This window comes from Coregonus clupeaformis, chromosome 13 (assembly GCF_020615455.1).
Source record: "Coregonus clupeaformis isolate EN_2021a chromosome 13, ASM2061545v1, whole genome shotgun sequence".
In the NCBI taxonomy this organism is placed as follows: Eukaryota; Metazoa; Chordata; class Actinopteri; order Salmoniformes; family Salmonidae; genus Coregonus; species Coregonus clupeaformis.
Genome location: NC_059204.1, coordinates 57,434,988 through 57,536,694, shown reverse-complemented (window position 1 = coordinate 57,536,694; position 101,707 = coordinate 57,434,988). Strand labels below are relative to the sequence as shown.

Sequence of the window (101,707 nt, the reverse complement as noted above, 5' to 3'; positions counted from 1 at the left end):
ATGTATATCCCTCATCTACACAAAATTGAAAGCTCTCTCTCACAACCCCTGCTCACAGACACACGTTGGTTCTGGGATATTCCACCATTTCCTTTCTCACTCACTTAACGCCACACTTTTCCAAACACAAAAAAACGCACACCACACCTTCCATCACAATACATCCACACCTACCCACAAACTGTGCCTTCTATGTCTTCTGTTTGCTATGTTTTTATCTCCACTATGTTGATTGAGTACTTGTGTTCTAATTTGTTATATTTGAATATGTATTATTTCTATTGTTATCCTTTCTTGTAATACTGTCTTATCCCTTTATAAAATACTATAAATACTATAAATGTGTTTTATTATTACAATCCCTACCATGGCTAGTATTGGGTGTTCCATTATTCGACTCCTCTATTAGAACTTTCAGAATAGCCTTCTTGGTAAAATAGTCCTTACACAGCCTGGATGTGTGTTGGGTCATTGTCCTGTTGAAAAACAAATGATAGTCCCAGTAAGCCCAAACCAGATGGGATGGCGTATCACTGCAGAATGCTGTGGTAGCCATGCTGGTTAAGTGTGCCTTGAATTCTAAATAAATCACAGACAGTGTCACCAGCAATGCACCCCCACACCATAACACCTCCTCCTCCATGCTTTACGGTGGGAAATACACATGCAGAGATCATCCGTTCACCCACACCGCGTCTCACAAAGACATGGCGGTTGGAACCAAAAATCTCAAATTTGGACTCAAATTTCGACCGGTCTAATGTCCATTGCTCGTGTTTCTTGGCCCAAGCAGGTCTCTTCTTCTTATTGGTGTCCTTTAATAGTGGTTTCTTTGTAGCAATTCGACCACGAAGGCCTGATTCACACAGTCTCCTATGAACAGTTGATGTTGAGATGTGTCTGTGACTTGAACTCTGTGAAGCATTTATTTGGGCTGCAATTTCTGAGGCTGGTAACTCTAATGAACTTATCCTCTGCAGCAGAGGTAACTCTGGGTCTTCCTTTCCTGTGGCGGTCCTCATGAGAGCCAGTTTCATCATAGCGCTTGATGGTTTTTGCGACTGCAAGGTCCGTATTGACTGACCTTCAAGTCTTAAAGTAATGATGAACTGTCGATTCTCTTTGCTTATTTGAGCTTTTCTTGCCATAATATGGACTCGGTCTTTTACCAAATAGGGCTATCTTCTGTATACCCCCCCTACCTTGTCATAACACAACTGATTGGCTCAAACGCATTAAGAAGGAAAGAAATTCCACAAATTAACTTTTAAGGAGGCACACCTGTTAATTGAAATGCATTCCAGGCTACTACCTCATGAAGCTGGTTGAGAGAATGCCAAGAGGGGCGGCAGGTAGCTTAGTGGTTAAGAGCATTGTGCCAGTAACCGAAAGGTCGCTGGTTCTAATCCCCGAGCCGACTAGGTGAAAAATCTGTCTATGTGCCCTCGAGCAAGGCACTTAACCCTAATTGCTCCTGTAAGTCGCTCTGGATAAGAGCGTCTGTAAAATGTAAGAGTGTGCAAAGCTGTCATCAAGGCAAAGGGTGGCTATTTGACGAATCTCAAATATAAAATATATTTTGATTGGGTTACTACATGATTCCACATGTGTTATTTCATTGTGTTGATGTCTTCACTATTATTCTACAATGTAAAAAATAGTAAAAATAAAGAAAAACCCTGGAATGAGTAGGTGTGTCCAAACTTTTGACTGGTAGTGTATGTACATCTGAATATAATAAAAGCATATAACAAGGACAATGGTAGTGATCTCTTTCCTGTTCAACTCCAAGTGGCCACATTTTACTACACCTACAGTAACCATTCAATGCACCATCTGATGTTTCAATTGAGAATTATACACATGACAGAACAAAATAACCATAACTACAGGACTGATCGATGAAGAAAATCCAGTAAAAATACTACTCCTAAAATATTCCAATAAAGTACAAATTAATGTAGAATTAAATTAGACATGTCTACATTCTGTCATTCAGAACTTTACTATAAGAATGTGGATCTCTGTCAGTCCTGTGGAATGAAGGGAAGCCTGCATTGGACTAACAACTAGAAACACATCATCATCACCTCTCTCTCTCTGTCTCTCTCTCTCTCTCTATACTCGGCTATGAAAAGCCAACTGACATTTACTCCTGGGGTGCTGACCTGTTGCACCCTCTATAACCACTGTGACTATTATTTGACCCTGCTGGTCATCTATGAACTTTTGAACATCTTAATGGCCATGTACTCTTATAATCTCTACCCGGCACAACCAGAAGAGGACTGGCCACCCCTCATAGCCTGGTTCCTCTCTAGGTTTCTTCCTTGGTTCATGCATTTCTAGGGAGGTTTTAGTAACCACCGTGCTTTTACATCTGCATTGCTTGCTCGTTGGGGTTTTAGACTGGGTTTCTGTATAAGCACTTTGTGACATCTGCTGATGTAAAAAGGGCTTTATAAATTCATGTGAATGATTGATTGATTGATTGATTGCTCTCAGAGAAAAGAACAGCACATTGGAAAGGGGGGAGGAAAATGGCAGTTAAATACAGTAGGTGGGTCTACAGTTGTCATTCAACCCTTGGGGAGCAAGAGTAGGACCAGATACAGGCTCTCCTGTCTCTACAGGAGTGATCTAACGTAGCAGGAGTAGAAAGATGCTTGAGCGAAGTCACTGCTTCTGTTTTCAGGGTAAATGGAAGTTAGGTTGAAAATACTGTATCCCTGAAAACCAGAAACATCTGCTTTTTACCAACACCGCTAAGGGTGCTACAGAAACTGATACCTGCACAGACATTCAGAGGGATTGGGGCTACAGTGGAGCGGAGGAAGGATGTTGGTGAGTAGGCTACTTTACATGTGGGCTTGACTCTGCTCCTCTAGGGCCAGGAGGACTGCACTGGGTTATATGGGATGGTGGGACTGGGAAGGGCAGTGTTAACCACACAGTCTGCATTGTACAGTATGTTTATGAACAAATGCAAGGTTCTCTTTTTTTGTCTTGGGCTGTTGTGTGATAAATCTATGTTGAGAGGTGAATCACAGCCCTAGATGTCAAATAAGTGTGCATTTGACAACCCTGTCAGAGCATAAGTCAAGTAGTAAATGGAAAGAGATACTGTAAAATAAACAAATAATTAAGACAATGATGGTATATACCTGAGTCATCCCAGTAATATATAGTAAGCACATTTACAGTAAGCACATAAACCAGAGAAGGCTGGTGGGAGGAGCTATAGGAGGATGGGCTCATTGTAATGGCTGGAATGGAATACATGAAATGGTATCAAATACGTCAAACATATGGAGACCACATGTTCGACTCCGTTCCATTAATTCCATTCCAGCCATTACAATGATCCTGTCCTCCTATAGCTCCTCCCACCAGGAGGAGATGCACTCACATAGATCAGTCAATAAAATGTACAGCAGTTTACTCATATGGGATATCTTTTGGGTCTTTTGACAACCATGTGATAAATAGACAGACAGTGCTGGGCCTGTAGTATCATCAAAGAGGGTGGATAATCCTTGGGACGTCCCACCTCTGACGTCATCCTATTGAAGTTTACATTTAAAACTATTAACGTAAGGGTTAAAGTTAGGGTAGGGACTTCCCAAGGTTCCCAGATAGCACTAACCATAAATGAAGGCTGTTTACCGTAGACAAAAATGGTCACAGTTCCGGTCTGCTTAATTAAGGGGTGGCTCTCCCATACGCACCAATGCATTAGCAGCTGGGTCTGGTCTGCCTAGTAGTTCATTCACTGTATATGAACCAGAAAAAAGGAGCGAGTGAGATGTCTCGCTTCCTCTTCCGTCTCTGGTATTATCCCAGCCAGGGCCCAAAACCCGCCTGATTCCACTAATCACATCACCTCCTCACACCAAACCATTTAGCTTGATTAGCAAAGATCCCGCCCCACCTGCTGATTGGTCATTAGGGCACAGGAAGGGCTTGTGAGAGCAATGGCATTGTGGCATCTGTCTGTTTTCTAGAACTTGGCAGAAGCCTTACCTGACTTTTCTGGAGAGCAGCTGATAGACAGGATAGCAGGGCCGAGTGAGGACAGCTTGGTGGGCACACTGGTAAGATGTGAGACAGGGACATACTAACTCTACCTTTCAATCTACAAGTGTATATAATGACAAATGTAGAATTGCACAAATGTTTGAGGTTCAGATGCTGTTCCTACTGTTGATCTCTTTCCCCCCCTCCCTTTAGATTCACACACCCACACTGCTGTTAAGAGCACCAAGGACAAGCCCACACATCTAGACCTGTCTCGAGGTGAGTTAAAAACAGATTGCTGTATATTACCTGGAGTACCACATCATAATGTAGCCCTCTTCTTCTTCTTCTTCTTAGTGGCAAAATAGGAGAGAAACAATATTTTTTTGCACAACTCACATCTGACTACCTTAACTGTCCTCACACCGACAGCTCTGATCATGCCTCAACGCCAGAAGAGGCAGATTACGGTGGCCCAGAGGGACCAGGGAAACCAGGGGGCTAAGAAGAAGATGACCCTGATCACTGTGTGTTGTGTACTGGTCACACTGGGGATATTGGCAGTGGGTGCTTACTTCAGTATGTCCCTCCTCCGTCTCATGTCACAACTTTAACCACAATTAAAGTCTGGAGTTTCTCTAAATCCTATTCCTGTTGTAACCTGTATCTCTTTTCCCCTTTATCCTCTCTACCCCTCTCCTCTCTCTCCATCCTCTCTACCTCTCTCCTCTCTCTCCATCCTCTCTACCCCTCTCCTCTCTCTCCATCCTCTCTACCCCTCTCCTCTCTACCCATCCTCTCTACCCCTCTCTCTCTACCCCTCTCCTCTCTCTCCATCCTCTCTACCTCTCTCTCTCTCTCTCTCTCTCTCTCTCTCTCTCTCTCTCTCTCTCTCTCTCTCTCTCTCTCTCTCTCTCTCTCTCTCTCTCTCTCTCTCTCTCTCTCTCTCTCTCTCTCTCCCTCATCCTCTCTACCCATCTCCTCTCTCTCTCCAGTCTGGTGTCTTGTCGACCGCAAGTTTTTCTTCTGCTCCCAGTCATTGAAGTTCATCCCCGTGGCGATGGTGTGTGACAGGAAAGCAGACTGTGCCGGTGGAGAGGACGAGCTCACTTGTGTGTCCAGCCAGCCAGCCAACACCACCTTCCCAGGCAAGACCACCAGTACCACCCTCCATCTTCTCCATCAGTTTTCCCTTCCCTCTATCATCCACCTCTCATCTTACCATTCCACTTAAAGGGGCAATGTGCAGTTGCTACATACATTTTCGGACTTAGAAATTATTGATTGTACCCATTGATTCTTGAAGAACATAAACTAAGCACGAGGCATTGATAAGTTAACTGTTGTAGGGGAGAGTGGGGTATCTGCATCACTACGTCTAGGGAAAGTATTCTTTCTAACAAAGATATATTTCAGGATGTTGTGTATCCTTAGAAAGAATCAGAATTCATGGTAACATCCGTTTTGAAAACATAGCTTGTCCAGGTAATGGGTAAGTTGAGCATAGGGACAGGGTAAGTTGAGCCGCCTTGAGGTAAGTAGGTGATGGTGCTGGTGGGTCAGTTTAATTCATGGAATGGGGGTGTGATATATTGTATAGCTTAAATGTATGCCTACATTCAGATACAGATCTCTCGCTGTTCAATATCACTTACCCTTACATTTCTTGGCCAGTTGTCTGGGACAATGTTAAGAGAATTTATTAACTAACTATTTCAGTGTCTCTGTGCGTCTCCCAAAAGGTTGTAAGGCTTTTGGATCAAGAAACGGACAGAGCCTCAGTGTAATAGCCAGGTCTTTATTCAGAGAATTCTGCAACAAATGGTCGTACAATATTTTTATACACACACGTCAGAGGAAAAATCCCACCCCTCTGTAGGCGGGCTGTATATTTCCACTATACATGGGTTTAGCTCATGTTTTCCTCTGCTATCCTGACCACCAGGTCACACACACACACACACACACACACACATAGATATACATACACATGTTCTTATCATAGGCTGCATTCCTTAATTTTCGCCTCCTCACAATATCCTGCAAGCCTTTCACTCCCCTTTCCCTGTGTGTTTTGGGAACCAGTATATACTCTGTTGCTGGGATATAAACACATTTGGTTAATTCTCTAAGCTCTAGTCTACTAATTATTCATACATTATTAGTTTAACTGAGGGTGTGACATTTTAGTCATATCTCACTCACACATTTCTTTATCAGACAAGGATGTTGTTTCGATGTGCCAATTCGTAGGCAAGTTCTCTGCATTTGAGGCTACTAAGCCCATGAAACTGCCCACATGAAAATGTACTACAGTTTACTATAGAATACTACAGTACTTACTATAGAATTATGTTGCATACTGTAGAATACTATACTACACACTGTAGTGTCCCTCTCATGTAGTACTTACTATATAATGTTGTAGTATACTATAGTAAATACTACAGTATTAATCACAAAACTGTAGTAAATACTACAGAAATGTCTGCAAAAACACGTCACTTTTTTAAACTATAGTAAATACTACAGTATTTAATTTGCATATACCCTGTCCATTCCCTTCCCCCATATCCCAATTTGTGCCACCCATAAGTGAGAACCCTACATGCCAAGTATAGACCATATTGTGTTCCATACAGATTATAGGAAAGAGCAGAAGCTCTGCACTATCCGTTCAGACCCCAGTTCTTCCTTCCTTCCTTCCTTCCTACCTACAGGTTATGGAAAATGTGCTCTTATAGTATTCTCCAATAGGTTTCCTCAAGGAGAAACCCTCCACTTATATAAAACAAAAACACTATAGTAAATACTACAGTAATGTCAGCAAAAACACTACAGTAAATACTACAATCCGCAAAAACACTACATGAATTATTATAGTACATACTAAAGAGTATTTTACTACAGTATTTATACTATAGGTAACTGTAAATACTACAGTATACAAGTCTGCAAAAACTCTAGAGGGGCGGGAACGGGTTTTATTTTTTCTGCCGATTGCCCATTTAACTCATCCATCCATCCTCCTGTCTGTCTGTGTGTGTCTCTGTGTGTGTGTGTGTAGTGCGGTTGGTGGGTGAGAGCATGGTGCTACAGGTGTTCAGGGTGGAGGCTGGGTGGAGCACCGTGTGTGCAGACGACTGGGGATTGAGCGACACCCGCAGTGCCTGTCAGCAGCTGGGATACACACTGTAAGATAAGACCTCAGCAGTCTTCTTCTATTCAGTCAGATACGTAGTCTTATGTATCTCCTGTATATATCTGACTACTGTTTGTCATCTACACCAGGAACCCTAAAAGCAATAGACTGGATGTCAACAGCCTACACCCCTCACTGGGAGAGTCCTTCAGTGCAGTAAGAGCAAGAACTAAGGGTCCCCTTCACACTGCACTCATCAGCAGGTAGGTGTATATGTTCTTCTGGATGTCCTCCAACCATCTGACTGTTTAGGTGTGAGTAACTGACTATCCTCTCTGTTTCTCAGAGAAACCTGCATCTCAGGCTCAGTGATAGCTCTATCGTGCTCAGGTAAAGATTTCAAATGATCACCACCCATCTACACACTTTTGCCACTACCCCTATAGATACTTCATGGTACCCCCTGAAATAAATGGTTGGATTTTTGTAATAAGTTTGAAGCGCTTACCATTACCAAGGCTTGTCATCCCTTGCGTGTCCCTCCAGACTGTGGGGATGCGGTGGGGCAGGACCGGGTGGTGGGGGGTTCTGACACCACCATAGAGGAGTGGCCGTGGCAGGCCAGCCTGCAGAAAGACCACCAGCACGTCTGTGGAGGCTCCCTGGTCTCCCTCACCTGGCTAATCACCGCTGCACACTGCTTCAGCAGGTCAACACACACTCAACATTGTGTTTTGCTTTATCATTATTCTCTTTGCTGTCATACTATTTGTTTAATGTTGTATATGCAAAACAAACACTGACCTTTTTCTTTCACACACACACCCAGTGATTGGAAGGATCTGAACCTCTGGCAAGTGGTGCTGGGTAGGACCCACCTGATGTCTACTGGGGGTATTTCTGTAGCAGCCATCATAATCAATAAAGATTACAGTTCTGACACTCACGACTATGACATCGCCATGCTGAAGCTCATCAGGCCTGTCACTACCGGAGGTACTGGACACCTCTCCAGCAGTTACTCAACCGTCCCAAAGTCCTTTACAGTAGCCTATAACCTTCATCATTGCTCAGCTTGATGGATGGGAACATGTACACACACAGGGGGTTAACTCCCCATGCTGTCCTCTAGTGTTATGAAGTTGAACTGCCAGGACTGTATTTCTTTCCCAACCAGTTTTCTTGTCCGAAACAACTGTCATTGAAAAATATAGCCTTTGGTACTAATTTCTAGTCACTGTACTATAAACCCATAATTGAGGTCCTCTGCCGTGGTTGGTTGGTTTGTTTTATGTTGTACAGTGACGTACATTTAAGCAATAAGTCCTGAGGGGGTGTGGTATATGGCCAGTATCCCACGGCTAAGGGCTGTTCTTGGATACAGCCCTTAGCCGTGGTATATTGGTTACATACCACAAACTCCCAAGGTGCCTTATTGCTATTATAAACTGGTTACCAACGTAATTAGAACAGTGAAAATAAATGTTTTGTCGTACCCTTGGTATACGGTCTGAAATACCACAGCTTTCAGTCAATCAGCATTCAGGGCTCGAACCTCCCAGTTTATAATAAAGAAAACTGATGTCTTGACTCTCTCCAGACACCCTCCGCCCAGTGTGCCTGCCACCCCACAGCCTGCCTCTGAAGGCAGGGGACCCCTTGGTGGTGACTGGCTGGGGCTTCCAGCACGAGAAAGGTGAGACTGGACAGGGCTATCTGTACAGAGCAGAAGGCAGGTCTATAAAAAAAATAGCTAAATCATACAGCCAATCAATGTAAAGCCAACTTTCTTTTCCTTTTTTTTTTTTTACACTTTAGTCATTTAGCAGACTCTCTTATCCAGAGTGACTTACAGGAGGAACTCATGGTGCTCAAGGGCACATCGACAGCTTTTTCAATTAGTCGGCTCTGGGATTTGAACCAGCAACCTTTTGGTTACTGGCCCAATGCTCATAACAGCTAGGCTACCTACCGCCCTAATGTAGACCAAAGCCCCAACAATGGCAGGGCGTGTAGAAGTGCACACTTCCGTACTGTCTGGCCATTTTTATTGTGTTCTTAGTGTAAGAGGCTACCTGTTATCTCCTGGGCGGTGGTTAGCCTAGCGGTTGGGACAGTAACCGAAAGGTTGCTTGTTTGAATTCCTGAGCTGGCAAGGTTGAAAAAATCTGCCGTTTTGCCCTTGAGCAAGGCAGTTAACTGCTCCCCGGGCGCCGCTGACGTGGATGTCAATTAAGGCAGCCCCCCGCACCTCTCTGATTCAGAGGGGTTGGGTTAAATGCGGAAGACACATTTCAGTTGAATGCATTGTTGACTGACTAGGTATCCCCTTTCCTCTTTCCCAGGTAAAATCTCCTCAGTCCTGCAGAGTGCCACTGTGTATCTGATTGACAGGAAGGTGTGTTCCCGCCCCTCCATCTACGGCCCCTCAGTCACTCCCAGAATGCTATGCGCAGGGAACATGGAGGGAAAAGTGGACGCGTGCCAGGTAGAGCTCCTCCACCAATACACTAACGCCTACAAAATGGCTGCCTTTAGTTAGTTTGCTAGACTATCACACTGCCAATGCAGTCATACTTTGCATTTGTCTTCTAATGCCATTTATTTTGCTCTCTCTTTCTCTCCCAGGGTGACAGTGGGGGTCCACTGGTGTTCCTATCCAAGTGTTGGCAGCTGGTGGGAGTGGTGAGCTGGGGGGTGGGCTGTGCCCGCCCGGGGAACCCTGGGGTCTACTGCAGCGTAGCGCAGCAACTCAACTGGATCTACTCCATCATGGAGGTGGGTGTCTGGCCACTACGACAGACCTCTCTAGGACTCAAACGGAGGGAGGGCAGAGCCAGATAATATGATGGAAAACAGATTTTGATGTATTCCCACTTGTTAGAGGTGTCTTTAAAATTCCTTACCTGATATGATTTGGTTGTCCTATTTTTCAGAAGTACTCCTAAAAATCCAGTTTCTCTCCGAGGTAACTCAACTGACTGGTGTTCTCTCTCTCAATGAGCGCTGAATGGGTCTGGCAAACATTCAAAGTCATCAAAGGACAAACACATCGCACTGACTGACTGAATACTGGCCTGTGAATGTTCACATTTTTATTATTTTTCATACTCCTTTGAGAGATGTAAGTACTGTATGAGATTATTTTTTATGTATTTAAATGTTTTGTTTTAATAAATTCAATTTTTGTAAATGGTTGTCATTTGATAATGTATTGTTCAATTTTGACAGCCAACAAAAAATGACAACACACACTGTTTAATTTAAAAGTTTATTGGATTCTGGTGGCTTTTATAATAAAGTAAAATGGAGCTGATATGCATGGTGGAGAGATTACATGAGGAGGCATCATTTGAGAGGGAGTAAAGAGAAATATGACTGTACATTCACGTTAGTTGGGAGAGCAATGTGGGACCAAGGTGTCAGTAATGTCTGGGTACATTATAGATTCACAAACATTCTGTTGTCAAAAGTGCAATAATGGATGATAGAGAGGTCACTATTTCAGCAACTCTGCTACTACAACTTGGTACAACAGTGTTCTCAGAATTTCCAAACGACAAAGATTTCACTTTCATATTGCTTCATCTACCCAGTTCTTTCAGTACAGTTGTCAAAAGAATAGGGTACAGGGAAGACAGTTGGTACCTCTACAGTACTGTGTAAGGGCATTTCAACAGGACACGTGTCACTTTCACAGTTAGGCTATAAGTATGTTTGTTAAGAGGTTATACATGTAACATTTCCACCTGCAACTAGCGCCAAATATCAATTACATGCCAGCAGTAGCAAAGGAATAGAAATTCACAAGAATGAAACCTACTTTTTAGAATGCCGTGTGAAGCTGCAAATTAGTTGTGTACAACTTCCTGTATCACGATTGGTTCTCGTTTGTCAGGTTGACAACAATAGCAAAAACATTTAGCAATACAAAACGTATTCAAACAATCTTTTTTTGGATTGTGATAAGGTAAGAAGCTATACTAAGCCATTTGTAAGCAGTCTCCAACAAACCATGAAGAAATTTAATTTATGGCTAAAATCTTGTTGCTCCTTTAAATTACATACTGTATATTGCATATCTCCACAGGTTCTTACATTCAGGAACCTTTTAGAGGATTTCTCACACAGGACTCCATCCCACAGCCCCTTATGCAGAATAGAAGATGAGCCATAGCCGGACACCAGAAACACAACAATAGACAGAGGTCTCTACACACTAGACATGCGAAAAGACACCACTCTGTGCCTTCCAAACATTCACAAAGTGCCGCATAGAAACAGAAATAGGAGGCTAGCTTCCCAGAGTGAGAAGGGGAAGCCTATACATCTGTGCATTAACAGGCAAAATGAGTATTCAAATCTGAGCAGCGAGGTCTGCACTACTCTGTATGTCTCCCTTGTGGTTAAATGATTGATTAATATCATTGATTGGCCAGAAAATCTGTTCACTGGTGGTGTCACACAGGTCTGAACCAGACAGTCCCTGGTTAAAAACAATGAAAACTAGCAGTGCTCTAGACCTCAAGGACTGAATACCCCTGCACTATAAGCCTATGTTCCCTATCTACCCTGGATCAGCTCATCAGAACTCCATTTCCCATAACCTACTTTGATTACTGTTGCTCTTGTCATTTTTATTGCTCACATTATCATCACAGTAAAGAACTCAAAATGGTATATTGGAATCCTGCAATAGCTATCGTCATGTTGCTGTAATGTCTGGGCAGCGTTGTGAAAGCAGATCCCATTGGGAGAGCCTGTCCTATAGTACATGAATGTCTTCCGCTCAGTAGTCATGTTTGTGTTTGCATAGTATCACTGTTATCTTAGGAGAGTATGAATCAGCCAGGGATTCAGTTCCATAAGCTCAAAGCCGTGTCCAACCAGAGATAGTACATTTACTACTGTCTATGATCTAACCATGCCATATGTTTGTTCCCATCTAAGACAGCTGAGGTCATTAATTCAACTTTACCCTCATGTTAAATATACAACTATTTAGGTTCACTAACTCACTGCTCCACTGGTACAACACATCTCTGTGGTTTACATACACTTCTAGCACAGCCCAAAAATATACATTTCTAAGTAAAGTTCCCAAAAGACCCTCCTGTTATTGTTACAAGCCAGTGCACTTATTTGGGGGTTATGCTATGGGAACAGCAATACTGGGGCTTGTCCACATTAGAAACAACTTGAGTGATTGAGGGAGGTATATTTGTTATGTTTATACAATGACAGATGCAGCAAGGTCCTAGACAATGGACATAGACATTAAGTTCTCCCCTGAACATGCATGTTTTCCCACACACTGAAGGTATTTTGAAAACGAGACATTCAGCGTCTTAAACGTACCACTATTGGATATATGCCATTGCAGTTCAATAGCGATGGATTTCCATAGTAACTTAGGAACCCAATGAAAGGAGTACATTCCATTCCTGATCAGATGTGGGTTTCTCAGGGTTATCCCAGTTTTGTCATAATAAATGGGCTGAAAATGGGATATTAGTTGTGTGTCTATTATACACTGTCCAGTAAAGATCTGTTCCAGTCTATCACTCTACCTGCATCATAACTGCTGCCCCATGCATCTCTTTATGGTGTAGTTAATGGAGGTATCCGTAATGACTGTAGATGAGGGATATCTGTTTTCTGCACATGGTGAATTTGTGTTGAATCATGAGCCATGAATGAACCATCATAAATTCCGCTGCGCTGCAGCATATGAGTACTTATTGCAGTGTGTAAAAACATGGGTCTGAGTAAATGTGTTCAGTACAACAAAGAGAGAGCTATTTGTAAGTGGACATAGTATAGAAATGTTCAAGCCAGTAAACCCACTACCTAATAGTGTACTGTGCATAGCCTAGCCAACCATTGGATGCACACTGGATGTAGTGGGGGTTGGCATGATGTGAGCAGATTTGGAACCAGCTTCAAAGCAGAACTAAACACATTACATGTGGTTAAATCTGGGATTCCAGAAAAGAACACAAGAGAGAGTACATTTCTATTGTCAAGCATTGTGTCTCTAAATCTGCCTTGGGGTTTCACATGCTTATAAATGCATTAAGGTTATTTGTCTTAAAAGCAGCATTAGTAGAGGTTTATTCATTTTTCTAGGGGGTTGGTTTCAAGGGATTGTCTATCATTTCATTCATCAGCTTGTAGTATTATTCCTTTGCGTTTTGCTGCGTTTGGTAAATGGTTTTGCAGTATTTAGTCTTCCCTACCAGCAGAGGAAGATAGAAGCGCTAACAGGCACCAGTGTTTTATATCAAGCAAAGAAAAGGTATTATGTTCTGAACTGGATCATTTCTCACTCTTCACCACAGCAACACCCCTTTAGAGACCTTCGTTTCTAAATATGATACAATAGGCTTAATGAATTACTTTTGGAATAGCAGAGTTAATATTGTATTCTAAACAACACTAAACTAAACTTGATACGAATCAGAGGTATTATTCAATAGGACTGAAGCTGAATCTGAAGTGGCATAATGCCACTGGAGATTGAATTAAACTGTGAATAATGTCCCATATATTTTCTACAAAACATAACATTTGAATTTGTAGACAGTTTCAGTTGAACTGGGTTGGTTGGTGAAGAGAGGAGCAGGATCCAGCACAGTTTAAACAGCATTATTACATAGCATTATTCCCCATCTTAAGCATATTTTAAATTAATCATAATTGTTTTCTCTTTTTATTATCATATGAAAAACAGTCCTAGGTTTAGGTGTTTAATTTAAAAAAATAATATATCTACTTGAACGTATGGTGGCGGTTTCCTGGACACAGCCTAAGCTTATTGGACTAACAAACACTTTCAATAAAGAATCTCCATCGGACGTGCTTCTCAGTCCAAAAAACCTGCCCAAGAAACCTGCCCATGGAGTCATGTGTACATACACATGTTTATGCATATAAATATATGCATAGATATAACTGTATATTTATATATGGATGTACATACATGCAAGTACTCTCATTTCTTCTTTGGTGTTGGTGGTTTCGAAGTTCTGGATCCTGAGACATTGTTTGTTTCATCTGCTGAGGAAGATTGTACAAGGCACTCGATCTTTCTGTGGACGGGAGGAGCAGAGGAGAGAGGAGGGTTAGAAGAGACACCTGCTTTTCCACGTATTTTTATAATTGTAGCCCGACTGTATTGATGCTTTACTACAGTTTGGAGGCACCAAGATGAGCTAAAGGTGTTTCTCTGTGTGGATGGCCAGTTGGCTACTCTCCGTGGTCTCGTTGCTACTCTGTCTTACTCACTTCTTCTCCTCGATTTTGAAGAGAACGAAGAGGATGAAGTTCTTCACCAGCATGAAAGTCATCAGCAGGGCGATGGCTCCGCCCACTGCAGAAGCAATTATGATGGTGAGAGTGTTGTCGACCACTCGTACTGCAGAGAAGGAGCCAGGGAGAGGAGAAGGTAGAGGCTGATCAGACAGACATTAGCTACCTACAGTGCATCGTCTACACAGCACAACACATCTAGACGTTGTTGCTTGTAGTACCCGACTACCCGCCTAGCATTTCCAAATGTATCTGCCTGGAGTAAAGCAAAGAGAATGCTAGTTAGTACTCACACTCGTCCACCACGACAAGGGTAAAGATAGCGCTGTGGTTCTTGCCCTTCTCTTTGGGGTTGCGTCCGAAACAGGTGTACTGGCCCTCGTCCTCAAAGGTGATGTTCCATAGCAGGATGGAGATGTTGTTGTGATCACTGGTGCCGATAAAATCCACCCGCTCCCGGTAGATACTTACTGGATGAGGATCCATCCCGTCTGCCGGAATCACCGACTCACAAACCTGAGAGGACCAGGCAGCCGTCAATCATCTGACACTCACAATATCTGACCACAACTCAAATCAAAACATTCACATTAGAGATATCACTTACTGATGCAGAAAACTATTGGTCTACACCACCTAAATTAGAACACTTGAAAATATGACATCCTAACAGTGACTTTGAATATCCCAGCCGTGGCCCTATCTGTGTGAGATCTGAGCTGACATGAATGACTGTAGTTGTGTGGCTGCTGTGTTTTAGTGGGCCAGGCCAGCTTTGACCCACCTTCTGCATAGTGCCATTGTCGTTGTACTGCCAGTTGAAGTAGAGGTTTTTGATGCCGATACAGCTGGCATAGGTGCAGGGTAGCAGCACAGTACTGCCGTTTAGCGCCTCCAGGAACGGGACCTTCCCTGTGGACATCTCCAGGCCCTGAGCAGACCACACACCTGGAAGGGAGGGAGGGGGGCATAATCTATAAGGTAGTACACAATACTCCTGAGAAATCCAGAAAGGGAAAAGACAACACACACCATAGTGAGAAAGGAAAGTACACAGTCTACTCATGTGGTTTCCATATTTCAATGGATACTGTTTCCAGAATTAAATCGTTCCCGAAATATCGTCTCTTTTACTTAACAAGTGCATAACAAGCCAGCTCCTCTCTTTTACAATGGTGTCAAATGGTGCTGCACTCTGTGAAAGAGGGGAGGGAGGATAGTGAGAGAGAGAGAGAGAGAGAGAGAGAGAGAGATATGTATCTCTGGTCCATTCTCAGGTTACTATAGCTCATCCATTGACATAGAGCTTGTAAAAAAAAAAAAGAAGTGATAATCCCCTACCCCCTCTACCCATATCCCTTCTTAACTGATCCTGAAAACTATCAGGCATTTGAAGACTATGTCTGACCTCAACTGAGGGTCAATACCATATCTGCTTCTGACATTTCCCCTTTGACCTTACCATAGATAGTTACTGACAGAAAGATAGGAACAGCGAAACATCTGAACAATAACCCATTTTACTACTGAAACATACACTTAAGCTTAACTATTGTATAGAGAGAATGTGCATATTACAGTAAGATAGGACAAGTATATACACTTCCATACATGCATTTGCATACACCCCCCCCACAAACATACATGCACGCACACACACGTACAAACACTGTCTACCCAATTCACAGACTACACACACTTAGGTCTGCAGTAATGTTATGGCACAGACCCACAGACCTGACACAGTGAGAGGTAGGGGGAAGAAGAAAAAGAGAAAAAGAGGGGGAATAAAATAGGAAGCGAGAGAGAGAGAGAGAGAGAGAGAGAGAGAGAGAGAGAGAGAGAGAGAGAGAGAGAGAGAGAGAGAGAGAGAGAGAGAGAGAGAGAGAGAGAGAGAGAGAGAGAGAGAGAGAGAGAGAGAGAGAGAGAGAGAGAGAGAGAGAGAGAGAGAGAGATAGATAGATAGAGAGATAGATAGATAGATAGATAGATAGATAGATAGATAGATAGATAGATAGATAGATAGATAGATAGATAGATAGATAGATAGATAGATAGATAGATAGATAGATAGATAGATAGATAGATAGATAGATAGATAGATAGATAGATAGATAGATAGATAGATAGATAGATAGATAGATAGATAGAGGGGCTGTCAGTAAGTTGTTAAAAATGATAAACTAAAAACGATCCATTACTGTTTGTATGTGTATGCTCACACTGTTTGTGATTGATTGTACGAATTTGTATGAGTTTGTATTTATACCAGGCAGATTATGTACAGTTACAAGTGTGTGTGTGTGGTATTTTATTACAGTGTTTGGGATGTTGTGAGGCCATTTAACTCAATGCAGGCTCATTAAACTCGGTAATTAGCAAATGAGTTCAGGCTCATCTCGCTCTTTAAGGGAATCTAAATAACGCAGGTCCTGCCACCTCTTTAACATAATCCAGATAATGCCGACACCAACACTTCTCAAGTGGACCTAAAGATAACGGATGGTTTGTCTGGGTACATAAACTCACTGGGACTATACAGCAATGCTGCTCACACACTTCTCCCTCTGCCCAGTCTGTCCTCTCCTCCAATTCTCTAACCAATAGTATTACCTGTCCTGTCTGCCCTTTCTGTCCCATTTTCTCTTGCTCTGTTTGTCCCTCTGCAGCCCCCATTGCTCAAAATTCCTCCCCCCTCTGTTTTTACATCACCCCTCAGCTGTGTGACATCATCAATAACCGACTCAAGGTCAGGTTAGGACAAGCCCCTCCCCCTGCAGTTTGGGACAATATATGGATGTAGTGTGGGCTGCACAGTGAGGGAGAACATATGTATGAATGCATAATTCCTTCGAAATGACTCACACACACTCTCTCTCTCTGCCCCAATGCAGCACAGTGATTCTGCAGAAACTCACACAGGGCAGATGCACCTCTCTCTCTCTCTCTCTCTCTCTCTCTTTTGTCCTTCACTCTCCATTTCCTTCACTGTTATTTGGTCCTCTCTTTTTGTCGCTCATTTTCCTTCTCTGTTACTCTGCATTGTGATTCTACTCTTGCCTCTGCATCTCTCTGTCTGTATATTTTCTCTGATGTTTGGTGACCATTTATATACTGTATAGTGGTAACTGAAGTTCAACAGGATATGGCTCAAAGGGGCTGGTTAACTTTGAGAGGAAAAATAATGTAAGACACAAATACAGGTAGGAGGACATCATCCAGCGAAGACTCAGCCCCATGCCAATCCCCATTCACAGCCAAATCAGGACATCTTGGTGGTGAAAGGCACTCTGACCCTCCTAGACCCCCCTATGGATTGTGTCAGCAGCAGTCTCCATTGAGTTGCTTATCTAATGGCTTTGTTTCCAAACTGTCATTTATTTGAGGTTCTCCCGTATGATCGGCTTCTAACTGGAACAGTGATGCTCTACTTTCTAACCTACATGTGTCTCTTTCTAGAACACATCAAGCATGAAACCTCATAGACCTACCTGTACAACTATACAATCTATAGAACCAGAACATCACTATCTAACATTTTAGACCAACATTTGATTTATTCAGTAAATCCTCAAAACGATCAGCCTTCATGTCCTACATTACCCAGCAATCGTGTGCGTATGAAATAGTTTAATTGCAACCAACGAGGCGCATAATCTGGCTAAGATGGTGAATTGGGCTTCAGGGGGGCGGAGGGAGGGGCGGGGTGTAATGCTGGACTGATCCTGCAGTCCTGTTGGCTCAGAGCGTGAGAACATCAGAGCCTGACTGAGCCTGGCTGACAGCTCCTGGTCTGTCCAGCTGTCTGTTAAAAGGAACAGGGTAATATTACCCTGATATTATTACCCTGATAATTCACATAGCAGATGCTGCTACCATGATGCCATCCCTTAAACTCAGACCAGTTCCCATTTCCCCACTGCATTATTACTCTATTAACCTGGATCTGCAGGGGACCTTCTCATCACACTGATATTGTTACCTGGAAACAACTTGACTCCGAGTTAAAAGCTAAAGAAAAATCAATATAGTAACTCCATGTTGTACAAAATATCTTCGTTTTGTGTTTACTGTAAAGGCAAAGTAAAATTATGTGTTAAATGTCTGATATCAATAAAGTCCTTTATTCCTTTAAGCCCTTTAAATTCTTATGAATACTATTGCTATGATAGACTGCTTTTGTAATAGGTAAATGTATGTATAGGTCCTGCATAATAATACTGTGGATAACATATCTAGTGACAGACCTCTGAACAGACACTAGGCCACTGCTGCAGCTTTGATCAACTCAGATTCAGGTTGTGAAACAGAGGGGTGTTACGTACACTGAGATTATAAAATCACTATTCTATATGTAATTCTGTGGTTACGTATGCCCAGTTATCCATCAAACATACTTCAGCACGCAAACTGACTGCATTTTCTAGCCACCACGCAAATAAAACTCTGATACAAAGTTTCACCAATCAATCCATACAGTGAAAAGCCAGCTGCCACAATATTGCCAACCACTCTGCAGTGAGAGAAAGGTTTTAACCGTATTGAGTCCACTCTATGGAACGACAAAATGACATCAGATGGCAAATACAGTAAATGTTTCATAGTACATGACAGGGCAGTTGGGCTTGCGGAATTGGGAACATTTCTTCAAACTTTACTTAAGAGAAAGAGAGGAGAAGAGAGGTGCAGAGAGAGAGAGGAGAGAGGAGGAGAGGTGTAGAGAGAGAGAGAGGGATAGGATGAAAAAGAAGCACTAGGGATATATATGACTGAGACAGAGAGGTCTTACTGAGCAGCAGAGTGATGATCAGGCTGGTCCGGGGCCAGGCGGTGTGTGAGGACAACAGACACCTGGACCTGGGCTGCTCAGCCCCACTCCCCTGGACCTCCATGGCACTCTGAACCCGTCCAAAACACCCCCTGCTGTGGGATCCAGCCCGGGGTCCGTTGGGCTGGAGTTATCCTGTCAAAACTCCTCTGGTGGTCAGGTCGATGTAACCCAGAGTCCCCCTGGTCTGGTTGTGTGTTGTGCCTGGGCGTCTGATCTGGTCCCAACCGAGGCACCACGTTCTACTGTGTTGTTAGCCAGTCCTGGTTGCAGTGCGTCTGCCTGCCAGCCCCAAAACACTCCCGTCAGAAGGACTGTCGGTTAGACAGAGGGCATGCAGGAAGAGAGGAAGAGTGAGAATGGGGAGGTATGGGGTGGGTGGGGTGTCAGGGAAGAGGGTTCAGACTTAAAAACAAACTCAAGACAAACTAAGTCAATCAGCTATAATCCTTCAGTAAGAGAGCACTCCTAAACTGAGAGAGAAAGAGGATCAGAAATAGTGAGGATTTAAGAGCGAGAGAGAGTGACAGAAAGAGCGAGAGAGAGAGGAGAGAGAGACAGAAAGAGAGAGAGAGAAGAGAGCGAGAGAAACAGAAAGAGAGAGAGAGGAGAGGAGAGAGAGACAGAAAGAGAGAGAGGAGAGAGAGAGAGAGAGAGAGAGAGAGAGAGAGAGAGAGAGAGAGAGAGAGAGAGAGAGAGAGAGAGAGGAGAAAGAGACAGAAAGAGAGAGAGAGAGAGAGAGAGAGAGAGAGGAGAGACAGAAAGAGAGAGAGAGAGAGAGAGAGAGAGAGAGAGAGAGAGAGAGAAGAGAGAGAGACAGAAAGAGAGAGAGAGAGAGAGAGAAGAGAGATATATATAGAGAGAAAGAGAGAGAGTAAAGGGGATGTAAAACACTGTGTGCGCAGCATGAGACAGTACTGCACCATACCTCTTCCTGTGGCTGTGTTCCCGAGAGGCTGGACCAGCAGGCTGACTACACAGCACAGCTGAGTCAGTGAGGACGAACGCACGGCAGAGCTGAGCTGAGCTGAGCCAGGGGAGAATCACTGCGCACCGGCAGTCAGTTAGGCTGCAGTCAAGTCGATTCCACCAGCCAGCGCTTCCTCTGCAGAGAAAGGCAGGCTGCAGCCCCAGTCAGAGAGAGAAAGAGAGAGAGAACGAGAGCGAGAGAGAGAGAGAGAGGATGGACAGGAGGAGTGCTGCTGCAGTAGCCCCGGTGACTTATGGCTGCTGGCTCGGACGGTCCTGTCTCTTCTTCCTGGATAGCCCCAGTTTCTTCTTCCCTTTGCCTGCTAGCCTGCCCCTCTGGCTCTCTCTCAACTTTTCCCTGCTCTCTCTCTCTTGGCTCAGTGCCTTCCTGCCCCTCTCTCTTTCTCTCCCTCCTCCTCCTCCTCCTCTTCCTCCTCTTAACCTCCCTGTCTGTCTCCCTCTTTCTCCCCCTCCCCTCCCCTCTCTTGACTCAGGGTGTGAATGCAGACGCAGGCACTTTTGTCAGAGTGGAGATCAGAGAGAGCACTGCAGGTTGGAGGGGGTACTGTAATACAGACCAGGGACACGCTCACCACTACCTTGTATTTATAAACACCCTGGATGTAGAAATAGATATAACAGGATCCAACATTGATATACAGGTAACTGCCAAAATAAAGGAAACACTTGAGTAAATGAGGGATACAAAGTATATTGAAAGCAGGTGCTTCCACAGAGGTGTGGTTCCTGAGTTAATTAAGCAATTAACATCCCATCATGCTTAGGGTCATGACCAGTGCCCAGCATAGGGAGTTTCAAGGATGTGTGTGTGTGTGTGTGTGTGTGTGTGTGTGTGTGTGTGTGTGTCTCAGTCACCAAATCTCAACCCAATTGAACACTTATGGGAGATTCTGGAGTGGCACCTGAGACAGCATTTTCCACCACCATCAACAAAACACCAAATGATGGAATTTTTCATGGAAGAAGGGTGTCACATCCCTCCAATAGAGTTCCAGATACTTGTAGAATCTATGCCAAGGCGCATTGAAGCTGTTCTGGTGGCTCGTGGTGGCCCAACGCCCTTTTAAGACACTTTACAGTGTATGCTGGTGTTTCCTTTATTTTGTCAGTTACCTGTGTGACAATTCCCCAATTGCTAATAAAAAAAACGATACATTCATCAATCACTCCCTTGAGTTACACTGTAAAATGTGAACATATTTTACTCCTGTTATATCTGAAGTCTGTACCTGAATGAATGAGGGTGTGTTTACCTTCAATGTGACTTTGGGAGCGCTCCCTCTCTCTCTTCTCCAGTGGAGGCTGCTGAGGGGAGGACGGCTCATAATAATGTCTGGAACGACGCGAATGGAATGGTATCAAACACATGGAAACCATGTGTTTGATGTATTTGATAACGTTCAACTCCAGCCATTACTACGAGCCCGTCCTCCCCAATTAAGGTGCCACCAACCTCCTGTGCTCTCCTCCCTCCCTCTCTCTGTACTCATCCTTCTCCTATGATAGATTGACAGAGTTTAGTTTCCTGTGACTCTGCATTTCCCTCGCCCCCTCCCCTCTCCTTCCCAGGTTTTCACATTATGATATTGATATGGTGGCGGTGGGGGTCTGGATTAGTTAATGTCCCCAGCCCTGCATGGCCAGACCAGGACTAACGACAGTGTTATATTCCCCTACATCAGGTTAATTAGCATCTATAGCCATCAGTATACCCTCTGGTAATCAAGGAGCCAGGGAATGTGTGTGAGGGACAGGATGTGTGTGTGTGTGTGTGTGTGTGTGAGTGCATGCCTGTGCAACGGTCCCTGTCCCTGTAAACACTCAGAAGGTCAAACCAGCGAACATAACATGATGTTCTCATAACTCTGCAGTGACACTAAGGTAATGTGGTTGGCAGTACATTAAGATATGAGATGGTGTGAACCCCCCTCAAAAAATCCTCTCATGTTGACACACCTTACATCCTATGATAGATGTACCCAACCCATGTCAATGAGAGATGACCACCGGTGCCTGACTGACTGTAGTAGGGAGTCATATACTGTAGAAAAACTGCATTCTCGGATTCTATCCTTTTATCACTGATTAGTCAGCAACTTGTAAAGGTAGAGGGATCACTGCATTATTTTTATAAACATATTACAGAATACCATTACAGCTTTCAGACACTCCCTATTATGTGCTATTCAACTGTCAGAAAATTAAACAATAAGATTATCTATTCTAAATGATGAAAACCTGAGAATAGCCCTATATGGAATGAACCAGAGATCAATATTGAGACGTAAATAGATTATTCAAACAGTGAGAGGAGAAATTAGATGATTAAAAAAAATAAGAAAACTGGCTACCTGAGCAGGTCTACAGTTACAGTATCAGAGAAGACACACAGCTAAGGATGAGGGAGCGCTATCACCCCCTCTCTCTTTTACACACACCCTTACTCACTCTTTTCTATCTCACTCATTTGCCTCGCCCCCTCTCTCGCTCATTATGTTCCCATACTTTTTGGATTGCAATGTGGAGAGAATCAGTACAAGTCTGGACCTCCCAGCACTTGTCAGGAGTCAGGAGTGGACCTACAGGATTCTACTCTTCTAGTTTAGCTGCTCAGCACAATTTGACACCTATTAGTGTCATTATTAACTAACCGGATGGGTACCTGACTGACCTGCAGAAAACTTTGAAAACTGCGACTGGACTTTCAAAAGTAGTCAGCTGCAGGTAACTGCCAGTAAAGCATGTTTCTGCTTCCATCGCAATTTAATTGCATTGTGGTCTATTATTCATAAGGAAGCTTATTTCCTGTGTTCTGAACTATTTATTTATAGTCTTTATAAGGGGGCGTGGAGAACAATTCATTAGCCGTCTGCACTTTTCTCTTTCAGATAGAATATCTTGGCCAAACTGTTTTAAATCAGATACATGAAATATGTTTTTTGCCTTTCATCTGTCAGTTAAGTACTTCTCTCTGCTTTTGGTCTAATGTTTCTGTTAAGTGTATGTTCTGAAGATCTGTTGAAAGTTTCTAATAAGTACTAGAAGTATAGTTGTTTCTGTATATGGTGTGTAGATGCAGTGTGTTGGGACAAGGACAGGGAGAGGGAGGGCAGGTAGAGGTTGTTTATGCCAGGGTTTCTCAAACTCGGTCATGGGGACCCCAAGGGTGCATTTTGGTTTTTACCCTAGCACTACACAGCTGATTCAAATAAACAAAGACAGATGATGAGTTGGTTATTTGAATCAGCTGTGTAGTGCTAGGGCAAAAACCAAAATGTGCACCCCACGGTGGGCACCAGGACCAGGAAACCCTGGTCTAAGCTAACATGCAGTGGATAGAGCAGAGAGACGGGTACCGAGGTGGTGCCGGACACATTCACTTCATCCCAGTTAAAATCATGATCAATCAATGCAATAGGAAGTAGAGTGTATTAAAGTGTCTGCTTCCATCCATCCATAGCATCAATATGGACATATGAGATTGTGTCTAGTCATCACACGGCTGCATGACATTACAGCAACAGAGCTGGCACCAGGCCAGGACACATGACTGGTACATTATTGCATAGGATAGAACTACAAAATAAGTGCAAGATTATCTAGAATTCTGAAAAAATTGTTTGCGGTTGTGTGTGTGTGTGTGTGTGTGGGAGGTCCATATGAGAGGTGCTGTGCTCAGACACACTGCTCTTCCATCCGGGCTCTTCCACCAGAGAATAATTGCAGCAGAGTTGGGAACGCTTCCAGAACTGAGAGAAAAAAACAGAAAGAGAAGGGTGCTGCAGACCTGTGCAGGGGTCCCATAATTACACTCATCAGATATACACACACTCACAAGCACCACCTTCATCACTCATACAATATACATTCAATGCACTAATATTCACAACCATACATCCTCAAAAGACACCCTCATTCTAAAACACATACACACCCACACACCCTTGAATGAGTAGGTGTCCTCTGCCGTTGCTGCAGTACAGCTCCAGGGGGAGGAGATGGGTACACACTGATTTACTGCAGCGCAAGAGCACGCACACACACGTATACACACACACACACCCTCACGTATACACACACACACACCTTCATGTATACAAACACACTATCACACACACTATTATAAGCACATTCTAGATACCTACTTACACATACACGTGCTTAGGACAGCAAACCGGGCATTCCATCTTGAGGACACACAGGCAAACGTACACCGCTGCACACATGTGAACATGCATGGACTCAAGCATAAGTACCACTAAAGTGACTAGTTAAGTACCTGCAACATTAACATTAAAGTAAGGAAAAACCATTAACAGACTGTGACAAGGCTAAACAAAACTCTCACAAGATGAATGCATGACCTAAATTGTTGCAACATATTGCTGATTTTCTCCCACTTTCCCTGTCTCTTTCTTTCTCCATTTTCCCTTTACTCAAGGTCAAGGTCACTGACTAAAATAAATATTAAAATAATTTAGTCTCATGTACTTTTACTCTATAAATGATCTAGTTCTCAAACACAAACACAATGACCTAACCACAAACTGTAACTCACAATATCAGGGAAAACATATTTCACAGTAAATCAAACAAATGATACTGTATCTTTAAAATGTATATCCAGTCTAGACTAATTAGAATATCTGCATGTCTTTCTGTATGATGTGTATAATATGTATATAATTGTGTATAATGTGTATATAATTGTGTATAATGTGTATATAATTGTGTATATAATGTGTATAATTGTGTATAATGTGTATAAGGGTCTTTCTGGGTGTGTACTGCATGTAAAGGTGAATCAAGGTTTTTGGAGTTGTGTGAATAAAGAGTCTTCTGTTCCACCTCCAGTTTATCTGTCTGAAGAATCTATCATCCTTAGCCAGAGTTATTTAGAGTATCAAGGAGGCAGCTTTTATTTCAGCCCAACAAAGCCCTGCAAACACAGAGCCAGTGGCAGGTCCTCACATGTCACTGGGATAGTCCAAGACACTCTAAACCAGGGTTTCCCAAACTCGGCCCTGGGCCCCCCTTAGAGGGTGCACGTTTTGGTTTTTACCCTAGCACTACACAGCTGATTCAAATAACCAACTCATCATCAAACTGATTATTTGAATCAGCTGTGTAGTGTTAGGGCAAAAACCAAAACGTGCACCCGGGTGGGGGCTCTAGGACCGAGTTTGGGAAACTCTGCAGTTTAAACCACACAAAACCAGCTTTTCTACACAACACCTGCCTGCTCACACAGGCACTACCCAGCCTGGCCTGACCCCGGGTGTGTTGGTGTGGCTGTCTCTACAGCAGGAAGGCTACACACGTGAAAGCAGATATTAATGTGTACAGTAAACAGTATAGATTATACTCCTGGTGAATGTTTCAAATGGGACGCAACATGAAACAAGGTGGCACCCTCTTTCACAAAACTAGTCAGGTCATCATCACATGGCCAGAGATAAGACATGATTCACTGTATAAACACAGCTACTGCTGGTGAATGTTTAGATGGCTGAAAACCTCTCCCTACCCTCGTCAAACAGTGTTCATCCATAACCAGTGCAACACTAATAGCAATAAGCTAAGCAAATGAAACCATTGCATCATACTGCATGGAAGTGACATTGCTCAATCCGTCTCCAAGGTAAACAGTTGTGTAGCCTGTAATTGTTGCCATTAATTCTTGTGTTTTCTGGATTAGGAAGTTCGATCTGAGAGTGAATGATAGGCAGCCATTGTGATAGGCAGCCAACGATAGGCAGCCATTGTGATAGGCAGCCAACGATAGGCAGCCATTGTGATAGGGAGCCAATGATAGGCAGCCATTGTGATAGGGAGCCAATGATAGGCAGCCATTGTGATAGGGAGCTAATGATAGACAGCCATTGTGATAGGGAGCCAATGATAGGCAGCCATTGTGATAGGCAGCCAATGATAGGCAGCCATCTCTCTGCTATGCTTTGTCTCTTTTATGCCTCCATTTCTGTACTGTATCTATCTTGTTAGAACAACTTTCTAGTCTTTACAACCTATATCTTATGTCACGAAAACCATCATATTTGGTGCAAATATTTTAAAAACAAGCATTCCTTTATTGAAAAACACACAATAAAATAAACCTCTCTACCTTATAAAACGTGTGATAAAATATACAGTTTTGATCTTTACAAACGCATGCATGAAATAAATCAATAGAATCATTCATAGAATTCTTTATCAGGAGAATGCCGTTTCCATTCCCATGGGAGGGTTATGGGGCTGGCTAGAGGCAGGAATTGATCAGACGGGACACAACACATCAGGCTGGATAACTGCAGAGGCAGGAGAACAGAACCAGCAGCTTGTAGAGTCTCCTGCTAGAATGGACTGGTGATGTCCTCATGACTGGGTCAGTGACATCTTCATGTTTCTTGTAAACTGAAAGCCATACTTGTGTACACTGTAGGAGTGAGCGGCAGGCTGGGGTGTTGACAGTGTCTTGTATAGATTCCTCTGTTCATTAGGCTCAAGGGCAGCTTTGTAATACAACAGGAGAGGCAGAGTAAGAGAGAGGGAGAAACCTTTGAGACCACAACGCCCATGATCCTCAGCATGGACACAGAGCGAGAGAGATGGAGCTGCTTCCTATAATGGACACATGGTGGCAACATCAGTTCACAAAAACTACAAAACCCATTGAAAACAGGCTTCTTGGAATGGTGGGGTTCTTCTTCTGCATTCAAAGATGCATAACAGTTCCTTTTTATGTCCAGAAGTAATAGGTAGTCATTTATGTTGTCATTGTTCCAGGAAGCAGGAGAGTGTTGGCCACCTCCAGATACAGGGCTTCCACCTGCCCTTAGCCTTAACCTTAGCCACCTCCAGATACCACAGGTTTAACAAAAGTGTTTCATTGACTTAACTCCCGATGGGACCTTGACCATAACCACAAAACACACTCACAAATCTGCTGTCAAATACATTCATTTTGGAATTATGTTCATATGAGCCATTAGCTCAGCTTTAGAGCAATGTTGATTATTCAAGTGTTCAAATAATTCTGTAAATTAATTTGGAACAAATGGCTACCAGACCAAATGTGATGAAAAAGAAGATGAATACTGGAGCAAAGAGTTGCTGAACCACAGTCTGCTAGTTGGACGCCACCACACCAAGAGACTGCTGCTGGTGCCAATTCAACCATATCTAATAAGAGTTAAAGCAGAGAAGCCCAGACAGATAGACATACCAGCCTAGGTCAGGCAGCTGGGCCAGCAGTCCCGGTGTGAGTTGATGTCAGTGAAAAAGTTCCAAAGAACAGCAATTTTGGTAAAGAAAACTCCTCCAACATATTGGTATCTCTTGGACTATTACGCAATAAAATAATGGACTCAAATAGACTACTAGTAGTCATAATACTACATAGTCAAAATACAATCACATAGTTGTTTGTAAAAAAAAACATTAAATGCATGAAATGGTGCCTGAAATTTAAACTAGCGGAACGTAAAGGGATCCCTAATACTGGGGTTAGTTCAACTACAGTAGCAAGTTCAGTCTGTGTGGCTCATATTGAGGGAGAGGTGAGCAGAGGGTAGAAGAAAGCAGAACACCCCCCGCAAATTAATTAGTCCCTCCCAAACAGTGTTGTCCTGGACTGGCCAGCCCCTCTAGTCAGAGACCAGTCCATCCAGACAGGACACCTTCCCCATACCAGCAGAGGTAGGGAAGAGACGTGCCCCTGACCCCTGAACCCCCCTAGATCCCTCAACACACTGTAGGGTCCTTCCACTCCTTCTTATCCCTGGCATTTAGCTCCCTCTCCTCTAGGACCCTGGCATTTAACTCTCTCTCCTGCAGTTCCCTCCCCAGCAGCTCCAGGTCTGTGTTGGCGTGGCGATTGAGTTTGCGGTACTTGAACACCACAAAGATGCCCAGCACCACCAGGACTATGGCGATAGCTCCCCCGATGGCTACAGCCAGGATGCCTATCTCAGAGACGGACACTGGAGGGAGCAGCACAGCACAACATGAACACACACAGCAATGCATTAGCACTGACTGACATTCCTCAATAACCCTTTACACGTGGCTGGTAGACTTATACAGTACATTTTGACATAGAGTAGATATTTGTGAACTTACATTAATTGTCAGATTGACTGACTGGCTGACTGACCTTTGTGGACGACCCTGAGGGTGACCTCTCCGTTGATGCCGTGGACGTCAGGAAGGTTGCGAACCTGGCAGGTGTAGGTGCCGTTGAAGGTGAAGGGAATGTCCTGGAGGCTGATGGAGGCGTCCTGTCTCAGGATGTCCCCTGACCACACTGCATGGCCCTTAAACCGCCCCTCTGTAGGGGGGTATGCCATCTCCTGGTAGTAAAACACCTGACACAAACAAACACGTTTCAAAGAATACATACATTAATAAACATCACACACATTCACAGTGGTTCAAGAAACCTAAAGTGATGACTCAATAGACTCACTAGATTTTGATTTCACTCATGTAAGAACCTGTACTACAAAGGTGTGTTCCAATGTCTAACCCAGTCTTCCTCCTAATTCAGACACATTCGCTGCATGACTACTGTTAGTCCTGCTTCCAGTGTGGAAAGGTCACCCACCGACTCCTCGGCTCCCTGGCCCAAGGGACGGAAGTTCCAGGAGACAGTCACAGAGGAGTGGGACACGGGGTGTTTGGACTTAAAGGTGCACTTCAGTCTCACTTCTGTCCCGTTCACCGCCTCCACCTCATTGGACATAAAAACCTCCATCCCACCAACTCGCAGCACACCTGACACAAAGAATGGACCCAATGAGACACGTGGGCACAGATATACCGTCCAGTATACACTATATACAATAAATGCATTTAAATAACACAGAGCAGCATGAGCAAGCACCTTATCAAAGTCCTCACAGAACATTCAGAGCACACTATTAAACACAAAAATCTTTATTTCACAGCTTCAAGGATGCATATGACCATGAGAAGGTTGTTAGTGGTTTTAAAAACAACCGTGTCTGTTTACATATCTTCAGTTTAAACTTAGCCCACTTGCTTCAGTATACACAGAACTATACAGTGCATCTTCAGTAAACATGGCCTTGACTTTCAAGAGCCAAGTGGTACACTGACTACACTCCTCAAATCACTGTAGCTCACTAAGTGTACCCTCCCTCCCTTAAATGCTGCAATTTGTACTCAGTCAAACCCTTCAAGTGTGTTTCCTCTCCTACAGTCCTTTGTGTAGTCCAGTGTGGACCAATCACCACAATAAGGTGAGCTAGAGTTCTAATTCACACTTAAGTCAAACACAAAGCAAACTGAAAGAGCAAATCAACTATAAAAAAAAATTAATGAAATTAGAAAGCAGGTGGAATGGCCCTGTAATGATTCATTCAGCATTCCACTGCTGTGCCAGGCACTCATTGTGTTATATTGGGCAGAGTGTGTGTGTGTGTGTGTGGTGTATGTGTGGTTAATGATATCAGCATGTGGCTGGTTAATGATTGTAGGTGTTCAGTCCAGAGGTCCACGTATAGGAGACTGAACCAGCCAGGGAGTATTAAAGGATTTTGATAAAGCTCTTCTGGCAAACATTCTATCTTCCATCTGTACCCATTGGCACGGACAATTAATTAATGGAATTCTGGGATTTTGGTGGGAATTCAGGTAGCCTATTCAATTTATTATCAAATGTAACTTTTTTTTTCTTAGAATACACTGATATAGCCTGTACATGTTCTAATGGTATCAGGTATTGTATTTAAAAATATATATATAATCTTTTTTTTTAATACACCAGGTGAATTTGCATATACGTATACATTAACATAAAGGGATGGAACAGGCCTGCAACCACCAAAACCCTTGCTCTGTCTAGGCCTACCTGTACTCACCTGCGCTGTCTAGACTGCCTCATATATTACTGTTGTTGTCACGTTTTGTTGCATAATTCAACAGTGTGTCAATAGCAGTATTTTTTCTCCTTGTGCTGCTGATGACTATTTTTGTCTGCTCATACAGGAGTAATAAAGGCCCCGTGGCTTTGGTGGTGAGTAGTTGACTCAAAGAGAGCGAAAGACAATCGTTTTTTTTTTTATCACAAATTAATTTCTTCAAAAATTAAGGAGAAGCAGCAGATGGAGAGAGAGAGAGAGAGAGAGAGAGAAAGATATATTTCGTTGTATTTTTTTCCTTCCAGTTTCAGTTTTACTTAAGCTAGCTTATGCAGCTAATTTAGCCTACTCAAGAACCTGACTCAAACAGAGAGGAATGATATTTATGTTAGCTAGCAAGCTAAGGCTATCCAACACACCAACTCTTCCAATTCAAGGTAAGCTTTTGGTTGTATTCATTTATTGCCACCGGGGCCAGCCGGTGTAACTGCTAAACTGCTTGCTGTACATTACTGCGTCATTCTACACATGGATTGGATTGTGGGTTTACTAACGTGTTAGTTCTAGTATCTACACTATGTATACAAAAGTATGTGAACACCCCTTCAAATTAGTGGATTCAGCTATTTCAGCCACACTGAGAGGCAGGGGCACAACTTTGGATTTAGAAGTGGGGGGCACATCATTTTTTATTATAAATAAATAAATAAATAAAATCATCCAGTCGGATATACACTCCTAACAGCCTACCCGACTGCTCTGAGGCGTCCGCATGGCCCTAAAGCACACTTCGCCTCGTTTTGTATCACATTCTAATAATAAAACTGGGGGGGACAAAAATACAATTTCAGAATGTGGGGGGACATGTCCCCCCGTCTCCAGTGAAAGTTGCGCACCTGCTGACAGGTGTATAAAATTGAGCACACCGCCATGCAATCTCCATAGACAATCATTGGCAGTAGAATGGCCTTACTGAAGAGCTCAGTGACTTTCAACATGGCACCGTCATAGGATGCCACCTTTCCAACAAGTCAGTTCGTCAAATTTCTGCCCTGCTAGAGCTGCCCCGGTCAACTGTAAGTGCTGTTATTGTGAGGTGGAAACGACTAGGAGAAACAACAGCTCAGCCGCGAAGTGGTAGGCCACACAAGCTCACAGAACGGGACCGCCAAGTGCTAAAGCCTAAGATCACCATGCTCAATGCCAAGCGTCGGCTGGAGTGGTGTAAAGCTCACCGCCATTGAACTCTGGAGCAGTGAAAACACGCTTTACCATCTGGCAGTCCAACAGACAAATCTGGATTTGGCGGATGCCAGGAGAACGCTACCTGCCCCAATGCATAGTGCCAACTGTAAAGTTTGGTGGAGGAGGAATAATGGTCTGTGGTGTTTTTCATGGTTCGGGCTAGGCCCCTTAGTTCAAGTGAAGGGAAATCTTAACGCTATAGCATACAATGACATTCTAGACGATTCTGTGCTTCCAACTTTGTGGCAACAGTTTGGGAAAGGCCCTTTCCTGTTTCAGCATGACAATGCCCCCGTGCACAAAGCGAGATCCATACAGAAATCGTATGTCGAGATCGGTGTGGAAGAACTTGACTGGCCTGCACAGTGCCCTGACCTCAACCCCATTGAAAACCTTTGGGATGAATTGGAACGCCGACTGCGATCCAGGCCTAATCGCCCAACAACAGTGCCCGACCTCAGTAATGCTCTTGTGGCTGAATGGAAGCAAGTCCCCGCAGCAATGTTCCAACATCTAGTGGAAAGCCTTCCCAGAAGAGTGGATGCTGTTATAGCAGCAAAGGGGGGACCAACTCCATATTAATGCCCATGATTTTGGAATGAGATGTTCGACGAGCAGGTGTCCACATACTTTTGGTCATGTAGTGTATGTTGACTATGACGTTAGCTAATATGCTGACAGCGATGTAGGCTGTGTGTAGCGGTTATGGTATGAAGGTTTGGCTTGGAGTGGTTTTTTCGCCTGGGCACAGACAGCTGTTGTGTTGTGCACTGAATTCCACAAGCGAAGGGAAAATGTGAGAGGAGGAGAGCGTGTAGATGTGGTGATGCTGTTTGTATAGCTGCTATGAAAGTGAACTGTGTGTATTTGTATTTATTATGGATCCCCATACTCTTCCTGAAGTCCAGCAAAATTAAGGCAGTTATACAATTTTATAAAAATTACAATACATTCATTACAGAATTCACAACACACTAAGTGTGTGCCTTCAGGCCCATACTCCACTACCACATATCTACAACTCAGAATCCATGTGTACGTGTGTGTATAGTGCGTATGTTATTGTGTGTGTATGCATGTGCCTGTGCCTATGTTTGTGTTGCTTCACAGTCCCCGCTGTTCCATAAGGTGTGTTTTCATATCTTTAAAAAAAAAATCTGATTCTACTGCTTGCATCAGTTACCTGATGTGGAATAGAGTTCCATGTAGTCATGGCTCTATGTAGTACTGTGCGCCTCCCATAGTCTATTCTGGACTTGGGGACTGTGAAGAGACCTCTGGTGTCTGAGCTGTGTGCTAGTCGTTTAAACAGACAGCTTGGTGCTTTCAACATGCCAATACCGCTCACAAATACCAGTAGTGATTAAGTCAATCTCTCCTCTACTTTAAACCAGGAGAGATTGACATGCATATTATGAGCGTTTGCTCTCTGTGTACATCCAAGGGCCAGCCATGCTGCCCTGTTCTGAGCCAATTGCAATTTTCCTAAGTCCCTCTTTGTGGCACCTGACCACACGACTGAACAGTAGTCCAGGTGCGACAAAACTAGAGCCTGTAGGACCTGCCTTGTTGATAGTGCTGTTAAGAAGGTAGAGTAGCGCTTTATTATGGACAGACTTCTCCTCATCTTAGCTACTTTTGTATCAATATGCTTTGAACATGACAGTTTACACTCCAGGGTTACTCCAAGCAGTTTAGTCACCTCAACTTGCTCAATTTCCACATTATTTATTACAAGATTTAGTTGCGGTTTAGGGTATAGTGAATGATTTGTGTTGCTTTTAGTTTTTGAAATATTTAGGACTAACTTATTCCTTGCCACCCATTCTGAAACTAACTGCAGCTCTTTGTTAAGTGTTGCAGTCATTTCAGTCACTGTGGTAGCTGACGTGTATATTGTTGAGTCATCCGCATACATAGACACACTGGCTTTACTCAAAGCCAGTGGCATGTCGTTAGTAAAGATTGAAAAAAGTAAGGGGCCTAGACAGCTGCCCTGGGGAATTCCTGATTCTACCTGGATTATGTTGGAGAGGCTTCCATTAACGAACACCCTCTGTGTTCTGTTTGACAGGTAACTCTTTATCCACAATATAGCAGGAGGAGTAAAGCCATAACACATACGTTTTTCCAGCAGCAGACTATGATCGATAATGTCAAAAGCCACACAGAAGTCTAACAAAACAGCCCCCACAATATTTTTCTCATCAATTTCTCTCAGCCATTTGTGTAAGTGCTGTGCTTGTTGAATGTCCTTCCCTATAAGCGTACTGAAAGTCTGTTGTCAAATTGTTTACTGTAAAATAGCATTGTATCTGGTCAAACACAATTTTTCCAAAACTTTACTAAGGGTTGGTAACAGGCTGATTGGTCGGCTATTTGAGCTAGTAAAGGGGGCTTTCCTATTCTTAGGTAGCGGAATGACTTTTGCTTCCCCCCAGGCCTGAGGGAACACACTTTCTAGTAGGCTTAAATTGAAGATATGGCAAATAGGAGTGGAAATATCGTCCGCTATTATCCTCAGTAATTTTCCATCCAAGTTGTCAGACTCCGGTGGCTTGTCATTGTTGATAGACAACAATAATTTATTCACCTCCTCCACACTCACTTTACGGAATTCAAAATTACAATTCTTGTCTTTCATAATTTGGTCAGATATACTTGGATGTGTAGTGTCAGCGTTTGTTGCTGGCATGTCATGCGGGTGATCAGGGGTGTATTCATTCCGCCAATTCTGTTGCAAAACGTTTCTTAACCTTTTACTGCAGAGGGCTAAATCAGGGTCATACAGAGTGTTTCTTCGTAGTCTTAAACAAATCCACTTTGAAACAAAAGTAAACACCTCACACACATGGTTATGGGCTTAAAAAAATAAGACACCTGCACCATGTCAGATATAGAGTTGAAATGTATTCAATTTTCAGTTTGCATCCCAATATTACACTTTATGTGCATCACAGAACACTAAAATATAACAGAACTGTTTGACATAGAAACACTGGATTTTCTGCGTTTTTTAAAAAATAATGTTATTAATAAAATATTAATAACATTCCACCCATGAGGCCACTAGGTCATTTGACTGCAGAAAAGGGCTACAAGGAACAAAACGGGTATAGACCTACCTTAATTCTTAGTTCTTATACACTGAACAAAAATATAAACGCAACATGTAAAGTGTTGGTCCCATGTTTCATGAGCTGAAATAAAAGAGCCCAGACATTTTCCATAGTATTTATATTATGCACACAAAGCTTATTTCTCTCAAATTTTGTGCACAAATTTGTTTACATCCCTGTTAGTGCGCATTCTCCTTTGCCAAGATAATCCATCCAACTGACAAGTGTGGCATATCAAGAAGCTGATTAAACAGCATGATTATTACACAGGTACCCCTTGCGCTGGGGACAATAAAAGGCCCCTCTAAAATGTGCAGTTTTGTCAAGCAATACAATGCCAAAGATGTCTCAAGTTTTGAGGGAGCGTGAAGTTGGCTTGCTAACTGCAGGAATGTCCACCAGAGCTGTGGCCAGATAACTGAATGTTAATTTCTCTACCATAAGCCACCTCCAACGTCATTTTAGAGAATTTGGCAGTACGTCCAACCGGCCTCACAACCGCAGACCACGTGTAACCACGCCAGCCCAGGGCCTCCATATCCGGCTTCGTCACCTGCGGGATCGTCTGACACCAGCCACCCGGACAGCTGATGAAACTGTGGGTTTGTAATACCGAAGAATTTCTGCACAAACTGTCAGAAACCGTCTCAGGGAAGCTCATCTGCGTGCTCGTCGTCCTCATCAGGGTCTTGACCTGACTGCAGTTCGGCGTCGTAACCGACTTCAGTGGGCAAATGCTCAACTTCGATGGCCACTGTCACTCTGGAGGAGTGTGCTCTTCACGGATGAGTCCCGGTTTCAACTGTACCGGGCAGATGGCAGACAGCATGTATGGCGTCGTGTGGGTGAGCGGTTTGCTGACGTCAACGTTATGAACAGAGTGCCCCATGGTGGCAGTGGGGTTATGGTATGGGCAGGCATAAGCTATGGACAACGAACACAATTGCATTTTATCAATGGCAATTTGAATGCACAGAGATACCGTGATGATATCCTAAGGCCCATTGTCGTGCCATTCATTCCTTACCATCACCTCATGTTTCAGCATGATAATGCACGGCGCCATGTCGCAAGTTTCTGTACAAAATTCCTAGAAGCTGAAAATGTCCCAGTTCTTCCATGGCCTGAATACTCACCAGACATGTCACCCATTGAGCATGTTTGGGATGCTCTGGATCTACGAGTACGACAGCATGTTCCAGTTCTCGCCAATATTCAGCAACTTCGCACAGCCATTGAAGAGGAGTGCGATAACATTCCACAGGTCACAATCAACAGCCTGATCAATTCTATGCGAAGGAGATGTGTCACGCTGCATGAGGCAAATGGTGATCACACCATACTGACTGGTTTCCTGATACACGCCCGTACCTTTTTAAAAAAAAGGTATCTGTGACCAGCAGATGCATATCTGTATTACCAGTCATGTGAAATCCATAGATTAGGGCCTAATGAATTTATTTCAATTGACTGATTTCCTTATATGAACTGTAACTCAGTAAAATATTTTAAATTGATGCATGTTGCGTTTATATTTTTGTTCAGATGGGTGCGAGAGGGGGTGCTGTGGGATTATTTAAAATAGTCTGATAATTATCCATGAGAGCTGATCACTGATCGTTGGCCTGGTCTACCTGAAAAACATGTCAATGCCCAAGCTATTCTATAATGATAAAGTATATAGAATCAAGAGTAGGTTACTCATTATCATTATGATGGAAATTAGATTGGGGCTCTGTTCACCTGAACTGTAGCCATTTGAGCCCTACAGAAATTAAGGAAGTAATGTCTAACTCACCTGGCACTGCAAATCCACCCAGAAGCGCGAGGAACTGTAGCCATGTCCGACACATCGGATTGGCAGTTTGCTCAGGCTTTAAAGACTGACAAAATGTCAAACAGTTACTAGAAAGTTTTAAGGGTCATGTAAGGCATACCTCAACAGGTTTTTGATAAAGAATCTTAGCGCTAGGGACTCGGGAGTCTGAAACCAAAGGCGATGTGCGCACTAGGACTATAGGCGGGGTCATAAATAGGCAGCATCACACACTGTTTGCCTTTGCCAGCGTGGAGGGCGGGTGATGCACAGTCTTGTCAAACTTGTTTGACCAAAACTCTGTGTAAAGTATTCCTACTGCTTCTGCAGGCCTACTTTTACCCGCAGGCAAAATCTGTTTTTCTCCCCGTCATTTCCATCCAAGTGTGCATGCATGTGCAGGCAGTAGCAATACATACACTAATTAGGCCTTTGATATCCCTGGGACAATATCAAGGTATGATGTCCCTCGCTGGGACAACATTTAGGTATGATGTTCCTAATGAGGTCTCTGGGACAACATATTGTGTATATTCTTGTGACAAAACAACTAAAGCAAAGGTTGTGTCACTGTATTTGGTGCACTGTGCATCCAGCGACTGCTGCCACCCCGTGGACATTACTGTGTGTTACACTGAACCCTAAAATTCATCTTCAGTCTGTAATTTACCTTCCAACCCACTAATTAAAGATACTGATATAATAATGATCGGAAATCATGTCAATATAAGGATTTTCAATGTGCTACTTACATGCCTACCTAGTATTAAATGAAAGCACAAGAGGCGGGACATACTTTAATTGGAGATACACGACTCATCTAGATCGCACGGGGTGAAGAGAGAAGGTTGTCACGGTAGGACCGTGAGATTGCGGAAGCAGAAGTGTAGTTTGAAGCTGAAAGCGCGTCGAGTACAGTTAGCGAGAAAGATGAGTGGACAACAGTGAAGTCCAAGAATGTAACAAAAAGGGCTAAAATTGTTGTGGAAAATTAGTCTGATGAATCGTTCCTTGTTGGAGTACGTTTTTTGGATAAAAATGTACATTTGGGAAACCCTTTTGAAGTCACGAGGATGGTGAAGAAGACGTTGGCAAAAGTGGATGCAGTCAAAGTAACCAGGAGTGGTATGACGTTGATATCGTGTGTATCTAAAGAGTAAAAGGAGCGTGCATTGTGGCTCGCGAAAATATCGACGCATGAAGTGAACAGCTTTGATTTTCGGAGCAGGGCACCGGTAAAAGGTGTTATTTCTGGCGTCCATTTGATATAATTAATATCTTAGGCAAAACATTCCAGGAGTAGTTAATGCACGTCGCTTGACCCGTATGGGGAAAAAGGAGCCAAGTGTATCTGTATTATTGATGTTTGATGAGTATTTACCACCCTATGTGAAGTTGGGATATGTAAGATACGCCGTAAGAACGTTCGTGCAAAACCCGATGCAATGCAAGAAGTGTAAAAAGTTTGGCCATGTGTCAAGTGTTTGCAGACGGAAGTAATATGTTATTGAAGAGTCTGAATGTAAAATGTTGCAACTGTGGTGGGGATCATATTTCCGAATTCCCTGAGTGCCCTGTTAGGGTGAAAGAGGTTGAGGTGTCAAGGATCAGGGCTGTACAGCAAATCTCCTATGTGGAGGCGTTGAAGGGGGCAAGAGGCCCCAGTTCTGAAGAAGATATGGCGGTGGATGCTCCACAACCATCTGCAAATGTTATACTTAAATCAAGTGATCTGGATACACTTATTGTGAAAAAGGTGGATTTTGATGCATTTGTAGCCACAATTCTTAATTGTACTGCACAAGTGTTCAAGAAGTCCAAGAATCTGGACATCATATCTGCAGCCGATAAGTTTTTGGGCATCCAAGACTTACCAGCAGAAGCACTGCAAGGACTACTATCGCCAGGAAATATCCCGCCATCACAGGATCCTTCTGACCTGATTAAAACAGAAAAGCAGCCTGATTTAGTTGAATTAACGTTTCGTTACTGATAGTTTGTATGGAAAAATAATACTTTTACATTTAATTGTTTTCCTTTTAATCCTTATTATCCACCTGTACAGTAGGTGGCGGAATGCACATATAATTGTTGGGAACGCCATTATACCGAAGAAGAAGGAGAAGAAGACTCATCTAGATGGGCAATTCCAAAGCGGAAGTGGGCCATTGAGACTTCACTGGAGAGAGAAAAGGAGGGAGGGGGAGGGAGGGGGAGAGAGAAAATGAGGGAGGGGGGAGAGAGAAAATGAGGGAGGGGGGAGAGAAAAGGAGGGAGGGGAAAGGAAGCGTCGGATGCTGAAGAGCGGGAGGTTGGGTTGACTCGACCCATACATTTCACATTTAGAATAATTTCAGACATTTATTTTGCAGATAGTTGTTTGTTGGAGTTAGAACAACATATAAGCTATATCGTAGTTGTTTATTGACTGAAAACAAGGAGTTAATTTAATCAGGGTAAGTTGCTAGCTAGCTAGCTAACTAGCATCCAAACGCGACAGCAGCATCCGTGCGCGAGGGAATATTCTGATTATATTGGCAAGAATTAACCAGAATCAGAGGCCTCCTGGTACGTGGGTAGGGTACTGGTGGTTTCACGTATTGACTGACCCTTGTCCAGTGGGCGTGCCTTGTGTTGGTCTGGAGAGACAACAGCGACAGTCCGCAGTGATTATTGGTGCTTACTTGGTCGTCTGGCTCGGGACGCGAAAATGAAATCGTATCTGCTGATAATTCGAACTCAATTTAAGCTTGCTGAATTGCTAGCACTTAGTAACTTTATAGTCATGGGTTGTTGCTATCAGTAAGCAATTCATATTATTGTGCTCAATTCCAGCCCTTTGGCTTCATTGCCCTCGGTGTTGTCATTAGATACTCCCATCCCACCCCAGCCTGGCTGTTTGGCTGGCTGTGTGGGGCCTCCCTAGTGAGCAGGCACTTTTATCTCTACCTCCATCACCACCCGCTCTGTGTACAGCAAGGGGACTGAGAGCTAGACGCTAGCCTCAACAACTGTCTGACAATAACCTACCAGATGACGTTATTCTTCAGGGCATATTAATGGACATAGCTATTCTTTTAATTGTGTGTGTGTGTTAACTCTGTGATGTGTCTCTGATAGGATGAGTGGTGATGAGATGAACCCAGCAGCAGTGGCCCAGGCAGTGGAGGATGTACAGGGAGATGACCGCTGGATGTCCCAGGTTAGTCTACGTACTGCCAGCCCATGATCTTGACTCTCAGTTCCATTACACATAAGTATTATTGGACGAAGGCGTCTTCTGTACGGGGGTGTTTTTTTAAGAGCCCCTACGCTCGGTCTGAACATTAACACACATCGCTTGCGGTATGGTTTATTAATATTATTAATATGCCATTTAGCAGACGCTTTTATCCAAAGCGACTTACAGTCATGCGTGCATTACATTTCAGAAAAATAAGGACCTTATCATTCATATCTGCAAGAAATCGTAAAAAAAAAGTTAAATTGATACACACCTTTTATAGGGTTAGGGTTCCCACATGGCCATATTTCCATGTTACTGTGCTAGTTTACGGAAAACAGACAGAAGACCGAGTGGACTACCTGTGCTAATTAGCTATCTGCGTCTCCGAACACCTTTGTGTAAACCAGAAGACGGACGCCACAAACGTAATGCTGGGCGATATGGCCTAAAAATCATATCTCCCCCAAAAAATGAAGTTATGGCCAATTCATGATATACAGAATATCTCGCTTTTTTTTTTCAATTTCCTTTTCTAAATAAGCATTGTTGCACAGTTAAAGGTCAATACACTTCATTTCAAACAGACAGGAATAATCTAATGAATTCAGTGCTTGTAAAATTATACCTAGGCTAAATATAAGCCTTCCACAACCATAAGACTCACTAATGATGTAATCATTTTAGTTTAACCTGGCTTTCAAGTCTATGAAAATGCGTAATTTAATTTTTTTACACATTTAACCAGAACCATGCACATCCACTAATAATAACCAACTTCTTGTAGCAGGCATTATAGAAAATGAACACAGGTTTCATAAACAATCTCTTAAGCACAAGCCCACGTGCTAGTGAGTAGCAAGCTAATCTTTATATGCTGAACAAAAATATAAACGCAACATGCAACAATTTCAAAGATTTTACTGAGTTACAGTTCATATAAGGAAACCAGTCAATTGAAATAAATAAATTTGGCCCTAATCTATGGATTTCACATGACTGGCAATACAGATATGCATCTGTTGGTCACAGATACCTTTAAAAAATAAAGGTAGGGGCGTGGATCAGAAAAGCAGTCAGTATCTGGTGTGACCACCATTTGCCTCATGCAGCGTGACACATCTCCTTCACATAGAGTTGATCAGGCTGTTGATTATGGCCTATGGAATGTTGTCCCACTCGTCTTCAATGGCTGTGCAAAGTTGCTGGATATTGGCAGGACACGCTGTCGTACACGTCGATCCAGAGCATCCCAAATATGTTCAATGGGTGGCATGTCTGGTGAGTATGAAGGCCATGGAAGAACTGGGACATTTTCAGCTGGCAGGAATCTTGTACAGATCCTTGCGACATGGCGCTGTGCATTATCATGCTGAAACATGAGGTGATGGCGGCGGATGAATGGCACGACAATCTGCATCAGGATCTCATCACGATATCTCTGTGCATTCAAATTGCCATCGATAAAATGCAATTGTGTTCGTTGTCCATAGCTTATGCCTACCCATACCATAACCCCACCGCCACCATGGGGCACTCTGTTCACAACGTTGACATCAGTAAACCATTTGCCCACACGGCGCCATACACGTGGTCTGCGGTTTTGAGGCTGGTTGGGCGTACTGCCAAATTCTCTAAAATGACATTGGAGGCGGCTTATGATAGAGAAATGAACATTCAGTACTCTGGCAACAGCTCTGGTGGACACTCCTGCAGTCAGCATGCCAATTGCACGTTCCCTCAACTTCAGACATCTGTGGCATTGTGTTGCGTTACCAAACTGCACATTTTAGTGGCCTTTTATTGGCCCCAGCACAAGGTGCACCTGTGTAATGATCATGCTGTTTAATCCGCTTCTTGATATGCCACACCTGTCAGGTGGATGGATTATCTTGGCAAAGGAGAAATGCTCACTAACAGGGATGTAAACAAATTTGTGCACAACATTTGAGAGAAATAAGCATTTTGTGCATAAGGAACATTTCTGGGCTCTTTTATTTCAGCACATGAAACATGGGACCAACACTTTACATGTTGCGTTTTTGTTCAGTGTATTTAAAGTCTAGCCAATTTAGATCTATTTGCTTGCTAACGAGGCAGAACAGTTGAACTGTTATGAGTACACCCTCTGAACAGCATGCTAGCCTGTCCACTTTGTTCAGATGTTGAAGTCAAGTGGCCTACCTGGATAAGAAGATGCTTTGTTCTCAGAATGAGAACTAGTTGCGAATTCCTTATATAAATGTGTCTTTTTATGCTCATTGCACATTTTATAAAGCACAGACTAGACAGCTAGCACTTAAGTCTAAAATGCTGCTAGCGGTACCGCAATGCCGCGTGCGACAGTAACCGAGCATTAATTTTCCACAATCATGTTCATTGATACTCTCATTTTGGTAGGGTCTGCTCTGTTCTGTATTTTGGGTATTGTTCGAAAGGTTAAGTTCTCGTCTATTACAGTAAAATAGTGTCTCTTAAGCGTTTCGGTGTCCATATGACCAATTCTGTTGGACCAATCCTCAAATGCAAATGGCGAGTTTAAAGTGCTTGTTGTCAGAGAAGAATAAGTTATATTTTGTTGTTGTGAGTGGCAGGGGGAGGGGCTTGGTGTCTGTGTGTGTGGGAAGATGCACAGTGCACACACAGCACAGAAGGAGCGAAGGCGAGACCAAAAATACATAAATGTTTAACAAGTATCTACAGTGAGGGGGAAAAAGTATTTGATCCCCTGCTGATTTTGTACGTTTGCCCACTGACAAAGACATGATCAGTCTATAATTTTAATGGTAGGTTTATTTGAACAGTGAGAGACAGAATAACAACAAAAACATCCAGATAAACGCATGTCAAAAATGTTATAAATTGATTTGCATTTTAATGAGGGAAATAAGTATTTGACCCCTCTGCAAAACATGACTTAGTACTTGGTGCCAAAACCCTTGTTGGCAATCACAGAGGTCAGACCTTTCTTGACGTTGGCCACCAGGTTTGCACACATCTCAGGAGGGATTTTGTCCCACTCCTCTTCGCAGATCTTCTCCAAGTCATTAAGGTTTCGAGGCTGACGTTTGGCAACTCAAACCTTCAGCTCCCTCCACAGATTTCCTATGGGATTAAGTTCTGGAGACTGGCTAGGCCACTCCAGGACCTTATGTGCCTCTTCTTGAGCCACTCCTTTGTTGCCTTGGCCGTGTGTTTTGGGTCATTGTCATGCTGGAATACCCATCCACAACCCATTTTCAATGCCCTGGCTGAGGGAAGGAGGTTCTCACCCAAGATTTGACAGTACATGGCCCCGTCCATCGTCCCTTTGATGCGGTGAAGTTGTCCTGTCCCCTTAGCAGAAAAACACCCCCAAAGCATAATGTTTCCACCTCCATGTTTGACTGTGGGGATGGTGTTCTTGGGGTCGTAGGCAGCATTCCTCCTCCTCCAAACACGGCGAGTTGAGTTGATGCCAAAGAGCTCGATTTTGACCACAACACTTTCACCCAGTTCTCCTCTGAATCATTCAGATGTTCATTGGCAAACTTCAGACGGCCCTGTATATGTGCTTTCTTGAGCAGGGGGACCTTGCGGACGCTGCAGGATTTCAGTCCTTCACGGCGTAGTGTGTTACCAATTGTTTTCTTGGTGACTATGGTCCCAGCTGCCTTGAGATCATTGACAAGATCCTCCCATGTAGTTCTGGGCTGATTCCTCACCGTTCTCATGATCATTGCAACTCCACGAGGTGAGATCTTGCATGGAGCCACAGGCCGAGGGAGATTGACAGTTATTTTGTGTTTCTTCCATTTGCGAATAATCGCACCAACTGTTGTCACCTTCTCACCAAGCTGCTTGGCGATGGTCTTGTAGCCCATTCCAGCCTTGTGTAGGTCTACAATCTTGTCCCTGACATCCTTGGAGAGCTCTTTGGTCTTGGCCATGGTGGAGAGTTTGTAATCTGATTGATTGCTTCTGTGGACAGGTGTCTTTTTATACAGGTAACAAACTGAGATTAGGAGCACTCCCTTTAAGAGTGTGCTCCTAATCTCAGCTCGTTACCTGTATAAAAGACACCTGGGAGCCAGAAATCTTTCTGATTGAGAGGGGGTCAAATACTTATTTCTCTCATTAAAATGCAAATCAATTTATAACATTTTTGACATGCGTTTTTCTGGATTTTTTTGTTATTCTTTCTCTCACTGTTCAAATAAACCTACCATTAAAATTATAGACTGATCATTTCTCTGTCAGTGGGCAAACATACAAAATCAGCAGGGGATCAAATACTTTTTTCCCTCACTGTATGTAGATTGTTACGATACAGGCAGTTGGAACATCGTGCTAAAACATACATTCGAACTAATTTGTTATATCGCCCAGCCCTACACAAACGTGTTGTCACTGAAAAATACTGTCGGCTGCAACTGTTAAAACGGTGTACAGTAAGTGTTTATTTTGCGTTTGAAATGATTTAGATGTGATATGAAAGTAGAGGGATTTATGTTTATAGAACTGTAGCACAATTGAGAATTGATTCAAGTTTAGAAGGAGTATTTGGCTGTTTTGGCTTTCAGAGCCAGTTCGCCTTTAAACAGAACCTGTAAGGTCCTTGGACTATAAGGAACACCAAGTCATACTGTCCTGTCATCAGCTGACCCAGAGGTCACTGATTGTTGGCAATACATCTGTCTAGAGAACATAGAGCAGGGTTCCCCAAGTTTGTTTTTATTTGGCCCCCCAAGTTTTCTGAGCAAAAACATAATATGTATTTGTATTATTATTGTTGGACATGACTGTAGAAAATACCAGCAAATCAGCCCCAAGTGATTTTAATTTTGAAAAATCTGTTCCAAAGTATTCTCACACATAATAGAGATCTACTGTATGTGATCGTATACAAATGTAAGCAAGATTTGAAATTACTATGTTTTAGTCAAATATTATATCTGTTTGGGCTTCTTGCAGTCTACAAATTATTTGTAGTTATGTTCCGGCCCCCTGACCAACCCCTCAAGAAAATAATCGGCCCACGGCTGAATCTAGTTGATGATCCCTGGCATAGAGGAAACCTAACATGGCTGAAACAGTGTCATTACCCTCCTATGTCCATCTCTATCTGCACCAACATTATCCTGTTGTGTAGTAGAGTGTCTGCCTGGTGATGACATCATGTTGTTGTTTCTGCAGCACACACGGTTTGTTCAGGAGTGTAAGGACGCGGAGCCGGAGGTGCTGTTTATAGGAGACTCCATGGTCCAGCTAATGCAGCAGTACGAGGTGAGAGAGGACAGCTGCCTGTGTATACATACTGTGTTATATCACTTATAATTCTGTGTGTGGTGTGTGTGTTGACCTCAGTACATGTGTTAGTTGTTTTCTTTGTGCTTTGACCCTGGTGGTTTTCAATCGTAGTAGTGAGAGCCTGTTGTCTATGCTTTGGTGTGGCAGTTTGAATGATGTTTGTAGAGGCCTCTGGTAGTATTTTACACTAATCCTTGTCATGGATCTATACCTGCCAAACATTGAAGTGTTTTTGAATATTTATTTTTCGGGACAACTAAGTCCAAACTGTGTGTGTGTGTGTATGTATTATATATACAGTGGGGAGAACAAGTATTTGATACACTGCCGATTTTTCCTACTTACAAAGCATGTAGAGGTCTGTAATTTTTATCATAGGTACACTTCAACTGTGAGAGACGGAATCTAAAACAAAAATCCAGCATTTTATTGCATGACATAAGTATTTGATCACCTACCAACCAGTAAGAATTCCGGCTCTCACAGACCTGTTAGTTTTTCTTTAAGAAGCCCTCCTGTTCTCCACTCATGACCTGTATTAACTGCACCTGTTTGAACTCGTTACCTGTATAAAAGACACCTGTCCACACACTCAATCAAACACACTCCAACCTCTCCACAATGGCCAAGACCAGAGAGCTGTGTAAGGACATCAGGGATAAAATTGTAGACCTGCACAAGGCTGGGATGGGCTACAGGAAAATAGGCAAGCAGCTTGGTGAGAAGGCAACAACTGTTGGCGCAATTATTAGAAAATGGAAGAAGTTCAAGATGACGGTCAATCATCCTCGGTCTGGGGCTCCATGCAAGATCTCACCTTGTGGGGCATCAATGATCATGAGGAAGGTGAGGGATCAGCCCAGAACTACATGGCAGGACCTGGTCAATGACCTGAAGAGAGCTGGGACCACAGTCTCAAAGAAAACCATTAGTAACACACTACGCCGTCATGGATTAAAATCCTGCAGCGCACGCAAGGTCCCCCTGCTCAAGCCAGCGCATGTCCAGGCCCGTCTGAAGTTTGCCAATGACCATCTGGATGATCCAGAGGAGGAATGGGAGAAGGTCATGTGGTCTGATGAGACAAAAATAGAGCTTTTTGGTCTAAACTCCACTCGCCGTGTTTGGAGGAAGAAGGATGAGTACAACCCCAAGAACACCATCCCAACCGTGAAGCATGGAGGTGGAAACATCATTCTTTGGGGATGATTTTCTGCAAAGGGGACAGGACGACTGCACCGTATTGAGGGGAGGATGGATGGGGCCATGTATCGCAAGATCTTGGCCAACAACCTCCTTCCCTCAGTAAGAGCATTGAAGATGGGTCGTGGCTGGGTCTTCCAGCATGACAACGACCCGAAACACACAGCCAGGGCAACTAAGGAGTGGCTCCGTAAGAAGCATCTCAATGTCCTGGAGTGGCCTAGCCAGTCTCCAGACCTGAACCCAATAGAAAATCATTGGAGGGAGCTGAAAGTCCGTATTGCCCAGCGACAGCCCCGAAACCTGAAGGATCTGGAGAAGGTCTATATGGAGGAGTGGGCCAAAATCCCTGCTGCAGTGTGTGCAAACCTGGTCAAGACCTACAGGAAATGTATGATCTCTGTAATTGCAAACAAACGTTTCTGTACCAAATATTAAGTTCTGCTTTTCTGATGTATCAAATACTTATGTCATGCAATAAAATACAAATTAATTACTTAAAAATCATACAATGTGATTTTCTGGATTTTTGTTTTAGATTCCGTCAGTGTACCTATGATAAAAATTACAGACCTCTACATGCTTTGTAAGTAGGAAAACCTGCAAAATCGGCAGTGTATCAAATACTTGTTCTCCCCACTGTGTGTGTGTGTGTGTGTTATGTATATATATATATATATATATATACACACACACACACACACACACACACACACAGTACCAGTCAAAAGTTTGGACACACCTACTCATCAAAACTATGAAATAACACATATGGAATCATGTAGTAACCAAAAAAGTATTAAACAAATCGAAATATATTTTATATTTGAGGTTCTTCAAAGTAGCCACCCTTTGCCTTGATGACAGCTTTGGCAAAAACAGCTAAAATAACCAAAGAGAAACGACAGTCCATCATTACTTTAAGACATGAAGGTCAGTCAATTCAGAACATTTCAAGAACTTTGAAAGTTTCTTCAAGTGCAGTCGCAAAAACCATCAAGCGCTATGATGAAACTGGCTCTCATGAGGACCGCCACAGGAAAGGAAGACCCAGAGTTACCTCTGCTGCAGAGCATAAGTTAATTAGTTACCAGCCTCAGAAATTGCATCCCAAATAAATGCTTCACAGAGTTCAAGTAACAGACACATCTCAACTGTTCAGAGGAGACTGCGTGAATCATGCCTTCATGGTCGAATTGCTGCAAAGAAACCACTACTAAAGGACACCAATAAGAAGAGACTTGCTTGGGCCAAGAAACATGAGCAATGGACATTAAACCGGTGGAAATCTGTCCTTTGGTCTGATGAGTCCAAATTTGAGATTTTTGGTTCCAACCGCTGTGTCTTTGTGAGACGCAGAGTAGATGAACGGATAATCTACGCATGTGTGGTTCCCACCATGAAGCATGGAGGAGGAGGTGTGGGGGTGCTTTGCTGGTGACACTGTTGGTGATTTATTTAGAATTCAAGGCACACTTAACCAGCATGGCTACCACAGCATTCTGCAGTAATACGCCATCCCATCTGGTTTGCGCTTATTGGGACTCATTTGTTTTTCAACAGGACAATGACCCAATAATAATAATATTAATATGCCATTTAGCAGACGCTTTTATCCAGCATATTGGCAGCTTCATTAAATAGTACCCACAAATCACCAGTCTCAACGTCAACAGTGAAGAGGTGACTCCGGGATGCTGACCTTCTAGGCAGAGTTGCAAAGAAAAAGCCATATCTCAGACTGCCCATCTTAATCTTTTATTTTTATTGGCCAGTCTGAGATATGGCTTTTTCTTTGCAACTCTGCCTAGAAGGTCAGCATCCCGGAGTCACCTCTTCACTGTTGACGTTGAGACTGGTGTTTTGCGGGAACTATTTAATGAAGCTGCCAATATCTCAATACACAAACATATTTATCATACAAAAGAGCCCAAACTCAGTGACATTTCAAATGTTTACTCAGTGAAGATGTCCAGCTGAATACATACATTCAATACAGTGTCCACTTACACCCTTAACTCTCACCCCCCTTCCACAAAGATGTACTTTTTCATCAACCAGGATTTCTCCATGCTCCTCCGTGCATATCACAGGACTTGAGTTATTGGGAATACACATTCCTACAGTCCACTGCAATTATGTAGAAATGATAATGGACCCTTTTTTTATATTTTTCCATCAGATAATCTTTGAGAACTAACAATCACCAAAATAAAAGCTAGACAGTCAGGGAGAATTTAACATTCCCAAAACAATGAATTTAGCAGAATTGATTTTATGTTTTAGCCAAAAGAACACCATAGCCATAGCAAAATGCATGGAATTACAGGAAATTAGCTTTAAAACTGCAACATTTTGTCTGAGCTCCATGGCAAAATGTGTAGAATTGCAGGAAATTAGCTTTAAAACTGTAAACATTTCTCTACACCGCTAGGAAGGGGGCTTCTAAAGTGTTCTCTAAAATTCAGACAGGCCGACCATGCCTATTGCCACGCCCCCTGCCACGCCCACCACCTAAGCCCCTTTTTGATCCAGAAACAACCCTGTTAGCAGTGTGTTTGTATGTTTACATGACTCACTGTGTGCGTCCACAGATCTGGCTGGAGCTTTTCTCTCCTCTGCACGCGCTCAACTTTGGAATCGGGGGAGACACCACCTGTAACGTGCTGTGGAGGCTGCAGAATGGAGAACTGGACAACATCAGGCCCAAGGTGAGACTCAACCGGGCCAGCACAGGCCCTGAGAGAGGAAAGGGTACATTGGACAGTTGTGGTCCTGGAATGCTTTTCATCCAGATCAGGTGTTCTAATTCTGATCAAACTAATCAATATCTCGTTGGTCCCCTCTAGGTGACGGTGGTGTGGGTAGGAACCAACAATCACGAGCACTCGGCAGAGCAAGTTGCAGGGGGAATCCTTGCCATCGCACAGCTGCTCACCTCCAGTCTTCCTAAGACTAAGGTTGTTGTTCTGGTAAGTGAAGGTTTTCCGTTTTGTTTGTCTACAGTGTGTGTCTGGAGTGTAACATTATGCAATCTCATGCAGGGTTTGCATTCAGATTCAGGAAGTTTAATTGTCCCAAACCTTTGGTTTGCATTATCACCTCAGTGTCTATAATATACTATATGAGCATGTATATTAGAATCAGGGATGGGCTCAATTCAGAATTTAATTGAGAATGCTTAATAAATTCCAATTCAATTCTTGAATTTTAATAACATTTGAATTGAAGTAGAAAACAGGATACAGAATTGCAATTTGAGTTTTAATTAAAGGAAAGAGAATTGAATTCAGTGAAATTCAATGAAATTCAAATGCCATTTATATTCTATATTAGGTGTAGTCTATACAAGTATACATCTTGTACATAAAACATCAAACATGTCGTTATATAAATGCATATAAATTATTGTTGAAACAATAGATTTTCAGGACAAACTCAAATTAATGATCAAGGAAAACAAAATCTATATGTGAATATTCTAAGTTATATTTCATTAATCCCTTACATTTTGTTCAATATGGGGAATGCATTAGTTTAACCCTCAAGTTAACCCTGAGGCCTTCAAAAAGAAGCTAAACAAATTAAATGGTGGTTGGAAATATAATTGGTTATTCTAAGCACTAAGTTTAAGAGTATATGAACATTGCTTCCATAGAAAAGTGATATATTCTTTATCTGGAAGTGTGACCTGTCAGATTAAATTAAACAAATGTTCTATGACTGAATTGAATTTATTTTAATTGCGCTTAATGAAATTGTACTTCCTGTCACTCAAATTCTCATTCTACATCCTGTGGGGTGTGGCCAATTAGAATTTCAACTCATGACTTGAATGGGAGTCAATTCCAAAATTCTGAATTGTGCCCAACCCTGATTAGGATGCATGCATTTACAGATGTGACCTAAGCTCCTTTTAGTAACTAACCCCTACTGTCTGTACATCTCAGGGTCTGTTGGCACGGGGCGAGCGGCCCAACCCGCTGCGGGAGAAGAACGCGGCGGTGAACGGCTTCCTGCACTCCTGGCTGCCGCGGCTGGGCCAGGCCCAGTTCCTGGACGTGGGGGCGGGCTTTGTGCACTCTGACGGGACCATCTCCACCCGGGACATGTTTGACTTCCTGCACCTGACGGCGGCGGGCTACCGGGCCATCGCCAAGCCCCTCAGTGACCTACTGCTGCAGATACTGGAGGAGACGCCTGAGGAGAAGAGGGCCTCACTGGTCTGAGGGCCACACCCCAGGGGCCACACACCCACACAGCCAGGGACATGCTTCACTGACTGACTCACTCACTCCCTCTGCTGGGGAGTAGCTGAAAGTAGCCCCAAACCACTATTCTAGGATCTGGTCCTAGATCTGTGGTTAGGGTCAACTTCTACCTGGAGTCTCTACTGGGGACAGGGAACAGGGGAGGGGGGATAGTCAGGGGTGAGGCATGTTCCTGTCTATGGGGAAGGGGTCAGATCAAGATATGTCACTGACATGAGGGGGCTGGGCCAGGCAGAGAGAATGGGCTCTCATGTGAGTGAAACTGCAGGAGGGAGGGTGCATGGGATCATGTGCATGTGTGCGGGGAGACAGGGTTGATGGTGTGGAGAGGTGAAAGAGAGGGTCGACACAACTTCCAGAGATATACGTACATGCTGTAGCAGCAACAGTAGCACTTGGAGTCAGAGAGAGATCTGATAGTGGGAGGATAGAGAGATGGGACATTTCTGAAGGACACCTACACAAGCATTATAGAGAGGCCAATGGCACACATGCATAGACCCCAAAAGAAACAGACACTGTAGTAGACACAAAAATTTCAGCTTTGCCAAATGAAATGTAAAGTAGCTTCCTACTCGGGCACAGCTTAGCAGCACAGTAATAAGCACTCCTATACGTTCTCTCTCAGAAATTAGTTTGAGTTTGCGCCATATGCCCCAACAGACCTTTTAAAAGCTCTTAACCACCATCTGAGGACCAACTGTGACATCTTCTCTCCTCCCCCCTCTCTCTGCCTTGACACACACAACAGTGAAGTCAAGCTATCCACCCATAATGGCCTTATGCCATACACACACTGTCAGACACTGGCTCTCTCTCCCTCTCTTACACATAGAAAAAGACTCCAATCCCTGCACTCTTTCTCTCTCTCTCCTACAGACTCAAATACCTGCTCATTGTCTCTCGCCCACTCTTCACTTCTGTCCTTATTGTGTCTTGATGTGTGTAGTATACAGAACCTCTGCCCAGCCCTGGCCACACCACCCCCGCCCAGCCCTGGCCACACCACCCCCACCCAGCCCTGGCCACACCCCCACCTGCCTCCTAACACATGACATTGTCGCAGGACGACTTAAACAGTAGCATCATGATAAAGCTACTGACACATAACTACATTGATTAATTACTAGTCTACTGCACTAAAAACCCAACCACAGGTCGCATAGAGAATGTCATGTGTTTGTGACCTTTGAACCCTTTTTTGTTTCCTCCTGTTGAACTGAAGTGGTTACAGAGGTCCTCTTGCTGAGCATCGGCTGCTCTCATGTTACAACCGTCTACACGTATTCTTCTTGTGCTATGTTGATATACATCTCTGTTAGTGTATAAGCGTTTGTTTGTGTGTGTGTGTGTGAACCTACAACAGCTGGAGGTGAGAAGTGTGTATGTCATTTATGTTTGAGTCTGTGCATTGGTTGTATGACTGTTTACAAATGGCCCATTTGTATATAATATATATATATATGTGTGTGTGTGTGTGTGAAGCTTGGATAGATGGCCTTGTGTTGCAAATGTGGTAGTGTTTGTAAGAGAATGAACATTAGTGAGCGTCTGTATTTGGTGCAAACCGTGCACTATATCTAGCTTGTCACATGCTGAAAAGACAGTGCATTCCAATAAAGGACCATGGATGTACATCATTTGTGGTGTTGCTTCATTTCAGTTGACTGTGTAAATGTGGAAAAAATGTATTTTATCATCAAGGTTTGTGATTAGCTAGCATACCTGTGATTTGTCACTGCATAACTAACTCGCAGGAGTCCCATTTAACCTCTAGAGGGAGCACTTTATTGTGTGCTCTCTGCAAGTGGGACAGACCTCTGACTGTCGATGGGACAGACACTGATGGCTTGTCTCAAATTACTTCATTTCCAAGGCTATTGGATAGGAAACATACAGCAAAAGTTTGCACAATTTATGGTAAAACTGTTACGAAGGTAAATCCGGTAATTATCAGTGAGATCGTGGAGAGAAAAAGGTTGACTTATCGTTTTAAGATAAAACTCTTGAATAAACCCCCTCCCTCATCCCTCTGTATCTGGCTGACAATTTCCAGAGTTAGCTGTTGGATATCTCTCTGCTGCTGTGGTGTGGTGGTTGTTTGCACAATTTGATGAAAGTTACTAAGGCTCACAACAGAAATGGTAAAAATGACAGGATAAAGGTTGAGTCAAATTGAAGAAATAAATTATATAGCTTGTTGCCAAAACTATTGTATTATATTGGTGTCCATTAGTTAATGCACATCAACAATAGAATGAGGATTCACTTTGACTAGAAGTGAATAATACCATTCAGATTACTGCTGGCAAAAATAGGAAGACACCATTTCTGTTGTTTTACTGTAACTAATTAAATGTTATGGCTAACCTGGTCCTTGGAAGTCAGTCTTTTCAGACCGCCTGACATTCTCTGTCCCCTCACCACTGAAAGAAAACGGGAGGAAAGGCAATGTGATACGGTTCATGGAGCATTACACAGTACAGTCTGAGAGATAAGACCTATGACCCCAGCACTGACACAGCAGTGATACCAAGATAACATATCCATGTTTCCAGGAAAAGAGGCACAAGGTCAAATACCAATGAGATGAAGACAGAGGGAGCATCCATCCACCAAGGATAAGAGTAGTGTTTCAGATCTAGGCAGTGGTCCCTGAGGAGTACCATATTACCTTAATGATCCCTATTTAGCCAATCAATACTCTGTGTCAGACAGACTATGACCGTAGCAGAGCACAGTGGTGCCTACTCAGGGTTTTAAGCAAAGTTTACATCTATGTTGCATGCTACAGTACACACTGGTGGGATAGGCCAATCACACAGGACAGATTAAATAGAAAAAGGATCCAGCATACCTACAGTGGGGTCCGGTAATTATTGGATCCCTTGATAAAGATGAGCAAAAAGATAAAATAAATAATACAAATACTGAGTGTACGATTGTCTCACCCACTGTTCAAGAAAGGCCTTTTTCCCTTTATTCAGATTACAACCTCTCACTTTCAGTTATTTGAAAAGGAAATAATCTCCCAAATGTCACTATTTCTAAAACAAGCCATAGAAAGTTGGTTGCAATTTCAATTTAATCCTCCAGAAACGACAGAACAAATAATGCAACAAATATTGTGGTTAAATTCAAATATACTAATTGACAAAAAACCTATATTTTTTGACAGAATGTTTAAAAAGGTATAATCTTCGTAAATGATATCATCGGTAGGACTGGTGGAGTTATGTCGCACATGCAGCTAACAAAAACATATGGAAATGTCTGCTCTACCCAAAATTACAACCAAATAATTGCAGCCTTACTGCAAAAGTGGAAGAGGAAAGTTGAAGGGGGAGAAAGTAAGGAACTTGTCTGTCGGCCTTGCATTAAAGAACATAATTGGTTAAGGAAAACTGTGATAAATAAAAAAGTATATCAGTTTCACTTAAGGACTAAAGGATTGACAGCCGTCCCATATAGATTGCAAAATAGTTGGGAAGAGATCTTTGACGTACCGATCCCATGGCATAGTGTTTATGAACTGACACGCAAAACGACACCGGATTCAAAAATTAGAATCTTTCAATTTAAATTATTATATAAAATTCTTGCTACCAATAGAATGTTATTTATATGGGGGATACAATATTCCCAGCTCTGCAGATTTTGCTGTGAAGAGATAGAATCATTAGATCATTTGTTTTGGTTCTGTCCATTTGTAGCTTGTTTTTGGACACAGGTCCAGGAATGGCTAAAGGATTGCAATATTTACCTGGAACTAACCTTGCAGATAGCATTACTGGGTGATCTGAAAAGTCATAGTCAATCAATCAATAATATAATAATACTTTTAGCAAAAATGTTTATTTTTAATTCACAATCTGTAGAAGCAATGAGAATAGAAAGGTTCAGAACTTTTGTAAAACATCACAGTACGGTTGAAATATATATGGCAAATAGAAATCCTATATGGATGGTGTTAAGAGATAGATGGGAGGTATTGAATAGAGTTGAAGGATGGGACTAATAACAAATAACAACAAATAATAACAAAGATAGCTAATAATGTAAGCATACTGTGTCCATAATAAGTATACAGGTTGTATGTTGGGAGCTTTTGGGAAAGAGCACAGTTAGAAAGATATGGCATTTAGAAGCAAACCGGATGGACATCATGAAAATGATCGGAGAGGTTGAGAGTAGAAGAAGTTCAGGAGCAAAAAAAAAAAATATATATATATATATATATATATATATATATATATATATATATATATATATATATATATATATATATATATATATATATAGAATTATTGTCAAATTAACTCTGTCCATAAGGTGTAGATAGTAAGTATAGACCGGAAGTAGAGGCCTGGGCGTTGTTGTTCACTAATTTACTCCAAGTAGGGAAAGGATGGTGGGGTTGAAAAGTAATAAAGGGGAATATATATTAAAAAAATAAAAATAAATAAAAAACATGGGGGATTGGAAGTGATGCAGACAATTACATTGATAGAAGATACAATCTATCTGCAATATTAAGCTGATCCATCCCCCCAAAAAAAAAAAAAAAATTTCACAATTTTTTTTCCATAAAAAACAAAAATTTAAAGATTAAATAAAAAATAAAAAATACTGAGTGTACTCAACATTAAGAACACCTGCTCTTTCCATGACACAGACTGACCAGGTGAAAGCTATGATCCCTTATTCACCTCAATCAGTGTAGATGAATGGGAGGAGACAAGTTAAAGAAGGATTTTTAAGCCTTGAGACAATTGAGACATGGATTGTGTATGTGTCCCATTCAGAGGGTGAATGGGCAAGACAAAGGACTTAAGTGCCTTTGAACGGGGTATGGTAGTAGGTGCACCGGTTTGCCAAGAACTGCAATGCTGCTGGGTTTTTCACACTCAACAGTTTCCTGTGTGTATCAAGAATGGTCCACCACCCAAAGGACATCCAGCCAACTTGAACCAATTGTGGGAAGCATTTGAGCCAGCATCCCTGTGGAACGCTTTCAACACCTTGTAGAGTCCATGCCCCGACGAATTGAGGTTGTTCTGAGGGCAAAAGGTGTTCCTAATGTTTGGTATGAAAAAAATATATAACAATTCTATTCTTAATACTAATACAATTGCTCAGAAAAATATATTTTAAATAAAAATCTAAAAAAGATGATTGGATCCCCTGTTTTCAATACTCCAGCACCCTCCCCTCTCCAGCCTTTTTCTAAAATGCTAAACCAACTATCTTTCTCTATGCCATTGTATTAGTATAAAATAATAAAACATTTCCATTTGTTTTAGCATACAATATAGCTCAGTATTTGTATTATTTTATAGCGTCTTTTTTGTTTACCTCACTGTATGAACTTATCGGCAGTGGCCCCCGGAAATAAATATTGTGTGCACACTGGCCAGCTATTCTATTAGGCTGTCAAGAGATTACCATGAACTGAAATGGCAAAGAATGAATGTGCCAACTGAATGCATGCCGGTACTCATAAACCCACCAGAAAGAAAACCCATTGACCCAAAAAGAAAGAATACTGTATATGGGACAGGAGGGACAAGGTTTTGCAACATCTTGCTACGTGTGATAAGGGATGCACTGTTCTGGCTGAGTTATAGCATGCCTCCAGTTTCCTGCTTATGGGGACGTATAGCCAGCTGTATGTCTGTGCCAGCACAGCATATCTTATCTGCTACAGTAGAACTGTGTCTTATCACACACTCCTAGTCTATGACTGCACACACACATAGTCTGAGGTATCATCAATGACACACTCGCTCGCACGCACATACACAAATGCTCGAACGCACGCACAGACACACACCCACAAACACACACAGCTTTGCTGAGGGGTAGAGACAGTCCACAGGGTGTGATGGCCAATAGGTTCATACAATCAATAGGGTTTGATCACCCTCAGCAGGGTTAGCCACAACCGGATGCATCCGTCTTTGGGGGAGGGGAATGGAAAGAGAGCCTGTGACACGACTTCACCTTTTGGACATTAACATATACCTCAGTGTTAACAAGGCGACACCATCTTAACTCCTCCACATTTACTGAATTGGTTGAACAGAGCAGAAGAGAATCTCCCCCAACAGTATTTTTCTCTCGTCTGGACCAGAAAGCCTGCTACATTAGTTAGGGTTTGAGAGGCAATGATCTAATGGCCCGATGATGGCTGTATGGGTCACACACCCAGAATGCTTTAAAGGCCACAGTGGACAGATATCCAGCTACTTCTGGTCTCATTGCCAATAGGATGATGCAAATATCAAATTATATGACAAGTTTCCTATCCAGTTGGATTACTTGTACTTACTAAACATGCTGTATATGGATCTAACAAATATTGTTTATGATGACTGGTGTGATGTCCAACATTGGGGCATATAGTGATTTTGAATATATTCCATTATATATGTAAAGTATGACATTATTAATGTATACAATTGATGTACTTAGATTGCACGTGCCAGAAACACATTGATGATAAGTGTAATCTGCCTTTCCAGAAAAATACTTAGACAATCAGATGACTGATAGTAACCCCACCGTATGGTGGTAACATTAGGTAAACCCCGTAACCCACACATGTACATGTAGGTATGTTTGTCTGTTTGCTCAAAAAATCTCCCCCTCCTCTTCCCTCTTTGTTTCTGACCCTTGAACGTGCTCCTCCAGTTGGATTGTGAGGGGCTGAGGTCCATGTCCAAGACAGCACACACATCTGATCAGGGACCTATAAAAGCTGCCTGGCCCTATGCTTCGGCCTCCCTCACTCAAAGAGCAGCATCCCCAACCCAGGTAAGAGACAACTAGCCTCGCTGGGACACTCAGAGGGAGGTATGGGGCTTATGGGAAGAGCATGGGAGACAGCCATCATAGGAGAACAGGAGTAGAAGATGAGGAATTGAAGGACCAATATTATACAGATGAAATTTGCAGAAAGACATCAGATATTATTTTTGAACTTAGGTGCTTGGAAAGAACTGTAAGAATGAAGTGTTTGCAATTTTAAATATGGATAATATGCATTAAAAGTAACTTGCTTTTTGTACTCTGAAGTTTGAGTTTGAATGTTTGGTGGAGTTAAAATGTTTTTGGTTGTGTGAAACATTGAATGTTAAGTTGTTACTTCTCACTTTTTTTTACTTTTTTTTATCTACTCCTCCCCTTCTCTCTCGTTGTCAGCCCTTCACCATGAAGTTTGTCGCTCTTGCACTGACTCTCTTGTTGGCAGTAGGTCAGTATGAGCTCTAATGTTATATAACATAGTACAGTATTTTGTGTGGAGGCCTGAGCACTATAGCTAAAGCCTGGGTCTCTCCTGTGGTTGTTCGCCCACCAGGCTCCCAGGCCTTGCAGAATGACGCCCCCTCCCAAATGGAACACATCAAGGCTGCCACCATAGAGTACCTCACTCAGTTGAAGGAGACCGCCCAGAAGACCCTGGACCACCTCGATGGAACTGAATACGCTGAGTACAAGTAAAAGAAAAACATAGCTCCACCTGTTAACTTCCACCAGATTATTCTGCCTTAATTTTCCCTTCCCAACAACCCCTCATCCTTCTTTCCATCATAGCAATGCATTCCACTGGTCTCTCCTTCATTTCAACCTCCACCTCTCTGTACCCCCCTCTCCTCATCTCCCACCAGGATGAAGCTGTCCGAGAGCTTCGACAAGCTGCACGAGTATGCCCAGACCGCTTCCCAGACTCTGACCCCCTACGGTGATGCCTTCAGCGCCCAGTTCCTGGAGGCCACCAAGCAGGTGCGTGAGAAGTTGATGGCTGATGTTGAGGACCTCCGCACCCAGCTGGAGCCCAAGCGTGAGGAGCTGCAGCAGGTCCTCCAAAAGCATGTTGAGGTGTACCGCGAGAAGCTGGAGCCCGTCTTCAAGGAGTACGTCTTCAAGAACCGTGAGGAGATGGACACCCTGAGGACCAAGCTGCAGCAACTGGTCGATGAGATGCGCGCCAAGTTTGAGGTCAACGTTGAGGAGACCAAGTCCAAGCTGCTCCTCATGGTTGAGGTAGTCCGCACCAAGCTGACCAATAATCTGGAGGAGCTGAGGAATCTGGCCACCCCCTATGCTGAGGAGTACAAGGATCAGCTTGTGAAGTCCGTCGGTGAGGTGAGGGAGAAGGTGTCCCCACACACTGCTGACCTCCAGAGCAAGCTGGAGCCCTACTTCGAGGACCTGAAGAGCAGGTTCATGGCCTTCTACGATACTGTCTCCACAGCCATGAAGGCATAAAAACCTCTGATCCTGGTCAGATAGGATTCCCCCTCCCCTCAACTGTGTAACACACACAGCCTCCTCACAACAGCACATTACAACAACAACTGCCGAGACTCGCACACACTATCTGGAGAATGTCTCCACGTAGTGGCCACCTTCACTGTGTGATTCCATCCACATGAACATGGCCTGTCTCAGTGTCATGCTTGCAGTTGCTTGGTGAAAGAAATGTGGTGTACCTGATAAAATCTTGCTCTTGGATCTCTACTCCAGAGATGACATCTTGTCAATTAAATACAAAAGGTCTCCAAAATACTGATGTAATGGTTCTTTCATCTTTTATCACAGATGTTAATTAAACAAGTACAAATAGTTATTGCCATTTCCCTTCCACTGAAGTATTTCCTACTCATTCAAACCAAAATGTTAAGTTCAATGAGTCATCATTCGGATGTGACTTTTAGTAAGGCACTTAATAACATAACACTGTAGTGTCTTTTTAGACATAGAAATAAAAAACATTTTTACACAGAATCATGGAAGTTAGAAACATTATAAACATAGAAAATACATGGAAGTTAGAAATAACATACAAAATGTAACAGCTGTTATAATTATGAAAAAGGGTATCAGAGGTATATTTGACAAGAAATATGCTGCTTGTTCAAAAGGCATACATAACAAACATGATATCCCTATTGGTTAAATCAGGAATGTTACAAAAGTGAGAAAATAAAGTTATGGTTGGTGCCAGATTATCATTGCAGTTGTTTTAACAAGATGTACTAAATGATTTACATAAAGTCAACTATCGATATAGGGATGCATAATATGAATGACTTCTGTTTATTGTCACATAGGTCAATAGTAATACCTCACCATGACTGCTCTGTGTAGGTGGAGTTGGTGTGAATCATATTCCACCATCTCCCACTTCAGTTCTGTGAAGCTGACCAGAATGTTATCAGTGTTCAGCTCCTCGTTCCCTTCATGTCTTCTGTTGTGTTCTCCTTTCTGTCTCATCTGTTCCTCCTTTCACTTGGCTGGACAGAAGGGACAGGCATTGTCCTTGCTCGACTGTAGCCATACACTGATGCACTGAAACAACGACAGAGGCAAATCATCAGCTTTCCATCAGCTAAAAGTGCCTCACTAGTTTAAGCATGTAGAGTAAGTATCATCTTATTGTGCCCAGTAATGTGTACAATATGAGGAAGGGTAGGCCTCACCTCCTCATCAACACTGTGTAGTTGTCAGTAGTATAAGTGTTTTTTAGTGTAGGACTTACATCCTTATGTACAGTGTGGGTGCAGCTCATGGGGTGCTGGCTGTCTGCTTCCACGTGTTTCTGGCACATCAAGCACAGCTTACGATTACTGACAGCCACAGGCTGGCGAGAGAGAGCGAAGTAGTACATCAATAGGCAAATATACATGAGTTATGTACATTCGTTCCCCAAGTCTAAAATGATCAAACTATGGTTGTTAGTGCCCTCTGCAGGTCGGTAGTGGTTTGTACCTGTGGGGGCCTCGTCTGGAAGACCTGGGCCACTGCAGGTCTCTGTGGGGGATGTGTGGGCCTCTGGATTGGGCCTGGGTGGCCAGGAATGCCCCTGTCTGCAGAGGGAGGCCTGATAGGCCCTGGAGCCTTTGGAGGATAAGGGTTAGGTTAAGGTTTAGACCAGGGATCATCAACTAGATTCAGCCAAGGGCCAATTTCTTCTTGAGCAGATGGTCAGGGGGCTGGAACATAACTGCAAATAATTTGTAGACTGCAAATTGACTACAAGAAGCCCAAACAGATATAATATTTGACTGAAACATAATAATTTCAAACCCTGCTTACATTTGTATATGATCACGTGTCTCTCTATTATGCGTGGGAAATACTTAGGAACAGATTTCCCAAATTAAAATCATGTGGAGCTGATTTCCTGGTGTTTTTACAGTTTTTTTATGTCCAACAATGAAAATGCAAAAAAAAGTACAGTATTTTGTGTGGAGGCCTGTTGGGGAGCCCTGGTTTAGACTGTGTTGGTGTGTGCGCCCTAAGTGTGTATGTCTCAGTGTGAGTGTTTGTGACTGTCCTACCGGTTTCTCATTTTGTGCCAGTCTCTGTGCCACCTGCTTTGTGACCTCATCAATAGACATGCCAGCCATGGTGCCCCGAGAATTCTTAATCTGCTGCAGCACTGACATAAGCTGGGTTCTGGAGAGAGGGAGGGAAAGAGGAAAGTAGTAAGGGATGTCAACCGAAAATAATGAGACTAGAATCTATATTTATTTATTAGGCCGTGGCTGCCAATACCGAGTTTTCGCCTGCTCCCGGAAACCTCTTTCTCAAAGCTAAGGATCCAGATCACGTTCTGTGCACATGTTATAGGAATTAAGGGTAAATGTACTACTGGTGATATATGTAATGGGGAATTGATAGACACTAACAATCAAACGCAAACAATTCACACAATGAAGTTATGAAACAATGAATATGCACAAATTGGCGGGAGAGAGGGCATTCTGGAGAGAGAAGTACATTGTGCAGCCACACTCCTCTTCTTCTTGGAAAAAAACGATCTGCGTTTTAACCACACACAGGCCCTACTAATTTGGAGACGTTTTGCTTCACCCGGCGTGCTATTATTCCTGACGTCGTTAGTCAACTACTGCTTTAGACTGCCTACTATTTGTGATGATAACCTTCATAGATATGCTGCCATATCGTAGTGAGAGTTGTTGAAAAAAGAACTAGCCAATGTTTGCAATGATAATGAGAAAATAATCGCTATTTTGACTGCCTGTATGTCTTGCTTCTGTTTGATATGCTTGCCTAAATATACTGTTACAACAGACAACAAAGTTTGTACAAACATGCCGCTCATGTCTTCTGTGTACAACATGATATCTGCATGTAGCGTAACACACCACCTGAGAAAAGAACATGAAATCGAGCAGAAGCAGAGTGGGGTTCCAGAAAATCCGGAACCGCAGCCACTCCGTATTGATTATAGTCTGCAAGATCTTTTACTGACCCGTACATTCAGAGTAAGTGACAGACATTGATCTCACCTGTTGCACTGTGGAAATCTGTCCCCCAGTCTCTTCAGCAGGTTGTCCAGTTTGCCAGCAGCGGGGGGGTTATTGGAGGACAGGGGCTGGGCGGAGGCCATGGTAGTGGTGAACAGGAAGACAGGTGGGGTGGCTGGGTGGGAGGGTAGAGCGGAGGCATGGGGAGTGGAGGAAGTGGCAGGTGGGGGGGTTACTCTGGCTGGGGCTGTGAAAGCAGCAGGGTGGTGCTGCTGGGGTGTGAAGGTCATCCCGTTAGGAGGGCCCATCTGGAAATGTTGAAAAGGGGGGCGGGGTGGAGCGTACATCATCGGACTCATCAACCCGTTAGGAGGGCCCATCTGGAAATGTTGAAAAGGGGGGCGGGGTGGAGCGTACATCATCAGACTCATCAACAAGTCCACCTGGCATTGACTGTCTTCGTCAGAATCAATTGCGCACACACACACACACACACACACACTCACCGTGGGGACCTGGGGTAAGTGTGGTAATGTGACTCCAGGGAGGCTTTCCATTGGTTGGCCCTGTTGCAGCAAGTGAAGTTGCTCCTTGAACTGATTCTGGGAGAGAGAAAGAGAGGACGAGAGAGAGACAAGAGGAGATAATAATAAAGTCCTTGTTGTCTAGGGGCAGTTCAACCCCGTAGTCGAGTTCTTAACGCAGTCTACCCTCTCTCGTCTTTCACCTGCAGTCCCGCCAAACTGCTGCGAACCACAGCCACATTATTCTCCCACTCCAGCCTGTGGTGCATGTGCTGCTGCTGGGAAGGGTCAAATCTGCAGACAGAGGGAACACAACCAATCACTGAAGCACAGCCTTTATGGGAGAAGTTACAATATACATACTATATCCACATTAGGTCCTAAGGTCATGCTCAGTACAGTACCCAAGTGTGTTTATGTATTGGTCAGCCTCTTTCAGCCAGTCGTCCACCTCAGACATGGTCACATCTCTCTGCATTTCCAGAGCTGTAATCTGTTGAACATAAATCAGAATACAAATCAGGGTTAATTCCTAATTGACTTTAAATCCAACTCCATGGAGACACATGTGGATAGGTGAATGAGAGTGAACGTTCAGGGTCATAGGGTTGTGATGGTTTACTTACGGAGTTAATAAATATGTACAGACTGACCTCCTCCCGTAGAGCTCTCTGTGTGGCCTCCTCTGACTCTTTCTGTAGACGCTCCATCTCAGTGTTCAGGTCTGCTAGCTCCCGCTCCCACATCAGCCTGGAGATGATCACAGTAGGTGTGTTGTATAGCATTATAATGTGGACTAGTATGTGATGTGTTGTCTATGGTTAGGTTATAAGTGTAGGGGTAGGAGTGTGGCTCAGTAGTCTTACTTCTCCTGGTTCTGCTCTTCTATCAGCAAAGCCAGCTTCCTGGTGGTCTCCTCCAGCTCCTGAGACAGTCTGGTAGAGGGACAGACAGAGGAACATGGCTGACTGACAGGACATCATGTCAAAGTTCTGTTGAGGGGGCCACCACCTAGCCTACAGTCTGTCCCATACCTCAAACTTTCCAAAGGGTTTTCCTAATTTGTCTTTTTCCACCTTCCTTTCACTTTCTCTCCTTTACCTGTTCCTCTCCTCCTCCATTTTGCTTTTCTCCACGCTGAGCTCCTGCTTCTTGACCGCAAAGTTCTTGCGGGTGGTCTTGCAGCAGTTCAGCTGAAGCTTCACACGCAGGGACTCAATTTTGTCCAGCAGCACCTGAAAATATTCATGTTGTCACTCACAGGTTATAAGGCCAAAGATATAACAACACAAGTTGGCCTATACAGTGCATTCGGAAAGTATTCAGACCCCTTTACTTTTTCCACATTTTGTTACATTACAGCCTTATTCTAAAATGGATTCAATAGTTTTTTTCCCCTCATCAATCTACACACAATACCCCATAATGACAAAGCAAAAACAGGTTTTTAGAAAATGTTGTACATTTATAAAAAATAAAAAAATGAAATATCACGTTTACATAAGTATTCAGACCCTTTACTCAGTACTTTGTTGAAGCACCTTTGGCAGTGATTACAGCCTCTAGACTTTTTGGGTATGATGCTACAAGCTTGGCACACCTGTATTTGGGGAGTTTCTCCAATTCTTCTCTGCAGATCCTCTCAAGATCTGTCAGGTTGGATGGGGAGCGTCGATGCTCAGCTATTTTCAGGTCTCTCCAGAGATGTTCGATCGGGTTCAAGTCTGGGCTCTGGCTGGGCCACTCAAGGACATTCAGAAACTTGTCCCGAAGCCACTCCTGCGTTGTCTTGGCTGTGTGCTTAGGGTCGTTGTCCTGTTGGAAGGTGAACCTTCACCCCAGTCTGAGGTCCTGAGCGCTCTGGAGCAGATCAAGGATCTCTCTGTACTTTGCTCCGTTCATTTTTCCCTCGATCTTGACTAGTCTCCCAGTCCTGGCCGCTGAAAAACATCCCCACAGCATGATGCTGCCACCACCATGCTTCAACTTAGGGATGGTGCCAGGTTTCCTCCAGACGTTACACATGGCATTCAGGCCAAAAGGTTCAATCTTGGCTTCATCAGACCAGAGAATCTTGTTTCTCATGGTCTGAGATTCTTTCGGTGCCTTTTGGCAAACTCCAAGCAGGCTGTCATGTGCCTTTTACTGAGGAGTGGCTTCCGTCTGGCCACTCTACCATAAAGGCCTGATTGGTGGATAGCTGCAGAGATGGTTGTCCTTCTGGAAGGTTCTCCCATCTCCACAGAGGAACTCTGGAGCTCTGTCAGAGTGACCATTGGGTACTTGGTCACCTCCCTAACCAAGTCCCTTCTCCACCGATTGCTCATTTTGGCGGGCGGCCAGCTCTAGGAAGAGTCTTGGTGGTTCCAAACTTCTTCCATTCAAGAATGATGGAGGCCACTGTGTTCTTGGGGACCTTCAATGCTGCAGACATTTTTTGGTACCCTTCCCCAGATATGTGCCATGACACAATCCTGTCTCGGAGCTCTACGGACAATTCCTTGGACCTCATGGCTTGGTGTTTGATCTGACATGCGCTGTCAACTGTGGGACCTTATATAGACAGGTGTGTGCCTTTCCAAATCATGTCCAATCAATTGAATTTACTACAGGTGGACTCCAATCAAGTTGTAGAAACATCTCAAGGATGATCAATGGAAACAGGATGCACCTGAGCTCAATTTCGAGTTTCATAGCAAAGGGTCTGAATACTTATGTAAATAAGGTATCTGTTTTTTTATTTTTAATACATTTGCAAACATTTCTAGAAACCTGTTTTTGCTTTGTCATTATGGGGTATTGTGTGTAGATTTATGAGAATGTTTATTTATTTAATCAATTTTAGAATAAGGCTGGAACGTAACAAAATGTGGAAAAAGTCAAGGGGTCTGAATACTTTCCGAATGCACTGTATGTAGCCTACAGCACAGATATGTGTGTGTGTGTGTGAACAGACCTGCTGCTGGTGGACCCCCTCATCCTTCTTCTGCACCAGGCTGTCTACTTGGCTGCCATGATCAGCCTCCTCCTCCTCCTGCTGCTTTATCAGCTCCTCATACTGCAGGGCCAGGTGGGTGCTGTACTCATCCACTGACTGCTGCAGAGACAGAGAAAGGAGAGGAGAAAGAGTGTGAGGGAGCGAGAGGTGAGAAAAATAGGAAGGAGGGAGAAAAGATAGGAAAAAGAGAGGGAGGGTGGAAAGAGGAGAAAGAGGGAGGGAGAAATGTAAGGAGAGAGTAAGAATGAAAGCGGTTGTCAACGTCTGTCATGCACATGTACAGATATATGTTGTGTGTGTGTGTGTTACCACAATAACTGCCCCATGCCCCAGTTATGCCCCCAGAGTGAACACATTACCATCAGTGACTCCCAATCCTGATCTGTGTTAACATCTTTGTCTGCTGTCCAGGCGTCTGTCTGCAAGAGACCCAACATTTAGGATTACTTGCTGTCACATACACTCACGATTCACTTTCGGAAATAACAGCAGTAGGCTACTGCTGTCCTATACAAACGTATACTACCTGGACGCCTTGCTCCTCCTGCTTCTTCGGGTGAGTGACATGGTGTCCATCCCCTGAGGCCAGCTTGTCCAGCTCCCCCACAGATTCCGAGGTGTAGCCAGGCTCGGACCAGGGGTTGGACTGGTTGGACCAGGGGTTGTATTGCTGCTCAGGGTTTCCCGTGGCGGAGGTTTCGCTGGGGAACACAGAAAATGTAGCTAGGGTAAATATTTATGGAGGTACTCCGCTCCTGATATACCAGCATGTCGTCACCCAGCCCTCATAAAAACAACAGCCCCCAAGATAACAGGCACCGCACTTACCGCGCCATGTCCTCCTCGAGCGCCAATCCCCAGTCGTCCATCGTTAGCTAGCTAGCTAGTTAGTTTATTCGAAAATGAAACAGCGGTGAGCTTGTTAGGAAACTGAAGCTTAAAGGACAAGGTACATTTTATTAGTCATCAAAAACGGCCAATTCATATTTTGAGTTTTGTGTTTCCTCATCCCATGGTAGAAAATTATAAACGTTGCACGTTTGATGACGTGCACTTCCGGGTAAACTAACGCAGCTCATTGTTACGCTTGCGCGAGCGCCGTACTAAATAGTTTATTCATTATGTTTGACATGCTTGTGATTAATGTTGTCAGGAGAGAGGGTGAGTTATTTGTAAAGGTATGCAAAACATGGTGTGTTTTGTTAACAAATAATGTAGCTTCAAATTATGAAAATTGTAATTCCTACATGAGCACTACAGAAGTCTCATAGTAAAATGTGTTAGGCCTACATGTGAAAATGTCATGGGATGCATTTGATGTTTTTATTGGTAGGCCACGGATGGTATCCATATCCTGGATGACTATCAACAGTAAATATTGTATCTAATTCTGCGTTCAAGTGCTAGTCGGAACAAGGAAACTCGAAAATGGCCGATTTGCTAACCAGTTGTATTTATACACGTGCCACATTCAACGATCAGAAAGTCTGAAATGTCCAAGTGTCCTAGTTTTGACTAGCATATGAACGTGGCATAGCTACAGATAACCTAACCAAAGATGGTCTATTGACAAGATAGTCAAGTGACAACATTAACAATGGAAATACATGTCCTCAAAGACGAAAGTCAGGCAGGAGGAGGATAGATCAGGTGGGACCATTCTAGCCAATGAGAGGGCAGAAACACGTGTGAACAACAGGCCATAGAGATGCATACATCTTTGTATCTGTGCCATTATAGCGCTGTGACAGCATAGGCTATGTCCATTTTCAAGTAGTACATTTTCTTCTTCATTGGCTGATTGCTCCCAAATCATAAGAATACCCACCAAGTAGACTACTTAAAAATGGTGGAATCCCTCAATGGCAATGTCTATGCTAAAACGGTTTTTATCCAGTATGAGTCGTCTATTTATCTCTATGACAACAATAAAGCTATTTTTTCTAAGTTGCCAAAATGCCACGTGCGTCCACTTATATCAGAGCCTTCCTAACAACCTAACCATTACGAAACGTATATTTGATGAAATAGACCTCTCATAGGAAATTGGCAAGTATTTTTTGTTGTTGACCACATTCGAAACTCATTGAACTCCATTAAAAAAATCCTAATTTCGTGGGCTTATTTTCGTGGACAGATTTTGGGCTGAGTAAAACCTATCGCTTCGCCTCTCGGTCTCTGACCTAACGTAGCAGGCGTAAAAGAAACTAGCAAACCTCACAGCCACTAGAGGGCATAACCTATTGTCAATCTTTTTAAATCTGACTTCTGATTAAAATTAATGAACCATAGGGAACACTTACACTGCTGTCCCTGAACATGCCATAATCATAGAAGTGATTGATAGACAGCCAGGCACTCCTTACACCACCTGACTCCAGTGCTAATCTCATGTCCTGACCTAGACTATAGAAATCATAATCTCTATCACAAATCTATTTTTTTGTTGACCAAATTCGACATGGTCATTGACCTCCATACAAAAATGTTCATGGAGTAAAACTTCTTACTTCGCCTCTTCCTCTCTGGCTAGTTTCATGTTAATTCACATTCCCCGGTTCTAACACTTCTGGGAAAATGTGTCTTAACAACAGTGTTTTTCCCAATAATTAGTTTTCAGAATAAATACATGAGGGGGGGTGTTCTGCTGTTATAGGCTAAAATAAATGCTGATAGTGATCAACAGAGCGAGGAAGAGGAAGGAAGGAGGGGAGGAAGAAAGAGATGAGATGTAGAGGAGGAGCCGACACTGACTGCTTTGCTTACTGTTGTTTGCTGTTTCCCTGGTGACCAAGCCATATCTGATGATGTCATGCTAAAGATAGCACCTCTACAGACGGTATCTACACTGAACAAAAATATAAACACAACATATAAAGTGTTGGTCCCATGTTTCATGAGCTGAAATAAAAAATCCCAAAATGTTCCACATGCACAAAAGGCTTATTTCTCTCAAATTCTGTGCACAAATGTGTTTACATCACTGTTAGTGAGCATTTCTCCTTTGCCAAGATAATCCATCCACCTGTCAGGTGTGGCATATCAAGAATCTGATTAAACAGCATGATCATTACACAGGTGCACCTTGTGCTGGAGACAATAAAAGGCCACTTTAAAATGTGCAGTTTTGTCACACAACACAAGGAGTATTTCTGTGTGTAATAAAGCCCTTTTGTGGGGAAAAACCCATAGCTGCACCCCTGCCCAGTCAGTCATGTGAAATACCTAGATTAGGGCCTAATTTATTTATTTCAATTGACTGATTTCCTTATATGAACTGTAACTCAGTAAAATATTTGAAATTGTTGCATGTTGCATTCATATTTTTGTTCAGTATAACTGAGCATTCACATTCTCTCAAGATGCTGAAATAAATAAATCATATTTCTCCACTCCTATTTCAGAGTCAATTTTGCCTACCTTTGGTGTATGATTTTACTGCTAGAAATGCTTAATTCTGCAAGAGTTCATATTAAGGCTATGTGAGACGTTATAGACCTACAGTCATTGTCAAGATTTCAGTTTCCATTTAACCCATCTGAAAAGTAGGCTTCCCTATTTGAAGTCCCGTTGCGAGTGTCGAATTTGTATAGCGCCACAATCATCACATAACATAGCCGGCAGTGCTATCATCCTCTTTTACCACTTCACTAAATCTTTCCAAAAAACATTAGCATACTTTTCTGGCCATCTCTTCTCTTTATTTTCAACTCTCCATTTCGCAGCTTTTCTCGTATTGAATTAAACTCTGACATTGTCCTTTTTGCTTCCGTGGATTGACGTGAACTTTTTCTGCCTGATCACAAAAGTGATTGGCGTGTAGGGTAACCTAAACTCAGCAAAAAAAGAAACGTCCTCTCACTGTCAACAGTTTTTATTTTCAGCAAACTTAACATGTGTAAATATTTGTATGAACATAACAAGATTCAACAACTGAGACATAAACTGAACAAGTTCCACAGACATGTGACTAACAGAAATTGAATAATGTGTCCCTGAACAAAGGGGGAGTCAGTATCTGGTGTGGCCACCAGCTGCATTAAGTACTGCAGTGCATCTCCTCCTCATGGACTGCACCAGAGTTTTCAGTTCTTGCTGTGAGATGTTACCCCACTCTTCCACCAAGGCACCTGCAAGTTCCCAGACATTTCTGGGGGGAATGGCCCTAGCCCTCACCCTCCGATCCAACAGGTCCCAGACGTGCTCAATGGGATTGAGATCCGGGCTCTTCGCTGGCCATGGAGAACACTGACATTCCTGTCTTGCAGGAAGTCACGCACAGAACAAGCAGTATGGCTGGTGGCATTGTCATGCTGGAGGGTCATGTCAGGATGAGCCTGCAGGAAGGGTACCACATGAGGGAGGAGGATGTCTTCCCTGCAACGCACAGCGTTGAGATTGCCTGCAATGACAACAAGCTCAGTCCGATGATGCTGTGACACACTGCCCCAGACCATGACGGACCCTCCACCTCCAAATCGATCCCGCTCCAGAGTACAGGCCTCGGTGTAACGCTCATTCCTTCGACGATAAACGCGAATCCGACCATCACCCCTGGTGAGACAAAACCGCGACTCGTCAGTGAAGAGCACTTTTTGCCAGTCCTGTCTGGTCCAGCGACGGTGGGTTTGTGCCCAAAGGCGACGTTGTTGCCGGTGATGTCTGGTGAGGACCTGCCTTACAACAGGCCTACAAGCCCTCAGTCCAGCCTCTCTCAGCCTATTGCGGACAGTCTGAGCACTGATGAAGGGATTGTGCGTTCCTGGTGTAACTCGGGCAGTTGTTGTTGCCACCCTGGGCATCTTTCTTTTGGTGTTTTTCAGAGTCAGTAGAAAGGCCTCTTTAGTGTCCTAAGTTTTCATAACTATGACCTTAATTGCCTACCGTCTTTAAGCTGTTAGTGTCTTAACAACCGTTCCACAGGTGCATGTTCATTCATTGTTTATGGTTCATTGAACAAGCATGGGAAACAGTGTTTAATCCTTTACAAGGAAAATCTGTGAAGTTATTTGGATTTTTACGAATTATCTTTGAAAGACAGGGTCCTGAAAAAGGGACATTTCTTTTTTTTGCTGAGTTTATTTGGCGCACGTACAGTAGGCCACAGATAGAACAATGAGCCAGATATTTCACCGGATTTATAAATGTGAAGCATCCGGTTGGCGTTTCCTCTCACGACCAAATGATGATGAGAGGCCCAGTGGCCGGCAGTGGGAAAAGATGGAGCGAGATGGATTTTGGCCGACATTTGACTAATATTCTCATCGATGAAACATTTGAACATATACTATTCTTCAGATATACTACATATTCTGTCCATATACTGTCCATATTGTCTATACATCCCATCACACATATATATATATATATATATATATATATTTATCTCCGGACTCCGACATTGCGCATCCTAATATTACTTTTTAGATTCTTGTGTATTGTGGTGTATTGTTAGATATTACTGCACTGTTGGAGCTAGGAACACAAGCATTTTGCTACACCAGCAATAATATCTGCTAAATATGTGTATGCGACCAATAACATTTGATTTGATCTCCATACAGTTTTCTGTTTCCAAAACTAGAATCTGTAACAAACAGAGTGGACTGCGTTTTGTAGACTTTACCCTTTGGTATTGTTGTATTTTATTAGGATCCCCATTAGCTGTTGCGAAAGCCGCAGCTACTCTTACTGGGGTCCACACAAAACATGAAACAGGACATAATACAGACCATGAAACAGGACATAATACAGACCATGAAACAGGACATAATACAGACCATGAAACAGGACATAATACAGACCATGAAACAGGACATAATACAGACCATGAAACAGGACATAATACAGACCATGAAACAGGACATAATACAGACCATGAAACAGGACATAATACAGAACATGAAACAGGACATAATACAGACCATGAAACAGGACATAATACAGACCATGAAACAGGACATAATACAGACCATGAAACAGGACATAATACAGAACATGAAACAGGACATAATACAGACCATGAAACAGGACATAATACAGACCATGAAACAGGACATAATACAGACCATGAAAAAGAACATAATACAGACCATGAATAGACAAGAACAGCTCAAGGACAGAATTACATACAATTTCAAAAACTTGCTTTGTTTAGAAGGAGAGCAAGGGCGAATTGAGTTATTGTTCATGCACACTTCACAGAGTAGGCGTTCCCTAATGAAAATATGCAAATAAATACTAGAACGCGCAAATAGGATCTCACTAGCTCACCTCCTTGCTTGTTCTGCCCACTATGATTAATTTGCTCCCATTAGAAACGACAGGCTCTGGTCTATCTTGGGTTAGTTATAAATATATTTGGCTAGGCCCTAAAGCTTAGGCTTAAGCACTAATGCCAGATAGCCTAAAATAATGAAAGAAAAACCTCAGTGTAGCTTATAGATATACATTGCACAAGAATTATACATTTATGGATTTTTTAAGTATTGTTTTCTCTGTATTCAACCCTCCCGTCACCAACCCGCCCTTCATCCACACAATATTTAATGACCCTAAACCCATCCGCCCCGCGGGTAACATATGTGTTCTGCTGTGATAGGCTAAACCAAATGCTGATAATGATCACCAGAGAGAGGAGGAGGAAGGAGGGGAGGAAGGAAGGAAGAGATGAGGAGATGTAGAGGAGGAGCCGACACTGACTGTTTTGCTTACTGTTTTTTGCTGTTTCCCTGGTGACCAAGCCATGTCTGTGGATGTCATGGGCTGCGAGGGTGTGTGAGAGTAACACTGATATCGTAGACACTGACCTTGGCTGGATCATAATATAAGCTTCCTACACCCCACCCAGACCTCTCCCTCTTCAAGTACAGACTTATTCACATACACTTTCTGTCTTCCCGCCTATTTAAAATCCTAATAACACCTCCTTACAGCTGTACAGGCCCCCTGCCTCCATCCTACCTCTACTAATATCTTCCCAGGCCCCCCTGCCTCCATCCTACCTCTACTAATATCTTCCCAGGCCCCCTGCCTCCATCCTACCTCTACTAATATCTTCCCAGGCCCCCCTGCCTCCATCCTACCTCTACTAATATCTTCCCAGGCCCCCCTGCCTCCATCCTACCTCTACTAATATCTTCCCAGGCCCCCCTGCCTCCATCCTACCTCTACTAATATCTTCCCAGGCCCCCTGCCTCCATCCTACCTCTACTAATATCTTCCCAGGCCCCCCTGCCTCCATCCTACCTCTACTAATATCTTCCCAGGCCCCCTGCCTCCATCCTACCTCTACTAATATCTTCCCAGGCCCCCTGCCTCCATCCTACCTCTACTAATATCTTCCCAGGCCCCCCTGCCTCCATCCTACCTCTACTAATATCTTCCCAGGCCCCCTGCCTCCATCCTACCTCTACTAATATCTTCCCAGGCCCCCCTGCCTCCATCCTACCTCTACTAATATCTTCCCAGGCCCCCTGCCTCCATCCTACCTCTACTAATATCTTCCCAGGCCCCCTGCCTCCATCCTACCTCTACTAATATCTTCCCAGGCCCCCTGCCTCCATCCTACCTCTACTAATATCTTCCCAGGCCCCCCTGCCTCCATCCTACCTCTACTAATATCTTCCCAGGCCCCCCTGCCTCCATCCTACCTCTACTAATATCTTCCCAGGCCCCCCACCATAGTGCCCTCCATATGCACTGTGAGGCAGGAGCATTGTCAGTATAATGTTGCTGACGTGACATCACAGAGAACCAGGAGAACCGACACAATCTTCAAAACGTTGCCGCCATACCACAGTCAGAGAGAGAGTCAGGACATGACTGGAGTGTTTCTCTGAAACATCTCATATATCCTCCTCCGTCACCTCACCTCACTTCACCAGTTAGTTCACACCTACTTTCAACCGCAGCTAGAGGGAAATCAGTCACACCGCTATATGTCTCACTGTGTTTCTATGGTAAACATGTCAAAACATATTTATGTTAGATAAAGTGTGTACTTTGGCTGGAAAATAGATATCTTTGTCTACTACTAGGGCATTGCATCATATGCTATTCAGAGGTTTCATGGTTTTACAGTGGATCACACTGTGTCCTTTACTGCTATTGTATTAATTGATTAATCGATTATTAGCAGAGTTGGTTGACGCCACTGTTTGGCACACAGCTCTGGGACACATACACCTCCTTTCAGTGGAGGCTGCTGAGGGGAGGACGGCTCATAAATGTTTGGAACGGAGCGAATGGAATGGCATCAAACCATGTGATACCGTTTTACTTATTCTGCTCCAGCCATTACCACAAGCCCGTCCTCCCCAATGAAGGTGCCACCAACCTCCTGTGCCTTTCCTGTGTACTTCCCTTTAGAGGAGGGACATTGTACCTCATTTCTATATTCCCTCCTCTTTCACATATTGTTTCTAGAACCTCTGAGAACACCGTAAAGCCCTTATTTAGATGCACAGGCCAAGTGGAGAATAGGGCAGTAGGAAAATGTCCTTTCTTTTTGAGCTGAGTTGATCCAGTTGGTGTGTGTGTGTCTCCAGCCAGGTCAGAGTTGATATGAGGTTAGTTGATATTGATAATGACTCACTTTTGTGACTGTATTCCCCACACTGTGTTACTGTGTGTATACATGCCATCTCTAAGAAACGGAGAGAAAGAATGAGAGAAAGAAAAAGGAGGTGGTCCCTCTCTCTGACCTCCCCCTGCCTTGATCAGTCCTTTTTAGGAAATGTTCTCTGATTCCATACGCTGTACCCCAATGTAGAGAGAGCTATCACTCTTATACATCTCCATTCACTCTCCCTATCTGACACCATGTATGCCCTAATTATCCTCATGTCCCAATATCTATATCTATTGCACCACTCCTCTCTTCACCATCTCTTCCATCTCCCTTTCTTTCTCTATCTCTCCCAGTCTCATCCCAGCCTCCTTTTCTCTGTGCCTGGCCTGTTTCTTCCTGTCCTCATGCTGAACAGCTTAGTCGGCACTCCAGCTGAACACAGTATAAACAAACCCTTGAAAGGAGAGAGAAGCGTAATACTCCTCCACTGAATCCCTCACCTCCCTCCTGTTGTCCCTCTTCCTCTCTCCCTGCCTCACTGTCAGTTATAAAATAAGCCTTGTGCTGGCAGTCTGGGTTAGTGTGCCCTGTCAGAAAGACTTAGTATCAGCAGTTAAAGAATCCAGCCAGCCAATACCACTCCCTCCTTCCCACCATACTCCTCCCTCGTCTGATTTTCAATTTTTTGTAATAGTCTTTCCTTGTCACATACAGTGGGGAAAAAAGTATTTAGTCAGCCACCAATTGTGCAAGTTCTCCCTCTTAAAAAGACGAGAGAGGCCTGTAATTTTCATCATAGGTACACATCAACTATGACAGACAAATTGAGATTTTTTTTTCTCCAGAAAATCACATTGTAGGATTTTTTATGAATTTATTTGCAAATTATGGTGGAAAATAAGTATTTGGTCACCTACAAACAAGCAAGATTTCTGGCTCTCACAGACCTGTAACTTCTTCTTTAAGAGGCTCCTCTGTCCTCCACTCGTTACCTGTATTAATGGCACCTGTTTGAACTTGTTATCAGTATAAAAGACACCTGTCCACAACCTCAAACAGTCACACTCCAAACTCCACTATGGCCAAGACCAAAGAGCTGTCAAAGGACACCAGAAACAAAATTGTAGACCTGCACCAGGCTGGGAAGACTGAATCTGCAATAGGTAAGCAGCTTGGTTTGAAGAAATCAACTGTGGGAGCAATTATTAGGAAATGGAAGACATACAAGACCACTGATAATCTCCCTCGATCTGGGGCTCCACGCAAGATCTCACCCCGTGGGGTCAAAATGATCACAAGAACGGTGAGCAAAAATCCCAGAACCACACAGGGGGACCTAGTGAATGACCTGCAGAGAGCTGGGACCAAAGTAACAAAGCCTACCATCAGTAACACACTACGCCACCAGGGACTCAAATCCTGCAGTGCCAGACGTGTCCCCCTGCTTAAGCCAGTACATGTCCAGGCCCGTCTGAAGTTTGCTAGAGTGCATTAGAACTTTTTGGTAAAAACTCAACTCGTCGTGTTTGGAGGACAAAGAATGCTGAGTTGCATCCAAAGAACACCATACCTACTGTGAAGCATGGGGGTGGAAACATCATGCTTTGGGGCTGTTTTTCTGCAAAGGGACCAGGACGACTGATCCGTGTAAAGGAAAGAATGAATGGGGCCATGTATTGTGAGATTTTGAGTGAAAACCTCCTTCCATCAGCAAGGGCATTGAAGATGAAACGTGGCTGGGTCTTTCAGCATGACAATGATCCCAAACACACCACCCGTGCAACGAAGGAGTGGCTTCGTAAGAAGCATTTCAAGGTCCTGGAGTGGCCTAGCCAGTCTCCAGATCTCAACCCCATAGAAAATCTTTGGAGGGAGTTGAAAGTCCGTGTTGCCCAGCGACAGCCCCAAAACATCACTGCTCTAGAGGAAATCTGCATGGAGGAATGGGCCAAAATACCAGCAACAGTGTGTGAAAACCTTGTGAAGACTTACAGAAAACGTTTGACCTGTGTCATTACCAACAAAGGGTATATAACAAAGTATTGAGAAACTTTTGTTATTGACCAAATACTTATTTTCCACCATAATTTGCAAATAAATTCATTAAAAATCCTACAATGTGATTTTCTGGATTTTTTTTCGTCATTTTGTCTGTCATAGTTGACATGTACCTATGATGAAAATTACAGGCCTCTCTCATCTTTTTAAGTGGGAGAACTTGCACAATTGGTGGCTGACTAAATAATTTTTTCCCCACTGTACCTATATCTCCAGTAGTGTGGAGAAAGGGCCCCGCTAAAGACCCCAGAGTTCTCCTGTAATGACCAACCAGCTCCAGCAGGGTTAGATGGCAGAGAGAGTTGGATTTCATTGAAACTTATGTTACTATACTGCATATTAGTTCTGTACTTTATCATCCAGACTGTACAAATCATATTGAGAGTAGCCTACAGGAACTGTTCTAACCTCAATGTACATACCGGTATATAAATAAACCACAAAAGCCCGGTCTAACTATACTGAACAAAAATATAAATGCAACATGCAACAACTTAAAAGATTTGACTGAATTACAGTTCATATAAGGAAATCAGTCAATTGAAATGAATTCATTAGGCCCTAATCTATGGATTTCACATGACCAAGCAGGGGAGCCGCCATGGGTGAGCCTGGGAGGGCATAGGCCCACACACTGGGGAGCCAGGCCCAGCCAATCAGAATGAGTTTTTACCCACAAAAGGGCTTTATTACAGACAGAAATACTCCAGTTTCATCAGCTGTCCAGGTGGCTTGTTTCAGACGATTCCGCAGGTAGAGCCGAATGTGGAGGTCCTGGACTGGCGTGGTTACACGTGGTCTGCGGTTGTGAGGCCATACTGCCAAATTCTCAAAAATTGGCGTTGGAGGTGGCTTATGGTAGAGAAATGAACGTTACATTCTCTGGCAACAGCACTGGTGGACATTCCTGCAGTCAGCATGCAAATTGCACGCTCCCTCAACTTGAGACATCTGTGGCATTGTGACAAAACTGCACATTTTAAAGTGGCCTTTTGTCTCCAGCACAAGATGCACCTGTGTAATGATCATGCTGTTTAATCAGCTTCTTAATATGCCACATCTGTCAGGTGGATGGATTATCTTGGCAAAGGAGAAACACTGACAGTGATGTAAACAAATGTGTGCACAACATGAGAGAAGCTTTTTGTGCTAATTGAAAATGTCTGGGATCTTTTATTTCAGCTCATGAAACCAACACTTTATATGTTGAGTTAATATTTTTGTTCAGTATTGTTATCTTGCAGTGTAGTTCTTTGGTATCTATGTGTTGTAAAGAATGAGAAGCGTTTTTCAAATTAAACTGAACTTTATTTCAGAATCATTAATTATCAACATACAAAAATACTGAGCTCTTGAAAGGTGGCCCAACATTTGATTATTATTGACAGCATCTTACTGCATCTTTCCCAGTACAAACCCAGCATATTCTAGCAAAATGTCTCAAGACTTATTACCATCAGAGTGCAGTGTTAAAAGCAGTATCTAAATGGAATGTGTTTCTTTCCTATGTAGTCATGTCTATTCGGCATATTCAATAAAAACATGATTTTACAGACTTTGGTCACTAGGTTTCTGTGTGTGTATCTGTGCTTTGTGTACAAGTATGTTTTATGGTCCCCATTTTGGTCCAGTTTGTTGAGACTCTCCTGTTTGTTTGAGTTTACAGAGAGCTTCTGTCTCCAGTGACTGGCAGAGAGAGGGAGGAATGTACTGAGGTGTGGGGTGACAGGGCATTGTCATGTTTTAGGGGTTATTGTTTAGGATCTGCCTGGGTCGCCCGTACCCAGTCATGCCAGCCTGAGATGCCCCCTTGTTGGTGCCCATCTGCAGGCCGATGACGCTCTTGCCTTCATTCAGCTGGTCCTCTGAGAACTCCCGTCTGTTCTCCATAGATTTCCTGTAGACAGAAACCGTCATGTACAGCACACTACATTTACAGTCACTATTCATATTGTGATCAAACAGTTCCCTTTATTACAGAAATGGGAGTATGCAGAGAGCTGTAAGAGATCAGTCTAATGACAGGACTGTTTCTACGGAGAGGACAGAATGAGGTTCTGACTCACTTATGGAACCAGTTGGGGTCTCCACGGTACGTCCCATCGTCCCTGGTGACAGCCATGCTTCCCAGGGCCATCAGGGTCCTCTGGACAGCAGCCAGGTCTTTCCCTACAGACACATGAATACACAGTAAGACATTAATACTGCACATCCAGACACTTGTTTAGTAAGAGGGACTGCAACTACTGTATAGCATAGTCTAAGAAACAGTGAATGCAGCTACTTTAGGCATGGTGAATAAGCAGCAATAGTATTTCAAATGCTCTGTATAGCATGCTAGTTGAACTGAGGATAGCGGTGATTTGTGTATGAAGTGTAATGTGGGAGGGTACAGCTGATGGCAGCTGGCTTGATGTACATACCCTCCCAGAGGTCGACTGTCTGGAACATGTCGGTCTTGGTGATGCCGTACTTCTCAGCCGCGTTGAGGAACTGGGAGATCTGCTCCATCTGTTTGAAAGCCATGCCTGAGCTCTGGATCTTCCTGATGGGCTTGTTCCCACTGGACAGGCTGTTGATCAGCTCACACAGCACCTGGAGAGGGGGAGAGAGGAAAAGTATTCACTACCTGTGCAAGACTGGCAGACAAATTCAAGCAAACCTACCTTCACACACACTCCCCCCACATCCACAAGGTATGAGAAAGATAGGCACTCACACATCCGTCCTTGAGCCAGTTCTGCCAACCGGTCTTGCCTGCCTCGGGTTGGCCCACTCCGGCTCCACACTGGGCGATGATCCACTCAGTCAGCCTCTCCTCCAGATCCTGGTCATACTTCTTATCGATCTTACTCTGCACCTCACGGCTCAGACCGTAGGAGGGACCTTTGTTTGCCATGACTGTTCCTGCAAGGAGAGAGATATCGTTTCAGATAGGGCAGGCAAACATTGGTGTGTTGTCTTTGTTATTGACCATCCATACACTTCAGTTATATAGAAGCTAACATAAGGTAAAGACAAAGTATCTAAGACATAGTGTAAAAGAGATGGCTTACTCTAACCCCTAGTGTTAATATTTATTAGGATCCCATTAGCTGCTCCTTTCTTCCTGGGGGTCTAAACAGGGTTAACACAATTATCACAACAAAACAACAGCCTACATAATAAATAAGATACATCATACAAGATATTACTCCTTGAAAGACTTTAACAACTGATGAACTGTTCAAAGGTATCATATTTATAAAGAAATAACAATACATGTATTTCCAGAGCAAGTTAAAACCCAAATACATTGGCAGCTTAAAACCGTGTCTCACCTAGGTTAAAATACAACCAACTAACAACTATTTGGGCACACCTATTTGAAATGGCAGGTGACCTAATTACCAGGGATAAAATCAGCTGTGTCAGTTAGCCACTTCATTAGTGCTTAGCCATTAGAAACAAATAAACAATTAAACACTTTAACACAATTTGCTGTAGAGGTTTGATATGGTGGATAAGTAAACTTAGAACTGTTGAAGTGACTGAATGAATAAATACATACACAAAACACAACTTGTTCTTAAATAAATAACTTGAATAAATATTTATACTTTGAGTAAATATGATAAACCAGAAATGTCTGTAGGTGAGAAGCAACTTCCTCACATAGAGAATACCATGAATACTGTGATAGGTTGTCTATGTGTAACAGTGGCAGTGTAACTATTTCAGACGATTCCGGAACAGTACTCACATTCATGTCCCTAGTCTGCCGACACCCTCAAAACTGGCCCTGAGTCAACACAAATAGGTCCGTAATCAGAGTCTGCTGATCTCTTTCTCTCTCTCTCTGTGTGTGTGTGTGTGTATAACATTTGTGTATATATGTGTCAGGCCCTCTGATCTTGAGTTCAGAACTTTTAACAGAGAGTCTAAATGCCTACCAACTTGAAGACTACTATGCCAGGGGGGCACATGGCCATAGTACATACCACCAGATGGAGACTTCAAATCTAGACCTAATTCTTGGACTGTAGAATCGAAAAGTCTCAGTACCTGTGCTGGTATCTTGAACAATAACTATCCCAGAACCTCTCAGAGCTGGGGGTCAAAGGTTAAGGTTGTGTCTCTGTGAGCCTGCTGCTCTCATTGGCTCCTAGCTGCTTCCTGTCCTCCCCGGCCACACCCTGCTGTCTACATCCTGTTTGGCTCAGTCCTACCAGCTGGCTCTCCTCTGTCACTTCCTTCCTTCCTTTCTCACCGGGGTAGCTGTTACAGTTAACCTTCATTACTCACTCTGTTATGTGTTCTGACTCTTCTGTGTATTAGTGCCCAACAAAGGACACTGTGGCAAGTGGTAAACCCTATGGCCCAGTCCATACTATGCAATGTCTGTAAATACATAGAGCATTGTGCTAGCTAGATGATATTGTTGGGCTAAATGTCTACATCCGCAATTACCTTATGATCTTACTGTATGTCTCAAAGTGAGGCATAGTGAATATCCCCTCCCAACAGGACATTGTTCAAAAGATTACTCATGTTGCTGCATGGTGAGTAAGACATACAGTTGAAGTCGGAAGTCATTAAAACTTGTTTTTCATTCACTCCACACATTTCTTGTTAACAAACTATAGTTTTGGCAAGTCGGTTAGGACATCTACTTTGTGCATGACACAAGTAATTTTTCCAACAATTGTTTACAGACAGATTATTTAACTTATAATTCACTGTATCACAATTCCAGTGGGTCAGAAGTTTCCATACACTAAGTTGACTGTGCCTTTAAACAGCTTGGAAAATTCCAGAAAATGATGTCATGGCTTTAGAAGCTTCTGATAGGCTAATTGACATCATTTGAGTCAATTGGAGGTGTACCTGTGGATGTATTTCAAGGCCTACCTTCAAACTCAGTGCCTCTTTGCTTGACATTATGGGAAAATCAAAATAAATCAGCCAAGACCTCAGCAAAAAAATTGTAGACCTCCACAAGTCTGGTTCATCCTTGGGAGCAATTTCCAAACGTCTGAAGGTACCACGTTCATCTGTACAAACAATAGTACGCAAGTATAAACACCATGGGACCACGCAGCCGTCATACCGCTCAGGAAGGAGACTTGTTCTGTCTCCTAGAGATAAACGTACTTTGGTGCGAAAAGTGCAAATCAATCCCAGAACAACAGCAAAGGACCTTGTGAAGATGCTGGAGGAAACAGGTAAAAAGGTATCTATATCCACAGTAAAACAAGTCCTATATCGACCTAACCTGAAAGGCCGCTCAGCAAGGAAGAAGCCACTGCTCCAAAACCGCCATAAAAAAGCCAGACTACGGTTTGCAACTGCACATGGGGACAAATATTGTACTTTTTGAAGAAATGTCTTCTGGACTGATGAAACAAAAATAGAACTGTTTGGCCATAATGACCATCGTTATGTTTGGAGGAAAAAGAGGGAAACTTGCAAGCCGAAGAACACCATCCCAACCGTGAAGCACGGGGGTGGCAGCATCATGCTGTGGGGGTGCTTTGCTGCAGGAGGGACTGGTGCACTTCACAAAATAGATGGAATCATGAGGAAGGAAAATTATGTGGATATATTGAAGCAACATCTCAAGACATCAGTCAAGAAGTTAAAGCTTGGTCGCAAATGGGTCTTCCAAATAGACAATAACCCCAAGCATACTTCCAAAGTTGTGGCAAAATGGCTTAAGGACAACAAAGTCAAGGTATTGGAGTGGCCATCACAAAGCCCCGACCTCAATCCTATAGAAAATGGTGGGCAGAACTGAAAAAGCTTGTGCGAGCAAGGAGGCCTACAAACCTGACTCAGTTACACCAGCTCTGTCAGGAGGAATGGGCCAAAATTCACCCAACTTATTGTGGAAGGCTACCCGAAATGTTTGACTCAAGTTAAACAATTTAAAGGCAATGCTACCAAATACTAATTGAGTGTATGTAAACTTCTGACCCACTGGGAATGTGATGAAAGAAATAAAAGCTGAAATAAATCACTCTACTATTATTGACATTTCACATTCTTAAAATAAAGTGGTGATCCTAACTGACCTAAGACAGGGAATTTTTACTAGGATTAAATGTCAGGAATTGTGAAAAACTGAGTTTAAATGTATTTGGCTAAGGTGTATGTAACCTTCCGACTTCAACTGTGTAAGAGATATTATCAGTAGGAGCTAGAATTAACAGCAACATGCTCCTCCCCTCTCCTCTTTACTTGCCTCAAAAGTCAACATTCAGGTATCAGTTATCAAGCCACATTGATTCATGCTATCACAATAGTATTCAATCAGGTCTTGTGGCTGTATAGCAGTGGAGGCTGCTGAGAGGGGGACGGCTCATAAGAATGACTAGGATGGAGCGAATGGAATGACGAACACATAAACCATGTGTTTGATACCATTCCACTCATTCCGCTCCAGCCATTACCACGAGCACGTCCTCCACAATTAAGGTGCTACCAACCTCCTGTGCTGTATAGGGATATCAACGTGCAAAAGAAAAGGACAAGCAACTTAATACTGGCTTAATACTGTGTTTGGAAAGGAGGTGTAGGCACCGCTTGAGTGCATGTGTCAATGTCAGTGTGTGTGTGTATAGGAGCATAGTTGTATATGAAGACAGGCCCAATATGATAAATGTAGCATGCAGGTACACGTCTGTTTTTTCACAGATCTTGTATGTGATGTTTGAAATGGCACTGGCAAGCCAGACTACAGTGAAACTGGAGAGCACATTCTCTGCCTTAAGCGCCTCAATGTTCTGCTTCCTGTTTTTGTGCAGAGTGAGAGAAACATCTGTGAGAGACCCTCTGATCTCTCTGGCCTTAACAACAATACACACACACACACACACACAAATATTGATTGAGTTTCAGATTGGCCATTCTTGCATATTAATTGTGCAATCCATTGTGTTAATAATTCTGTTTTGGCCAGGCCACAACTATCTTGATTCTTTCACAACAGAGGTCTGTCAATGTTACTCAATATGAGTGGTTGCGTGCACTGCCGTACCGTTTGTGACAGTTGTTAGCATTTGTTTATGTTGGTCAGCTCTAATACTGAGAAAGCATTACTTCCTAATCCTAATTCACCAGCTGTCATCCAGTAGCTAATGACTCCCAGACCAGAGCTATTAGAGCTAATAGCTAATAGTTCCATGTCAGTGTCTCTCCTCACCCAGAGAAAAGCAGAGCAGTGTAGGGTTATTACTACATACAGTACCAGTCAAAAGTTTGAACACACCTACTCATTCCAGGGTTTTTCTTTATTTTTTACTATTTTCTACATTGTAGAAAAATAGTGAAGACATTAAAACTATGAAATAACACATATGGAATCATGTAGTAACTAAAATAAGTGTTAAACAAATCAAAATATATTTGATTCTTCAAAAGTAGCCACCCTTTGCCTTGATGACAGCTTTGCACACTCTTGGCATTCTCTCAACCAGCTTAATTTGTGGAATTTCTTTCCTTCTTAATGCGTTTGAGCCAATCAGTTGTGTTGTGACAAGGTAGGGGTGGTATACAGAAGATAGCCCTATTTGGTAAAAGACAAAGTCCATATTATGGCAAGAACAGCTCAAATAAGCAAAGAGAAACGACAGTCCATCATTACTTCAAGACATGAAGGTCAGTCACTCCGGAAAATGTCAAGAACTTTGAACGTTTCTTCAAGTGCAGTCGCAAAAACCATCACGCGCTATGATGAAACTGTCTCTCATGAGGACCGCCACAGGAAAGGAAGACCCAGAGTAACCTCTACTGCAGAGGATATGTTCATTAGTTACCAGCTTCAGAAATTGCAGCCCAAATAAAAGTTCAAGTAACAGACACATCTCAACAACAACTGTTCAGAGGAGACTGCGTGAATCAGGCCTTCATGGTCGAATTGCTGCAAAGAAACCACTACTAAAGGACACCAATAAGAAAAAAAGACTTGCTTGGGCCAAGAAACACGAGCAATGGACATTAGACCGGTGGAAATTTGTCCTTTGGTCTGATGAGTCCAAATTTGAGATTTTTGGTTCCAACTGACGTGTCTTTGTGAGACACAGAGTAGGTGAACGGATGATCTCCGAATGTGTGGTTCCCACCGTGAGGCATGGAGGAGGAGGTGTGATGGTGTGGGGGTGCTTTGCTGGTGACACTGTCCGTGATCTATTTAGAATTCAAGGCACACTTAACCAGCATGGCTACCACAGCATTCTACAGCGGTACACCATCCCATCTGGTTTGCACTTAGTGGGATTATCATTTGTTTTTCAACAGGACAATGACCCAAAACACACCTCCAGGCTGTGTAAGGGCTATTTGACCAAGAAGGAAGCTGGTTAAGAGAATGCCAAGAGTGTGCAAAGCTGTCATCAAGGCAAAGGGTGGCTATTTGAAGAATCTCAAACATAAAATATATTTTGATTTGTTTAACACTTTTTTGGTTACTACATGATTCCATGTGTTATTTCATAATTTTGATGTCTTCACTATTATTCTACAATGTAGAAAATTGTAAAAATAAAGAAAAACTCTTGAACGAGTAGGTGTGTCCAAACTTTTGACTGGTACTGTATGTAATATGGGATGTGGAGGAAGAACCTGTTGTTCTCTTATCTGTCAGCCTAGTTATGTCACAACCAGAGCTTGTAACAGGGCACGACACTCAAATGAGTATGATATGTTACGTTTGGTATGGTTACATAAGATGGAAGGTTACTTAAAGCAGCAATATGTAACTTTTTGGGCGACCCGACCAGATTCACATAGAAATGTGTGTTATAGATCTGTCATTCTCATTGAAAACAAGTCTAAGAAGCGGTAGATCTGTTCTATGCGCGCTATGCTTCCCTTTCTCAAGTTTAGTTTTTGCATCTTTTACTTTCGGTTTTGTACACCAGCTTCAAACAGCTGAAAATACAATATTTTTGGTTATGGAAAATATATTTTAGATCAGGGGTGTCAAACGTCCGTCCCACGGGCCTGATCAGGCCCGCAAACGGGTTTAATCCGGCCCGCGAGATGATAAAAAAAAAAAAAAAGTATAAAAATGCGCAGAAATTTTTCAATAAAATAAACTGCTGTTCCAATTGCGTCCGCTGGATGGCGCAATAGCAATTTTGTTAAGCAAGCAAACTGTTTATACCGGGGCAGAGCAAGTAGGTCAAGCACCTGCAGTCAATGAGCTACTTTGTTTTGCCCGCGATATTTATTACGGCTTCTACTTTTAACATTATGTGCTTTGGCACCCTCATTGCCCCAATATGTCTCTGTCAAAAAAGAGAAAAGTGGACGCAGAGTGTTCCAAGAAAAATGGTCATCCTATTTATTCACGGAATTTAATGGGAAAGCTGTATGTTTGGTGTGTTCAGAGCATGTTGCAGTGCTGAAAGAATATAACCTTCGTCGCCACTATGTGAGTCTTCATGCCGACAAATATGACAACTTTCAAGGACAGCGGAGATGAGAGAAGGTGAATGAACTGTTGGCGGGTCTGAAGAAACAGCAGTCTGTGTTTACTCATAGCCGAGACATCAGTGACGCTGCAGTGAAAGCTAGCTACCTCATTGCTAATGAAATCGCAGTGGCTTCAAAACCATTTAGTGAGGGTGAATTTGTAAAAACATGCATGATGAAGGCAGCGGAGATTGTGTGCCCTGAAAAGCGGCAGGCTTTTGCAAATATCAGCCTGACAAGAAACACAGTTGCAGACAGGATTTCCGATCTTTCAGTGGATTTGGACAGCCAGTTGAAGCAAAAAGTAAAGTAATTTATTGCGTTTTCGGTTGCAATTGATGAAAGCACGGACATTACAGATGTTGCAAAACTGGCCATTTTCATCCGCGGAGTTGATGACACATTGACCGTCACCGAGGAGTTCGTGGAGTTGGTGCCGATGACAGATACAACGACAGCAGCTGATATTTTTACCGCACTCGTCGGCGCGCTGGACAGGGTCGGAGTGGACTGGTCCCGCGCTGTCAGCCTGGCTACAGATGGTGCGCCCTCAATGATCGGGAAAAAAGCAGGCGTTGTGACAAAGTTCAGAGAGAAAGTGCAATCTGCAAATGGAGGACGTGATTTTTTGACTTTTCACTGTATTTTGCACCAGGAGGCTTTGTGTTGCAAGTCATTAAAGATGGATAACGTCATGAAGGTGGTCATCCAAACTGTTAATTTCATCCGATCCAGAAGCCTGAATCACCGTCAGTTTGACAGCCTTCTCAGAGAGAAAGACCACATCTATGGCCTGCCATACCACACTGAGGTAAGATGGTTAAGCCGAGGTGCTGTGCTGAGGCGTTTCTTTGATTTACGAGAAGAAATTGAACAGTTCATGGAAGAAAAGGGCAAACCAGTGTTAGAATTTCATTCCGCAGAATGGATGCAGGACCTTGCATTTATGGTGGATGTTACAGAGCACCTGAATAACTTGAACAAACAGCTGCAAGGGCGCAACAAAGTTGTCACGCAGTATTATGACAGCATACGTTCTTTCAAGTTGAAGCTGTCATTGTGGGAGACGCAACTTGCCGGTGGTGATGCAGCTCACTTCCCCTGTCTGAAAAATGTGTGCGCGACCCAACATGTGGCAGACATGAAGCGGTTCAAAGATAAAATAACGGGACTGTTACGGGAGTTTGAGCAACGCTTTCAGATTTATGTTTATATGTTTTTGTGTTGATGTGCTATTGTTTTTAATTGATTTGATTTGATTTGATTTGTATATTTAACCTATTCTTGACTCTGTGGTTCTTGCACTTGTTTGGGGAACAGGATTTCATTATTTTTATCTACATTTCTGCCTGAGAAATGACACCCTGATATAGTTCTGTGATCTGTGAAACAGTTCTGTTAATCACTGAGGCATTGTGTGTTTGTGTGTTCTTTTTCTTTAGAATTTTCAAATAAACTTGACGTGTTTTATGATTAATAGTGATGTTGCGCTTGTACTATTTTGGACACACTGTCCTCAGGCTCCAGCTTTATGTTGTATGTTGATCGTATTAAAACAAAGAAAACAATCTGAAGTTGTTGTTTTTAAGTTATATATACCATGATTTTTCCGGACCGGCCCACTTGGGAATAGATTTTCCTCCATGTGGCCCTGAGCTAAAATGAGTTTGACACCCCTGTTTTAGATGGTACAATGATTTTCTACACTATACTTGCTTGTTTTGTCACATACAGTGGGGAGAACAAGTAGTTGATACACTGCCGATTTTGCAGGTTTTCCTACTTACAAAGCATGTAGAGGTCTGTAATTGTTATCATAGGTACACTTCAACTGTGAGAGACGGAATCTAAAACAAAAATTCAACCAGTAAGAATTCCGGCTCTCACAGACCTGTTAGTTTTTCTTTAAGAAGCTCTCCTGTTCTCCACTCATTACCTGTATTAACTGCACCTGTTTGAACTCGTTACCTGAATAAAAGACACCTGTCCACACTCTCAATCAAACAGACTCCAACCTCTCCACAATGGCCAAGACCAGAGAGCTGTGTAAGGACATCAGGGATAAAATTGTAGATCTGCACAAGGCTGGGATGGGCTACAGGACAATAGGCAAGCAGCTTCGTGAGAAGGCAACAACTGTTGGCGCAATTATTAGAAAATTGAAGAAGTTCAAGATGACGGTCAATCACCCTCGGTCTGGGGCTCCATGCAAGATCTCACCTCGTGGGGCATCAATGATCATGAGGAAGGTGAGAGATCAGCCCAGAACTACACGGCAGGACCTGGTCAATGACCTGAAGAGAACTGGGACCACAGTCTCAAAGAAAACCATTAGTAACACACTATGCCATCATGGATTAAAATCCTGCACGCAAGGTCCCCCTGCTCAAGCCAGCGCATGTCCAGGCCCGTCTGAAGTTTGCCAATGACCATCTGGATGATCCAGAGGAGAAATGGGAGAAGGTCATGTGGTCTGATGAGACAAAAATATAGCTTTTTGGTCTAAAATCCACTCGCCGTGTTTGGAGGAAGAAGAAGGATGAGTACAACCCCCAAGAACACCATCCCAACCGTGAAGCATGGAGGTGGAAACATCATTCTTTGGGGATGCTTTTCTGTAAAGGGGACAGGACGACTGCACCGTATTGAGGGGAGGATGGATGGGGCCATGTATCGCGAGATCTTGGCCAACAACCTCCTTCCCTCAGTAAGAGCATTGAAGATGGGTCGTGGCTGGATCTTCCAGCATGACAACAACCCGAAACACACAGCCAGGGCAACTAAGGAGTGGCTCTGTAAGAAGCATCTCAATGTCCTGGAGTGGCCTAGCCAGTCTCCAGACCTGAACCCAATAGAAAATCTTTGGAGGGAGCTGAAAGTCCGTATTGCCCAGCGACAGCCCCGAAAACTGAAGGATCTGGAGAAGGTCTGTATGGAGGAGTGGGCCAAAATCCCTGCTGCAGTGTGTGCAAACCTGGTCAAGACCTACAGGAAACGTATGATCTCTGTAATTGCAAACAAAGGTTTCTGTACCAAATATTAAGTTCTGCTTTTCTGATGTATCAAATACTTATGTCATGCAATAAAATGCAAATTAATTACTTAAAGATCATACAATGTGATTTTCCGGATTTTTGTTTTAGATTCCGTCTCTCACAGTTGAAGTGTACCTATGATAAAAATTACAGACCTCTACATGCTTTGTAAGTAGGAAAACCTGCAAAATCGGCAGTGTATCAAATACTTGTTCTCCCCACTGTATATACTGAAATTAGGCGAACTATTAGAATTTTAGCAACCAGTAATTGGAGGAGCAATCTTTGCATAGTGCATCTTTAAGGCAAAAACAAGAGTAGGGTGGTTGGTCTGGGTATAACGCGAATGTCTAGCAACCCAAAGGTTGCGTGTTTGAAGCTCATCATTGACAACTTTAGCATTTCAGCTAATTAGCAACTTTTCAACTACTTACTACTTTTTTGCTACTTTGCAACTACTTAGCATGTTAGCTAACCCTTCCCCTAAACCTAACTTCTAGCCTAGCTAACATTAGTCGCCTAGCTAACGTTAGTCACCTAGCTAACATAAGAGTTAGCCACCTAACTAATGTTAGCCACAATAAATTGGAATTCGTAACATATCATACGTTTAGCAAATTCCTAACATATTGTACGAATTGTAATTCGTAACATATCATACGAAATGGATCATGGACATCCACAAATTAATACATACCATACGAAACCTAACATATCATACTAATTGGAGTGTCTTGGATTTACATTTACTATGTTACGTCTACCCCTGAGTCCAGTTTACATTTCCATGTAGCCTCATGAGCACTAAAATGTTAAGTTCATAGGAACACATCAAATCTGGTGTCAAAAGAAAGCTAAGAGTCTATATTTATGTACATTTTTCAACCATTTTCCATCCTAAACATTTGGAATAAGCAAAGGCTTTGAATTCTGGTCAAACAGATGGAAAAGTGGTCTTAGAAAACATCTAGTAGAAAAAGTTTTAAAATGTTATATAAATACATCAAAACACAATAATGTTGAAGTAAAGACCCCTGCAAACTAATATCAACATTTGCAGTGGCTTGCGAAAGTAGTCACCCCCCTTGGCATTTTTCCTATTTTGTTTCCTTACAGCCTGGAATTAAAATGGATTTTTTGGGTGTTTGTATCATTTGATTTACACAACATGCCTACCACTTTGAAGATGCAAAATATTTTTTCTTGTGAAACAAACAAGAAATAAGACAAATGTATTGAACATGAAATACAGAAATCTCGAATTTACATAAGTATTCACACCCCTGAGTCAATACTTTGTAGAGGCACTTTTGGCAGCTGTGAGTTTTTCTGGGTAAGTCTCTAAGAGCTTTCTACGCCTGTATCTTTGTAGTGACTGTGTGTATTGATACACCATCCAAAGTGTAATTAATAACTTCACCATGCTCAAAAGGATATTCAATGTCTGCTTTTTTTTTTCTTCATCCATCTACCAATAGGTGCCCTTCTTTGCGAGGCATTGGAAAACCACCCTGGTGTTTGTGGTTAAATCTGTGTTTGAAATTCACTGCTCGACTGAGGGACCTTACAGATAATTGTATGTGTGGGGTACAGAGATGAGGTAGTCATTCAATAATCATGTTATATACTATTATAGCACACAGAGTCCGTGCAATATATTATGACCTGTTAAGCACATTTTTACTCCTGAAATTATTTAGGCTTGCCATAACAAAGTGGTTGAATACTTATTGACTCAAGACATTTCATCTTTTCATTTTTAATTAATTTATAAACATTTCTAAAAACATAATTCCACTTTGACATTATTGGGTATTGTGTGTAAGCCAGTGACAAAAACATCTCAATGTAATCCATTTTAAATTCAGGCTGTAATACAACAGAATGTGGAAAAAGTCAAGGAATGTGAATACTTTTGGAAGTTACTGTAGTTAATTAAATGGTTACCCGGACTATCTGCATTGACTCTATCTTGCACTGACTCTATGCACACTATACACACACACACACACACACACACACACACACACACACACACACACACACTACACTGCCACTCTCACACAAAAACCACACACATTCACATGCACTACATACGCACACACACACACTCATCATATGGTCCTCTGTAGCTCAGCTGGTAGAGCACGGCGCTTGTAACGCCAAGGTAGAGGGTTCGATCCCCGGGACCACCCATACACAAAAAAAATGTATGCACGCATGACTGTAAGTCGCTTTGGATAAAAGCGTCTGCTAAATGGCATATTATATTATTATTATTATATTATATTATATTATATTATATATAATTATATTATATATGCTGCTGCTACTCTTTTCTTTATTCTTACTCGTATTATTATCTATCCTGATGCCTAGTCACTTTACCCTGACTTTATTTACATATCTAACTCAAATACCTCGTACCCCTGCACATCGATCTGGTACTGGTACAACCTGTATATAGCTTCATTCTTGTGTATTTTATTCCTCTTTTATTTTAGTATTTCGTTTTTTTTTTTTACTCTGCATCGTTAGGAAAAATAACATTTTATTTCATTCAGGATACATCACCTTGAAGACAATGGAATTCATAATTATGCATTTCTGTATAGTACAGATCAGGGACCCATGATGTCATTCTGTTACCATCATTCTGTTACCGGGTGTTGATCCACTTCACTTACAGTAGTTCAATAACCAGAATAGACTTTTACAAACTCAAGGTGTCATATCATAGCTGACACCCTATTCTTTCTGCGGACATCTTTGAATCTTAATTCGGAGTAGATATTTAACATTTTTTGGAAAACGTGGTCACAAAAAAATTAGTGAGATTTTACCGTTGTTCCGTTACCAAACAGCAACCCTTGTAAATATCATCATAAATACCAGATTCTGCACTAACCAATCTGAAGGGCTGTTTCTCAATCTGACGATCTGCCTCAGAGCACTGTTTTAACATGCCCAGAGAGGATCCCCTTCAACTCAGTACAGAGTAGTGATGGACATTCTGAGTATTTTCAGTGTGCCAGCTCATTTGTCTCCGTTCAGCTAAAATAACCATTCATTTGGCTCCCAACCGGCTCTTCGTTCAGTGGCATTTAAAAATGTACCTAAAACCATGAAAAAAAATAGCAAATGTAAAGCCTACAAAGTTGCCTGCCATTATGGCAGGTCGTGACATGTGAGTTCATATACATTTTTACCTGACCAAATTATTAGATGGCCTGCACACTCTAAAAATGTGTGTGGACCAGAAAAAGGCTCACTCCTCACTATCTATTGTTCCTGCAGTGAGGAATGACATTCGTCAGAGAATGTTTTTAGAATTTATCTGCAGATAATCATTATCTGGAGCAAAAAAAGCTGTAGTAACAGAATGCAAATCAGGGAGCCAAATGAATGACTCTTTCATGCAATTTGGGTCCCGACATTCACCATAAAGAGACGTTCAAAAAGTGCAGTTTGTTCGCGATTGACCCATCACAAGTACAGAGACACGTCACTGGCTGGATCAGGCCTTCTCAACATGGAGGCTCTTGATTGGCTGATGAGGACTGTTATGGGTTAAGGGCAGGGGCAGTTAGATTACTACAGATACCCCTGACCTTCCCAAATCTCACTCAAACCTTATAGCATGTTCCTAACAGGTTCTATAAACTGTGTGAAAAGCCTTGGGTTAAAACTGTCTGTGTGCTGCATCACAGAACCTGAATAAATCCATGTGTGATTGAGAGTTCATAGATCTGTTTACTGCACTTTTTTCCAGGAAGGCAAAAGAGGAAGGAGATGAGGGCTGCTAGCAAAGTCTGCTATTGTATACACATGGAGGGGGAGGAGGGGAGCAGGTTAGAGCTGTTGGGTCCTGACAGGGCCAGGCCTTCTGCAACAGGCCCAGACCAGGTTTCTCTAAACAACAGTCTTGTCACGAATTCATCCGAGGCTGCCCCTCCTCCTTGCTCGGGCAGGTTTTGGCGTTCGTTGTCACCGGCTTACTAGCCACTACCGCTCCATTTATCATCACTCCATTTGTCTTGTCTTGTCTTGTCAATCACACACACCTGGGACTCATTCCCTCATTAGTCTGTGTATAAGTGTTCCCTCTGCCCCCTTGTCCTTTGTGAGTGATTGTTCGTTGTGAGAGTGAGTAGCTCGGTTGACAGTGCCTCCACCGTGCGCATTCCCCCCGAATATCATGATCTGGCACAAGTCTTCTCTAAAAAATAAAGCGACTAAATTACCACCTCATCGGGCAGGGGATTGCACAATAAACCTTAGGGTAGACGCTGTACCTCCCAGGAGTCATGTGTATCCCCTGTCGCAGGCGGCGACGGAGGCTCCCTGCGCCAGGGGTACATACGTCCCTCCACTTCACCTGCCTCCTCGAGTTAATTTTTTGTGAAGACGAAAGACGGCGGTCTGCGCCCGTGCATTGACTATCGACCACCGAACAAGGAGACGATTAGATTTAGCTATCCTCTCCCCCTCATTCCGTCAGTGGTTGAGTCATTGCATGGAGCGCGCTGCTTCACTAAATTAGATCTCAGGAGTGCGTACAACCTGGTGCGTATCCGAGAGGGAGATGAGTGGAAGACAGCATTCAGCACAACCACGGGGCATTATGAATACCTGGTCATGCCCTATGGTTTGATGAATGCTCCCTCAGTCTTCCAGTCCTTTGTGAATGAGGTGTTTCGGGACATGCTTGGTCGTGGTGTAGTGGTCTATATTGAGGACATCTTGGTGTATTCCGCTACGCGCGCCGAGCATGTGTCCCTGGTTCGCAAAGTACTGGCCCGACTGTTGGAAAATGACCTTTATGCTAAGGCAGAAAAGTGTACGTTTTTCCAGCAGTCAGTCTCCTTCCTCGGATACCGCATTTCTACCACAGGTGTGGAGATGGAGGGCGACCGCATTGCAGCCGTGCGTAATTGGCTGACTCCAACCACGGTAAAGGAGGTGCAGCGCTTCCTTGGCTTCGCTAACTATTATCAGAGGTTTATCTGGGGCTTTGGCAAGGTCGCAGCTCCCATTACATCTCTGTTGAAGGGTGGGCCGTCCCGGCACCGCTGGTCTGCAGAGGCTGACAGGGCCTTCCGTAACCTGAGGGAACTGTTCACCTCGGCCCCGGTACTGGCCCACCCCGATCCATCACTACCGTTCGTAGTGGAGGTGGATGCGTCCGAGGTTGGGATGGGAGCAGTCCTGTCTCAACGCTCGGGCACGCCACCCAAGCTCCACCCCTGTGGGTTCTTCTCAAAGAAGCTCAGCCCGGCGGAGCTGAACTACGGTGTTGGTGATCGGGAGCTGTTGGCTGTATCCGAGCTCTGACAGTGTGGAGACATTGGCTCGAGGGGGCGAAACACCCATTCCTCGTCTGGACGGACCACCTTAACCTGGAGTACATCGGGGCAGCGAGGAGGCTGAACCCTCGCCAGGCCAGGTGGGCCCTATTCTTCACCCGGTTTGATTTCACACTGTCATACATTCCGGGTACGAAGAACGTGAAGGCAGACGCACTGTCCCGGCTGTATGATACAGAGGAGAGGCCCAGAGACAATAACCCCATACTGCCAGACTCATGCATTGTGGCGCTGGTAGTATGGGCATTGGACGCGGATATAGTACGTGCCTGCGCTTATCCGTGATCGTCTGATCTACTGGGCACACACGTCACCCTCCTCTGGTCACCCAGGTATCGGTCGTACAGTGCGCTGCCTGACCGAAAAGTACTGGTGGCCTACCTTGACTAAGGACGTGAGGGTGTATGTTTCCTCCTGCTCAGTGTGCGCCCAGAGTAAGGCACCTAGGCACCTCCCAGCGGGTAAGTTAAAACCTTTACCAGTTCCACAACGACCATGGTCTCATTTGAGTGTTGATTTTTTAAACTGATCTGCCTCTCTCTCAAGGGAACACCACCATCCTGGTCATTGTGGACCGCTTTTCGAAGGCCTGCCGCCTCCTTCCTCTGCCCGGTCTCCCCACGGCTCTGCAAACTGCGGAGGCCCTGTTTACACACGTCTTCCGGCACTACGGGGTACCAGAGGATATAGTGTCTGACCGAGGTCCCCAGTTCACGTCAAAAGTCTGGAAGGCGTTCATGGAACGTCTGGGAGTCTCGGTCAGCCTGACCTCTGGGTTCCACCCTGAGAGTAATGGGCGGGTGGAATGGGTTAATCAGGATGTCGGTAGTTTCCTGAAGTCCTATTGCCAGGACCGGCCGGGGGAGTGGTCAGTGTTCCTGCCATGGGCAGAATATGCCCAGAACTCTCTCCGCCACTCCTCTACGAACCTAACGCAATTTCAGTGTGTTTTAGGTTATCAACCGGTTCTGGCACCATGGCACCAGAGCCAGACCGAAGCTCCTGCAGTGGATGACTGGTTTCGGTGCGCGGAGGAGATGTGGAACGCTGCCCATGTTCACCTCCAACGCGCCGTCAGAAGGCCAACGCTGACCGTCACCGCAGTGAGGCCCCCGTCTTTGTACCGGGGGATCGGGTCTGGCTCTCGACCCGGAATCTGCCCCTCCGCCTGCCCTGCCGGAAGCTGAGCCCACGGTTTGTAGGGCCGTTCAAAGTCCTGAGGAGAATCAACGAGGTCACATATAAGTTATTACTCCCCCCTGATTACCGTATTAACCCCTCGTTTCATGTGTCTCTCCTCAGACTGGTGGTGGCTGGTCCGCTCCAGGAGTCTGAGGTGTGGGAGGTCCCTCCACCTCCTTTGGACATCGAGGGGGCGCCGGCGTACTCTGTCCGGTCCATCCTGGATTCGAGGCGCTCGTTGGGGGGCCTTCAGTACCTCGTGGAGTGGGAAGGGTACGGTCCGGTGGAACGGTGCTGGGTCCCAGTGAGGGATATGCTCGATCACTCTCTGCTGAGGGACTTCCATCGTCGCCATCCGACTCGCCCTGCTCCTCGTCCTCCTGGCCGTCCCCGAGGCCGGTGTTGGCGCGCTGCTGGAGCTGCGCGTCAAGGGGGGGTACTGTCACGAATTCAGCCGAGGCTGCCCCTCCTCCTTGCTCAGGCAGGTTTCGGCGTTCATCGTCACCGGCTTACTAGTCACTACCGCTCCATTTATCATCACTCCATTTGTCTTGTCTTGTCTTGTCAATCACACACACCTGGTACTCATTCCCTCATTAGTCTGTGTATAAGTGTTCCCTCTGCCCCCTTGTCCTTTGTGAGTGATTGTTCGTTGTGAGAGTGAGTAGCTCGGTTGAACTCTTTACTTGTATGCAGCCAAGGTTGATTTTCCCTTGTGCTAGTTTCGTTCTGTCGCTATATGCGCTACATTATTGTACACTGAATAAAGTCTTGATTTCGGTGTTTTACCTCCTGCGCCTGACTCCATCATTCATACCTCATCACAAGTCTGCCCTTACTCAGCCTGTAAAGCCATCTTTACCTCCTATTACCCAATATGTGCTCTGTGTCCTCACTCAAACGTGGCTCAATCATTACTGTTACAGGTGACATTATTACAGGGATGTGAAACAGAGTGTGAAAGCTACTGGGGTCACTGAACAAAAGATCCATCATTCAATGTTTCCAACGCAACTTGTAAATGTTATGTCACAGTGTTTTCAGGGCATCCACTGAAACATCCACCGTTATCTTGACCCCTGGACATACCAGCATAGTTAATCCCTTACATGTACAGTTTTACTCCCATACCACAGCTCCACTGAAGACTGGTACCAGCAGATAGACAGGGAATGAAGAGGCACCATGTGTTACACAACACTCTCTGACCACATTGTCTCCATCTCAAAGATACAGTGCCTACATCATGAGAAAGAAAGCCCCCTAAATCGTTCCATGAATTTGTCTTGCATGGAGCTGCCCGTTTTAAACAGGGGTGTAGCTAGTGTGTGCAGTCAGGTCACCCGTGATGCAAGTCATTATTCGACGTCCATCCATGTCTGAGGACATCGGGAGATGACCTGGAAACCAGCCACTAAGGGCAACAGTGAGCGCCGTTACCTTCAAGAAGGTTTCGGTTTTGCTAGGGTGTTGTGGAAGGGGATGGTGGATGGATGTAAGCATCTGCTTCTGATTCCAAAGGTTGCAACTTTGAATCCAGTGATAGAAAGTTGTTTTTGAGATTTTTCTTCTAAGCCTATCCCAAACCTTAACCCTTACCTTAGCCATTCGGAGTTAATGCCTAACCTTAAGATTTTGGAGTTAATGGCTAAACTTAACCTTAAAAACTTCGAAATTGGACATTTGAGAAACATGGATGAACGTCTAATTCTGACGTGAGACTGTGAGAGCTAGTTGAATATGTGTGTGTGAGAGTGAAGAGAGCAGGACTTGACAAGAAGCAGGATCTGATAGTGAACAGGATCCATCTGATAGAGCCTCTCTGGGCAGAGTGAAGAGAGACTTTGTACACATGAACTTAGGACAATTCCATGGTAACAAATTGATGCTTAGACTCAGATTTTTCACTTCAAAATGTATGCCAAACAAAAAACAATGCTTGCAAAGTTAAACAAACCATACAAGTGTATGCACATTTACTTGAAGAACAGTGCAGATGCAAAGTTTGGTAACAGAATGACGGCACAAACAGCACAAACCTTCATTTTTGTTATCAAACTTTGCATCTGCACAAGTTCTTGTGCATAGAGTTGTATGGTTTGTTTAACTTTGCATCAATGTTTTTTGTTTGACATACATTTTAAAGTGAAAAATCTGAGTCTCAGCATCATTCTGTTATCGTGGAATTAATTAATTAGATGCAAACAATGCAGAGACTGAGTGGGAGAGGGCAGGATGTGTGTGGGTCAGTGGAGGCTCCTCAGAGGAAGGGGAAGACCATCCTCCTCAGTGAATTTCATAAAACTAAAAATAATTAAACATTTAAAAAGTTATTCTTTTTAGACAAAACGATACTAAATATATTCACGTCATCAAATAATTGATTAAAACACACTGTTTTGCAATGAAAGTCTACAGAAGCCTCAACAGCACTCTGCAGGGTAGCACCATGGTGTAGCCGGAGGACAGCTAGCTTCCGTCCTCTTCTGGGTACATTGACTTCAATACAAAACCTAAGAGGCTCATGGTTCTCACCCCCTTCCATAGACTTACACAGTAATTATGACAACTTCCAGGGGACGTCCTCCAACCTATCAGAGCTCTTGCAGCATGAACTGACATGTTGTCCACCCAATCAAAGGATCAGCGAATGAATCTAGTACTGAAAGCATTAGCTACAGCTAGCTAGCACTGCAGTGCATAAAATGTGGTGAGTAGTTGACTCAAAGAGATAGAAAGACAATAGTTGAACAGTTTTGAACAACTTAAATTCTTCAAAAATGAAGGAGAACCGAGAGAGAGAGAGCTATATTTCGTCATTTTTTTTAACTTTCACTTGCTTAGCTAGCATATGCAGCTAGCTAGTTTAGCCTACTCAAACACCTGGCTCAAACAGTGGGATGCTATGTTAGCTAGCTGGCTATGACTATCCAACACAACACTGGAACTCTTCCAAGTCAAGGTAAGCTTTTGGTTTTACTAATTTATGGCCACCGGGGCCAGCTGGTGTAACAGCTAAACTGCTTACTGACTGTACTGCATGATTGTAGTGGGTTTACAAACACGTTAGTTCTATTAGCTATGTTGACTAGGATTTTACTTGAGCTAATATGGTGACTACGATGTAGGCTGTGTGTAGCTGCTATGAAAGTGAACTGTGTTTACGTGTGATCAGAGGTGTATTCATTCCGCCGATTCTGTTGTTTCTTAAACGGAAGCAAACGAAACGGGGATAAACATACCTGAATTTGTCCAATAGAAGCTCTCGTTTGCAACTGTTGGACTAATGGTTACACCCTAGATCAGCTAGATGCAGGCAAGAGTGTGCAAGGCGGTATTGAATGTGTCACTGTCTGTCCATGTGTCACTGTCTGTCACCTCAAATTTCTCTCGACCTGTGTGCACCTGCTGTACGTTGTAAACGTTCATTCATAGGCTAAGTTGTAGCAACCTCATGATGGGTATAGGGAAAACGTGAGTATCATGTAGTAGCCTAAACCTTTCACTGTTACATTGAACTGGCTGAATGGAATATGAATGGAGAAAAAAAATCATCCTCATCTTAAATGGCACTGACCGTGTGGGTGTGTGTGTTTAGAGGCTGAATATAAAAAAGATTAAGACAGGTTTTCCCCCATGTGAGTATGTCTACAGCCTTTTCGCCCTCTCTCTCTCATCCATGTAATCCTAAAATAGAGTCCAAAACTATAGAACACTGTCAGTAGCATCTTACCAAGCATGCTAGAGAAAGTACTTGACACCATTTTGACAATGTCTGATACACCAGGAAATGTAACAGTATGAATAAGAGACAAATGTGTTAAGAAGGAGCCAGGTATGTACTTACAGTGTTTAGTTGGGAGCAGCTTTAGTGGTACAGATGCGTGCAAGTGGCTTCGGGCCTGTGTTTCTGTGAGCTGGTGTAAAATTGTTCCTCTCTTCTCCTTTACAACAGAGTACAGAGTCTGCTCTCAGGGAGTGCCGGCTTAAAAAGAACAAATACGTTTGTCTGAAATGACTTCACCACATTCAAGAGAAAAGGCGAGTGAGAGAGAGAGGGGAGGAGGGGAGAGGAAAGAAGGGGAGGAGGAAACCACAGCCTTAAAAGGATATGGGCTTTTTTTCTCTAGATTTTTCTATGAGCTTCCAGTCCTCTTATTTCATTCTATGACACATCTTTTTTATTTTCTCTCTCTTTTCACCCCTGTAAGTGTACCTCCTTATTTGGGAGCAGGACAGGGAGAGAGAGGGCTGCTGCCGAAGGGATTGGTTTGGTCAACTTGAGGAATTCTCCAAATAACTCCATCTACCACTTTGTCTAGAGAACAGAAGGAGGGAGGAAGGAGGGATGAATGAGGAATAAAGTAGAGAGTATGGTGGTTTAGGGGGACCAGGGGGAGGGAGATGCTTTCAGTAATTAGAGAGGGTAAGGAAGGAGGCACTGCTAGAGGGAAGTTGACTTTATTGCCTCTATATTAATTTTTTGTTATTTGTGGTTTATGAAGTCTTTCATAAAAGGTCAAAGAAAATGTATTGTAGCCATGGAATGCACTTTTGTTCCATGAGAGAAGTACAGTACGATAGGTAAGTGAGGGCATGAGCAAATGAGAGGAACCATAATGTAAGCCTGTCAGTCAAAGTGCAAATACTGCTGATTTGTTTTGTTTTGCTTTGCTTTGTTGGGTGTTTAGTTAAATTTCTTATCCTTTTTTTAATGTTTCCCTGGTTCTAAAGAACATACACCCCAATCACATATAAACACACCCATGCCAGTGGTATATGACAGCATTACAGAGACACACGCACAGTCACACCCTCGACAGCCAAAGTGGGGCATGCTATAGCTTGAGAGGCCATTGAGGTTAAACATTGACATCACAGATTGCATCACTGAGAAGAGTCAGCATTAGTATGAAGTAACTGTCTGACCCAAAAGGTCATTCCAAGGAAAGTTATCAGGTAATACAGTGGGGGAAAAAAGTATTTAGTCAGCCACCAATTGTGCAAGTTCTCCCACTTAAAAAGATGAGAGAGGCCTGTAATTTTCATCATAGGTACACGTCAACTATGACAGACAAAATGAGGAAAAAAAATCCAGAAAATCACATTGTAGGATTTTTAATGAATTTATTTGCTAATTATGGTGGAAAATAAGTATTTGGTCACCTACAAACAAGCAAGATTTCTGGCTCTCACAGACCTGTAACTTCTTCTTTAAGAGGCTCCTCTGTCCTCCACTCGTTACCTGTATTAATGGCACCTGTTTGAACTTGTTATCAGTATAAAAGACACCTGTCCACAACCTCAAACAGTCACACTCCAAACTCCACTATGGCCAAGACCAAAGAGCTGTCAAAGGACACCAGAAACAAAATTGTAGACCTGCACCAGGCTGGGAAGACTGAATCTGCAATAGGTAAGCAGCTTGGTTTGAAGAAATCAACTGTGGGAGCAATTATTAGGAAATGGAAGACATACAAGACCACTGATAATCTCCCTCGATCTGGGGCTCCACGCAAGATCTCACCCTGTGGGGTCAAAATGATCACAAGAACGGTGAGCAAAAATCCCAGAACCACACGGGGGGACCTAGTGAATGACCTGCAGAGAGCTGGGACCAAAGTAACAAAGCCTACCATCAGTAACACACTACGCTGCCAGGGACTCAAATCCTGCAGTACAGACGTGTCCCCCTGCTTAAGCCAGTACATGTCCAGGCCCGTCTGAAGTTTGCTAGAGTGCATTTGGATGATCCAGAAGAGGATTGGGAGAATGTCAGATGAAACCAAAATATAACTTTTTGGTAAAAACTCAACTCGTCGTGTTTGGAGGACAAAGAATGCTGAGTTGCATCCAAAGAACACCATACCTACTGTGAAGCATGGGGGTGGAAACATCATGCTTTGGGGCTGTTTTTCTGCAAAGGGACCAGGACGACTGATCCGTGTAAAGGAAAGAATGAATGGGGCCATGTATCATGAGATTTTGAGTGAAAACCTCCTTCCATCAGCAAGGGCATTGAAGATGAAACGTGGCTGGGTCTTTCAGCATGACAATGATCCCAAACACACCGCCCGGGCAACGAAGGAGTGGCTTCGTAAGAAGCATTTCAAGGTCCTGGAGTGGCCTAGCCAGTCTCCAGATCTCAACCCCATAGAAAATCTTTGGCGGGAGTTGAAAGTCCGTATTGCCCAGCGACAGCCCCAAAACATCACTGCTCTAGAGGAGATCTGCATGGAGGAATGGGCCAAAATACCAGCAACAGTGTGTGAAAACCTTGTGAAGACTTACAGAAAACGTTTGACCTGTGTCATTGCCAACAAAGGGTATATAACAAAGTATTAAGAAACTTTTGTTATTGACCAAATACTTATTTTCCACCATAATTTGCAAATAAATTCATTAAAAATCCTACAATGTGATTTTCTGGATTTTTTTCTCCTCATTTTCTCTGTCATAGTTGACGTGTACCTATGATGAAAATTACAGGCCTCTCTCATATTTTTAAGTGGGAGAACTTGCACAATTGGTGGCTGACTAAATACTTTTTTTCCCCACTGTATGTATCAGTGTCACATTAGCCTCTAGGCTATTCTGTGTAGAGGTACCATGTGTGCTTTGTCTATTGTTCTCCATTCAAGGGCACCAGACTGACCTTGTGACTCCTGGCAACAAGGATATCTCTTTAACCACCAGGCCTTGGGCTACTGAGCTAGTAAAACTACTCAATTGTTTAATGGAAGTCATTACCCCATCCAAACTGAATTGGTCCAATGAAGACCCTAATTATTCAGATTAGATATTTTAGTGGCTGGCTGAATTTAAACCTTTTTTATTTATTTTTATCTTTATTTAACTAGGCAAGTCAGTTAAGAACAAATTCTTATTTACAATGACGG

At 43.3% G+C, this 101,707-nt stretch overlaps 7 protein-coding genes across 13 annotated transcripts; 3 read left to right on the top strand and 4 right to left on the bottom strand.

Moving 5' to 3' along the window:
* Positions 1-3,992: 3,992 nt before the first annotated feature.
* Positions 3,993-10,352, top strand: LOC121580362 (transmembrane protease serine 4). Its single transcript, XM_041895412.2, has 13 exons — positions 3,993-4,094; positions 4,231-4,296; positions 4,450-4,596; positions 5,013-5,165; positions 7,085-7,211; positions 7,309-7,422; positions 7,506-7,549; positions 7,706-7,868; positions 7,989-8,155; positions 8,760-8,855; positions 9,505-9,647; positions 9,788-9,937; positions 10,096-10,352. Exons 3-13 carry the CDS (start codon positions 4,458-4,460, stop codon positions 10,105-10,107), a joined length of 1,308 nt encoding a protein of 435 aa, XP_041751346.1. The 5' UTR covers positions 3,993-4,094; positions 4,231-4,296; positions 4,450-4,457; the 3' UTR covers positions 10,108-10,352.
* Positions 10,353-10,416: 64 nt separating this feature from the next.
* LOC121579980 (sodium channel subunit beta-4) lies at positions 10,417-20,650 on the bottom strand. The gene is made up of 6 exons (XM_041895021.2): positions 20,227-20,650; positions 19,260-19,612; positions 15,255-15,418; positions 14,764-14,986; positions 14,447-14,576; positions 10,417-14,250 (listed from the first exon to the last, which is right to left on the bottom strand). The coding sequence occupies exons 2-6, from the start codon at positions 19,360-19,362 to the stop codon at positions 14,154-14,156; spliced, it is 717 nt and encodes a 238-aa protein (XP_041750955.1). The 5' UTR covers positions 19,363-19,612; positions 20,227-20,650; the 3' UTR covers positions 10,417-14,153.
* Positions 20,651-26,354: 5,704 nt separating this feature from the next.
* Positions 26,355-36,796, bottom strand: LOC121579979 (myelin protein zero-like protein 2). The gene is made up of 4 exons (XM_041895020.2): positions 36,335-36,796; positions 28,894-29,063; positions 28,444-28,654; positions 26,355-28,270 (listed from the first exon to the last, which is right to left on the bottom strand). The coding sequence occupies exons 1-4, from the start codon at positions 36,387-36,389 to the stop codon at positions 28,032-28,034; spliced, it is 675 nt and encodes a 224-aa protein (XP_041750954.2). The 5' UTR covers positions 36,390-36,796; the 3' UTR covers positions 26,355-28,031.
* Positions 29,848-51,973, top strand: LOC121579978 (platelet-activating factor acetylhydrolase IB subunit alpha2). 5 transcript variants are annotated; one of them, XM_041895018.2, is made up of 6 exons: positions 29,848-29,945; positions 39,473-39,554; positions 44,751-44,840; positions 48,662-48,778; positions 48,917-49,039; positions 50,018-51,973. In XM_041895018.2, the coding sequence occupies exons 2-6, from the start codon at positions 39,474-39,476 to the stop codon at positions 50,294-50,296; spliced, it is 690 nt and encodes a 229-aa protein (XP_041750952.1). In that variant the 5' UTR covers positions 29,848-29,945; position 39,473; the 3' UTR covers positions 50,297-51,973. The 5 variants fall into 5 exon arrangements, with proteins under 5 accessions (XP_041750952.1, XP_041750953.1, XP_041750949.1 ...); XM_041895019.2 differs by lacking the exon at positions 29,848-29,945 and adding an exon at positions 30,590-30,609; XM_041895015.2 differs by lacking the exon at positions 29,848-29,945 and adding an exon at positions 38,621-38,663.
* A 5,063-nt stretch (positions 51,974-57,036) lies between these two features.
* Positions 57,037-58,909, top strand: LOC121579977 (apolipoprotein A-I-like). Its single transcript, XM_041895013.2, has 4 exons — positions 57,037-57,154; positions 57,542-57,593; positions 57,699-57,837; positions 58,009-58,909. The coding sequence occupies exons 1-4, from the start codon at positions 57,056-57,058 to the stop codon at positions 58,607-58,609; spliced, it is 891 nt and encodes a 296-aa protein (XP_041750947.2). The 5' UTR covers positions 57,037-57,055; the 3' UTR covers positions 58,610-58,909.
* A 6-nt stretch (positions 58,910-58,915) lies between these two features.
* On the bottom strand, positions 58,916-66,199 carry rnf214 (ring finger protein 214). Of its 3 annotated transcripts, XM_041895010.2 has the most exons (15): positions 65,968-66,199; positions 65,666-65,840; positions 65,499-65,558; positions 65,098-65,238; positions 63,243-63,376; positions 63,008-63,076; positions 62,768-62,891; positions 62,546-62,634; positions 62,345-62,435; positions 62,124-62,219; positions 61,660-61,997; positions 60,685-60,802; positions 60,113-60,241; positions 59,883-59,984; positions 58,916-59,692 (listed from the first exon to the last, which is right to left on the bottom strand). In XM_041895010.2, exons 1-15 carry the CDS (start codon positions 66,006-66,008, stop codon positions 59,630-59,632), a joined length of 1,770 nt encoding a protein of 589 aa, XP_041750944.2. In that variant the 5' UTR covers positions 66,009-66,199; the 3' UTR covers positions 58,916-59,629. The 3 variants fall into 3 exon arrangements, with proteins under 3 accessions (XP_041750944.2, XP_045080456.1, XP_045080455.1); XM_045224521.1 differs by having other exon boundaries at positions 58,916-59,984; positions 62,795-62,891; XM_045224520.1 differs by having other exon boundaries at positions 58,916-59,984; positions 65,098-65,235.
* A 10,856-nt stretch (positions 66,200-77,055) lies between these two features.
* Positions 77,056-98,851, bottom strand: LOC121579973 (transgelin). The gene is made up of 5 exons (XM_041895007.2): positions 98,656-98,851; positions 78,489-78,676; positions 78,193-78,364; positions 77,836-77,938; positions 77,056-77,666 (listed from the first exon to the last, which is right to left on the bottom strand). Exons 2-5 carry the CDS (start codon positions 78,666-78,668, stop codon positions 77,513-77,515), a joined length of 609 nt encoding a protein of 202 aa, XP_041750941.1. The 5' UTR covers positions 78,669-78,676; positions 98,656-98,851; the 3' UTR covers positions 77,056-77,512.
* Positions 98,852-101,707: the final 2,856 nt, after the last annotated feature.

What these genes read in the sequence shown, in the direction of transcription:
- LOC121579979 (XM_041895020.2), bottom strand. Translation starts at nt 36,389, where the DNA reads ATGTGTCGGACATGGCTACAGTTCCTCGCGCTTCTGGGTGGATTTGCA. An exon ending in GCCAGGGAGCCGAGGAGTCG is followed by an intron (nt 28,655 to 28,893) that starts GTGGGTGACCTT and finishes TGTTTGTGTCAG; the next exon opens with GTGTTTTACTACCAGGAGAT. An exon ending in CCTCAGGGTCGTCCACAAAG is followed by an intron (nt 28,271 to 28,443) that starts GTCAGTCAGCCA and finishes TGCTCCCTCCAG; the next exon opens with TGTCCGTCTCTGAGATAGGC.
- LOC121580362 (XM_041895412.2), top strand. Translation starts at nt 4,458, where the DNA reads ATGCCTCAACGCCAGAAGAGGCAGATTACGGTGGCCCAGAGGGACCAG. An exon ending in AGCCAACACCACCTTCCCAG is followed by an intron (nt 5,166 to 7,084) that starts GCAAGACCACCA and finishes GTGTGTGTGTAG; the next exon opens with TGCGGTTGGTGGGTGAGAGC. An exon ending in GCTGCACACTGCTTCAGCAG is followed by an intron (nt 7,869 to 7,988) that starts GTCAACACACAC and finishes ACACACACCCAG; the next exon opens with TGATTGGAAGGATCTGAACC.
- LOC121579977 (XM_041895013.2), top strand. Translation starts at nt 57,056, where the DNA reads ATGTCCAAGACAGCACACACATCTGATCAGGGACCTATAAAAGCTGCC. An exon ending in GACTCTCTTGTTGGCAGTAG is followed by an intron (nt 57,594 to 57,698) that starts GTCAGTATGAGC and finishes TTCGCCCACCAG; the next exon opens with GCTCCCAGGCCTTGCAGAAT. An exon ending in ACTGAATACGCTGAGTACAA is followed by an intron (nt 57,838 to 58,008) that starts GTAAAAGAAAAA and finishes ATCTCCCACCAG; the next exon opens with GATGAAGCTGTCCGAGAGCT.
- rnf214 (XM_041895010.2), bottom strand. Translation starts at nt 66,008, where the DNA reads ATGGACGACTGGGGATTGGCGCTCGAGGAGGACATGGCGCG. An exon ending in TGTACATATTTATTAACTCC is followed by an intron (nt 62,635 to 62,767) that starts GTAAGTAAACCA and finishes TATGTTCAACAG; the next exon opens with ATTACAGCTCTGGAAATGCA. An exon ending in CAATACATAAACACACTTGG is followed by an intron (nt 62,436 to 62,545) that starts GTACTGTACTGA and finishes CTCTGTCTGCAG; the next exon opens with ATTTGACCCTTCCCAGCAGC.
- LOC121579973 (XM_041895007.2), bottom strand. Translation starts at nt 78,668, where the DNA reads ATGGCAAACAAAGGTCCCTCCTACGGTCTGAGCCGTGAGGTGCAGAGT. An exon ending in ACTGGCTCAAGGACGGATGT is followed by an intron (nt 78,365 to 78,488) that starts GTGAGTGCCTAT and finishes CCCCCTCTCCAG; the next exon opens with GTGCTGTGTGAGCTGATCAA. An exon ending in GACAGTCGACCTCTGGGAGG is followed by an intron (nt 77,939 to 78,192) that starts GTATGTACATCA and finishes ATGTGTCTGTAG; the next exon opens with GGAAAGACCTGGCTGCTGTC.
- LOC121579978 (XM_041895014.2), top strand. Translation starts at nt 39,063, where the DNA reads ATGAAATCGTATCTGCTGATAATTCGAACTCAATTTAAGCTTGCTGAA. An exon ending in GTCATGGGTTGTTGCTATCA is followed by an intron (nt 39,155 to 39,472) that starts GTAAGCAATTCA and finishes TGTCTCTGATAG; the next exon opens with GATGAGTGGTGATGAGATGA. An exon ending in AGCTAATGCAGCAGTACGAG is followed by an intron (nt 44,841 to 48,661) that starts GTGAGAGAGGAC and finishes GTGCGTCCACAG; the next exon opens with ATCTGGCTGGAGCTTTTCTC.
- LOC121579980 (XM_041895021.2), bottom strand. Translation starts at nt 19,362, where the DNA reads ATGGAGGTCCAGGGGAGTGGGGCTGAGCAGCCCAGGTCCAGGTGTCTG. An exon ending in GATCATCACTCTGCTGCTCA is followed by an intron (nt 15,419 to 19,259) that starts GTAAGACCTCTC and finishes CCTCCCTTCCAG; the next exon opens with GTGTGTGGTCTGCTCAGGGC. An exon ending in ACAATGGCACTATGCAGAAG is followed by an intron (nt 14,987 to 15,254) that starts GTGGGTCAAAGC and finishes TGGTCCTCTCAG; the next exon opens with GTTTGTGAGTCGGTGATTCC.